Source organism: Zootoca vivipara, chromosome 4 (genome assembly GCF_965207765.1).
Source record: "Zootoca vivipara chromosome 4, rZooViv2.hap1.1, whole genome shotgun sequence".
NCBI classification, from domain to species: Eukaryota; Metazoa; Chordata; class Lepidosauria; order Squamata; family Lacertidae; genus Zootoca; species Zootoca vivipara.
The window spans coordinates 101,069,047-101,177,694 of NC_142587.1; the positions used below are offsets into that span (position 1 = coordinate 101,069,047).

At 50.1% G+C, this 108,648-nt stretch overlaps 4 protein-coding genes across 14 annotated transcripts; 1 reads left to right on the top strand and 3 right to left on the bottom strand.

Annotated features, from left to right (window-relative positions):
- Positions 1-1,064: 1,064 nt before the first annotated feature.
- CHRNA10 (cholinergic receptor nicotinic alpha 10 subunit) lies at positions 1,065-19,606 on the bottom strand. Its single transcript, XM_060274017.2, has 5 exons — positions 19,027-19,606; positions 13,122-13,267; positions 10,305-10,459; positions 7,456-7,988; positions 1,065-4,291 (listed from the first exon to the last, which is right to left on the bottom strand). The coding sequence occupies exons 1-5, from the start codon at positions 19,100-19,102 to the stop codon at positions 3,681-3,683; spliced, it is 1,521 nt and encodes a 506-aa protein (XP_060130000.2). The 5' UTR covers positions 19,103-19,606; the 3' UTR covers positions 1,065-3,680.
- A 4,179-nt stretch (positions 19,607-23,785) lies between these two features.
- Positions 23,786-67,557, bottom strand: NUP98 (nucleoporin 98 and 96 precursor). Of its 7 annotated transcripts, none has more exons than XM_060274067.2 (34): positions 67,240-67,557; positions 63,480-63,541; positions 62,637-62,739; positions 61,152-61,259; positions 59,429-59,608; positions 58,147-58,283; positions 54,083-54,190; positions 53,502-53,685; positions 52,323-52,483; positions 50,865-51,002; positions 49,211-49,295; positions 48,320-48,412; positions 47,558-47,698; positions 46,715-46,848; positions 46,181-46,368; positions 45,219-45,335; positions 43,856-44,166; positions 40,881-40,994; positions 39,913-40,051; positions 39,626-39,803; positions 39,007-39,171; positions 38,159-38,335; positions 37,205-37,364; positions 35,583-36,009; positions 34,474-34,706; positions 33,430-33,693; positions 32,660-32,817; positions 32,336-32,479; positions 31,709-31,848; positions 30,325-30,546; positions 29,131-29,372; positions 27,995-28,149; positions 26,881-26,992; positions 23,786-25,175 (listed from the first exon to the last, which is right to left on the bottom strand). In XM_060274067.2, exons 3-34 carry the CDS (start codon positions 62,710-62,712, stop codon positions 24,958-24,960), a joined length of 5,409 nt encoding a protein of 1,802 aa, XP_060130050.2. In that variant the 5' UTR covers positions 62,713-62,739; positions 63,480-63,541; positions 67,240-67,557; the 3' UTR covers positions 23,786-24,957. The 7 variants fall into 7 exon arrangements, with proteins under 7 accessions (XP_060130050.2, XP_034972277.3, XP_060130051.2 ...); XM_035116386.3 differs by having other exon boundaries at positions 33,430-33,699; XM_060274068.2 differs by having other exon boundaries at positions 61,158-61,259; positions 67,240-67,536.
- An 855-nt stretch (positions 67,558-68,412) lies between these two features.
- PGAP2 (post-GPI attachment to proteins 2) lies at positions 68,413-80,422 on the top strand. 5 transcript variants are annotated; one of them, XM_035116432.3, is made up of 7 exons: positions 68,415-68,954; positions 70,467-70,601; positions 71,639-71,813; positions 72,501-72,753; positions 73,407-73,501; positions 77,616-77,724; positions 78,531-80,422. In XM_035116432.3, the coding sequence occupies exons 3-7, from the start codon at positions 71,649-71,651 to the stop codon at positions 78,659-78,661; spliced, it is 753 nt and encodes a 250-aa protein (XP_034972323.1). In that variant the 5' UTR covers positions 68,415-68,954; positions 70,467-70,601; positions 71,639-71,648; the 3' UTR covers positions 78,662-80,422. The 5 variants fall into 5 exon arrangements, with proteins under 5 accessions (XP_088525091.1, XP_034972323.1, XP_034972321.1 ...); XM_035116430.3 differs by having other exon boundaries at positions 68,416-68,954; positions 73,407-73,513; XM_088668965.1 differs by lacking the exon at positions 70,467-70,601 and having other exon boundaries at positions 68,413-68,954.
- A 3,443-nt stretch (positions 80,423-83,865) lies between these two features.
- RHOG (ras homolog family member G) lies at positions 83,866-107,217 on the bottom strand. Its single transcript, XM_035116433.3, has 2 exons — positions 107,046-107,217; positions 83,866-87,618 (listed from the first exon to the last, which is right to left on the bottom strand). The coding sequence occupies exon 2, from the start codon at positions 87,574-87,576 to the stop codon at positions 87,001-87,003; it is 576 nt and encodes a 191-aa protein (XP_034972324.1). The 5' UTR covers positions 87,577-87,618; positions 107,046-107,217; the 3' UTR covers positions 83,866-87,000.
- Positions 107,218-108,648: the final 1,431 nt, after the last annotated feature.

The following is a 108,648-nucleotide window of genomic DNA, read 5'->3' on the forward strand; positions in this document are numbered from 1 at the left end:
GGGTTCCACAGTCACAAAAACAAAAACAAAAAGCCACAAAAACAAAAAATAAATAGCAAAAAGAGACACACCTCCGCATAACACTCAATACAGTGGCACTCAAATCCGAAGTGTAACACTCAAAACAGAGCACGTTCGGCTTCTGAAAAAAGTTTGCAAACAGGAACACTTACTTCCAGGTTTATAGTGTTTGGGTTCAAAGGTGTTTGAGTACCAAGGTACCACTGTAATTGGGATGGAGGGAGAGAGAGAATGCCGTATTTTTCCATGTATACAACTAGGTTTCCCCCCTAAAAAATAATGTCCAGAATTTGGGGGCAACTTATACTTGGTAACCATATCACCCCCATTTTCTTATATTGGAGTCCCCAAAATTATGGGGCGACTGGGGAATCTTATACATGGGGGCGTCTTATAGACGGAAAAATATGGTACCATAATTCCCCACATTCCAGCTCTACTGATCCAAATTTCTACCACTTCTCTTCCCCCTCCCCACAAACATGCAACATGGCGCCTCCAGGTTTCCCCATTGCAAGGCCCAGATATTGTCCCTACCCACATGGTTAAGCAGGAGGAAAATCCTGTCCTGCAAAGATTCCTTGTTTACATGTCTGGAACACAGTTCCCCTAACGTGAGCACCAAATAATTGCTTGCTTATTGCATTTATATCCCAGATTTTCCTCCCGGAAGCTTGAAGTGACTTGCCGTACATGGTTCTACCGCCGCTGCCCCCCCATCTAATCCCCACAACAGCCCTGTGAGGTAGGTCTGGCTGAGAGCTTCGTGGCTGAGTTGGGGATTCAAACCCTGATCTCTAACCGCTGCACCACGCTGCCTCTCGGTGTGGATTGCTGATCCAGCCACGTGGTTCTGCTCCATTTTGTTTGTAGCCAGCCAGGCTCCAGTGCAGCAGAGCTAAATCACAGAACTGCAGGGTTGGAGGGATACCCAATGGTTATCTAGCCCAACCCCCCGAGACCCCTTTGAAAGCCGCTGTGGCAGAAGATGGGCAAAAAGACAAGACAACCCCACAGAGAGCCATCCAGATGCAGAGAAACTGTTGGCTTTTTGAGGACTTTATTATCATTTCCACATCTGTTTCGAGTTCCCTGTTGAGAATCCGCAGGTGAGGCACGAAGGTGTCTCAGGTGGAAGGAAGCCGAGAACACCCTTGTCCCATTTCAGGATCAGTGGATCAACGAAGCAAAAGGGTCCGTGGCCCCCCTCCCACAGCTGCCCCCCGGCTGACTCACCTGATCTCCTCCTCCCAGGGGCCAGTGGGGTCAGCTGTGAGCTTCCTTGGCCCGCCAGAGGCCTCTTCAAGCTCAGGGATTTCAGCGCCCGACCTCGTCTAGACTGAGATTGCCTTGGAAGTTGGGGGAGGAGGGAGGGGGGCGGTTGAAAATGTAACACAAGAAAAATGTCAAAGAAAAGCACTTGAACATTTGGCTTGAGGATGGGGTGCTCTCAAGCCTGCAAACGAGCAAGTTGATCCCAAAATTAAGATCTCGTCGGCGGGTTGCACAAGGTCGAAGCAAGCGTAACCAAAGTGAGAGTGATAATTGGCATTTAAGGATTTGGGCAAGCAATGAAATGTGACCGAGGAGCACAGAGGAGAAAGTCCCCCTGGGAAACATGCGCACATTAAAAGCATTCTTATGCCACTTTCAATGCCAAGGTTTTTTGTCTCTTGGGACTAAATCATTTAGAACTTCTGAAAGCTTTGGGGCTTTTTTTACACCTGCCAATTTCTCCCTTTTGTGCTTAGGTAAAGATCCACTCTCAACTCAGTATTGCTAAAGGAGGGAATGAATTCCTTGTGGATTCTGCACTAAGGTGGGGGGGGCAGATTCTGAAGCTGAAATCTCTGATTGGCATGAATTAGGTAAATCAGTTGACAACAGGCAGAGGGCCTTCTTGGTGGTTGCGGCCAGCCTGTGGAATGCCCTCTCATCAGATGTCAAGGAAATAAACAACTATCTGACTTTTAGAAGGCATCTGAAGGCAGTCCTGTACAGGAGGTTTTTAATGTTTGATGTTTTATTGTGTTTTTAATATTATGTTGGGGAAGAAGAAGAAGAAGAACAGGAGGAGGAGTTTGGATTTGATATCCCGCTTTTTCACTATCCGAAGGAGCCTCAAAACGGCTAACGTTCTCCTTTTCCTTCCTCTCCCACAACAAACACTCTGTGAGGTGAGTGGGGCAGAGAGACTTCAGAGAAGTATGGCTAGCCCAAGGTCACCCAGCAGCTGCATGTGGAGGAGTGGAGACGCGAACCCGGTTCCCCAGATTACGAGTCTACTGCTCTTAACCACTACACCACACTGGCTCTCTCTGGGGAAACCCAGCCAGATGGGCAGGGTATAAATAATTTGTTGTTGTTGTTGTTGTTGTTGTTGTTACAACCAATATGGTTTTGGGTATAGCTGTGCATGTTTTGTTCTGTTCTGAGCTGGCCAGCGAGGAAGGACCCAAAGGCATGCAGGAGGCAGGACAGCTGACCCTCGACCTCAGGGCATTCCGCTTCTATTCCACAAACACAGAAGCCTTTGTGTCCTGCGTCAGCCCAGCTTCATCAAGCTGGTCTCCAAGAGGGCTAGAAACATGTTAGGTCTTGTTGGGTTGGTTGGTTTTGGAGTGCGAGCGGGGCTGTTAAATGGGATTTGCAGGCCGAACTCAGTGCTGCCCTAGGCACTAAAACTCTGCATTTGCATCATCCTAGAATCATTGGGCTGGAAGGGGCTAAGGGTCATCTAGACCAACCCCCTACAGTGCAAGTGTTTGCGTAATCACAAACTGCACCAATGCCATTGATGGCGCTCTCCTGTTCGGATTTTCAAAGCATAGGGAACCTCGGGATTCCGAGAGGAGGAAGTGTGCAATAGCAGCAGACGGAAGAGAATGCTGCTGGTGTCCAAGGAGGAATTAAAGGAAGCATGAGGGGTTCACAATCCACATTAAGCTGCAGTGTGGACAGAGCCGTAGACCAGGAGGCCTCGCATGTAGAAAGTCCCACATTCAGTCCCCAAAAGCACCTTCCAGACAGGGCTGGAAAAGACTCCCTGCTGGAAACCCTGGCGGGCTGCTGCCTGTCAGTGTAGACAATACTGAGCTGAATGAACCAATGTCCCGACTTGGTAGCTGTTCCTCTCCTCCTAGGCTTGTGGGGCAGCTGTGTGTGTGTGTGTGTGTGTGTGTGCAACAGCCAAAGACTAAATTGCTCGTCCGCTAGAAGGGTGTGGTGGAGGATACAGGAGCAGCAGCCGTGTCCGTAGTATCCGATTTCTGGCTCGACACAGAATTGTAGAGTTGGAAGGGACCCCCAGGGTCATCTAGCCCCACCCCTGGACATGCTGTTGCCCACCCCCCATGGTCCAAGAGCTGCACCCCAGCACCACCTATGGCATCCTGAGAGGTCTTGGGCCTCTTCACCCAGCTCACACTTCCCTGGGTGCCCATCAGAAATGCCCCAGTCCTGCCAGGGGGTTGGACCTTCTGCCAGCCCTGTTAGCCAGCCCTGCGTGATCTACTTTTTGCAGGGCAAATTCTCCTTCCAAAAAATGATGATGATGATGATGATGATGATGATATTGCAGCACTCGGCTGAGGAGCAGGAAGGAGGCTCTGCTGGCATGCTTCCTCTTCCTCCTCTTCCTCCTCCTCCTCCTCGGCATCTCAGATGGCTTTGCCCATGATGAGGAGGCTCATGATGAAAACCATCGCGAAGAAGACCCACATGAAGAAGCGGTCCATGACCTTGGCGATCTTCTTCCACTCCCCGGTCCGCCTGGAAGCCGCCTTCTGGTCCCGGAAGCAGTTGGCAATGTACTCCACATTCCTGAGGATGCTGTGGTGGTGGCAGAGGCAGCGGCTCTTGGCGCAGGGGGGCTGGTCTGCACACTCGCCCTCCCCACCCTCCGGGTCCACGTACTGGCCGCCCTCGCCCCAGTCAGGCTGCTCCGAGGGGCTGCTGGGCCCCTGCGAAGGAGACCGGAGGGGCGGCGCTTCCTGGCCGGGGGATCTCCCCCTGCCCACCCCCCGCCGCGTGGGGCCTCTGCCGTTGGCCACGCGGGCTTTGGGGGCAGGCTCCAGCTCCGGCCGGGGGCTCTTGCAGCTCTCCCCCACTTCGTAGACGAAGAAGATGCGGGCCATGTATTGCAGGATGAGCTTCTTGGCCCACCTGGGGACGGGTTTGGCGCCAGGGCCGCAGTGGTGGATGTTCATGATGAAGATGGTCAAGGCGGTCGAGGCCGTGATCATGGTCATGGTGGCGATGTAGTATTTGCCTGCAGGTGGAGGGGTCAGGAAGTCGGGGGGGGGAAGAAGAGGAGAGTCTCCATTAGCACCTGAGAGCGGCCATCACACCAATCCGAGGGGGCTGGACTACAACTTCCATCAGCCCCTGCCAGGAGCCTGAAACAGAGGGAGCACCAGGTTGAGGAAGGCAACATGAGACCTCCGCAGGTATAAGAAATTTAATTTTTTAATTTTTTGATTTTTTGATTTTTTGATTTTTTGATTTTTGATTTTTTTAAATTTTTAAATTTTTAAATTTTTAAATTTCCAAATTTCCAAATTTTTAATTTTTTAATTTTTTAATTTTTTAATTTTTTAATTTTTTAATTTTTTAATTTTTTAATTTTTTAATTTTTTAATTTTATTATTTATACCCCACCCATCCAGCTGGGTTTCCCCACCCACTCTGTGCAGCTTCCAACAGAATATTAAAAACACAATATAACATCAAATATTAAAAACTTCCCTAAACAAGGTTGCCTTCAGATGTCTTTTCAAAGTCAGATAGTTGCTTATTGCCTTGACATCTGATGGGAGGGCGTTCCACAGGGCGGGTGCCACCACCGAGAAGGCCCTCTGCCTGGTTCCCTGTAACCTCACTTCTTGCAGGGAAGGAACCGCCAGAAGGCCCTCGGAGCTGGACTTCCATGTCCGGGCTAAACGATAGAGGTGGAGATGCTCCTTCAGGGATACTGGGTCTAAGAAGACCCTGAGTGCTGGATCAGGCCCACCTGGTTGAGCATCCTATTCTCACAGTGACCAAATGCCCCTGATGTAATGAGTTGGGGCCCAGGTGTAGATTTCTGGGTTTTATAATGCTTCAACATTAATTGCATTTCCCATGTGGATAGACTGCACCCAGAAAGAATCTCTGTGTTCCTGCCTTGTTTCAAATGTCTGGGGCACCCCAAGATAAGCGCAGAGGAAGTTGGAGCCTTGTATGTTTATGTCCCGTGACCTGTAACCTTTCCTGATGTATGTAGAAAGATATTTTGGTGTTTTATGAGTTTTATAAGCTCTGTTCTGATGCGCCTCATGGCAGACCTCTCCTTAACTAGTTGTTCTAGCCGAGATTGTTAGGTTGGGCTCGGTCCTACTGCGCAGTAGTTTAATAAACGGGGTCTCTAACTGGATCTGCTCAAGCTTGTTTTATTTCCTTGGTTCCGTGTTTTATTTAAAGGCGTCCCTTCCCTGGGCAAGGAGCACCAAGCACAGGTATAGGAATAAATTCTTATCTCACCCCTAAGATAGATTGCACCTGGAGCTGGGGGTTCCATACAGACCTAAGAAGAGCTTGCTGGATCAGGCCAGTGGCCCATCTAGTCCAGCATCCTGTTCTCCCAGTGGCCGACCAGCTGCCCCAGTGGGAAACCTGCCAGCAGGATCCGAGCACAAGAGCAATACTCTCCCCTCCTGTGGTTTCCAGCAACTGGGATTCACAAGCATTGCTGCTTCAAACTGTAGCCATCAATAGTCCTCTCCACGAACGTGTCTCATTCTCTTCTAAAGCCATTCAAGTTGGTGGCCATCACTGCCTCCTGTGGCAGGGAGTTCCACAGCTTAACTATGAGCTGCATGAAGAAGGGCTTCCTTTCCTCTGTCACATGAGGGACAGAGGAGGGAATGCCTCTTTCAAGACGCACCTCTACTCAGAATTTATATATTCAAATGCCTGTTGAATCTTCATGCCTTTTCCTTGATCCCCACTGAGACTTGCTATGGTTCAAAGCCAAGGCGGTGACTTCTGATCAAACCCATCTATTAACCTTGTGGAACTCCCCACCACAAGATGTGGCATTAGCCACTGCCTTCCTTTTAAGAAGGATAAACACCCTATCCACCTGTTGATGGCAATCAGCCATGCTCACCAGAGCTAGAGCCTCCATACTCCAAGGCACTATACCTCAGTTGTCAACCCCAAATACGCAATATCCCATTTTTAGATTCCTTCTTTCTGGGCTGGGGCCCAGAAATGACACAATCCTCACCTTCAGGGGCATCTTACCCATAGAGGATAGTGGTGCGGGGCTCCAGGGGGGCCAGGTTCTGGAGGGCGACAGGGAAGAGGCGGAGGGTGGACGTGGCGCCTCCCGGCATCAGCTCGCCACCCGGGCCCGCCTCTGCCATGTCGCCCGTGCCCAGAGCCTCTGTCTGCCATGGGCACCATGGCATGTAGCGGCTAGCTGAGCCAGGAGGCACCGCGTCCAGCCTCTGCCTCTTCCCCACCGGAGGAGCTGGCCTCCACCGCTGCCTGCCTCCTCCAGCCCCGCCAGCAGCGCCATCCTCCCTAAAAAAAAAGGTCGACAACTCTGATAAACGGGGGGGGGGGGCAGAGGGAGCCTTGCACCACGGTGCCGGATATGAAGAAGAGTCTGGATTTGATATCCCGCTTTATCACTACCCGAAGGAGTCTCAAAGCGGCTAACATTCTCCTTTCCCTTCCTCCTCCACAACAGACACTCTGTGAGGTGAGTGATGCTGTGAGACTTCAGAGAAGTGTGACTAGAATAATAGAATCATAGAGTTGGAAGAGACCACAAGGGCCATCCAGTCCAACCCCCTGCCAAGCAGGAAACACCATCAAAGCATTCTTGACATATGCCTGTCAAGCCTCCGCTTAAAGACCTCCAAAGAAGGAGACTCCACCACACTCCATGGCAGCAAATTCCATATGACATCCTTTCATATATTTGAACATGGCTATCATATCACCCCTTAACCTTCTCTTCTCCAGGCTAAACATACCCAGCTCCCTAAGCCGTTCCTCATAAGGCATCGTTTCCAGGCCTTTGACCATTTTGGTTGCCCTCTTCTGGACACGTTCCCGCTTGTCAGTATCCTTCTTGAACTGTGGTGCCCAGAACTGGACACAGTACTCCAGGTGAGGTCTGACCAGAGCAGAATACAGTGGTACTATTACTTCCCTTGATCTAGATGCTATACTCCTATTGATGCAGCCCAGAATTGCATTGGCTTTTTTAGCTGCTGCATCACACTGACTAGCCCAAGGTCACCCAGCAGCTGCATGTGGAGGAGCGGAGACGCGAACCCGGTTCCCCAGATTACGAGTCTACCGCTCTTAACCACTACACCACACTGGCTCTCGTATGCTTAAAATGGCCCTGCTCACCTTCTACCCCCAGGGACTACTCACCGATGAGGGGCACGTTCTCCGAGGGGGGCATGCTCTCGGCCACCAGCAGCTGGAAGACGGTCAGTGCCAGGAGCACGGTCACCCCCAGGGACACCTTCTCCCCGGAGTCGGCCGGGAGGTAGAAGCCCAGCGGGGCGAGGAAGGAGATCATGATGCAGGGGAGCAGCAGGTTGAAGATGTAGAAGGAAGCCCTCCTCTTGAGATGCAGAGTGTAGGTGACGTCCGGGTAGGGCTCCGAGCAGCACCCGTAGGTGACCACGCTCCGCTTGGCTGGCATCCCCAGCACCTCCCACTCCACGTTCTCCACGAAGTCCGTCAGGTCTCCCGTCTCCTGCTTGTTCAGGATGTCGATCTGGTTGCCGTTGTACGTCCAGGAACCAAAGGTCAGTCGGCACTGCTGGCCGTCAAAGGGGAAGTAGGAGACGTCCACTTTGCAGGAGCTCTTGGTGATGGCTGGAGAGTCCCACATGATCTGGCCGTCCGAGTGGATCACCACGTTGGTCTCCATCGAGCCCGTGAACTGGTCATCGGCGCTGGAGGAGGGGGAAGGAGAGGAATAATAATAATTATTGTTATTGTTGTTATTTATACCCCGCCCATCTGGCTGCGTTTCCCCAGCCACTCTGGGAGGCTCCCATCCGAAGAGTAAAAACACAATACAGCACATAACATTAAAAATTTCCCTAAACAGGGCTGCCTTCAGATGTCTTTTCAAAGTAAAATAGTTGCTTATTTCCTTGACATCTGATGGGAGGGCGTTCCACAGGGCGGGTGCCACTACCGAAAAGGCCCTCTGCCTGGTTCCCTGTAACTTGGCTTCTCACAGGGAGGGAACCGCCAGAAGGCCCTCGGAGCTGGACCTCAGGGTCCGGGCAGAATGATGGGGGTGGAGACGCTCCTTCAGGTATACTGGGCTGTTTAGGGATTTCAAGGTCAGCACCAACACTTTGAATTGTGCTCGGAAAAGTGTTGTTGTTGTTTAGTCGTTTAGTTGTGTCCGACTCTTCGTGACCCCATGGACCATAGCACGCCAGGCACTCCTGTCTTGCACTGCCTCCCGCAGTTTGGTCAAACTCATGTTCGTAGCTTCGAGAACACTGTCCAACCATCTCGTCCTCTGTCATCCCCTTCTCCTAGTGCCCTCCATCTTTCCCAACATCAGGGTCTTTTCCAAGGATTCTTCTCTTCTCATGAGGTGGCCAAAGTATTGGAGCCTCAGCTTCGGAAAAGTACTGGGAGCCAATGAAGGTCTTTCAGGAGTGGCGTTATATGGTCTCGGCGCCACTCCCAATCACCGGTCTAGCTGCTGCATTCTGGAATAATTGCAGTTTCCGAGGAAGTGTCGGTGCCGGGTCAGGAAAGCAGCTCTGCGTTTTCAGGAGAACATCCATTTCATTTCATTTACAGTGGTACCTCGGTTTCCGGACGTAATCCATTCTGGAAGACCGTTGGACTTCCAAAACGTTCGAAAACTGAAGCAATTACTTCCAGAAGCATTTACTTATAGAAAACTGAATATGGAGGCCACGTGGCACGTTTGACTTCCGAAAAGCGTTCGAAAACCGAAGCAGTTACTTCCGGGTTTTCAGTGTTCGAAAACCGAAACGTTTGACTTTTGAGACATTCGGAAACCGAGGTACCACTGTATTATAATCCTACACTGCTTTTCACTCATGTGAGTCACAAAGCAGCTTACATACAATAAATAATACCTACTATTAATAACTATTTTAGAATGATCATGGTGGTGGTGGTGGTCGCGGGGTTTAGATAATCAAAATGTATGTGTTGTAAAACAGCTAATAAAAAGGAGTAGAAAACAAACATCGGGAAAGGAGGGGTGGAAAGTCAGTAAGAAACTTTGTATGTAAAAAATATTGTATAATGATAAATGCTTTAAAATATTGTTGGAGACTTAATACAAATGATATAAAAATAATAAATACTAACATAGGAGAGCAACACAATTGCAACATATATAAAAAATTGAACAAATCAACAATAAAACAACCGCCTTCTAATAAATCATTAGCAAAACAACTTATAAAATGGATTAAACAGCACGACCACAAGAAGCCATTTTATAAATTTGGAGAGCGTTAAAGGACTCATAATCCACAAAACAATATGAACAACATTAGCAGTTGTTTAGTCGTTTAGTTGTGTCCGACTCTTCGTGACCCCATGGACCATAGCACGCCAGGCATTCCTGTCTTGCAGTGCCTCCCGCAGTTTGGTCAAACTCATGTTCGTAGCTTCGAGAACACTGTCCAATCTCGTCCTCTGTCGTCCCCTTCTCCTAGTGCCCTCCATCTTTCCCAAACATTAGCAGACTAACAACCAAAAACAAACTAAAGCACTGCTCAATTCAGACACTTTCTCTCCCTGCTCCCATGACTCATAGTCTTCTACTCAGTGCATCAAAAAAACACCTGCACAGAACATCTTTTAAAGGGAAGGGCTGTGGCGCCAAAGGGGGGAACCTGCCTGGCCTGTAGAAGGTGCCGGGTTCATTATGGGAAACCCACAAGCAGGATTCAAACGCAAGAGCGCTTCCTCCCTTCCCGTGGCTTCTAGCAACTAGGATTCAGAAGCATTGCTGCCTTGACTGTGGAGGCAGAATGAACACAGCCATCCTAGCTGTCAATAGCCCCTAGATTTGCTCAATCCTCTTTAAAAGCCATCTCGGCTGGGGGCCACCCCTGCCTCCTGTGGCAGGGAGTTCCACAGTTTAGCATCTGCCATCTCCAACCTGCTGCTGCCTTGAAAATTGATTCCAACAGGGCCCCATAGGAATACCCAGGTGGTTGTCCCCCCCCTCCTTCGCTCCCCGCTTCTGTGAAACCTACTTGTTATACAGAACGATGTCCGGCCTCCAGACGTAGCTGCTTGGGATCCGTATGGTGTCAATGCCATCGTAAGCCTCCTTCTCCCAGCTCAGGTAGGCGTCCACCCACACCTGCCGGATCCACAGGTAAGCCGTCAAGATTTGATTCCTCTCATCCTGCGAGGCAAGAGGGAAACCATCTTCAGATATAGGGTGCAAGGAGCACACCTTATGCTCTGCTTTTATTTCAGAGCGGGGCATCGGATGGGGAATCTGGGGAAAATTGGCTTTGACACCCCCCCTTTGCAATACCTTCTTTTTTCTTTAGAGGGGAGGAAGGACTAGATGAAGTGCCATTGCCCAGTTGGTTAGAAAGTGGTTTCTATCGCCTCTCGTGAGAACCTGCTGCTTCCCCAGTGAGAGGCAAGGGGAACGCTTGGTAAGGTAAAAGGTAAAGGTAAAGGACCCCTGGACGGTTAAGTCCAGTCAAAGGCGACTATGGGGTTGTGGCGCTCATCTTGCTTCCAGGCTGAGGGAGCTGGTGTTTGTCCACAGACAGCTTTCCAGATCATGTGGCCAGCAGGATTAAACCGCTTCTGGCGAGGCTTCCGGTTTGTCGCCCGATCTGGCCGGCGGGGTTTGTCTCGAGCTCCGAGACAGCCCGGCTTCGCTGAGGGGGGGGGAAGGCTGCGAAAGCGCCGCAGCGCCCCAAAAGAGTTCCAGATCGAGAGTTCTGGAAACAAAGCTCCGGCGGTGCCCCATTTTTTAGCGATTCCCCGATCCTCTGGGAGCTCTAATAAGAGCCCCGGAGAGAAAGGGTTGCAGTCGCGGGGGCCATTTTGGAGAACAGCGTTACCTCAGCGAAGTGAAGCTTCGAGTCCGGTGGTGGTGAGCGGCAGATTCTTCTAAATTTTTGATTTGGAAAAACCCGTGAGTAAAGTTTGAATATATAATATTGGACTGTAATTCGGTAACGGGAGTAAGGGGAAAAGAACGGAAGTCACCTTCTCCCACTGATTGATGCAAGAAGCAGTGCAATTGAAATGATGACCAGTCTCAGCGAAAAGCAGCTTATTATATGAACTCCTTCAGAGACTAAATGTAAAGAATTACCTCCGGTGGCAGGGTGAAGGAGAGAGACTTATTTTAAAGCTGATATTCCCTGCACCTTAGGAAAGGGAGAGCTTCTCCCTGCCCTGAAATCAGCAGCCCGGAGAGGACGGTAAGCTGACTGTGAAGATGGATGTCAATAAGGATTTGATACTTAAAAACTTTTTGATTGAATGTTTGAAACAATTTTAAAGTTGAAGTTAGATACTATGGACAATACACAGTTTCCAGTTTGGATTTGCAATAATATATCTCTTTTGTAAACACCCCCTGGCTCTCAAGCCTCGCGCCATCCTCAGCAAGCTGGAACAATGGCAACAAAAGACTGCACATCTGCGTTCAAGGACAGAGTGATAAAACTCTTATGGGAATTTACAATAGAAACGTACAAGACTCAGCAACAATTGTTGGAAATAAATCAAGATCTACAGGAGCTCAGAGAACGGGACTTACCAGAGGAAAAGGAGCAAGATTTGCAAAAAGTGGACTTGGTTAAAGAAGGAACACAAGAATTACAGGAAAAGGTTTCAACCGAAAAAAAGGCACTAGACGACGAGTGGCGGTATGAACTGAGCGATGGGAAAAAGGAAAATTTAAAGAACAAAGATGGATCACAGGAGTCAATAATGCAAGAGCTACAGGAGAGACAGAACACCCATGAGAAAAATGGCCAACAAAGAAGAAAAGAAGACTGGGGAGGGGGAGACAGAGGGGGTTGGTTTTTGAAACAGGTTAGGAAGGGGGTGGGTTGAAGGAAGACTGAATATCAATTATTGAGGACAGATAAAAAGGACTGACAACTGGACTGACGACTTTGGAACTTACTGGACTGGAAGGGAAAGGCCGTGATCGGGGCGGGGAGGGGGAAAATTATGATTTTTAATCTGTGCAAATAAGAATAATAAAGAGAAGCTTTGGAGGATAAAAAATAGGCAGGTCAAAAATAAAAGTAATGAGCAGATTTGTTTATGAAAAAGATTCAGAAAGATCAAGCTAGTTTGATTAAAGAGGATTTAAAAAGTGGGACAGTTTTTTATAATATAAGGTTAATTTTTTCTTGTAGAAATAGAATGGGAATAAGAATAAGAATACTGTTAAACAAGAATTGAAAATGGAAATCGGGATAGGGGGGAGGTTGGGGAAGTCGTTTTTTCTTTCATTTTTCCTTTTTTTTTCTTCTTTCTTTTGTTTTGCTTTTTTCTGTTTGGAAATTGGCTGGATGGATGCCCTCCTCTTCGTTCCCTCTCTTGGAGTCTCCCGGTGGCAGGGGGGGATTCTGGGGGGGGGAGGGAGGGGTGGGGGAGAAACCCAGCCATAAAAGGAAACACTGCCGGCTGCCTGCCTTTCGGGGGTCCCTCTGGTGGGAGAAGAGGGCCCTGGGAGGGTGGGTGGAAGCCAGTGGTAAACATGTAATGTAGTATCTTTCGTTTTTGTTTTTGTTTTGTATAAAATCAATAAAATATAATTTAAAAAAATAAAAATAAACCGCTTCTGGTGCAACGGAACACCGTGACGCAAACCAGACCGCAAGGAAACGCCATTTACCTTCCCGTCGGAGCGGTACCTATTTATCTACTTGCACTTTGACATGCTTTCGAACTGCTAGGTTGGCAGGAGCTGGGACCGAGCAACGGGAGCTCATCCCATCACAGGGATTCGAACTGCCGACCTTCCGATCGGCAAGCCCAAGAGGCTCAGAGGCTCCAACCTGCGGCTGCAAAGGACTTACCATGTCGATGATCTGGGACAGGGTGACCTGCAGCGTGACGTTGAGAGCTCGGTCGGTGTCTTCCGCCGGCCGCAGCGCATTGGAGTAGTTGGCAAACAGGTCATTGAGCAGCTTGTAGGCAAACTTGCCCTGAGCCCCTGAGCAGCCTGGGGAAAAATGAGGCCAAGTTGGGGGGGGGGGAGAGAGAAGAAAGGAAAGGCCCATGTCAGCTGTTTCCAAAATATAGAAACCTTGGTTCCATCATAAACGCCTCCCCCATGCCCCCTTCCCTACCCTGTGAAAAGCAGAATGACAGTTTGCACAACCCACTAAGGAAGATAGGAACACAATAAACTTCAAAGCAGCAGCAATTTAGTGGCACATTTATTGAAAATCCAATTAAAACTATTTCATAGAATCATAGAGTTAGAAGGGACAACAAGGGTCATCTAGTCCTAATATATAATTTTTATTAAATTGTCTAATTTACATTTCATCTATGTTATGGGTGTTGTTGTTGTTGTTTAGTCGTTTAGTCATGTCCGACTCTTCGTGACCCCATGGACCATAGCACGCCAGGCACTCCTGTCTTCCACTGCTTCCCGCAGTTTGGTCAGACACATGTTCGTAGCTTCGAGAACACTGTCCAACCATCTCGTCCTCTGTCGTCCCCTTCTCCTAGTGCCCTCCATCTTTCCCAACATCAGGGTCTTTTCCAGGGAGTCTTCTCTTCACATGAGGTGGCCAAAGTATTGGAGCCTCAGCTTCACGATCTGTCCTTCCATTGAGCACTCAGGGCTGATTTCCTTCAGAATGGATAGGTTTGATCTTCTTGCAGTCCATGGGACTCTCAAGAGTCTCCTCCAGCACCATAATTCAAAAGCATCAATTCTTCGGCGATCAGCCTTCTTTATGGTCCAGCTCTCACTTCTGTACATCACTACTGGGAAAACCATAGCTTTAACTATACGGACCTTTGTCGGCAAGGTGATGTCTCTGCTTTTTAAGATGCTGTCTAGGTTTGTCATTGCTTTTCTCCCAAGAAGCAGGCGTCTTTTAATTTCGTGACTGCTGTCACCATCTACAGTGATCAAGGAGCCCAAGAAAGTAAAATCTCTCACTGCCTCCATTTCTTCCCCTTCCATTTGCCAGGAGGTGATGGGACCAGTGGCCATGATCTTGGTTTTTTTGATGTTGAGCTTCAGACCATATTTTGCGCTCTCCTCTTTCACCCTCATTAAAAGGTTCTTTAATGTTATGCGTAGAGCATTTTAAGGCGATCTTCTACGTCGATTGTCTTCCACCAGACAGCCAAGATCTCGCCCCCTCTTCGACCCTGGTTGAGTGGCCCCTGTCTCCATTACTGAAGTCAGGAATTTAATTTCTCAGATGAAAATAGGCAAAGCCGCAGGCCCCGATGCCGTCCCATCTGAACTAATCAAAGCCAAGCCAGACTGGTGGGCCCCGATTCTAGCGGAACTATTCACTGTGGTGGATAGTACCGGAATTATGCCTAACTCACGGCAGAAATCCATAATTATCCCAATCTTCAAAAAGGGGGATAAAAAGCTACCGTCTAACTATCGACCAATAAGTCTATTATCAAATATTGGGAAACTGTATGCAAAAACATGTTCCCCTTTTTATTTTCGACTCTCTTGGGTGCAGGAATTTAACTCCAATTATCTACAATTTTTGTTTAACCCGCAAGAAAGAAGGGCTTCATCGCTGGCTAGGTTCAATTCTAATCCTTCTAGCCTCCTCTGGGGTAGGTTCGCGGGTATGGGAGAAGGAGATAGGATCTGCCCATGTGATGCCCACCTGGTGGAAACTCTAGCTCACATGGTCCTCAAATGTAAAATGCATGATGATCTCTGCCAACTATTGCTAGACCAACTATGTATCCCAATATGGAAACCAAAGACAGAGGTTATACGCTTCTTATTACGGGGGAGAAATCAGGAGCTCACCAAGACAATAGCTAAATTCCTCTATTTGATATATTTTGCTGCCGAAGTACGTTACAGGATCCTGCCCTTGCCGGAGACCCACAGGTGAAATAGATTGACTGTACTGATGATATGGCGACGAGATTGCACTGGCCTATTTATTTTGAATGTTTGTATGTGATGTCAATAAAGGTTTTGATACTGATACTGATATGTTTCAAAATATTCATTTAAACAACCTTAAATCTATGACTTCCCATCTTCTCTTTTGGTGGTTCATTTTGCATACCATACGTATTTTACATGAACTAAACCATTCAGGAATCCATTGTTACATCCATAAAAACTTATTTATACTGCTGAATTTATCTTAGTGCTAACAGCGTTATTAAATAAACACAATTTCCACCCGTATATTCAGTAAACATTTTCTCATTCTTTTTTAAACGTGCATTTTTCTTGTTCTCTTATTCTACATGTTAAATTTGCACAAGGATCATTTAATCCAACCCCTCCAACATGCCCAACAAGGGGCTCGAACCCCCAACCCTGAGTTTAAGAGTCTCCTGCTCTACCAACTGAGCTATTTCATTTACTTCACTCAACAAAACTGATGAACTTGAAAGGGACAGTGCCTGCTACATCCCTGCTGGAAGCATATTTCACAGCACACTAAATTCCTGACTTTTGCTCTGTGATTTTGGGGGTGCGAGTGCCAAAAGTTGTTTCTCAGTTGATGGCCATCGCTGCCTCCTGTGGGAGGGAGTTCCATAGATTAACTCTGTGCTGCAGGAAGAAGGACTTGCTTTTTACTGTTTGTGGGGGACAGGAGGCAGGCAGGTGTGGAGGACTCCTGATCCTGAATGGGGTAACTGTGCCCCTGAAGGACTAGATGCGCAGCCTGGGAGTCATTTTGGACTCACAGCTGTCCATGGAGGTGCATGGACAGCTGTGGAGTTCTGTGTCCAGGGCAGCTGTCTATCAGCTCCATCTGGTACGCAGGCTGAGACCCTACCTGCCCATAGACTGTCTCGCCAGAGTGGTGCATGTTCTGGTTATCTCTCCCTTGGACTACTGCAATGCGCTCTATGTGGGGCTACCTTTGAAGGTGACTCGGAAACTACAACTAATCCAGAATGCGGCAGCTAGACTGGTGACTGGGAGCTGCCGCCGAGACCACATGACACCGGTCCTGAAAGACCTACATTGGCTCCCAGTACGTTTCCGAGCACAATTAAAAGTGTTGGTGCTGACCTTGAAAGCCCTAAACAGCCTCGGCTCAGTAGACCTGAAGGAGCGTCTCCACCCCTATCGTTCTGCCCGGACACTGAAGTCCAGCACCGAGGGCCTTCTGGCGGTTCCCTCGTTGCAAGAAGCCAAGTTACAGGGAACCAGGCAGAGGGCCTTCTCGGTAGTGGCACCCACCCTGTGGAACACCCTCCCACCAGATGTCAAAGAGGAAAACAACTACAGTGGTACCTCGGGTTACGAACACGATCCGTTCCGGGACGCAGTTCGTAACCCAAAATGGTCATAACCCGAAGCGCCATTTTGCGCATGCGCAAAGCGCAATTTCCGCACTTTGCGCATGTGCAAACCATGAGCGCGAAAATACTTCCGGGTTTGCGGAGTTCGTAACCCGAGGTACGACTGTACCAGACTTTTAGAAGACATCTGAGGGCAGCCCTGTTTAGGGAAGCTTTTAATGTTTAATGAATTTTAACATTCTGTTGGAAGCTGCCCAGAGTGTCTGGGGAAACCCAGCCAGATGGGCGGGGTATAAATCATTATTATTATTATTATTATTATTATTATTATTATTATTATTATTATCTGTCCTGAATCTTTCCACATTGGTCTTCATTGGACGCCCATGAGTTCTAGTGTTACAAGAGAGGGAGGAAAATGTTCCTCTTCCCCATATACAATTTTCATGTGACAGATGCCCCCCCCAATCCTCTGCTTAACCCCGCCCCCCAAGGAAGGAGAGCCTGCCACCTTCCAAGGGAGTCCTTTCCATTGTGGAACAGCTCTTACTGTCGGAAGGTTTTTCCTGATGTTTAGTAGGAATCTCCTTTCTTTGCCATTTGAGTCCATCAGAAAACAAACTGGCTCCGACTCCAACAGGCTTGCCGCTGGAGGGAGGGCGTTTGGGGTCTTGTCCCTCTCTAGGGCCAACGGGGCCACTCAGGCGCAGTGCGGCAAGCCTCCGCAGGCCACCTGCTCTGCATTTCTTCCGCTCACCAAGCACAGGGGTCACCTTTGCAGCCCTGTCCTGCTGGGGCAGAATCCCGCAGGGGAGCAGCTCCGATTTAAAAGCAGAAAGGGCCGTTTGTCCGAGGGGGCTCTTCGGAGCAGTTGCAAGCGCCCCTCCTCAGTGCCTTGCCCAGTTAATCCACTGCACACGGGTGCAAAGACAGGCTCCCCACATGGAAGCCCTGTGAACATGGCTTTCGTTCCACAACATGTGCAGAGAGGAACCCTTCCTTCCTGTGCTGCAGCCAAGAGTTCCCGAGGGAGAGGTCAGCCGAGGTCAGCCTGAAGTAGCCCCAGTCAGCAGAGTCAGTATCGCCTCGGGCTGCTTCCTGGGCTCAGGGGTCTGGAAACTTCTTAAGGTACCGTATTATTATTATTATTATTATTTGCATTTATATTCCACCTCTTCCTCCCAGGAGCTCAAGGGGGCGAACATGGTTCTCCCTGTCCTCTACTAACCCCAACAGTGACCCTGAGAGGGAGAGGGACTGGCCCAAGGTCACACCCAGAGAGGTTTGTGGCCCAGTGTGGGGATTTGAACCCTGGTCTCCCAGGGCCTAGTCCAACACTCTAACCACTACGCCCCGCTGCCTCTCACCCACAGAAGGCATGCTCCACCTCCTTCCAACACAGTGGAGCTAGCCTGGAGTTGCCCATTGTGCCACTTTTGAAAGGACAGTTTTCATCCAGCATTACTAAAAGACGGTTACGCCTCTATCCGTTTTATAAGCAGGGAAACCGAGGCTGGCAGAGTGATTTAGAATCATTGAAACATAGTGTTGGAGGGGACCCAGGGCTCGGCTCATCTAGTCCAACTCCCTGCAATACAGAAATTGCAGCTAAATTTGCCCAAGGCTCCTTAGCCAGTCCATGTGAAGGTAGGATTTGAACCCAGACCTCCTCTCTCTCTTTGCCAGATGGAGCCACCTACATTACTTGGACCCCACCGGCTCTCCCCTGTCGGCACCTGTCTCTCCCCTCGTCTTTTAAGCTCCTAACAGGCAGGGGATGTTGCAAGATCCATCCTTTCCTCGGTTTGAAAGTTTAATGACGGGTGTCCCATTTCCCTGGCAGGCGCGTCTATTGACATCTTGCAAGGTTCGCTTACAGATCAAGACACACACATTTCCAATCCCTAACCAGCTGCATTTCCAAAGCGCAGCCTGGGCTGCATTTCCTCGCAAGAGGGCGATTGAATTGCAATTTAGCTGATGGCAATTCCAGGACGCAAACTCTCCGGGGCCAAGTTTCTATGGAGCTGTTAGGACAAACCTCCCCGCCGCCGTGCAAACAACTCTTTTTCCCCCCCAAGTATGAAACGAATCACAAAGACAAACGCAGAGGTCCTGAGGAGGAGCAGGTAGAATTCTCTCCCAGGTGGGAGGTCAAATGCGAAACCTTAGAATCTGCAGCTGGGCTGGGGGGGGGGGGGGCGGGCAGCCGCTTGATCGAAGGCTTGCAAAACTCCAGGATGGAGCAGCCCTGGCTTATGAGCAAAACTCCTTCAAGCAAGCGTCAGAGAGAGAGAGAGAGAGAGAGAGAGAGAGAGAGAGAGAGAGAGAGAGAGGGAGGGAGGGAGGGAGGGAGGGAGGGAGGGAGGGAGGGAGGGAAAGCAGAATTATTTCCTTGCACCATATTTGCATGGCCCCTTCCGCTAATAAGAAGCAAAGAAGAAATCAAGGCACCATAAACTATAAAGGAGAGGCTTTTGAAAATCTTACCTGGTGCCAAGAGCAGCCCCAGCGAAGAGGCAGACAGGAAGAAGGTGACCACCCAAGGATTCGGAGACATCTTCATCCTCGCCAAGGTGAACCTGGGGGGTGGGAGGTGGCGAATCTCGGAAGCGGCTAGAAGGAGGGCTTTAAGTCATCTGGAAAGCATGGCTGCATGAGTCAGCGGGGAGAAGGTTGGGGAAGAGGGAGCCCAGAGGAACCCTTTTCCCGTGTGGAAGGTCCAGTGCGTGTAAACTCTGTGCTGTGTAACTCAGCCTGTCTTTTCCTTGACAGCCACCGATGGATTTTCCTTACCTAGAGTGGAAAAAAAAAAAAGCGCACCCGGCAAGCCGGTCGTAGGTGACATCAGGTGGAGGGAGTAGCCTCAGAGGTTGCAAATGAACCTCTGGCAAAAGATCCGCCCTGCACAGCCAACCTAAGGGGTGTGTGTGTGTGTGTGTGTGTTTGTGTTTGTGTGTGTGTGTGTTTTAAGGCAGCAGAGACACGGCAGGTCAAGATGAGTTTGGGTTTTGCTCATCAGCCTGTTTTAGATTGCAGCCGTCTGGAAGAAAGGGGCAGAAAGGCCTTGCTGGTGCCGGCTGGTTAAAGCAAATTGTGCTACCCACGAAACGAAACTTTTGTTTCCGAATGTGCTCAATAATTCTGGAATCTCGGGTGTACAGCACCGGCTTGGTGGTCGTTTTGCATTCCACTAAATTCCAGTCTTTTGGCGCTCACTGCAGAGGCTAGATGTCAATTAGAGCAGGGAGTCTTCAGGACTTCTTAAGGCCCAGCGGACTGGCAGAGCGACTCCTCTGAAAACTGTTTTGGCATGGCACATGGTGCTGCTGAAATTTGAAACCCCCTTCTGTCTGCCTCTGCCACAAGGGCCTCTTCTGGGAAGCCCCCAGGCACCATGTGGAGGGAAAGTAGCTCTCTCCCCATTTTTTCGCCACATTGTGATTTTTGCGCACGCACACACACGATTCGCGATATAATGCCAGGTCAAAAATTATGGCACTGTTATTGATAGATCGCCCAGCCTTAGTGCCTTCCAGCTCTACAATTCTATGTGCGGGCTAACCCAAGAAAAGACTCAGAACGCTGGACTCTCAGTGGGAGAGGGAGCCCAGATTCTGATCAAAGATAACCAGATAAAGATAGTAGATTTGAGCAAGTTTTGGCTTTGGGGGGGAAAAGAAGAAGAAAGTTGGGAAAGGGAATTGGAGAAAGAGACTGGAACAACAGAAGGAGAAGTGGAGAGAGGGAGGGGGTATGGAGTGGGCAAGAGATGGAGTGGGGTGAAAAATAAAATGAATTCTAAATAGGGGATGGATTAAACAGTTTAAAATTGGACTGTCACAAGGAACTGGTTGAAGTTTGCAGGGAATTGCCAATTAGGGGAAGGAGGGGAGTGTTTTAAAAAGATATGGTTATTAATTAATAGCAAATTTATTAAATAAATAATTGGGAATATTTTTTAGGGAAATTATAGGCTAAGGGATTTAATTTAGATACTTGATTGAATATTTTGAGGGAATTCTATAGGGTGTGAATATAATTGATTTTGTAATGATATAGATCATGATATAAGAGCAATTTGTTAATTGAGAAAACTGCTGAAGCTGGGTTTAAAATGGACTCGGGAGGGGAGGGACGGGGAAGACGTAATGATGTTAAGAAATATTAGATAAGACTCAATATTTGTTGGTTTTTATTTCCCCCCCTCTATTTTTTCTTTTTTGTGCCTTTTTTCTCTTTTTTAAAATAACTAGGAAAATCGCTTATGTTATGATGATATGAAAAATGTTTTAGTTGAAAATCATTTGGAAAAAAAATACAATTCTATGTGCGGGATGTAAACCACTGGGAGCAGTCAAGTACAACAGTCCTTGTTTTGCTAGAGTGGACATGCAAGGGGAAGTTTGGTCCAGGCAGTCGAACTTCTTGTTCCTCCTGGCCTGGAGCATCCTTCCTTGCATGTGACTAGTAGATGGGTGTGACCTTACCTGACCTAATGAAAGCTCCAGTCACACGGCCACCTCTCTTCTCTTCCATCTTCCCTTCCCTTCCTGCGAACTTCCTGCCAGCCAAGCAGTTCCCCAGGTAATCTCCCATATGGGGTAAACCTGTTTGTACATGTTCGTAACTTGAAGCCTAAAGCCTGCCTTCAGGGAATCACACTGCGCTCTGCCCGATTGTGAGTAAAACTACTTTTTGTTACTTATGAATACGACTGTGGAGTCTTTATTCTTTTAGGAGGGATTCAAGGGCTCTTACCATGAACATATTAGAACACATTTCAATCTGGACAAGCCAGATTGAATTGCTTATTGACTTAAGAAACTCACACGGGTTTGCAACCAGTTTTCTGCTGTGTAAAAAAGGGGGAATGAAACTCTGCGAAGTATAGAAACTTGCTAGCGCAAGTTAGGAAGGATATTAATAACCAATATATCCTCTCCTGCCACCCTCAACATTCCCACACTATGATTCTCCCAGCAAGTAGTAGAATCATAGAATAGAATCCTAGAGTTGGAAGAGATCACAAGGGCCATCCAGTCCAACCCCCTGCCAAGCAGGAAACACCATCAAAGCATTCCTGACATATGTCTGTCAAGCCTCTGCTTAAAGACCTCCAAAGAAGGAGACTCCACCACACTCCCCAATACATACACGCACATACATACCCCCCTCCCCAATACATACACGCACACGCAGACAAGCACTGCCTCCAGGGGTCCCACACAACCGGCCGCAGGGGCAGCACCCACACCAGGCCTCGCCCTGCCCTGTGAGATTCGGGCAGACTGTCCACACCAGGGCCCTTGGCAGCAAATTTCACTGTCAAAGTAGTGATGCTTCTGATTGAGGAGCTAGAGCACGGGTGTCAAACACAAGGCCCGGGGGCCAAATCTGGCCCGCCAGACCTCGTCATGTGGCCCGCCGAGCGCCCCAGCCAGCGGGACCCAGCAGTGGGACCTTGCTGCTGAAGCGCCGCGCCAACAAAGCGCCGACAAACAGCTGGGGCCGGGGAAATGCTTTTTGCCCCTGGGTCCCTTCGCGCTCTTTTCTGGCGCTGAATCAAGGCGGCGACCCCCCCCCTTCCCTTTCTTCCTTCCTCTCTCTCGTTCTTATTCTTTCTTTCCCTCTCCTTCCTTCCTTCTTTATCTCTGTCTTCTCTCCCTCTTTCTTTTTCTTTCCTTCTTTATTCCTTCTTTCCTACTCTTCTTTCTCTCACCTCTTTCCTTCCTCTCTCCCTCCTGCTCCCTCTTTTCTTCCTTCCTTCCTTCCTTCCTTCCTTCCTTCCCAACTTTCTTCCTCTCCCTCATTCTTATTCTTTCTTTCCCTCTACTTCCTTCCTTCTTTCTCCCTTTCCGTCTTCTCTCCCTCTTTCTTTTTCTTTCCTTCTTTATTCCCTTCCTTATTTCCTACTCTTCTTTCTCTCCCCTCTTTCCTTCCTTCCTCTCTCCCTCCCACTCCCTCTTTTCTTCCCCTCCCTCCCTCCCTCCCTCCTCCCCTCCCCTCCCCTCCCTCTCATCAGAAACATAGGATGCTGCTTTATACTTCTGGCCCTTAAACCCTGGAACCAGGAGAGCAGCTTCAGTGAGTCAACCTCAGCCAGTCCCTTTGGTGAAGGGTGGTGGCTCACTGGCAGAACATCTGTCCTGCATGCAGAAGGACCCCAGCATCTCCAGGTACTAGTAGCTCTGCAAAGGTCCTGCATGAAACCCTAGCGAGCCTCCACCACCTAGTGCAGTTACCAAAAATCATTTTTCAATAAATTGTACAAAAATTGTACATTTGAATATCTACTTGCCATTATTCTGACTGTTTCTGCTTTCGGAGCTAGTTATTACTTACATTATTACAAAAACCAGTAATAATTGAATGCAGTGACAATAATTTATGAGAATAAAGAGTGGACACATAGTCCTACAGATACAACCAGCCCTTTGAGGGTGACCAAACTGCTGATGCGGCCCCCGATGAATTTGAGTTTGACACCCCTGAGGTAGAGCATAACCACAATGAAAACGGAAGGTCCAGTTGCATCCAGCTGAAGGCCATATACTTCAGTCAGTAGAGCACGAGACTCTTAAACCTCAAGGTTGTGGGTTCAAGCCCCACGCTGGGCAAATGATTCCTGCACTGCAGGGGGTTGGACTAGATGCCCCTTGGGCTCCCTTCCAACCCTGACGATTCTATGATCCTGTTCAGTTGGGGAATACAACCAATTTCTCTGAATCCGGAACTGGATTGGGATGATTTGTACCAAATCCAGACTTGAGGCGAGGCAGCTACAGAGTGGGCCCCTACAGAGCCGTTACAAAATGGTCTCTGACACAGACAGCCAGTCTTCAAAGTGTTGCAAATATTTCTTGTATCGTATAAGGAGAATGCCAGGGTGGGGAGGAGAGCTCCAATTTCCAATCCCAGGCCAGAATCTCACCCCACTCTCTCCAGTCACAGTGTTTGGTGAGAGGGAAAAGCCTGCAAGCAAGGCCTGAGGGGAGCAGCCCCTTTGCCACTCATGATGTCCAGGAATGTATACAGAGCGTAGCACCTTGAATGGTGGAGGAATAACACAGCCCCCCTCACACCCAACTCTTGTGCCTGCACCTTTCCTCCTAAAGAGGGAGACACACACCCCGGAACTGAACACGGCCCCTAGTTACAATACAGACCCAAGTCTGAGGTTGAGCCATTTGATTCTTAAAAGAGGGGCAGGGAAGGGAGAGAAAAAAGAGAGAGGCAATCAGGAAAATGCTATAAACATTTTTTATTTTCTTATAAAGGTATTTCCAGAAAAACAGACAAGAAAATAATCTGGATCATTTATTTATAGTTTTTAATAAAAACCTTTACATAATCTTCATGCGTCACCACTTTGCTGGCACCCCCCCCCCCAATACATACACGCACACGCAGACACGCACTGCCTCCAGGGGTCCCACACAACTGGCCGCAGGGGCAGCACCCCCACCAGGCCTCGCCCTGCCCTATGAGATTCAGGCAGACTGTCCACACCGGGGCCCTGGAGGCTGCCAGCCAGCTAGCTCGGCAGCTTCGCATCTGGAATTCCCTTTCGGCAATATGATGAAACCACATGGCAAACACGTTCAACATAACCACCTTGAAATGATTGGTTTGAGCCATTACCCCCCCTCCCCCCCCCTCCAGCAGAGCACAACACCTAAAATCAGGTTGCGTCCCCCCTACCCCACCATTTTCTTGCAAAGGAATTCGGCAAGAAGAACAGGAGCAGCTCGGCTTGAAGACTCAAGCCAGTCTCCCAAAGCCAGGCTATGGGAAAGGAGGGGAACCTGCCAGCCCCCCACCCCCTGCAAGGATCAGAAGCACAAACCCTGGCTGTGCCTCCACCTCCCTCCCTCCCTCCTTTGCAAAGGCCAGGCAGCACAACCCAGATCTGACTCAGCCCCCCCATAAGGCACATGGGCAGCAGGTCTGGCTCCACTTGTCCAAACCCAGCAGCGCAGGACACACTCAAAGCCCCCACCCCTCCAAAAAAACCCAAACAAACCCTGACCAGAGCTCAGCTGTAATGGAGATTTGACTGTATACACACACACACACACACACACACACATACAGAGATATTTTTGTGCCATCTGTAAGGTGCTCCCGCTGCCTTGCTCTCTGCCCACAACAGGTCCAGTGACCCCCACAGCTGGCTTCTGCTGTGGCAAAGGCTTTATTAACACTAGAAAGCAGGGGCGGGGGGGGGGGAGGTGTCCCAACATCAGAGCCCAGTCTCTGCACTTCGCCCACTGTGGTGGCTGAGCAGCACCCCGGGGTGGGAAGGAGTTGCGCACTGTTCAGGAAGGGGGCTGCCTACACCCCTGGGCACTGGGGCCAAAGGGCAGACGAATCGTGCAGAGAAGGAAGCTATGTCCAGGGCGAGGAGGCAAGCTGCCCTCATTGCGCCGCCACCGTCAGTTCCCGCAGGTAGCCCTGGGTGAGGCTACGCAGCTCCTCCAGAACGTAGTCCTCGGGCATGGGGAGGCGGCCGATGTGGGGGGCGAGCAGGCGCAGCGGCACTCTCTGCACGTCTGGGGTGGAGTCCGATGTGGAGTCCGGAGGGTGCTGCAGGCTCAAAACCACGCGCAGGATGTCCACAATGCGCTTGGCCATTTCTGGGTGCGAGAAAGAGTGTAAAAAATGGGCAAAACAGTGAAGGCTTGAGTGAACAAACGTATCAAAAAACTTTGAAAAGTATTTACAGTTAAGCTTGTTTCAGCCATTTCCCAGGGGAATAGACCTCCACAGAGAGAAGCCCTTGCATTTACCAGACACGAGTGGTCTAGTCTAGGGTGTGCTCTTGGCTGACCTCAGGTTACAAGTGTAATAGAATTTTTTATTAAATTTTCTGTTTTCCAATTTAAAATACTCATTTGTACATCCTTAAAATATCAATTTGCCTACAAAGGTCCGTATAGTTAAAGCTATGGTTTTCCCGGTAGTGATGTATGGAAGTGAGAGCTGGACCATAAAGAAGGCTGATCGCCGAAGAATGGATCGCAAATAGAAGGGTAAGAAATGGAGGCAGTGAGAGATTTTACCTTCTTGGGCTCCTTGATCACTGCAGATGGTGACAGCAGTCACGAAATTAAAAGACGCCTGCTTCTTGGGAGAAAAGCAATGACAAACCTAGACAGCATCTTAAAAAGCAGAGACATCACCTTGCCGATAAAGGTCCGTATAGTTAAAGCTATGGTTTTCCCAGTAGTGATGTATGGAAGTGAGAGCTGGACCATAAAGAAGGCTGATCGCCGAAGAATGGATGCTTTTGAATTATGGTGCTGGAGGAGACTCTTGAGAGTCCCATGGACTGCAAGAAGATCAAACCTATCCATTCTTAAGGAAATCAGCCCTGAGTGCTCACTGGAAGGACAGATCGTGAAGCTGAGGCTCCAATACTTTGGCCACCTCATGAGAAGAGAAGAATCTTTGGAAAAGACCTTGATGTTGGGAAAGATGGAGGGCACTAGGAGAAGGGGACGACAGAGGACGAGATGGTTGGACAGTGTTCTCGAAGCTACGAACATGAGTTTGACAAAACTGCGGGAGGCAGTGCAAGACAGGAGTGCCTGGCGTGCTATGGTCCATGGGGTCACGAAGAGTCGAATACGACTAAACGACTAAACAACAAAATATCAATGACTTCTCTTCTTCTCTTTCCATGATTCATTTTACGTATCATAAATCCCTGCATATTTTATAAAAACTATACCATATATACTACTTATTTAACTAATATGCAGAATTCATCATGCAAAAGGCTGGACTAGATGAATCCCAAGCCGGAATTAAGATTGCCGGAAGAAATATCAACAGCCCCAGGCACAGCAGAGCACACACAGTCCAGCCAGCCACTCCTCTTACGCATCAGGCAGGTGCTGGCTTTCTGAAGATGAGGAAAGCCTTCTAAATTGGGTTTGTTGTTGTTGTTGTTGTTGTTGTTTTAAAAAAACCAGTCAAACCTCTGAACTTACTTGAAGTTGGTTTCACAGAGGTACCGGTAATTGTTTTAACTGTTTCTATATCCGCAATCATTTGGTATTTGGAAATGCTTCACGGGAAGGGATTCATAAATGAAATAAAGGAACAGTAACAATGAAGCCCACATTTTGCAACATGCCCCGTGCCCTGCGTTGGTCCACAAGGCAACTGCAAACCGCCGAGATGGACTTGTGGAGTTACCTAAACTCTACACCACAAAAGCCTCCAGGTGCTGCTGCATTTTACATGATAGCGGCCATGAAGATTCAGAGCCACATTGCAGAAGAGTTATTATTATTCTTCTTCAAAGGGAAGGAAACAGCGTGCCCACAGCCTTACCAGACTGAGCCAGCCTATCCTTGGCATTGCGGCACTGGAGCAGCTCTATCCTGTTGCAAAGGGACGTCACTTTAGTGTGCAGTTCCTCCAGTTCGTACCCGGAGCAATCCAGCTGAAAAGCAAATCCAGGAGAAGGGAGAAGCGTCACTCTCTGGGGTGACAACAGCCCCGCTGGGGATCTCCCTCGTTATTAAAATGTCTCATGTCAGGCTTCTTCCAGAGGAATTTCCCCAGGGCAGATTCCCCCCCCCCCAAAAAAAATCTCAAGGCAAGTGTTCGCAATGGTGTATCCAATGACCACCATTACTATTCAAACAGCCCCCGGCCTTGTGAAGCCATCTGAAGGTCTTCTCCCTCCCAGAAATTCCTCAGATGACTGGAATGGGAAGCTGAGCCTCATGCACCTGGGGAGTCCGGGCAGTTCCCCACCCCCACCCCCAAGCTAGAAGACACAGTGAGCAGGCAAGTCTCAGCCTCTGAATCACCTTTTGCAGCATTTAACTGTCCATGCTCATGCACTAGAGCCTAAGAAAAAAGAGGGCTATCTCCTCCTCCTCCTCTCCTTGGGGGAAGAGCACAGCAGGTGGAAAGACCCCCATACTTCAACTGCATGGCAACACCCTCCCTTGGTAAGCCCATCTCCCTGCAAGTAGAAAACTAGCATGTCCAAATGAACATTTTCCCTTGACATGCTAGCTTATTATTTTTCACCTGCAGGGAATGTCTCAACACAGGAGCATTCAAATGCATTACTCCCTATATTTTGAACTAGCTTCAACAGGGGCATGCAGTGTAGTTTCCCCTGAATACGCACGTCAGGCTCAATGAGCGTGTGACTGGGAAGAAGAAAATTCCCAAGAGAGCTCTCTGTAAGGGAGCAGGCAGAATGCAACAGTCTGGTGTGGTGGTTAGAGTATTGGACTAGAAGCTGGGAGGTTGGGGTTCATATTGCCATGCAGCCATGACACTCCCTGGGTGACCTTGGGCCTTCCTCACAGGGCTGTTGTGCTGTGAGGATTAAATGAGGGAGAAGTGTGCAAGCCCCTGGGAGTTCCTTGGGAGAAAAAGGTGGGATACAAATGCCATGACACCATCCTCATCCCGAGTGTGTCACCTGCTGAATCCTGTCGAGCATCTCAATGATCCGGATGTAGTCTAAGAAAACCAGCCCTGCGGTGTCCCAATCCTGGATGAGGGTGCTGCGCTCTGGAGCAGACAGGTCTTCCAAAAACCCTTTCAGATAGGTGTAGTTTTCGTTAATAATGGCATCTGAAAGAGGAAGACGGCGAGTGATGAACAAATAAGAGAACTTCGACACTACTGTGCCTGGCAGAACGTTTGGGAAAACAGCAACTCCCCAGAAGGCAGGCACAGATGTTAAAATTGACACGACTTTCAGATGTTGGCAAGAATGGGACACATGGCATTCTGAAGCTGTGAGCAGGAAGAAGAAACAACCACTAGGAGAGGGCACCTTTGCCTCCTGAGGGTGTCTGTTCACTTTGTAAGGGGGATCTAGAGTGTGTGTTGCTTTAGGGATTCTGTTGCTTTACCGCCTGTCTCACTGCCCAGAGATATCTCTGCCTCAGCTGACAGACTAGTCTGAGAGGTGATGTTGAGGACTCCCAAACTGATTTTCTAGAGTCCTTTAAATTGGAGTTTTGGCACAGAAACTGCTTTGGTCATCCTGTGTGCTGACTTGTTGGGGAAGAGTCAGGGGAAATGTGTCACTGTTAATTATCCTCAACAGCTTTTGATGCCAACAACTATGGTATCCTTCTGGAGCAGCTGCCCGAGTTATGGGTGGGTGGCACCACTTTGCGCTGCTTCTGTTCCTACTTCGATGGTCATTTCCAGAGGGTGATGCTTGGGGAATGCTCTTCAGCCCCGTGGAGACCTCAGTGTGGGTTCCTCAGGGTTCAATTTTATCCCCTACACTGATTATCTTATTATCCTTTCTTATCTATGGCTTTTGTGAGGGTGGGCGGGAATTGAACTGCTTTTGTTTTATTATGCATTTCGTGTTTTCATTTTGTATGTTTATGTTGTGAACTGTTGAAGGGCAGCGTACAAATTTAATAAATAATAACGATAGAAGCCACACACACACACACACCCCTTTTAGGAAGCAAGGCAAAAATCCTACTGTTTGCAGGTTCTTTGTTTTGGTAAAGGCAGTCCAAAACTCAATTAGACACCCTGTTTACCTCCATCCCCCCCGGGAGAAGGAAGGAAGGAAGCCAGCCTTACCTGAAGCCAAGTGCCTGGTGACCAGCCTGTGGCACTGGTTCCAGTGCCCTGCCCTGAACAGGTAGAGAGCCTCCTTATGCTTGTCCCCTTCCATCCTGGCCCTCACGGCTTTGGCCTCGTGGATCCACTCTGGCGGCACACACAACCTCTCCATCAGGAAGGCTTCCTTGCTCCATGACTCGGGCGTCTCCTGCAGCCTGCAGTGGCGGTTCAGCAGCTCACGCACGGCTCTCTCTCGCACGCTGGTGGGAAGAAGAAACGCTCTTTATAGGACCTTTCATAAAGCAGCAATAGCTCTATGCACACAATTCAGCCGGGGAAACGGTTCCAAATGCTGCTCCCTGCCCCCAATTCACTGGGACTTCAGTGGCAAAGCACATGTCAAAGGCTGTCCAGCGGCTGAGCTGTCAAAGGCCTTCCTTTGGCTAAGGCCCAGAAAAACCACTGTCTGCCACTCCCAGTAGACTCTCCCAAGCTAGATGGAGGAACGGCCTGACTCAGCAAAGTACAGCTTAACTGTAGGCTCATCTGATCACGCCACCCACCCCTTCTGCCCCAGGCTCCTCTCAAAGTTCCAGCTTATGAGAACTGTCGCTCCAAGCGCCTGGGGGAAGGACACCAGGTTGGGTGAGGCTGCCCTCAGCATTGTGTAAGCAAGTTATAAAGGATTGTAGTATCAAAGGAACATGTGAATGAGCCATTACTGATCAATCACCCGATGGGATGATTCTCAGACACAGTTCTGTTCAAGTCCCTTCAAGTATTCAGCTGTGTTATTAACTCCTGAGAAATTTTATATGATGTGCATGCATGTTTGAATCAGTTCTTAGAATATGACTCAAAAGGAAGAAAAGTTAATTTCTCTATTCCATTGAAAGATACCGAAATATTTTAATACAATCGTAGCTAAACAGGCTCGTGTTTTAGAGAATAGTTCTTAAAAGCTTTGTAGCACATCAGTGGGTGTTTTGCTAAAAACCCGTGCATGTTCAGAGCCCACAGGACCAATTTTATTAATAGCAATGCTGTTAAATGAGAGCAGATCACACTCTGCCCCAAAGAGGATGCCACCATTTCAAATAGCATGATGTTACATTAACAGGATGCATCTCCCTCCTCCTGTGGGAAGAAATCCGATAAAACCCACACACCCACTAAAGAGCCCTGCAAGACAAAGGAGGGCTCCACGCTTACTTTGCACTGGGGGTGTGAAGAAGCACAAAGATGGCCCATTCCCACAGCCCCTCGCTCTCCAGCTGGGCGGCAAAGCTGGCGTTCAGCACCCCCTGGTATTGCTCTGAGAGGTGGGTGTAATTTAAGGCACGCAGCACTTCCCACAGGTGCCAGCTGAGGCGGTAGTCCAAGGGGTCAGCTGTGATGCTCTTCGGGTCAAGCAGCTGGTGGAGATCGTAACACCTGCAAGGGAACACGAGGGAGGAAGGAAGGGAACAGCATAAGCCGGCTGGCCACGCCGACAGACTTTCCAAGGAAGCAGAAGGGTCTGGAAGTCCAGGCCTAAAGGGCAAACTGGGGCAAATGACCTTTCGTGAGACTGGCAGGACTGCCCACAGCCACATGCAAGACAGAAGTCATTCCCTGGCACCAATGCATCTTCCTCTCTCCCTCTGCCCCGATACTGAATTTTGAATGAGCCATAAAGGTACTCCACTGTTGGGCCCAATGTCCACTGGATACGAATCATAACTAGAACTCCTAAGTTGGGGATGACAAAGAAGCAATGAAGATGAACTAAATGCCCACCACCACAAGACTGTTAAGCTTCTAGGGTCCTGGACTTCAGTATCCACCTCCACACAATATATACAGGAGTGGAGGGGAAGGGGTACTGGCAGGTAGGGGTTCTACATCCCATGGCTCTGTTTTGACAGGCACACAACTTTCTGTATACAATACTTTTTTCTTTCTTTTTAAAACCACCTAAGGTCATGAGGAGATCCTGCTGGACCAGACTGATGGCCAATCTTTTCTCACAGATATATCACAGTGGCCAACCAGATGGCTGTAAATTGATTTGGGACTTTTTAAGCAGGGTGCTTACCATTCCTCTTCTCCCAGACCTTTGGCTAATTAAATAATCTATGGTCTTTGTCCATGGGGTCACGAAGAGTCGGACACGACTAAACAACAACAACATGGGCTTTTAAACCTCTCTCTCTCTGTGTGTGTGTGTGTGGGGGGGGGGGTGTGTGTGTGTGTTATTGTTTTCATCTGTTACTATGGTATGCATTTTTGTGCTTTTATATTGTAAACCACCATGTGATCCTGTATAGAAATTTTTATAAATAATAGTGATATCAGTAATGCTATCTGGGGAGCTCCTCCCTGCAGAGTGGGCAGAAACCAGGATCTTCTTGTCAGGTCACCACATTTTGCTAAATGCAACATTTGCAGCATAACCCAAGTTCACAAGGAGGAAAGAGATTCCAGAGAGACAGCCTTGCGAAGTCTGTTGCAAAGGGTCTTGTGTCACCTTAAAAGACCTAAAGATTTAGGGCAGCTGAATATCTGTGGAGCAGAGTCCGCCTTCAGCAGGTGCAGGAAAACATGGAAAAGTTACCTATCACTGTACAGCTTTAGCAGGTGAAAGCACACGTCTCGGAGGGGGTGTTGTGGATCGCCTTCCTCAATCACACAGCCTGAGCCTTCCAGATATGGAGGCAGCGGAGAACAAGCATACTTCTCTCCCTCCGGGGAGTCCTGCGAACACAATACCAGTGAATGAGGTGAAGCAGGTGCAGGAATAAGGAAAGGCCTCTCTCCTGCGTATGCCTGTTCCAAGGGGGCACTGATGAGATGTAGAGATGGGGACACTGAGCTGGATGCTTGTCTCTCCCGCCTCCCCCCCCCCAGCAAGCTTGACAGATGGGGAACAGTTGCCAATTCTACCTGTCCCACAGGATCAGAGGCAGCAGGAGGAGAGGTGTGCCTGCTCTCATGTCCTGCATATGGGCTTCCCGTGGGGGCCTCTGGGTGTCCCTTGTGGGAAACCAGATGCAGACCTAGACACAGATATTTAGTCTGTTCCAGAACGTCTGTGATGTTCCTGCATATGCCAAAGAGCAAAGGAAGCTTAGCAGCAGCACAGCACATCATCCTGTCCAGCAACAGGCTGGAGTGTCTCAGTTCTAGGGATTGGGCTCAAGGCTGGCCCCTCTGGCCAAACAGGACTGCAACTTCTGCCTACCTGGAATGCAGCTTCATACATGCTGAGGGCCTTGGAAAGAGGCGCTGTAGAAGGAAGCAGGTACCAAAGGTGGATGGCGAGAGAACGCTTCCAATCCAGATGGGCGCAGATGTTGATGCTCCTTCTCTCTGACAAATGCCACACCTGCACAAGTGAGGGAAAGGGCCGAGGCAGAGAGTCCAGTGTGGGCCAGGCACAGAGCCCAACACGGTATCTTTGCTGTGCAAGAGGGACACCCACAGAGGCTCGCTGGCCTGGTGGTGGCATTGTGTGTCCATGTGACCCTCTTATCACAAGTGGCCGAGCACAGGCTCCGCAACTTACCGGCTTGCCAGCTAAAAGGGCAAATATGTGCAGCCTCTCCTCCTGGATGAAGCAGTCTGCCTGGAGCTCATGCCAGTCTGCCAGCTGCATGGCAAGGAGCTCCCGGACATCCTGGCTCCCTGCCAGCTGCGAGAGGAGCAGAGCCAGCCGGTGGTCCCCTGTAACGCAACAGCAGCACATCAGAAGAGACACAAACCCCAATGAGCAGCCTCTCCTGAAATGTGAACTACCTGGGCCCAGGGACGGGCTTGCTTGGCCAAAAGGTGGCAGCAGTGCAGACATTGGTGCTCTAGCACCTTTTTTTTTTGGGGGGGGGAGGACCACTCTGGCTTAGGCAGAAAATAACTGCCCATAGGAAAGCCAAGTCCAGCTACATGATAGATTGCTTCTTGCTTGGGGAGTGCTGCATGTAGCCCACCCTCAGTATCATCAGAAAGGATCTGTTGATTTAAGCCTGTTGTAAGGCAGGGTTTTTGTTTTTTATTTTGGCGCTAGCAATTTCCATGGAACAGACAAGCACCTTTCCGCAAGCCTGGGCCTTCATCCAGGGAAACCCACTACCAAGCCATCTACTTCTCTCCTGAGACTCCTCACTCTGGAGGCAGAAGGGCCTCAAATACCCTGACCACAGGAAGGGACAGCCTGTAATTCAAGATTCTGCCTGCTTCGCCCTCTCCAGGCAACCCGCTAAGCAGTACACCGTTTTTGCCCACAGGAACCAGCAGATTCCTTATTAGATCCTGGGTCCAGGTGAAAAGCCGCCGTCTTACCAGAATGTTGCGCCAACCGGCAAGCTTCGCTGATCTGCTTCCCAGTAAGGTAGCTGAAGACGGCCTGGGCAGGACTGTCGTTCTGGGCAAGCGAGACCTCGTTCTTGATCCGCTCAGCAGCCGTTTGCGACAGCCAGTGGGAGAAGGCTCTCCGGCGCTCCAGAGCAAGGACGTACTCGGTGGGCTCATCCAAGCGGGCCTCCAGCTCCTTCAAGTGGCCCCAGAGCGCCTCACACAGGGTCCATACCAAGCACCAGTCTTTCACTGCAGCTGGCGAGAGGGCAAAGAGAGATCAGCACGTGACCCTGCAGGCCTGCCCTGTGTTATCCCATGAGGCAGCCGCAAACAGGGTCCCAGCCACACACATGCAGCAGAGCACCTAAGGCCATTCAACCATTACCCCACACTGGAGCTTAAAGTCTGGACTGTGCACTGCTACCTCTGCTCTGTCCATCACCTGCCACTCTCTGCTTGTGGCCAGCTGTGATCTGGACAATGAAGGTGAGGGCAGAAATACCCCGGGCCACCAAGTCGCCTTGGGCCTTCCAAATCCAATTCTAGGAAGGCACCAAGGGCCTGCAAAAGCTTCTGCCTGATCCTGCCATGATGCTGCAGTCCTCTCATTTTGGCCCCTTTAAGTTGCACCCACAGCAAGAAAGACCAAGGAGTCTCTCCTGTTCCTAGCATCCACCATCTCTCCATGCATCACAGCTTGGGAGGCCAACAGCAGCTGCTGGAGATAGCAGGCCGTGTGTCTTCCACAGTGATTTTGCTCTAAAACAAGTGCTGGGGCGTGAGCCCATGGTGGGACGTGAGACTGGGCCATAGAAAGATGCTAAGCGGTTATTCAATGCCTGCATGCACCATCTACCGCTGGCCAAGGCAGAATTGCCTCTTCACAGCCACAGGGCAGAGCAGGCTCTCCTCAAAAAGCTGGTTCATAAAACCCTCCCTCAACATGACGGGAGCTCAGCCTGACATTTCCAATTCCTCCAACCCCCCCCCCCCCAATCATTTTTCTTTGGCATCCATTTTTGTGCCCACCTTCTTCCCTTTCTTCTGGGTCTGCAGACGTCTCCGTCGCCCACTTGGCATACTCGTGGATAGCAGCTACACCAGGGTTGGGGGTCAGGAAAGGGCACGGCTCATCCATGTGGACAGTGCTCTGCTTCAGCTTGATCTCCAGTGGAACGAGGTATGAGTCTAGGTCCTCGTCAGCTGCCTTTCCTTCCAAGCTCAGCTTCTCCACGTGAACCTTAAAGGGAGACTCCGAGAGCCTGCAGAGGCATCGGGAACACAGATCAAGGGAGATGAGTGGTTGCCTGACCTATGGGCTCAGTCAAGGCAATATTCAATTATTTAAAAATAAACACAGGCTGCCTTTCTAAATAATACGCCCTCAAGGAAGCTTACAAATTAAGCACAGCTTCAAAAGTTTAAGCATGGGGTAAGTAGGTGGTGGGAAGCATTTTTTCAAAGACATTGCTTCTTCGTTTGTGGGTTTATTCACAAACATCCATTTGATAAAACAGCACAGAATTTCAGCCAAGCCATTAGCTTAAAAGGAGCACCATAATAAGAAAATATTCATCATGCACAGGCCCTATGCATGGAAAGAGGACAAGAAGGCAAACCCAGCAGTTTCCAATGGTTATAACCAGAAAGCTCTGCTGTTTCTGGAGGAGCCAAGTGATGCCAAGGTGCTGTGCTGAGAGAGTTGCCTCTCTATATTATTGGAAGATGGCAATTTCTGCCAGGAGAGACCAATATGCGCAGTCCTGGAAAAGGCTTCTGTTATGCTGCAAGTGAGCTCAAAACAAAGTAGGGAGAGGGAACCTGCTCTGCTGAAGGAAGTCCAGAACTCGACTGCTTTGGGGTTTTCTTACACACACACCCAAGCAATACACAAGTTTTAGGAAATAAACAAAAACCCAGGGCAGGAACGACTGCTCTTGCAGTGCAGCAGAACACCAGATACCAAGTGCAGCAGGCTGAGAAAATTGCATGAGGTTCCCCACCCACCCTCTAGAGTGAACAGGTAAGAAGAGATTAGTCCTGCCTCTGTGGCACAAACTAGACTAGCCAGCCAGATAACTCGGCTCACTGCATAACACATTAGAAGACTGATATTTAAGAAAAGAATGACGCCTCACTGTTTAGGAGCAACAGGTGTTGGCAAGAATCCATACTCCATGGACTGGTTGCGGAGATCTTCTGGCTCGCCCAATGTGCTCAGCTGCTCCCCGCTGTGGACGAGGATCCGGTTGGGCCCCCAGCCGACACGGAAGGAGCGTCCCATGAAGAGGGCCATATCCTTCAGCAGCCTTCCTTTCCCGTAGGTGACAGACTTCTCCAGAGGCACCAGCTCAGGATGCCTGCGGACGCCCACTGTTTTCAGTGGCATGTCAGGATCCAGGCTGGGCATTGTGAACGCGCCGGTCAGTGGAGAACCGACAGACCAAGTTGGGGCAGGAAGAGCGCTGCCCAGCAAGGAAGTCCTTGGGCTGCATCTGTCTTGGAGGGAGGGAGTTGGGACGCGTAAAGATCCGCCTGAGAGTCTTGACTGCAGCAGCCCACCAACTAAGGAGGAGGAGAAGGAAGGCCTTGATTAGGAAGACAAGATTTCTAACAGATCACAATTCTAACCCCCCACCCACCCACCCGCTCAAAAGCATGCTTCTGGGCGCAAGTGCGTTGGCTTCCGGTGACCTGAGGGAGGGCTGCAACATGCCTACTGCTCCCCAATTCATGTCCCCGTCAGGACTTGGGCAGCAGCATTTCAAACCAGCTGAAGTTTCCAGACCTTCACTTAAGGCCAAAAGGTACAGTCACAATCTTTGACGAATGATTGGTTCAGACCTGTGTCCGCATCACCTTATTACGCAGCTGAATGGGTGAATGGACTCCAGGGAAAAGACTGACGTTACCTATGATTGTTAGTTGTCACTCTGGGATCTTAAACCTCGAGTTTCCACAGCAACATGTGAGGAACCCTTATGAGGGCTCTGTAGGTTTCATCCTGAACTTTGCTCATGTTCTGGGATCATGCCACTTTGCTGGGGATGTGTGCGTTAAAGTCTGTCTATGTGCAGAAATGGGATATGCAGCACTGCTCTGGGATCCCAAACACTCCTGTCTGGTTTTCTTCAGGGTTGGTGAGCCTTGGATCCGCCCCCCCCCCCTCCTGTTCTAAACTGATTGCAATGTGTGGGCTTTTTCCTAAATGGATCTCAAATGCTCCCCCTGGTTCAACATTAGAGCAGCCAGAATAATACGTCAAAGAACACAGTATTTGTAAACTGACTAATACAGACTGGCCACTGGTGTCTGCAGTGACACTCGTGAAAAGCCCAAAGGCCTCACTGCTCTGTTTAATGACAGCTCACACACACACACACACCCTGAAGTGCCTGGGGTGCCTTAGGGGGGCTTACTCTCCCCCACCCTCCTCAAAATGCTCCCTCACTTCTTTTACTTAATTTATTGGACACCATTCCAGAAAGTCTTAAAAGTGGCTCATACGCAGTAGGAAAATTCACAGAGCACAATTCAACAAACATCAAAGTCTTGGAAATGTAGCATTAACCAATTTATTTTTAATTCAATCCTTTGTTGAACAGAGTCCCAAAGGCCAAGCAATGAGAGGAACTGCCTGGCAGCGATGTGCTAAGCATAATGTCAGACTAGCCTCAGAAAGTCTGTCCCAAGCAGAGCTTCGCATTTAAGAACCTTTCCCCCCTTGGCGCTAGCACAAAGACCCGGGTTCTTACTGTACCTGAGGGGCGGCTCTTGCGCCCTCGCATCAAGGAGGAGATGGGAAGTCTGGGGGAACAGAGGTCTTGGGATGTGTCCACTGGTGCAGCCTGCTTGCCAAAACGGTGGTCAAGGATCAGGTCCAAGTCCTCCTCATCCACAAGCAAGGAGGCTTTCATGATCTGGAAGCAAGTACAGAGCAAGGTTATCATACATTTCAGAGGACTTTTAAAAAGTTGAAGGTTGTTTCCCCCCCTAGTGTGCTTATTCAATATCCACTGACATAACAATCCTAAAAGCAAGAGATAAAACCAAGGAGTTAAAAAGGAACCTTTGTCCAGTTACTGTAAATGGACCTTTCAGGTTGCTGACGTTCTGAGACCCCCAGTTTTGAGGGCTGCATCTTCTGATTGGTTCAAAGGCAGGGCATGTGACTTGTAAATATGTTCAGCAGGGGTGGGGGAGCTCTGGCATGGAGGCCAATTCTGGCATGCCGGGAGTCCCATTTGGCCTGCGAGGCCATCTACCCCCAAAGCACACCCACCCACTTCTTTCAGATGCTCAAAGAGAAGCACAGGGATGCTGCGCTTGGAGCCCCGATGGTCAGAAATCCAAAGCTCAGGGCCTGGTGTCAAAGCGATGTCAGAGGGGCAGCCCTGCCCACCTGTCAAATCTGTCCCACCTGGGATTTCCTGCTGCCCAGAAAAGGATACTCTACTATATTGGGCAGCCTTGAACCTAATGCCTTCTAGATGTACTGAACTATAACTCCCATCAGCCCCAGCCAACACAGCAAAGGAGAATCTATGAAACAAACAAACAAACAAACAAACAAACAAACAGATATAGGCCACAGAAGGCTCAGAGCAGAGTGAAGAGCAGGTGTAACCGCTTATGGGAACAAGTGGTGAGGTCCGAGTCCAAGAGCAAAGGAGAAGCAACACAAGGCAAGCAACACAAACGAGGAGGGGCTCACCTGCAATGTGTGAGGGTTGATGTCCAGAGAGGATGCAATGTGTGCAGAAGCTGTCACTGGTTCCTGCTCCTCTGCAAAACTCTCTTCCGCGACCAAGTCCTGGGCCGGCTCCTGGGTGATGTCTGCCATGTCGCTGTCAAATTCCACAACCTTCCCAAGCTGCTCAACATCTGGGCTCTGCGGACACCAGGAGTGAAGAGGCAATGCAATAAAGATCCAAAGCAACGGAGCGTCTAAGTCACTTCTGCTACGAAATATCAACGGAGCCACCCCAGTTCTGGATCTGGCAGAGTGCCTCACAACAGAGCAGCTGCTGAGCTGGCAAAGCAAGTATCATGTAGGAGTGGAGACAGAGACCACTGTGGCACGGCCATGTCACAATAGGCAGTGTTAGGCTGGCATCATCATGACTCCTCCAGGAAATGGCTTCAGGCAGGCAGAGGGAACGAGGCCAACTGTGGAAACTTAAGCTGCTGAAATTCTGACCTATTCCTTTGTTTTATATCTTGCCCTTCCTCCTGAAGCACAGGAGAGCCAAAATAAACCCCTTTCCTGTACATGCTCCTTCTAGACAAGCAACAAGGCTCACCTGTCCTCTTACATCCTGGATCACCAGGACCAGAAGAGACCTTCTGATCAGCAAGCCCTAGGCTCAGTGGTTTAACCACAGCGCCACCTGGGTCCCTAAGCACTTAACACCTGCACTTAACTTGGTCAAAGCCATTTGGAGACACGCCCTCTATTGCCTCCTCTCCTGCCACGGAATAACTTATTACAATCTTCCCTTTTACAATCTTCCCTTTTACAATCTTCCCTTCTACAGTCCACATGATATTTCTTTCCCTTACCTTGGAAGGAGGTGCTGGTTTCCCACCTAGAGCCATTTGCTGAGACGCCAACTGGCCTGGCGGGGGCACTTGAGCCGTTTTCTGTTTCTTTGCCTCCACTTTCGATGGGTGCTCCTCCTCTTCCTCATCAGAATCTTGCAGACCGTATTTTGAGAAGTGAGCCACCTGGACAGAAACCCAAGCCCGCATGGGTGAGGGCCTGAACTAATAGCTTGTGGACGTCAGTAAGTGAAGACAATACCCTGTCTGTCAAGTTATACCGGTGGCCGGGACACCAGAGAGTGGGAGCCTGCAGTTGATACTGGGCTCCAGCTCCCATCTGCTGCAGCCAAGAATGGCACCAATGGTTAAAGACGATAGGAGCTGGTCTGACAACATCCTGGGGCTAGGGGTGCAGAGAAGAAGCACATCCTGTGGGGGATGAAGTATTTCTGAGGAATCGCCAAAATGGGGCGGTTGGAATTTTGTGCAATAGTGTATTTTTGCAATTTACAATAGTGTAAATTTGCAATTATCCCTGTCTTTGGAGGGTGCCTTAAAATCTTACAGGCCAAGGAAAGAAAAAAACCCACTTTGGTACAGAAGCTGTTTCCATTTACTTATACACAGCTGTTATTACCTTGAATACCCACGAACCAGTTTCAGGGCGGTACTCCTTGAACTGGGCACCCTGCTTCCGGGAGACAGCCTCCAGCCTGCCTTCGTAGTTCATTTCGGTTAGCCGTTCCGGGCTCTTTATCAGGCAACGCGAGGTTTTGTCAGTGGGCCAAACGCCATCCAAAGTGACCTCAGCTCTCCTGTGAAGAAACGAAGAGGGTTGGGAGGCCGGAGAGGCAAACACTCCTAACAGATGAGCTAGCGTGTTCACGGTGAACGTGAGCCGTCACCAGGTTGGTCTGTATTTACCTGTTCAGTCCTTTCCCAATGGGTGGCTTCTGTTCATCGTCTGGGTAGACAATCACTTCTTTCCGACGGATGTGCACAATCTCATCCAGGTTCAGGTTAGTCAGGTTCACTTCGCCTTCAAAGTAGATTGAGCCATAGCCTTTTGGGGGGGGGGGAAGAGATGAACAGATTAGATGACCCTTGGGAGCCCCTTCCAACTCTACAATTCTATGATCTCAGCATCAGCTTAACCAACAGTGGTGCTGCAACAGAACGAGGGAAGCTCATTGGTCAAGTGTGAGCAATAACCAGAACCGGGAGTGTCTTAGAAATCTATGCAAGAAGCACACAAGCTGCAGCAGGAGTCTGGCGGAAACTCCCAGAAAGGTCTAGGGGGGGGGGACACACACCTAGACCAGCCCCCGGCCAGTTAATGCCACAAATCAGGTTTTGGAATCATGTTACCTGGGAGCGTCATTTATGCATCCAAGCAACTTTTAATTTGTGCACATTGTGTGCAGCTTTGTCATCTGTACTGTAGGTCCCTGTTACTGTGATCACATTCAAGAGTTGATGGGTTTAAGCACATGTACACTGCATATTGCAATAAACTGTTGTTGTTGTTGTTACTTGAGGAAAGAGACCGTGGGGACTCAACCACTATGACTAATATCCAACAACCAGATTACTTGAAATGCTTAGAGGGGAATTCTTCTGACCCTTCCTGACAAAACGGGGGCAGGGGCTTGAGGGACCTTTTCCCCTCGTCAACACACAGGAACCTTTAGAGCAGACTCCGGTGAACTGTTGTGTGAATGGCCTGAGTGACCCTAGAGACATGCCTGGTACTTTAACAATGTTTCAATGGCCTGAATTTTGCTCCTCTTAAACTAGGCAGTTACTTGACCTTCATTCCAGGTGGGACTTACCTGAGCTTTTGGAAAGGCAGTTTCAGCAGAAAAGGTCTTTGTGCAGAGAAGCATCCTTACCTTTTCGGCCAATGGTGAAGTCTGTCACATTGCATTCTCCTTTGTCGTTTGTCATTTTGGCCAATTCTTCCATGGATGGAATGGTGTAGTAGCCAACTCGGGTTAAAACAATTCCTAAAAGAACCAAAACTGGTTGAAGGTCACTCCTTTCAGCAACTTCTGCAACAGGCACACTGATTCATTTGCAGGCCAGAAGAGCAAAGAAATGAGCCACAGAGAATGCAGATGTACCTACTTCAAGATTATAATACGTATGCTAAAGAATATGAAAGGGAGCAATGAAGGCACTTTAGATTTACAACTGACTAAGGAGAAAAACACTCAGACAACCTTAACCATCTGCAGTAGATTACAAAGTGATTCAGTACCTAGTAAAATTAGTTATGAAAAATGACAGCCACAAATCTTGCAGCATTCCTAGAAACATCTCAACGCTAGAAATGTTTTGGTAAGGCTGCAGGTGCAATCTGATGGTACAGATCCAGTTGCATGGCCTTGTATTGCCCTGCCCTGCTAAGGAAGGCAATACGTGGGCGGGGCAGGGGAGAGGGGAGGAAGATGAAAGAAGCAGTAACTAGGATCTGGGTTCAAACTCGCTGCCAGCGTTGGCAGCACTAAGCTATACAGACATCTGGTCTGACACAATGTAAACCTGCTCCTTATACCCTGAAGCACATTCTTGGATAATTCACAAGACCATTTTCTCAAAGGTCTGCCAATCCAAGCTGACTTTTGCTGCTAGAGCAGTTTGGTCCATGAAACCTGCACCGACAGGTCATCAAAACCTTCAGAAGGCCAACTCAGTGTTTGAAAATAATAGAAACACCGGGCACTGGAAGTAATTCAAGAGTTTGGAAGGGTAGCAGGTTTCAAATTTAATAAATCAAAAACTAAAGTATTAGATAAAAATTTGAGTAAGGAGGAGAGAGAAAAATTGCAAGATGCAACTGGTCTATCTTTTGTCAAGAAAGTGAAATACCTTGGTGTTAATATGACTTCTAAAAATTTAAATCTGTTTAAAGACAATTATGTGAAATTATGGAATGAAGTTAAGAAAGATTTAGAAATGTGGACCAAATTGAAATTGTCTCTGTTGGGCCGTATAGCAACGGTTAAGATGAATGCATTGCCAAAGATGCTGTTTATGTTTCAATCATTGCCAATAATTGAAAAGCTGAATTGTTTTAAGGAATGGCAAAAGGTGCTATCGAAATTCATATGGCAAGGGAAGAAGCCAAGAATCAAATATAAGATATTGACAGATGATAAGCAAAGAGGAGGCTTCTCCCTGCCTGATTTTAAAATTTACTATGAAGCAGCTGCCTTTTGTTGGTTGAAAGAATGGTTTACATTGGAAAACGCAGATATTTTGGATTTAGAAGGTTATGACAATGTTTACGGTTGGCATGCATATGTGTGGTATGACAAGGTAAAAGCCCACGGAGGCTTTAAAAGGCATATAATTAGAAATTCATTGTATAAGGTTTGGTTCAGATATAAAGATTTATTAGAAAGGAAAACACCTAAATGGATTTCACCTTTGGAGGCCAAGGCTCGCAAAAGGTTAAATACGGAGACCGGTTGGCTGAAATATAGAGATTTATTGATTGAAGATGGAGACCAATTTAAGTTAAAAACATATGAGGAGTTGAAAGGTAAACTAGATGATTGGCTCCAATACCATCAGATAAATGAAGTGTTTAAAATGGATAGAGTAATTGGTTTTCAAACAGAGAAGTCAAAGGTGGAAACAGAATTATTAGAACCTAAGACGAAAATACTTTCTAGAATGTACAAATTGTTGCTAGAATGGCATACAAAAGATGAACAAACTAAAAATGCTATGATTTTGTGGGCAAAGGATGTGGGACATAACATTATGATTGAGGATTGGGAAAAGTTGTGGAAGGAGAATATTAAGTTTACTGCGTGTAGTTTATTAAAGGAGAATATAATGAAGATGATGTATAGATGGTATCTTACACTAGAAAAGTTAGCAAAGATATACCACAATCATGACAACAAATGTTGGAAATGTAAGAAAGAAATAGGTTCATTTTACCACATGTGGTGGACATGTCCACTAGTGAATGACTTCTGGAATAAGATTTATAATGAACTTAAGAAAGTGCTGAAAGGCACATTTGTTAAGAAACCAGAGGCATTCCTAGTGGGCATTGTAGGAAAGGAGATTCCTAAGAAGAAGGTATCCTTTTTTATGTATGCCACTACAGCAGCGAGACTTTTGATTGCTAAATACTGGAAGCAGCAAGCATTACCAACGATTGATGAATGGCAGATGAAGATGATGGAATTCATGGAATTGGCGGAGATGACCGGACGAATCCGCAACCAGGGAGAACAAGCGATTGAAGAGGAGTGGAAAGATTTTAAATTGTATTTTAAAAAGTATGCTAAAGTAATATTTTAGATTAGAAATTAAGTGGTGAATAAAACTGTGGAATAGTTGAAGAGGTTATTTAGAACAGGAATATAAGAGATGTATTATAAAAGGTGATTATTCGAAGGTAGAATTTGCTACTTAGAAAGGTGTATAAGAACCACAGGGACGGGAACCCAAGGAGGTCCCAATTTACACTGTGATGAAGATAAGATGTAATGTTTTATACTTTTTATTTTTCGTTTTCCTGTATTTTTGTATTCTTTTTTGTATTTTGTATTTTTGTTTTGCCTTTCTTTTTTGATATTGTTTTAAAATTCTGTTAATTCTTTTTTTCTTTGTGGAAAATTAATAAATATTTATATATATATAAAAAGAAACACCAAGATTTGCTTTTTAAAAGAAGAAAATGCCACTTGAATGAGATCCAAGGGTAGAAAAGTAGGTCATACATAGTTTGAAATGACAATGCGCATTATAAGCAGCCCGCCCCACCATTCCTCCGCACAATTCCTACTTTTCCTAGTCTGTGCTTGGGGGCGTTTCTGGGGGGGAGAACCACCACCTGCCTCACCTGCCGGATGAGCCTGGTGCATGCCCTCTGCCTCCTCTTCCTGGTCCTCCTGCAGGGACTCCTCGTGGTAGGAGGCATCCTCGCTGCTGCCTTCCAGCCCGTTCCGCAGGGCAGGACGCACATTCAGGGCGAGGAGGGTGTCGTCCACATTGTTGTGGTGCTTGTGCATGGCACTCTCGGGGGTCTGTGGGATGGGCTTGGCAATGGGGTTGGAATAGTACCGCGTGACTTCACGAGGACAGTCTTCCTCCTCCTGCTGCTCTCCATCCTGCCTGTGGATCTCATCAGCTGACCGGGAAAGGAAGTGGAATCTAAGGAAGCCACAACATTTAAGGTCAACCATGTGAGCCCCAAAGAAAAAGCTTCATAACCGAAATACAAACACACCGCTATGAAAAACCACAGAACCTAGGGCTTGCCGATCAGAAGGTTGGCAATTCGAATCCCCACGACGGGGTGAGCTCCCATTGCTCAGTCCCAGCTCCTGCCAACCTAGCAGTTCGAAAGCACGTCAAAGTGCAAGTAGATATGGCTGGACAGTGTTCTTGAAGATACAAACATGAGTTTGACCAAACTACGGGAAGCAGTGGAAGACAGGAGTGCCTGGCGTGCTATGGTCCATGGGGTCACGAAGAGTCGGACACGACTAAACAACAACAACAGCTGGAAGGTAAACGGTGTTTCCATGTGCTGCTCTGGTTCACCAGAAGCGGCTTAGTCATGCTGGCCACATGACCTGGAAGCTATACGCTGGCTCCCTCGGCCAGTAACGCAAGATGAGCGCCGCAACCCCAGAGTCGGTCATGACTGGACCTAATGGTCAGGGGTCCCTTTATCTTTTTATTTCACAGTCCAAGGGCACACACCCACAGTACCATGACATCCTCTGCTTTCACTATTAATTAAGTTTCTAATATTCCAGGCTACTCAAGATAGACTTGAAAGGGTGTGAGCAAGATATCTGAAGTCACACAGAGAGAGCAATGAGCAGGATTTCCAGGAACGGTGGCTCCCCCGCCCCTCTTCTTAAGTACAGGCAACTCTCAGCTTACATTCTGCAGGTAAGTGCATAGAGCCAAAACTGTATATAGTCAAAATATAATATGGTGTTCAGTGGCAGGTGAGATCACCAAAGTCTTTCCCCCCCCTGGACACGCAATCCCTTTTACACAGTGTGAGCATTACTCAGGCAGCACAAGGGGCGCAACGTTCCCAGTGCCAAGGCTAGAACAGGCTAGACTTGCCCATGGTTTAAATGCAACAACCGCAGATGGAGCTGCGCCTTTAAGGCTGAGTTCGCTTACTTCAAAAAGGAAAACCTGACCAAGGTCCTGGTTTTTTAAAGGTGTCCATGCAGACATACCGTTCTCCGTTCTCTGGGTACTCCGAGGGAGAGGCAAGGTCATCAGCTTCACAGTTGGTCGGAGAGAAAAGGCTGCTGGCCTTGATACTCTTCAAAACTAGCTTCTTAATGCTTTTCCTAAGAAAGACCAAAAAGACAGAGGAGAAATTCATCACTGCTGCCTCACTCCCTTACCCCCCTTCTTAGTTCAACTTATTTTTAATTGCATTCCCCCATCACACCGCAGATCTGGACTGTGGAAGCCCTTCTCTCGCCCACTGCAAGACACTGGAGGCTTTAGCTGGGCCAGCTGTAGGTGTGGTTTTCTTATTTATTTAATGACATTGAAGAGCTCCTTTTGAACTATGTTTTGCTGTGAAAAAGATGACTAATAAGAGATGCCAGTGGCCTTTACCCGGTGGGCTGTGACCTATAATTGGGTTGCACCTTAACCCAGAGAGGGCTGCATCACCACCGTATACCCTGTTTCTCATATTTTAAGACATACCCATAAAATAAGCCATAGCAGGATTTTTAAGCATTCGAGGAATATAAGCCATACCCCGAAAATAAGACATAGTGATAGGTGCAGCAGCAATGCCAGCCGTGGCAGGAGGAGGAGGAAAAAAATAAGACATCCCTTGAAAATAAGCCATAGTGTGTTTTTTTGAGGAAAAAATAAATATAAGACATGTCTTATAATATGAGAAACACGGTATATCGTGTTAAAGAGTTCAGGAAGAGCCACTGTGCCAACTGAAGCGTGCATTCTGGCTTTAATCCAGCTCTTGTTGGCTGTAATTGGCACTTGTTACTCCGTTCAAGATCATTAAGTACCAATTACCTCCAGCAAGAGCTGGGTCAGAGCCAGAATGCAACACAGTTCAAGGCCACCGAGATATGCTGCCGGACACCTCACACTTCAGATTTGCAGGCGCCCCAAGCCACCTCGGCGTATGAAGAAGTCTAGATCCAACACTTACTTGGGCATGAAGGCCCCGTTCGACAGGGCTGGCTCATCATCATCCAGGCCGTCAAACAGGTGGGATTTAGAGGAGCCCGTGGTCTGCAAAGCTTTCGGACGCACCCTGGTCGCAGGGCGAGGCGTCAGCTTGTAGTGAGTAGGGGTGGTCAATGCCTTCTGGGCCGCTGGATTGGTTGGCTTCAGTCTCTGTACACACACACACACACACAATTGCAAACTTGAGGCGGCTATCCTATCAGATTCTCTCGCCTGCTCTTACTGCAACCTCCTTTTCCTTCTCCCTCCCCAACAGGCTGCTAGCAGCGGGAGAGACAGACCGCTTCTGCAAGAGGCCAGAGTTGATTGCTCACCCCCTTCATTCCACCCAAGTCTGTAAGTTAATTATGCACTGTGTGAAGAAGTACTTTCTGGCACCTGTCCTGAATCAGTTTTAGCTCTGGATTCCAAAGTAGAAAAGGCCTTCTCGGACCCTTTCTCGACCTGGCATAATCTAGTCACCCTCTCAGCCATGTTCCCTTCTCCCACGACAAACCTCCTCTTTCTTCTTTGGGTCAGACATCGGGTTTCTGAAGAGGGGGGAATCCCCAAAGGGCGAGTATGTCAAGCTGTTGAGGTGCTGCTGAAGAATCGCTTGCTGAGCAGCTGAAGCATTTGGGTCCGTCAAAGCTGAATGAATGAGAGGGGAAGATGTCAGCCCAATATCCCCCAAAGGGGTTGTAACAACTCGCTGACAGAAGAGCAGGTGCCTGCAATGGAGCAGGTAAGCTAAGTGGGGAAAGTCCTATCCTCCCCTAGAACAGGCATAGGCAACCTTAAGCCCCCCAGATGTTTTGGCCTACAACTCCCATGATCCTTAGCTAACAGGACCAATGGTCAGGGATGACGGGAATTGAAGTCCAAAACATCTGGAGGGCCGAAGGTTGCCTATGCCTGCCCTACAAGCTGCATCCACTGCACTGACAAAAGTCATCCAATAAAAACAAAATGTTACCGGGGCTTAATAGGTACAGCTACAAACCATTCTTTTAACCCCTCCGGTTTTGACGAAATGAGGTAGAAACTGGGTCCCTTATTCAGTTGGAAACCACTTTTGGGAATTATTAACTTAGTCCTGGAAACCTCTTGCTGCATTTCCAACACGTGCCACGCTTTGATGATTGCATCCCCCACCATTTGGAATTTGCCACCAAGCCACACGTGTGCCAAATGAGGGCTGGCTCCAGCATTTCAAAGAACAGCAGCTGGCTTTCCATACAAAAATGGACGGATGGGAGCTGGAGTCCAGCGCTCAAAGTGACAATGACCTGGCGCGACCTCATGCAGGCCCACTCTTCCACTTAAGTCCAGGCTATTCATTTGTTAATGAGACACTTACCCGCCGCAGGTTGGGGAGCTCCAAAGCCCAGAGTAGCTGTTGACGTATTAAATCCAGGGGCGCCAAAGGCTCCTGTTCCCAGCGTACTCCCTAGTTTAGGCTGGGTGTTCCCAAACAGCGAAGTCTGTCCTGCACTCAGGGCTACAGAAAGGAAGAGAAACAGAGCAGGAGGTGGAACATCAACATGCGCAGCCAGCAACAAAACAGACATAAGCAGCCCTCCTCCCCTACAGACAGTTCACAGGAGGACATCCTTTTTAGTGCTCCAGGGAACTGCTCTCCTTCCTCACCACCAGCTTGGCTCAATGGCCAGAATTCATTTCAGGAGCAAGAATATAAAGGATGTGTGCTATGAATGCGGACCATTCTTCTCTATAATGCAGAAGTGGTTTTGCTAACTGAAGGTCTCATAGGTGTGTCACTCTTTACAATAAGGGCAGGAGCTGTGTGTGAGAGAGAGTTGGAACATACTGACGCTGACAACCAGCATGAAGTTAGCTGGAGCATCCAACGTATTCAGTGACTAGAACGGCACAAGCAGCAGTAAGATAGAGGCAGCAAGATTTTGGTGAGAGGGGGGAAATAGCAGTCTAGAGAAGGAAGGAAAGTGGAAGGGTGCCGATGGATTTGCAACTGCTGGAAGCTTGCTGTTATGCTTAGTGAATCCCAGTCATGGCACCAGAAACCTGGCTAAGTGCCTAACAGTGAGAAAGAGGGAAGGGGGGAAGCAGCTTCTGAGGGTGGCATCTTCCTATTCTTTACCTGTTCCAAATCCTGTTCCAAGTCCCGTGCCCAGAGCCCCAGCTGCAGGCTTGTTTCCAAACAGGCTATTTCCCGTGGTGTTTGCACCAAAACCTGCAAGTAAAGAACAGCAAGTGGCTGTGTTTGCCACCCAGGCCTCTCTCTCCTCCATGCATGTGTTTGTTATGTGTTTTAATGTTTTGTTGGACGCTGCCCCAAGGGGCCACCCAGTTGAATGGGTGGCATATACATAAAATTACTATCACTATTATTATTATTATTATTACTATTACATAAGGCACAGCACCTGGTCTGCCTGACATCACTAGCACACACACAACCCACTTGCATTTCCAGAGGATGAAAGAAAATGGGGTTGCCTTTCACCCAAAAGTAGCATTTGGTTGAGAGGTTCCCGTCGTCGTCATCAGCTGTACTGTACCCAGGAATCTTTTTAGCTGCAGCATAAGCTGCTGTTCAAGAAGGTAAAAATGCTTCCCAGACTCCCCAGGGAAGTCTGTCACCAAGACACTGGAGGAGGAGAACCCCTGAAAGGAATGAGAAGGGCTCTGAACTCTCTCCAGACCTCTCCAATCACCAACAGAGAGGCAGGGGAAATGTACTGCTGCTTGACTGGGAAAAAAGCCTTTTTTTGTTTTCCATGGATCTGAGGAAGGCCACGAGACACTCAAAAGGAAACTCTTGCCAAAAGCAAAGCCAGAAGCACTTGGGCTCTCGCAGCTGCCTGCCATGTAGCATGGCTTACTGACACAGAATTTAAGACCCACAAACATCATAATCTCACATAAATTAGTCTGCCACATACCGTGTGCTATACTCAATGCAACAATGATAGATTTAAGGCTCTTTACGTGACTATGCCAAAGGGAAAGCAATTGTTTAATCCGTTACCAAACATCCCGGTCGTAGTTGTTCCAAACGAGGGCGCGCTGGTTGTCGTGGTTCCAAATCCAGCAGGCTTGTTGCTGAAGAGGGACTGAAGGAGAAATATGCATTCTAAATGTCACAGGGTCTCTTTCTCTTTTCCCTGTCCACAGCCCCCGCCCTGGTCACAAAGGGATATTAGCTTTTTCTCAGTTAGCAGCCAATCGTAGAATTGTTACGTAGAATCATAGCGTGTTCTAAACATTTGGAAAGGATGTGCGGCCATCCACAGAACGCACATCATCAGCTATCTCTCCCTACTGACTATGTCTGTGCTGGTCCACAGCAGCAGTTTGGTGTCAGCGTAGGACAGCTGCATAGTGCACAGTGCCGAGCAAGAGGAGGAGTAAAGAGGGCTGCAAGTGGGGAAGAGCATGCAAGAGTCCCCTCTTCCCTCTCATCTCCCAGCACTGCCTCGGCCTCGAGGACAAGCCATTGCAGCGGTGGGGGTTAGGGTTGCCCTGTCCTAGCTAGGAAAGTCTTTCCTTGCCTGAGGGAGGTGACTGCTGAGACAAACCTCCGTCCAGCACTTAAGGTAGGAGGGAGGAAAACTACTTGGTGATGAATCCCACTATGCCCTCATTGATGTACAGAGCAGCAGCACCTCTAGCACTCCCTTTCCAGTGCTCCCTAGAGAGTCTGATACAATGGTGTCCCTACTGGTTCTCTCTGTCCCACCAGGTGCATACAAGGTGTAATAAAGAACCAGGCTGAAGGAGGGAAGAAGGAACGGAGCACAAGGCAGTAGGATTAGAGCAGAGAGAGAGAGAGAGAGAAGATTTGACTGTGTGGATAGAGGCAGGGACAAAAATAAATGAGAGAAAGCCAGAGACAGCATGGTATATTCGGTCTAAGAATCACATGTTCTCTGCCTGGTAAATCAGGAGGAAATACCCAACATGTGGAAACTTCATAGTCCAGCATGGGAATGTGCAAGGTTCCTGCTAGAATTGCTCTGATGGGCGAGCAGCCAAATGGCGAAAGCTGAGGTTTTACAGATAACACCCACAAGAGTGACAATTTGGCAAGCAGTGAGTGAGCGTCAGAGTGGCATGCCCCCACCCCTCACATTGTTGCTTGAACTACAGATCCCTGTTACATCCAAAAATGAGTGGTTGTGGTTTAACGTCAGTTTACTACACAGGTCCAAACTGTGTTCAACCTGTGGTTTAAGATCCAAGATCTGCAGAGATTTAAAACCCTAGTTAGGAAACAGGTATTAAACCACAGTTCCCCACTGGGGATGCAAAGGAGAAGTGTAGTTTGAGTTAACCAGGAAAAGTGTGTCATGGGAGCCGGGTGCACACAATTGCGAAACTCAGGTCAGGTCTGCTAAATTATGGTTCAGAGTGCCAAGAAATGATGCCTAGACTGGGCAGTCGCTCTCAGTTTACAAGTTTCTTAGGCTTTTGGCAAAATCTTCCAAGAGTTGTTCAAAGCCAAAATTATTGGGCCTTTCTAACCATTGACCAACATTGCAGTTACCACCACTGGAAAAGCACTTGCAAAAGCACTTCACTTCTGGCATGGGAGAACACCGATGAGCACAAGTGTGCCACGAGCGAAAAGAAACAAGCTACTTCCACACCCCTGAGGACCTCATTACTCCCAGCTGACATACCGAGCCACCAACACCAAATCCTGTATTGGGTTGTCCAAAGAGACCTGTCCCAGTTCCAAATGCAGTAGCAGTGTTCGTATTGGTAGCTGTTCCAAAAAGGCTTCCCGTTTGTGAGGGCTGTGTTGCTCCAAATAAACCCTGCAAACATTAGGGGATGTTTGAGAAAGATACGCTACAACTTATCCTTAAAAAACAAAACAAAACAAAAACTAAGCAGCAGTTCTGGACATTTGGGACAACTGTTTTTGCACCATGATGATTTTTACACAAGGGAATATGGGCTCTGCTTGTGGCTACTGAAGAGACCACAGGTGCTTGCATTCGGTTCAGCTAAGTATAGCATTAAAGCATGCAGGAAAACCTACCTTCATTTTAGCCACTGAGTCGTGGAAAATACTGAGGCTTGAACTTGTGCCATGCCAGATTGTTTCTGAATGGAGGTTCAGATCTGGGCAGAAAGGGACCTGAAGGCTGCCATCATGCATATGGAAAGAAACAGTGTGGCCCCTCACAGGAAGATTAAAAAAAAACCCTGAACAAATTGAACACCCACCCACCCATGAGTTGTCTTTGGTGGAAAAAGTAATTTCCCAAAGCCTATGAAGATGGATTATCTCTTCCGCTCAGCAGCTCATTCCCCACACAGCTTTGCCAACTTCCCTTTCCAAGCCACTAGCGCCTGGCATCTTTTGCCCGTAACAGGGAAACTCCTTCAATACAGGGTTCCTGTTGTGACTGGATGCATCTATTAAAGGTTTGAGTCCTTCACAGAAAAGGCCACTTGAATTAGTCCAGTTCCGTCCAGTTCCATTTCATTTGTAACCAGAGGTCCCCTCTCTCGCTTATGCATTATGCAAAGGAAAATAGTGGACCACTTGATAAACTAGCCTGCCCTAGAGACATTCAAGTCGGTGAAAAGGCTTCCCTCTTCCTGGGAGAGGTAAGATAATCTGAGTGTGTGCTTGCTTGTGTGCCTACCAGGAAACTGGTATATTGCTGAAAACAAACTACCAGTATTTCATAACTTGGGAGGCCTGCTATGGCTCCATTTCATAGTGAAAAAGTATGTGCTTTGCATATGAAGTGTTGAAATCTCCAACTAAAGGATCTTGTGTTGGAGAGAACTTCTGCTTGGAGACTCTGGAGCCAGTTGTCAGTTAGATGGACCATGGCTCTGACTTGTGACAAGGCAGGACGTTACCTCTTAGCCCTCAATATAAAGCATGCTGGTGAAATATTCAACAGATACAAAAATGACAAAATAAGGCAACCTGCTGTGCTAAGGAGCAAGCTGGAGAATAAAATAGCACTGTATAAGAAAAAGTAAAGGGCCGAGCAAAGAGAATTTCCTTGGAGAGTTCTTAGTAAAAGGCTGCAGAAATCCAGACAACCAGGTAAGCAGGAGTTAGGCAGAAATTAAAGACTCCAAGGCTGTTACAACAGTCCTTGCTACCTTACCATTGTGTTTGTGTTGGGTTGTCCAAGGGTGCTGGTGTTCCCAAAGGAAAAGCCTGCGTTTGGTGCAGTCGTGGCCTGGCCAAAAGGCTTGTTGAAGAGGCTGGTGGTTTGTTGAGTCGGGCCAAAGAGGCCTCCTGTTCCTGTTCCAAAACCCGTTGTACCTGAAACAAAGTGCCAAAGCAAATTATATATATATACACACCTTGAGGCATCCATGTCCCTGGCACTTCACAGAGTATACCCCTCAAGGAGCTCGCAATCCAAATTTCAACAGTGGGAGAGGCAGGATAGGTCCCAAAGGGTGATGGTGAGTAGATGCAGCTACATTTTATTTTTTAAAAAATTATAACCTGCTTTTCACATCTGGCTCTCAAAGCAACTTACAATTTAAAACATGAATTAAATCATCAGAGAATAAAACTGTTTTAACTTGGTGTCTGACACTCAGGTGCAGAGATGGCAGCTGCCTGACTTCTAGCAGGAAGGCATTCCATAGATTTGGAGCTACCCCACCGGTGGCACAGCTCCTCACAGCTCCAAACACATATATGAGGTGTTTGGTTCTAAGTTGCTTTGGATCGTCTTGGACAAGATAAAGCAACACACACCTATAACAAGCAAAAAAACAACAACATTGGTGTTGCTGGGAGGTGCTTCCAAGAAATAAAAGCTGACTTGAGTGGAGCCATTTTAGAGCAAGAAAACAGATGTGACTGATCAAGGTGCCTCTCCAGTCAATGATGCCAGCCTATGATATCAGGCAAGATACTGTCTTAAATCAGAATCAAGAACTGAATAGTTCGCTTCTTGTGCACTATTAAGTGTGGCATTCTAATTCCTGGGACTCGCATCACATGCTTGGGCACTTTCCCATTTTTCCTTATTTGCACCTTCTTCCTTACTTGTCCCAAGGACCTCAAGGCACAATCTGCTCAATTCTGTCTGCATGTTTCCCCCCCAAGCATACAGAGAACAGGTGGAGTTTTGACAGCATCTTATAAATCAGCAGCCAGTATTTCAAGCTGTGGATATTATTTGCATGTGTTTAAAAATGTTGGACACCTAACATGGCAGAGTCTCAAGGCAACTTAAAACAGTATTAAAACACAGACACACAAGTACTCTGAAAGGCTATTACTCAAAGAGTCACCCTGCGCAAGTCAAAGCAGCAGTACTTACTGGTTCCAAACCCTGTTTTATTCTGTCCATATGAAAAGCCCGTGTTAGTGGTGGTGGAGCCGAAGAGTCCTGTGGCTGCGCTGGAGGTAGCAGTGGAGGAGCCAAACAAACCTGCCGTGGCTCCAGCTCCTACAGGGTTGGTGGGACCTTTCCTGTTCGCTTGATAGTCTTCCAAACGAAGCTCCTAAACAAGGGATATTTCTTGAGTACAGACGTCTCACATGGGACACCACCTGTTCCCCACACCTGCTACCACCACACCTTCTCAGGCAAAAGCGATACGATAGTCCTTGGGCACAGGGCAGGGTTCTCAAAGAGGACAAAATGCAACTTTGCCACAGCAGGCACCAGGCACCAAAAACAGGTTTCTCCTGACAACTGTGATGTGGCAGTTCAGCATGTGGCGAACCATGTGCATTAAAAAAATGCCTTGCCTCCATTCTTTCTCCTTGAAATGCAAAGAGCTCACCCCCACCCACCGCTATAGAGGGAGGAGAGCAGCACTCCAATGTCTGAGCCACAAGACGGGATGGAAACAAACAGGGACAGCATGCAGACATACAGATATACGGCGGACTGACCTCTAGCGATTTGCTTTCATATTCTTTCATAGCAGTAATGCACTGATGTTTGGTGCTGATGTTTGTGCTGACTCCAGACTTCACCATAGTGTCAGTACCCGTTGGGGGCTGTAAGAGAAATGTGAACACTTGTCAAGGTTACTTTAGATTTAATTCCCCTGGAAGGCCTGTAAGCAGTCATGGCACAGAGGGAGCAGCAGGATTCCGGTGAGCCTCCAGGCAGCCGCTCATGTGAGCTAACAAGAACACTGAGACAAGCCAGCGTGCGGCAGAAGTAACACCCATCCTGGCACAACTGAGCTGGCTGCCAATTTGTTTCTGTGCCCAATTCAAAGTGCTGGGGTTGACCTACAAAGCCTTGCATGGCTCAGGACCTCAATACCTTATGGACCGCCTCTCCTCACATAAACCAAACCAGACCCAGCCCTTGTCTTCTGAGGCCCTTCTCTATGTTCCCCCTTCCCAGAGAGGTTTGGAGGGTGGCAACAAGAGAACAAGCCTTTTCTGTGGTGGCTCAGATTGTGGAATGCTCTCCCCAGAGAGCCTCATTTGGTGCCATCAGTACATGACTTAAGGCGCCAGGTAAAAACATTCTTCTTTACTCAGATCTATGGCTATTAAATAATTTATGTCCTGTAGAAGTGTGCAGAAGAGGACTCTTATTGTGATGACTATTTTATTATAAGGCTGTTTGTCAGTATGCTTTTATTATTATTATGTTTTTATCACTGATGTTCTGTAATGTGCTTTTAACGTTGTACATCACCCTGGGATCTTTTGATAAAGGGCAATATATAAATTGAAATATTATTAATATTAATAATACAGCAGTTCACATTCTCGGCCAGCTGTGAGACACCCTGGGTAGCCAGTTTCTCACCAGGTCAGAATAGGTCTCAGGCTTCTAGGGAGAAGGATAAGACGTAGATGATAAACAGAAGGGGCTTTGCTTGCCTTGGTATGCAAGGGATGCCCACGCTTTCCTGCCATCCTGGTACAAAGCCACACACTGCCCTGGCCTATGGTCTGCCTCTGCTCCTGCTCTAGGCTGACCTGGCTGTGAGGGCTCTTTGCTACCTGGAAGGCAGCACTCATTGTCTTGGCCTGTGGCTGCTGCTGCTGCTACTCCTTCTGCTGTAGCACAAGCAGGAGAGAGCCCCATCCCCATTGGTGCATGTAGCTGAAGAAGGGCTCAAGAGGGCGCTCACTGCTACGAAATCCGGGCATCTTCTGCTCCAACAGCTGCTACAGAACCCTCATGATCAACTATTCCACCTTCCGCTTAAAGGAGCCTCTGCACACAAGTTTTCCAACTCAGCGCAATGCCTCGTACTTCTGTTCTGCACTTGGAACACCTGGGTGGAAATGCCAGAGATTGGAAGCGGGGACCTTCTGCAGGCACGGCATGTGCTTTGGCCACTGAGCCATGGCCTTTCCACAAGTGAGCACACAGAAGTTGAACCGCCACAGGCTGGTTATAGCTGTGTTATTTAAATGTGATCCAAATAAAGATATAAATGATCAATACTGAAACAGCAAAAGACAAGAGTACCTGTGCTCTTATTCTGTGCTTCATTTGCCAGGTGAGGCTTCTCCAGAAGATGAGCTGGCCCATGGGCAGTAATTGAATTTCTCTTTGGAGAACTGTTTTATCACTTTTTATTTCCTGAGGCTTTTTCTTTGCTGCTAGAAAATGGTTTCCCAACTCAGGCCTCCGAGAACAAAGGGAGGCTTCTGAGAGAATATTCTCTCCCTTCAAGGGTGGGAGGCGGGGATCACAAGTACCGGCACCTGTGATATCTTGCTGTGCTGTTGCTACTGGAGGTCAATGTGGGCCTTGCTAATTAGAAACTGGCCACACCTGTGAGAACATGGGCTGCCCATAACACGGTAGAGTCCTCTCATTGGCTATTCAGAGTCACTGGTTACTAGGCAAAGTTGGGGTAAAACTTTGTGCTAGTCCTCACCATGTTGCCTGACACCTGGCAACACCTGTCTGCTACTTGCTGGAGGTCAATTTGCTGATTTGGTTTATAAAGTAAGTTTGTTTGGTATCTTGTCTTACCATTCCCAACTGCAGTTCTTTAACACTGCTTTTACTTATAATCTCACCGAGATACAGCTCCATTATTTATGCTGCTATTTTCTTTAAAAAGCTTCTTGTGTGTTTATTTGGATGGGACTTGTTGATACTGAATGTAGTTATCTTAGTCTCTTAATCAAACTGCTACTGCATAAACTTTAGTGGGCTTGAAGCTTGCAGGGACAGCGTCTGGTTCCCAAAACCTCGAGTGGCATTTGGGAAGCTCTGGGATTATCTTGATTCAGGCTGATAGATTTACAGGAGTAGTGGCAGTGTACTGCAGTGGTCCTCAACCTTGGGCCTCCAGATGTTTTTGACCTACAACTCCCATGATCCCTAGCTAGCAGGACCAGTGGTCAGGGATGATGGGAATTGTAGTCTCAAAACATCTGGAGGCCCAAGGTTGAGGACCACTGGTGTACTGCCTTGTAGGGTTGATATTCAACTCTGGTCATTTGGCTACTGCTCTCCAACAAGAGGACTTGCCACCACGGTTCCCACTGGCAGCTATTGGAAATGTTATTTTGTAATATTCAGCAGTTTATAACTATTCCAAATAAATAGTTAAATAAAATACATCTTTCATTGGAATAGGGTGTAGGGATGGTGGCCAGGCTTGAAGCACACTTCACTTCAAGGGAGGTGATGGGATGGCCTCCCCGCGGTGGAGCACACTCCCAACTGCAAATGATCCACAGCTGTCAGAGAGTCATACCCTATATCCGACCTTAGCTCTGTCTGAACGCCATGAACTTTCTCCAAACCTCCTGCTTTCTCAGAGGTCTGCCATGCCCTGCCAGTGACCTCAGTCTACTTTCAATTAACCTTTGTTTAAGGCAGGCATCCCCAAACTGCGGCCCTCCAGATGTTTTGGCCTACAACACCCATGATCCCTAGTTAACAGGACCAGTGGTCGAGAAAGATGGGAACTGTAGTCCAAAACATCTGGAGGGCCAAAGTTTGGGGGTGCCTGGTTTAAGGGGAAGATGATGCCATGGAAACAGGTACTGAAATCACCTTGCGTCACCTCACGACCCTGTGGTTAGAGGATGTGTAAAGGTCACAGTCCAAAAACGTATCTGCCTGGTTCTGTATTTTCTGCCAATGAAAAGAGCCTCTGCTGAGCTTGCCATTCAGCTTGCTCTTCGCACAGCTCACTTGCATCAACCCCCTGACTCGTGTCGTCACTTCAATAGGGAGTCCAAAGCGTAGTGAACAGAAAGGCTGAACGTAAAGCAGCCTTTTCTGGACTGCAACTCCCATCAGCCCTGGCAAACAGGGCAGAATGTCAGGGATGCTGGTAGTTGTAGTCCAAAACAAACATCCTGCAGACTGTGGGATGCAAAGGGTTAAGTGCAGTCAAGTCACAACAATCCCTAGATAGTCCACTTGGAGGACCACATGACTAAGCCTAGTTTCCTGTTCCTCCATATGCTAATTAGATGGGAAAGGTGGTAGATAAATTCTGAAGGAAGCAGCCATTTCCCTCCCTTACACTCTCACTCTTGGACCCTTGGATTGCAGTTACTCTCTCTCTCAAGGCCTCCAGCCTAGAGAGAGATGAGATGGAGTCTCACTTCTTATAAGTGAACTTCACAATGTATATATTACTTTTTACCTAAGCAAGTCTACCTCTTGAATATGCTGTATCTCAGGAAGATTGTAAGTAAACATCTTTTATACTTTTAAGAGCATTGTGTCGTGTCTTTTCTTTTAAGAGGGATAAAGGGGAGAATACCAGGAAAATACACTTTTAGTGGCTTAAATCAAGCCTGCGCAAACGCTTTTCTGCTGTGCATTTTGCAAAAGGGGAATGTTTTTACTCTGCTAAAGTTTGGTGCTTGCTAGCGCAAGCGGGGATAGGATATATCTAACAATATCTCCTCATCCACATTCCTGAACATTCCCACACAGACATCATACTGGAAAAAGCTAGGTAATGGATGGAACTAATTTTAGACAGGAAGCAACTGGGACTTACATTGAATTTAATGGTGGTGCCAGTTGGAACGGTAAAGCTGGTTGATCCGAAGAGGGAACCGGACGTCCCCCCAAATGGATTGGCAGTTGTGTTAGTGGTTCCAAATAAACCCCCGCTGCTAGTACTTGTCCCAAAGTCTACAGAAAAGGAAAAGCGAAGTCAATGCCCAAATACGAGAGGAGACAGTGCCCAAAACAAATGATAGCCTTACTTTTCACACTATAGCCAGCTGATTAGAAACAGCTTGGACATTGTGGCAGTTCAATTTAATATGAAATACAAGAGGATCTTGCAGAAAGAAGCATAAATATTATGTTGCCCCGTACAAGTTTTTCTGTATATCGATTTTGCTAAATACCTCCACCCACCCACCCAGCGGCGGAGCATATACCCGTGCTGCCCAGGGCAGGCGTGCTCCCGAGGGGGCGTGGTGCGGAGAGTGCCCTCCCAGGCACAGGATAGCCGCTTGGGTCCCCAGAGCAGCGTGACCCTGCAGCCGGGGATGGTACAAGCCGCTCACAGGCTGGGAGTGAACTGCCCATGGTGGACATTCAGCACACTGCCCACCCGTGACTCCCAAGCCTTCCCGAAGCTGTCAAAACGAAGAGGGAAGGGGGGGAATGCCACCGGCAAAGCGGCACAGCTCCCTGCCTTACCCCAACGGCTCGGGGTAGGCTTGGGAGTCGCGGGGAGGTGGCGTGCTGAATGTCACTCCCCTCAGTGAGGGCACCCCCCTTCCTATGCCCCTGCACCCACCCCAACAAGGTCTAAAGCAATGTTTCTGGCTTTCTTCTAAACATGACTTGTCCCCTGCGCCTGGTGAACAAGAAATTGAACTGTCCCAAGGCAAGCATTTGGGAGCAACTACCCAAGCTGTTGTTATTACAGTCGTACCTTGTATCCCGAACACCTTGGTACTCAGATGTTTTGGCTCCCAAACACCGCAAACCTGGAAGTGAGTGTTCCGGTTTGCAAATGTTCTTTGGAACCCAAACATCAGCCAGGGCTTTCTGCAGCCCATCAGAAGCCGTGCTTTGGTTTCCGAACGTTTTGGAAGTCAAACGGACTTCTGGATTGGATTCTGTTCAACTTCTGAGGTACGACTGTATTAATTATTATTATTTTTATTATTACCACCTGCCCTTCACCCTGAGGAACCAGGGAGGGTTACAACAATTAAAAATACAGCAATAAAAGTGATTCAAAGAACTTAGAATCACGTGGTTGTGCTCCTTAAAGAATTCTTCAAAATGGTCTAGAAATAGCAATAGATTATACTCACTGCCAAACCCCACAGGTTTACTCTGTGCAAAGGCATTGTTCTGGGATGAAAAGAGGCCTCCGCCAGTGCTTGCTGTCCCAAACAACCCACTGGAAGTGCCAGTCGATGTTCCAAATCCAAAGCCAGTGCTGGTAGAAGAAGTGGCTGGCTGGCTGAAGGTGCTGGAACCAAACAACCCTCCTGGAACCAGAAATATCCAATCAAATCAGACACAAGGAGGGGGTGGGATTATTTGATGACAAAACCCACACAAACATACGCACAAATCCATATATATGTTATACATGTAGATATGAATACATGTATGTTTTCGGTTATACAATCATATCACTTTATGTCCTTGTACAATAATTATTGTGTAATTCCCACCCAGCATTCCATGACAGTTCTTGTACATCTTAATTAGCCACATATACAATAATACCTTCACCTTGTTCTCAACCTTCCCATTCCCTTTATATTATCAACTGCTGGTCAGAAGGTATCCACTACCTGGAATTTGTATTTAAGATCAAAATCTGTAAATATACCCCTAGATGCTCCCACTCCTTCCTCATCTGTTTATCATCTACATTTCTTATTTCAGATGTCATACTTGCAAGCTCAGCAGATTCAATTAGTTTATTTAGCCATTGTTCTTTCCCTGGGGTCTCTCTTTCTTTCCAATATCTCACCTATACTATCTTTGCTGTTGTTGTTGCATACATTATATATAAGAAAAAGTAATGGGCTTTTTTGGTAACTCATTTCCAATTAGTACACCATTTCCCAAAATTCCTTTGCCCAATTACATTTCTACTGTAAGTGAGTAAATGTACCCTCAATTTCTAGACATTTCCAACAGAGTTTTGAATCATATATATATATATATATATATATATATATATATATTCTGGCCAGTTTGACTGGTGATATATGCATAAAACCTAATGGGATGAAGGTCCATGATACAACAAGAAAAAAGCAAATAAAACCAGTTTATCAAATTACAAAGATAAAGTTCCTAGGGAAACAGATTTTGTTTGTTTGTAAACAGAAAACTGGAACATAGGTGCCAGGTGGCCCTCTTCAGTGAGGGCACTCCACAAATGGAGCACTAGCACTTAAAATGAGTCCTCCGTTGTGGAACAGTGTCCCTCTGATAAAGGAGGAAACTGGCCAAGAACTTCAGCAGATATATATATATATATTTAATGGGCAAACTGATAGGGGAAGGGGATCAGAGGAAGTGTGTGACTAATCTGGCCCCATCTATCAGTCAGAGGAGGAGAAGCAGCTTCGGGGATTTTGCTGTCCCCTCTGCTCCAGCTGCCACTTGCCCTGGGACTGCAAAAACAAGGAGAAAGGGGTGCTCAGAAGCAAAGGTCACCAATTATCTTCCAAGCAAGAATCTCACCAAGGGAGGCTCATTCTTGCCCAAACTGGATATAAATGCTTAGTTCCTTGAGGCCAGAACAACCTCCTTCCTCTGCCTTTTCCCTCTGTTTCCCCTTCATTAGTCTTTTTAAAGTTTGTACACTTGATGACAGTCTTGTGTCTCTCTTTTTATTGATGCAAACTACTTTGAGAGACATCATTTGTCAGAAAAGTAAGATAGAATTGCTCCTATGGGTACCTGGGCCCTAAGAAGCTTGGGTCTTAGGTAACAGCCAGCAGCTTAAATTGAGCAAAGAGGCAAACAGTGAAGGGGTTCAAGTAAAGGAATGAGAAGCAGTGATAATACCTGTACCTGGCTTGGTCTGCGCAGTCCCAAACAGTCCTCCTGCATTATTATTTGTTCCAAAAGCAGATGTCCCAAAAGCTCCTCCACTTGTAGTGCCAAAGCCAGCATCTGCAAAGCGGTTAGAGTTGGGAGATGAGACTACATATGGTCTGAGTACAGAAGGGGCTGAAACCATGTAGGAATGCGCTGGTTGTACAGCTGCAGTTGGCCTACAAGACGTGAAGCCATTTCAGATACAAGCCTAGCACTTCCTGAATGGAACATGGTTCTGTAAGCCATCTCTATTAGGAATGCAAGAGTCTTCTGTATGAGAGCATGTGGCAACTCAGCCAAAGATCTGATAGGCAAACTATTGGCTTTTAAAGCCAACTTCAAGCGAGATTGCACTTAAAGCTGAATTAGCCTTTTAATGAAAACATTAAAAACCCAAACTGGCAGCCTAGAACAGGGGTGGCTACCCTGTGGCCCTCCAGATGTTGCTATACTACAACTCCCATCGGGAACATCAGAAGAACTTTTCAACACTGGAACGGTCTTCCCCTGGAAGGTGGTGGACTCTCCTTCCTTAGATGATTTTAAGTAGGGGTTGGATGGCCATCTCTCTTGAGCTGCAATCCCTGCATTGCAGGGGGTTGGACTAGATGACCCTCAGAGTGCTTTCCAACTCTACAATTCTATGAATGTATGGTCAGCTACCTTTGAAGGTGACCCGGAAACTACAACTAATCCAGAATGCGGCAGCTAGACTAGTGAATGGGAGCAGCCGCCGAGACCACATAACACCGGTCTTGAAAGATCTACATTGGCTCCCAGTATGTTTCCAAGTACAATTCAAAGTGTTGGTGCTGACCTTTAAAGCCCTAAATGGCCTCGGTCCAGTATACCTGAAGGAGCGTCTCCACCCCCATCGTTCTGCCCAGGTACTGAGGTCCAGCACCGAAGGCCTTCTGGTGGTTCCCTCATTGCGAGAAGCCAAGTTGCAGGGAACCAGGCAGAGGGCCTTCTCGGTAGTGGCACCCACCCTGTGGAACACCCTCCCATCAGATGTTAAAGAGAAAAACAGCTACCAGATTTTTAGAATACATCTGAAGGCAGCCCTGTTTAGGGAGGCTTTTAATGTTTAATAGATTATTTTATTTCATTTTTCTGTTGGAAGCCCCCCAGAGTGGCTGGGGAAACCCAGCCAGATGGGTGGGGTATAAACAATAAATTATCATCATCATCATCATCATCTATTGCTCATTCTGGCTGGGACTGATGGGAGTTCAACAATGGCTGAACAGGTTCCCTCACCAGAAGTAAACGAAACGCTTTGCATCCAGGTGGTCTGAAGTCTATTCCTGCTGTGTCCAGTTAAATGAGATCACAGAGCAGGTAACGTGCAATAACTGTGCCAGGATGGGCAAATAGACCGATCTGGTAACATGGCAGCACCCTGTGGCCCTATTCATAGGCTTGTCCGCCATTATCGCCCATGTCACTTACTCTGCCCAAAAGTTGAAGTCGTCCCAAAGCCACCTGTGTTGCCTCCAAAAGGCGTTCCAAATGATTTGTTAAACATTTTGAAGTTGTTTCAGGTTCTCAAGACCTAAATGAAGAAAATGAAAACGAAGATTAAATCAACATTTGGTCTTATTGAGAAATGCCAGATAAATACAGATATTAGAAATAGGATGGTGGGGGGGGGAATATATGGCTATCCATCTCATTACCACTAATTACTGCACATTACCATTTTCAACATGAAAATTTCTATCCTGCTTTGGCCAGCCTGATGCTCCTGGAAAGGTCTTAAAAAGGACATGGTAGCAAAGGCCACCTCCAGGATCTCCTGCAAAGGTGTATCCCATCCAAAGGCACTGACTGTACTGATGTGATGAAATTCATGTCTGGGCTGTACTACCTGAGACATCAGGGTTGCATGTATGGCTCTCACCGAGCATTTCTACACAAACATTTCTACACCAACAACCAAAAGTCCACTGTCTATAGAAAAACAGATCTCCATTATCATCCTAGCATGCTTTAGAGAGCTAACATCCATTAGGAATAAGGTCTTTTCTGTAGCTGTTAACTTCTGGGGAGTCTGTATGTGTTCTGCCCAGATCATCTGCTGTAGGGCGGTGTAAGCACTTTAGATTCCATGAGCAATTAGCAGAGATTCTCCACATTTTATTTAACTATATTAGTTGGCTATGTTTTTCCTCTAATAGAAAGCCAGCCTAAAAATATTGTAAAATAAAAAAGTGGCTAAACATTTTCATTCTTGCATCTTGTATGAAGTCCTAAGCATTTCCCAATCATTCCACTACTTATTCAAACGCTCACCTTTATCTTATTCCAGGCTACTTCACGTGGACAATGTTCATTCACTCAGGATTCCCATTACCCTATGATGAAGATAGACCCGTTAGTACTTGATTAAAAACGAAAACAAAACTAAGGGCTTGAGTTTAACATGAGTGTTGGAGTTATGGGAGGGTTACTGGTTTGTTTTGTTCTTGTTTTTATTATGTATTTTCTTTTTTTATCATATATTTTTATGTTGTGAACCACCCTGAGATCTATGAAGAAGGGAGGCATACAAACTGAATAAATCAAATAAAATCATACCTCCACATGCTTTGGACAAGGGTTTTTGCCAAAGCAGACAAACATGGCTCCCTCAAAAATCACTGTAAGCAAAGCTCAGCTAAAAATCACCAGTTTTAAACTTGGGTAGGCATGGATACCAGTGTTCAAAACTCCCATTGTTCTAGGCATGTTTTGCGACAGGGAATTTCATTTGTACAAGCAGTTTCTGAGCTCAGGGTACAGTACTGTGCCTAAGATTTCAGAGCAAAACTGCAGAGTGGAAGGAAAGGAGGACTTTTTTCTGCCTCCCCACTTCCAGCTACTCTCCGAAGGCTGGAGAAGAGACCCTCTTAAGTATATTAGGGGGGTGGGCAGGGGAAGGACTAGACCATGTGAAAAATGAACATAATATTTTAGCTGCAGTTCATTCATTTTCGGCTTTGTATTCTTGCTATAAAAAAGTGCGCCTAGACATTTCATTGTTGCGTCCATAACCTAGGTTTAAGGTGCCATTTAGCTCCTAGCTTCCATATCTCAATTTCTAACACTGATTGCTACCATTGTGTCTAAGGTTTCTTTACAGGTAGAGCATATGGCTACTGGCCACAAAAAAAGAAAGTTTTTAAAAACTCAAACCACAGCCTGTATGTCACTGAAAGTTTTTCTAAAGCCAAAACAACTTATTCACATGGCAGCATCAATTCTTCACATTCTCCAGTGTTTGCCCTGGGCTGAGATCGTCACAGAGGGAGGATTTAAACTACATAGCTTTATGCTATCCTGGTGGTTTCAAGGAACTTCCAAGGACCAGGCATTAGCACTTGCACTCATTACAACTTCCTTGTCAGTCCTTCCCAAAGCTACTGATATGCACCACTAAAAGCGAGCATGTGGTTGTGTGATCTAACCTCAATCTAAATGTGCAACCCCACCCCATAGTACCATCATTCAAATACAATTTGTTAGACTTACTGTCTTAAATATGTGCCTTCAGTCTAATCCAGGCATAGGCAAATTCTGGCCCTCCAGATGTTTGGGACTACAATTCCCATCTCCCTAGCTAACAGGACCAGTGGTCAGGGATGATGGGAATTGTAGTCCCAAACATCTGGAGGGCTGGAGTTTGCCTATGCCTGGTCTAATCCAAATGATTTTTCTGCATAGCAAGCCCACTGTTACTCTCAAAGAGCCCTATCCTTCCTGCTTGATGTACAGTATTAACAAAATTATAGTTTTTATTTTCAGCTTTCATTTATTTTCTAGCTGCCCAACTGGCAAAGACAAAAATATTACTCCAGTACCATATATTTCAACAGCTTACATCTATCCTAACACTGGACAACTTTGTCACTGCTGTTCTTTATACTTCCAATTTCATAACTTATCAAAGCAATATGTTATGCACTGAAGTAGGCACATATTTTTAATTAATTTGGTTCTATCCCACATTTCCAAAAAGAAGCTAAGGGCAGTGTGCATTTCTTTTCCACATCATGTTTGCCTCGCAACAATCCTGTAAGTTAAGTTGGCAGTGTGGGGATTCAAACCTGAGCTTCAGTGTCTAAAAATAGCTGTGTGAATTTTAGCTCTGCTACCAATGTTTCCATTTAAAAAGTTTCACTGATTCAATAAAATGCAAAGATATGCAACAATAGTTGCCATTTAAAAATATGCATATGTATCCAAGATAGTGTTTAATTTATGAAAACACTCAGGCGAAACATTCAAAGCAGCATGACAAACACTTTTGATTATCAGCTTTTTCATCCACCAATAACACTGTAGGGCCATTAAATAATATAACTTTAAAAATGACCTTCCTTTGGGGTAAAAACGCTATTGTATGGTTCCCCAATTGCCTCTTAACACTTTCACTTAAGGAAAAACAGTTCTCTAATCCTGGTGCTTATGTTTTTATACTTCAAATAGGTACACACATGGCAGAACCTTGTTTCCAATGCAAGAAGAAAATAAGAAAAGGGTAGTTCTTGCCCTGTGGAACAGGGCAAAGGCCCACCTAATCTACTGGCCAAATGGGAACTCCAAAGCAGAAACAGAGAGCGACAGTAGGGATTGCCAGCAACTGCTTCTGAGAGCAGAGATGGAGCGCTGCCATGACACAGATATGAACTCAGGTCCTGTTTGGGGTTCCCATTCATATGTTTAAGTGCCACCCTCCACTCTCACTTGCACATTCTGGCTGTTCTTCAAAACCTCTTAGGATTTCCCAGCTCAGCTACCTAAAGAGAGCTACCTAAAGAGATTTTGGAGAATCAACCTGGGACCCTCTGCTACTGAGTTATAGGCCCACCCCAAATAGGCAGAAAACACAAATATAAACAAACAGAGACATTGTACTCACTCATCCCGAAGTTTACACCTATGCTTCCTCATACACTGCATAGTTAAACTATGACACTTGCTCCCACAGCCGCCAACTTGGATGGTTTTAAAAGAGGATTAGGCAAGTTCATGGAAAATGACACACAACCAATGGTTACTAACCATAATGGCTAACCTCTGCCTCTACTGTTGGAAGCAACAATTGTTACGTAATGCTATTACCAGCAATGCTTCTGAATACCAGTTACTGGAAAACGCAGCAAAGAGCAGCACTCTTGTGCTTGTGGGCTTCTTTCCCTTTGGGCCATGTGTTTGGCCACTGCAATAACAAGATGTTGGACTAGATGGGCCCCTTTGGCCTAGTCCAGCAGACTTGTTTTACAGTCTTCACCTACTCTATGCCACATCGAAGGCTCTCAGTGGCTCTCCCCAGATTTTGAAACTCCTTCCCTAGAGAAACCAGATGGGCTCCTCCTTGTTGCCCTTCTGTTGGCAGGTGACAACTTTCTTGTGCCAACAAGTGCTAGGGAACTGACTGCTTTTAAGGAAAGGGCTGGTGCTGGGGCAATCTGTTTATTTTTATAGTTTGTTGTTGCTGGCGTCAGTCAGTCTCAAAAAATAATGGAGTGCACCTCCAGAGGTGTGAAGTCAACCCATTAGCAGCACCAAAGTGACCTTCCTGGCCTGGGCATTGTGTCTGGAGGTTCTGGACTGCCCAGAAGACAAGGCCCCCAACAAAGGAAAGCAGAGCAACATATTTGGCACCAGCTTGTCTGCAGGAGCTGCCAGAAGGTGTACCGTACAAGGAGGCATTCTGGATTTGTGTAGGATTGATTCCTTAGCTTTTTCTTACAAAGATATTTCCCTTCTCCTAGATGGCCCACTAATATTGAGGCTGAATCCTTTTTCAGTTATTGGGGTTTCTTTCTACCCTCGGTTTTTAACTGTTTCTGTTCTAGCTGTAAGCCACTCCTTGAGCCACTGACAGGGAAAAAGGCGGGATATACTGTAAATACAATGCTAAGAATAACAACACACTAGCGGATCCCTGCAAGCCCCGCTCCGACCCGTAACCACCGAAGGGGCTTGTTTACGTCACTCTCGTGCGCTCGGCGCTGCACAAAGACCCCGCTCTCCCCCGGGCCCCTCCCACCTCCTGAGCGCCACTCACCCTTTCCCAGAATCCTCCGGGGCCCCGGTGGGGCTTCACCCGAGCCTGGCCTGGGCCTGGAGACGAGGGCGAGCGGCGCGCTCCTCCGCCCGGCCTCAGCGCGGGAAGGCGGCTTGGGCCTCGCCGCTCGCTCGGATGGGCGCCTCGGCCGTACACGTCAGGAACGGAGGAGGCCGCGGCGGCAGCTCCGCAAACACCCGCCTTGGCTGCTGTCGCCTCACGCGAGAGGTCGAGAAGCGCCGAGGGAAGTTGAGGGGGGGAAATAAGTGCGTCACATACGCACGTCCGTCGCACGTACGCACGCACGCTGACGCCTGGGGCGCGCCGTCAAGGCGATCGGCGCCTCTTATTGGCTCGCTGATCCTTCCTCGGAAGGCGCCGTTGCGTCGCACGCCCGTGCGCCGAGGCCGTCAACTCTGCGCTGGGCTCCTATTGGTCGAGCGGTGGCTCCGAAAGCGTAGCTGCGCCACGAGCCGGCGCAGTCCGGTTTTCTCTCCCCACCAACACCCTGCTCACCCTTCGCGCCGCTCGCGTTCTCTGACGTCAGCCGCAAGAGGCCGAAAAGCAGCCGAGTTGCGATTGGCTGGGAGGCCGGCTGGGGCTTGTTGCTGGGTGGCGGCAACGAACATCCGGGCCACGAGGAAGTGCGTTAGCGGTTTTGAAACGGGGAGGAGCTAATCAGGCTCGCCCTCGAGTTTCCATAGCAACTCCTCGAGAGGGAGACAAACCGAAAGCGCCGGGTTAAGAAATATAAATCAGGCATAGGCAAACTCTGCTTCCCCCCCCCCGATGTTTTGGGACTACAACTCCCATGATCCCTACAACTAACAGGACCAGGGATGGTGGGAATTGTAGTCCCAAAACATCTGGAGGGCCGAGTTTGCCTTTGCCTGAAATAAACAATGGGCGAGGGCCGCCGGCAAAACCCTTACTCGGGAGTCAGCCCCATTGAAACCAATGGGGGTTACTGCCGAGTAAGCGAGCGCAGTGGGCTCCTGCCATGGTCCCAGAAACAAAGGCGAACCCGGGCCTGGGTCGCTGAAGGGCGCCGCCAATAAAAAGCCGCGGTGAAACCGGTCGCCTTCTTTCACCCCCGACTACAAGTCCCATCGGCCCCTGCCAGCGCGGCCCTCGCGACGGGCTGACGGGAGTCGTAGTTCGCGGGGGGGAGGGAGAGAGAGAAAAATAAGGGGCGCTTCACCAGGCCCGTTGAGGAAGATACAAAAAGCCCACACGCTGAGGAGAAAACCTCGCCGTCACGAAAGCCCAGCCGTGAGGGGGGGGGAGAGTCCCCAGTTCGAAGGAGACACGTTAACCTCCTCAGGAAGAGGAGACGACTCCCCTGTCCTTGTCTAAGCGCCCGAGCATGTGCAGAGTGCATCTGAAGAGGAGCGAGGCGGTCGCGGGGGAGCCTTGGCCGCCGCCCTCCGCTTGGAGGGAGAGAAGCGCCTGGAACGCGGCCGACACCGGGGCGGGTCTGTCGGAGGCCGCGCGGCCTCCCACTGGGGCCTGCCTGGGCGGGCGGGAGGCAGGCAGAGGGCGGGAGGCAGGCGGGCGCCGCGGCTTGGCCTTGGCCCTCTCCTCCCTTCTCCCCTCAGAAGCGAGTCCGGGGCGGAGGAGGGAAGGTCTCCTCGGTGGGCCTCCCGGTTCCTTCCGAGGCTGAGGGAGCAGAAGGCGCCGCTCCGGAGCGCTCCATCCCGAAGCTCCCCTCGGAGGTAACGGCGACACGAGGCCCCACCCGGGAAGGCGGCCGGGCGGGAGAAGCGGGGCAGGGTCGGAGGGGGTCCGCCGGGGCAGCGGCCCGCTCTCTAACCCCGAAGGCGGCGGGGCTTTTTTGCTTGGTCCGGCTTCCCGAAAGTGTCCTCCTTCCTTCCTGCAGCGGGGGATTATCCGGGGCCGACCCTCCTGTCAGCTGCCTGGGGCGGCATGTGCCGGGAGGCGGCAAACCTCCACCTGGGAGGAGGGCACGAGGAGAGCCCGGCTGCTGGATCAGACCCAAGGGCCCTACTAGGGCCGGGGCGATAGAGACATAGGTCGGCCTCAGACCAGTTCGAGGTCCCTATCGTCATAACCGTTTCATCATTTCTGACCTGGCAGTATATTACAAATCAGTCAGCCAGTGTCTCTATGTAGCTCCCTCCTTATTTCAGGCACCGTGATCTATTGCGATGTGTAGCTGGTGGTATATCATGATGTTGAAAGCCATATATATCGCCCAGGCACCTGGCCCAGTATCCTGTCCCCATGCACTGGGAGTCATGAAACCCCACTGTCTCCAGACCTCCCCAGGAGCAAGCCTGGGCCACGTGCCTGGGCATCCTGGGCTGCCCAGACGACAAGACCCCCCCACAAAGGAAAACAGCCAAGGTGTTGGGCACCAGCTGGGCTACAGGAGTTGCCCGAAGGAGGCGTACAAGGCTCCATCCCAACCGCCTTAGGGACTTCACTCCATGATCTGTGGAGGGCTTGCTCCTCTAGCCTTGCCCCTTCTGGGAAACGTGGGATTCAAGCACAAGAACCCTCATCTCCTGTTGGAGAAGAGAGCTGTGCATCATGTGCCCTCTGCTTTTATAACTGCCCCACAGACCTCCCTCACAGGTGTTGCAGCGGCCCTGCTGCTAGCATCAACGTGGCGTTTGCTCCTACATGTAGGGTGGGTGTCTGCTGATTTGCCCTCTGCTTCAGGCAGCCTTGGGGGTAGATGTGGTGGGGGCACATGGCTGGATTTTGTGACATTGGGCAGTATCCCAAGTCTCTGGTTTCCAGGGTTCCAGCTCTTGAAACTCTCCAGCACACCTTTTAATTGCAGTGTGCAATGGGCGTGTTGCTTATAGCAGCTGGCGCAACCCTGCCTGCTCCCAGTGGGCCCCACCCGCATGGAAGTTGTGCTGTGAATTTAGGCACTGGTGGCTGCTGCCATCACCTCTCACCTGCAGCTATGGGGTAACACACTCACTCTCCTGCGAGTACCAAAGTTTTTTATATCGAGCTCCTGTTGCAGTCACTGCAATGACTTCACTAACTGCCTTAAGCAGATGCTCCTTATGAGTCAGAAGGGGTGACATTGCTCTCAGGTGAGCTCTGCTGCGGGTGTGGCTGGGTCCTGTGTGACAGGCTGAGTGGAATTCTTCCGAGGTCAACATTCGCCAACTCAGCTGCCGGATCTGACCTGCCTAGCAAGAAAGCATCGGCTCACTTCCTCCTCTTGCCTTTCCTTGTGTGAACAGTAAATCAGACGGGGCCTACTTGGAGGAGGGACTGTGCAGGCTCAGTTCTCGTCTTGAGATGGAAGGCTAAGCCTTGGTAGTTCAAGCAGAAGTCCTGAAGAACAGGAGTTGCTGCTGTGCCCATTTCCCCAGCAGGTGAGGCTGGCTTTCTCCCGCATGGGGGATGCAAAGGTGTTGGTCACAATTGTCAGTATCCGCTTTGCAGAGCAGGTGACAGTGCAGGGGCTGGGAGAGTCAGGAGGCCTGTAATGTCGTTGAACAACTCTGGACTCTTCTCCATGGGAAACAACCCTGGAGCCACCTCCACATGCCCACCCCTACCTTTCAGAAGCTAGGTTGGACAGTTCTTGTGCTCCATGCAAGGCGGAGAGCTTTAAAGCTATTTAGTTTGTTTATTTTATTAAATTTCTATGTTGTTCTTCATTCGGGGATCACAGAGGGTTCTCCTGGTGGAAGAAGACAGAATCCACCACATTCTCAATCTGCTTTGCCCTGGGAGTCGTGCCAGGCAGCCCTCTGGCCTCGCACTACCTAGCCTTGCTCCGCACAGCGGTAAGTCCTGGAGGTCAGTTCCAGGAGGCAGGACTGTCTGAGATCTCGGAAGAGCCTCCCAGAGCCCAATAAGCAAGCCAGACAGCTTAAAGGCTCCTTCTGCACTAGGGAAAAAATAGCTTTTAAGCTCTCCACCTTGCATTTATTTAATTTGTGCAGACACAGCTGGCTTGACACCAGTTGCTTAAAGCTGATATAATGCAAGTTAAATGCATGCGAGCTGCAAGTCAACTGTCCTTTTGCAGTTCTTCCAGCAGCATTGTGACCTGGTGGCAGAATTCTAGTTTTGCACCAGCCACAGCTTTCAAGCCAACCTGGAGGTACAGAAGCTGAACTTAGGGACAAGGTAACATATTTTTGTTTAGAAGATGAGTGATTTTGTACTGGAATTCATTAGAGAAATCTCAGGTGGCTGCCATCCAGACCTAGCGCTTTGTCGATTTTGGGATGGAAAGAAGCCCTGGTGCCTGTGAGCCCCTCTTTGTACAGTATTTCTGAGTAACCAGATATGCATCCTGGCTTTTCAGATCTTTATCCACAGCCGTGGAGGCTGATAGGGAATACGCTCCGCTGCTTCTGAAAGAAGCACAGCACAAATGCTTGTCTTTCCATGCGCATAGGTTTGGCAGCATGTTCCAGCTGCCACTCCCTTTGGATCGGGACGGGACCCTCTTCCGGCTCCGTTTTACCACCCTGGCAGTCGGGACCGTGTGCTGCCCACTCTTTGGCTTCCTCTTCTGTGTCATCTGGTCCCTGTTCTTTCACTTTGATGAAACCACTGCCACCCACTGCGATGTAAGTCCTCCTTAAGTGTTTGTGTGTGCATTTAAAGGTTGCCCTATGTTGGAATTTTATCACATCTTTTACGGGGATTCGGTTTCAAGGGTTCTGGGTCATTTGCTTAAAAAGAGCAGTTAGAGTTGGTGCCAAAGTGCTGTTGCAATAAAACAGTCTTCACCTCCCAGTGGAAGGACAGCAAGAAGGAGCCAGTCTAGCTTCTCTGGGAAGGGAGAGCCAAAGTTGCCTGGGGGCAGCCGTCAAAAAGACCCTCCCACACATCAACACCATGTGTGCCTGTGAGGGTGGCAAGACGGAGATAAGGGCCCACCCAGGCAGGTTTGCATGGGAGAGTACAATAAGAGTGCCTAAGACAAAGGGACTTCTGTGGAGGCTTTCTCATCAGAGCTAAAACCTATCTTCAGCCTTTGTGGGTGAAGGATTTGGGGTGCTCCTGTCCCCCTTGCCAGCTAAAGCAAGAGGAGCATTGTTGTGAGGGTCAGAGGCTGAAGTGCCTGTAGGTAGGAGAGTGACACCGCAAGACCGACAGCAAATAGGCCCCAAACTCCAGCATTGTGAGAAGTGGAGGCTTGTGAGCAGGGGGTGCTTGCCTGCAAGGGGAGATGATGCTTCTCCACGGTGGCAGGTCACAGGGAGGAGAACTGTCAGATTTACAGTACCACTGACTCTTGTTTTCCCCTACAGGTCCCCAACTATCTCCCCTCCATCAGCTCTGCCATTGGTGGGGAGACCCCCGAGCGCTACATGTGGCGTTTCTGCATCGGGCTGCACTCTGGGCCCCGCTTCCTCGTGGCCTTTGTCTACTGGAGCCACTACCGCGGCTGCCACTGCACACATCCGGGGTACCTCCGCCTGTGCAATGCGGCCTTCGGCCTCAACCTTCTAGAGAACGCGGCCCTCCTGCTGCTGACCTACGTCTCCTCCTCTGAGAACTACCGTAAGTATCAGCGCCTGGTGCAGCGCCAGCCTGGCTTACTGGCAGGAGGCTGCCTTCTGGTTTGTGGGCCTGAGAGTTTGGGGTTTGTCACTGGGGCACAACAGCACTGCTTTTACGAGCTGGTTGGGAGGGGCCTGGTTGGCTGGAGCCACCGTGCCTCCTCTGGTCCCCTCTCGCCTAGCCTGCTCTGCCTCCTGCCCCAGATCTCTGTTCCGAACTCTCTCAAAGGATCATTGAAAGGATCATCTAGTCAACCCCCCTGCAATGCAGAAATCTCAGTCATTGAATCGCTGACAGATGGCCATCCAGCCTTTGCTTAAAAATACCCAGTGAAGGGAGTCTGTTCCACTGTTGTACAGCTCTTACCGTCAGAAAGTTCTTCCTAAGGATTAGTCGGACTCTCCTTTCTTGGCATTTGAATCCATCGGTTCAGGTCCTTCCCACTGGAGCAGCAGAAAACGGATGCAGCTCCCTCTGGCTTAGGCAGAAGAACGCTTTCTCTCTAGACGCAAGCTTCAGGTGCACAATTAGCTGTTACTTTTAATGTTGTGCCTAGGAGTTTGCGTGTCCCCCGTGGCTAGTTGAACTTTTGTGGTGGCGGCCACTTCTGCTTCTTGCTCACTGGTGGCATTGCATGCCTTTCTTTGCTGCAGTGATCCACGAGAACGCCTTCATCCTCTTCATAGCTTCGGCCCTCAGCCACATGTTCCTGACTTGCGTTTTGTGGCGAATGACTAAGAAGCACGCAGTAAGTCCCGAGGTACAGTCCCCTCTCTTTCTTTCACTGGTAGATGTGAGGCGGGTTTGGAGCTGAGGGCTGAACTTAGCAGCCTTGCCTGGGTCTTCATAGCGCTGCTTCGCACACCATGTTTCCATAGTTGTACTTCCAAATATATTGATTTAGAGTAGCCCATCCACCACGTGATGCCTGGGCAGGTTATATACAGCTTGGTACAATTAAAACAAGTACTGTAAGTCATAAACACTCTGATCTCATCAGAATGGTTGTTGGGTGGCTCTAACCTTTCCGTCTCTTGAGATGTACATTGTTATGCACCACCCCGACCTCCGAATGGGGAGAGACTCCAGGGGTTCCAGACGCTTACCCAGGGTTCAGTTTCCTTGGAATTAAGGTTGGTGGATACTGTGGTGTCTTGAGGATATAGTTGTACCTTGGTTGTCGAACGCCTTGGTATGTTTTGGCTCCCAAACGCTGCCAACCCGGAAGTGAGTGTTGCGGTTTGCAAACGTTTTTTAGAAGTCGAACATCCAACGCGGCTTCCGCTTGAACGCAGGAAGCTCCTGCAGCCAATCGGAAACCGTGCCTTGGTTTTCGAACCGTTTCGGGAGTCGAACAGACTTCCGGAACGGATTAAGTTTGACAACCAAGGTACCCCTGTTTTTGGTTTTGTTTACACGTATATACAACCTGAGCGTAACACGGCAGGGCTCACAGCATCAACACCCCAACAGGTCTTGCTTCTCCATTGGTCACAGCTTTGGATCCAGCACGGAGCAAGCAGGTTTACCAGCTCAGCTCACACACAGTTCTCTCTGGCTATCAGCTATGTGTGGGTAGGAGAAAAGGCCGCCAATTAGTCAGGACTCTTGCAAGCTAGCTCATGCTTTCGGGATGCTGGTGAGGACACTGAAATGACCAACTAAGGTCGTTGTCTTCCGAAGAAACTCACCTGACTACTTCTATTTGATTCTATTCCTCCCTGGTTACCAGACCCCAAGAACTGAAAGGGACTCAGGGTGTCATCCAGACGTCCCCCCCCCCCGGCAACACACAATCTGAATTATGGGCAATGGGGAGAGCAGCAACTTCTGGAGTTTGGTATAAAGTTCTGCCACCAGAGGGCTGTCTGGGTTTGCTCAGTATTTTACTGATCATTATTTGGAGCTTTGTCTTCTCAATAATTCCTTGGCGTTTTATGTTGCACTTACGTGACAAAGGGAGAGGTGAGGGGGCTCAGTCTTCCCTAGAAGCCACACCTGCTTCCCCAGAAGCCCTGACCTCTGACCTCAGATCTCAAGGGACGGCAGTGGTATGGAGAGGACTGTTTGCACTTGCTTGTGTGTACCAGCCCTGGCAAGCGCTACAGCTTCTGTGAGGGAGGTAAAAGGTCAGTTTGGATAGGAGAAAGTATACACTGGCGGGTCTGCGCTGGAAGCGGCTCGCCAGGAACGAGACCTTGGGGCGGGTAGGTCAGTGAAGATGTTGAACCAGCATGTGGCAGGTGCGAAAAGGCAAATTCCGTGCTAGGCATCATTAGAAAAGGAATTGAAAATAAAGCTGCCAGTATTGTAATGCTCTTGTGCAATTCTACGGTGCAACTGAGTTTGGAATACTGTGTACAATTCTGGTCATCTAACCTCAAAAAGGGTATTGTAGAGGCAGGGGAGGTTCAGAAAAGGGCATCCAAAATGATCAATGAAACGGAGCAGTTCCCCTACCAAAGATGCAACATTACAGAAGTGTGTCAAGTTGTGCACTTTACTTCCTCCGAGTACTAGAACCCAGGTTTGATCAAATGAAGCTGATTGGTGGGAAATGAAGAGCAGACAAAAGAAAGCACTTCTTCATAAAATAAAAACTATGGAGTTGGCTCCTGTGGAAAGTACTGATGGCCAGCAACATGGTTGGCTTTAGAAAGGCGTGAGATACATTCATGGAGGAAGAGAAGGCTGCCAGGAGCTGCTAATCCTGAGGGCGGCTGCTCTCTCTCTCTGCACTGTTAGAGGCCATATGCCTCTGAATACCAGTGGCTGGGAAGGGCAAGGGAGGAGAGTTGCTGTCGCACCCAGGCCCTCTTTCGAGGCTCCCCGCTGGGTGGGATGTTTTGTTGGACTAGATGGGCCCGCTTGGCCCTACATGATAGAAGCTCTTACACAGGACTGCAGGAGAAGAATTGCAAGCTGTTGGGGAGGGAGGGTTGGAGAGCTGTAGACGCAGGGAACTGAAGCAAGGAATGGCAAGGAGCAGGGTGATAGGCATGTGTCTCTGTGTGTGGAGGGGACAATAGGCACAGGGCCAAGAGAGAGGAGGGGCTGCATGCTGAGGACAAGCAAGGGGGCGGACGTGTGTGTGTACTTGGGAGCCACTGACTAAGGGAGGCCAAAGAGGAGTTTTGACACCGCCTGCGCAAACACAGTGAATTGCCACCTGCCATTTCCTGTGTGAATTTTTACATAAGAGATTTCTGCTTGTGGTTCCTGCTCCTGGCTTCCCTCCCTCCCGCCTTGGCACTTCTGCTCTAGCGCAGAAGGGCTGGGCTTCTCACGCCTGCCACGGAGCAGATCTTGGGCCCCAACAGCATGCTAGTAGGGGACACGTTACGCGGTTCAGCCCCTGCGCTGCTCTGCTACTTATTTTATTTATTGCTTGCATTTCTGTCCCACCTGGCCCTGTCTCCAGGGAGCTCAAGTGGCGTACATGGTTCTCCCCGCTCGTTTCATCCCCACAACAACCCTGTGAGGTAGGTGAGACTGAGAGGGAGAGTGACTGGCAACCAAGGACACCCAGTGAGATTCATGGCCCAGTGGGAATTTGGACCCTGGTCTCTCAGGTCCTAGGCTTGACCCTCTAACCTCTACACCACACTGGCTCTATGCTAAAGGAGCAAAAGGGGCAAAGAGAGAAACGAGGAGCATATGGGGCGAGAGAGGAGGCACGACAGGAGAGCCACTCAGATGCAGAAATGTGGGAGCTGTAACAATGAGGACTAGAAGACTGAAATGGGTTTCCGTATATCAATAGAAAGCACCGGAGAGGTTACTGCCATTGCCCAAATTTGTTTTCTAGAATTGCCACCGTGCTCTCTGCCTTGACCAGATGCTTTGCCGTAGCTCCTCCCATCCCATTGCTCTTTCTTCTCCCCTCCCACTTGCCCCCATCTCAAAACTTGTTTCCCCCCCCTGTTCTTTCTAAACCTCCCACTTTCCCCCAGGAAATCTTCGTGCTTCTCTTTGATGAAAGCAAATGGAAACTAGCTGCAATCTAAATATTTGTGGTTTGGAGTTTCTACGCCCCGGGGTGAGACGGTGATGGGGGTTCCCCTTGCCTGGCAATAACCAGAAGAGGGGGGGACCTTCTTCCCACACCCCATTCATCTAGTATGGCCCAGCCCCTCTGTCAGACTTTTCTCGTGGCAGAAGCAAGGCCCGGCCCTCTTACTCCCTGGTGTGTGGGTGTGGGCCCACGCATCATGCTGCAACCAGCTCTTAAGTTCTCCCACCCTCCTCAATGCTTCTGCTGCTGTTGCATCCCATTTCCCTCAAATAAGCTGAGTCAGGAAGCCAAGCAGAGCGAGGATTTGTACTTCCCCTATATTAGCAGTAGCAACTCAGGGCTGCTCTGTGTTGGGGTGTTGTGTTGAGCCTGTTAGCCGCGGAGACACTGTTGGCAAAGAGCATCCCTGGCCTGTTTGCAGAGATCCCCTTCCCTGCCCTTTTGCTCTTTATCCCTTAAGGCAGGGTTTCCCAAACTTGGGTCCCCAGCTGTTTTTGGACTACAACTCCCACCCTCCCTAGCTAGCAGGACCAGTCATCAAGAATGATGGGAGGAAGCTGTGATAGGCAAGCTGTGGCCCTTCTGTAGGAACCCTGGGCTTCAGAGTGTGGATCTGTTGTGAGTTGCACAACCAAATGGTCAATGGGAAGCTTGCAAGCAAGGAGTTATAAGCGCGAGAGCCGTCTCCCCTCCTGTGGTTTCCAACAACTGGTATTCAAAAGCATCTTGCCTCTGATAGCAGAGGAATCACAAAGCCATCATGCCTAGCAGCCATTTTTTATATAGGTGGGGTTGCCAGCCTTCATCCTGGCGGGAGTAACCTTGTCCCCCTCTCCCTCTCTTGCAGGAGCGCAAGTCCTACAAGTGGAAGTGGTGGCTGTTCCTCTTCAACCTGGTCACGTTCTCAGTAGCCGTCTACTTCTACTTCCGCCACAACTGGTACTGCGAGCCCGGAGGTAAGTCCGCTTTGGGGATTCAGCCTCTTGCGCATGGCTAGTAACGGAGGCTGCTCAGTGGTGGCGCTTGGTCTGCGGTGCCAGAGCACCCCACACACCTGCTTTGTGACTTTCCTTTGTAGGAGAGGATTCCTGTGGCTCTGGGGTTGGTGCTTGCCCCATGCCTCCTGTTTGTAGCAGAACAAAATGGGCACAGGACGTTTAGTGGCTCCTGCGCCCCATTAACCGCTATGCCAAGGATAGCTAACTTGGGCACACTCCACACACTGGTGAACTCCAACTCCCAGCAGCCAGCAGGGCCTCTAGCTAAGGATGAGAGTCTGGACCCAGCAGCACGTGGTGGGCATGTGTACCAGGTGTGTGGGTGTGTTTCTGTGTCTCCTTTGCCTGGTTTGATGTGGGGAGGCTGAGGCTCCGTCAAGCCATGATCAACATCACTCTTTTTTGCTATAGACATGGCTAGGAGCCTCCCTCTTGCTGCCTGCATTTCCCTGTGCTGAGACGGCCTTTTAAAACTCTAACTGGATCACTTACCACATTATCTGAGCCACATGGGAAATGCTCACCAGTGAGTGATTGGCAGGCGCCTTTGAGGACACTGAAAGGCAGCTGGGTACAAGAGGCAGGTGTGTTGGCAGAACATGTGAAGTGTTCCTCGGGTGGAACTGAGCCTCCCAGGAATCCTGGGGTAAAATCCATGTTTCTAGCCCTTGTGGACTCAAAATATATAAGCTGTGCTTGGTGCTGTTTCAGACACCTGAGATTCCTGACCTTGTTTCCCCCTCTTTCTTTTTTTCCTTTCCTAGTTTACACCATCTTTGCCTTCTTGGAGTACCTGGTGGTTTTTTCTAACATGGCCTTCCACATGACTGCGTGGTGGGACTTTGGCAACAAGGAGCTTGTGGTCAGTTCCCAGCCAGAAGACAAACGCTTCTAGCAAAAGCCTGCCTTTGAGCTGAGGGAAAGCCTCTGAATTTCTTGCGGCGAGGAGCAGCAACATGCTTGCCAGTATCGGATCCTTCCGGCAGGCCCCAGGACATTTCAGAAGGGGCGCCTGCGACTGGGCTGAAAAGAACCAGCGGGCCCCGTAGGAATTGGGACCCTGCTGTCATATGTCTGGCAGCAGAGCAGAAGGTATGGCTGGTTGACAGGCCTTTTGACCAATGGGACATCTTTTTAAAAGTAAAAACAAACTCAGAACGTGCTCTGCTGCCAACCCAGGACAAGGACAGAACTGGCCCTGGACTAGCCCACTGGGGCTGTGTGTTGTGATGGTGGCAAGTCCAGCGGCTCTCGAAGGCAGAGACTCCTTGCCCGGATCTGGGACTTGCCTGCAGGAGGTTGTTGTGACTCCTTTTCCCACCTGGCCCTTAGCAGGAACGCTGAGTGGTTGTAGCCAGTCTTTTTTCCCAGTGGGGTAGAGGGGAGTGTCTATCTTTGCCTCTGTAAACGGCAGCCTGGCCTCCTTCCGTCTCATTCCTTCTCCCAATGAGGTCCAGCTCTATGATAGATGCCTGTCACTGAGCTGGGCCAAAGTGCCAAACCCTGGGAGTGCCTGGACTTTAGAAATAAAATGGGGCTGGTGGGGAGGGGGGTCTCTCTTCCCCCCCTTCCCCAGCTTCTGCACTGAAGTTCCCTAAAGCGAGTTGTGCATATTCTGCCCATTGGAACGAGTTCTGCACGGCATCAGCACCCCCTTGCAGCCTCTGGGAGCTAATCATCTCTGCTTATCTGCTGCTGGAGCTCCTCTGTCCTTGAGAATTCACAGACCATCCCCCAAATTCCTCGAAACCTCAGGCAGGCAGGAGTTGAGGGGGACAGCACAGGTGGGATCCAGTTGCTCTTGACTGTGATGTTTTAAAGGTACCAGAAAGGAGCTGCTTTGGACATTGTTGAAAGAACCACCTGGAGAGTTGGGCTCAGCTGGGAAAGATTGGGCTGGGAGACGTAAAGCAGAAATATGTCCATTGAGCTGGGAGGGTGCAGGAGCCCTTAGAGGACCAAGTAGAGGTCCTCAACTTAACCCTTGCACACCTTGGGTCTTGATCCAGGCAAAGGGACACAAATGCTTCTCCAAGCATAGAGATGCAGAGAGGCCCACTTCTCTGCCCTGCTCAGAGCCCACCAGGCCTTACTAGCAAGAGATCAGAAAGAAGTGGCAGGATCAGGCCACTTCCATGAGGTCCCAGAAGCCTCAAGGGAAGAATCCTATGGAAAGGGTAGTTTGAGGCTGATCCAGAGGTCCAGCCTGGGTCAAGCAGGGGGATAGGCTGGAGCAGAGGGATGCCACCAGCCAGGGGCATGGCATCGATCGGGAAGAAGGGGAATGGCTGAGGAAAAAGCTCCCAGGAAATGAGGGCTCAGGGCAACCAGACTGAGTGCCGGTAACTTGGTTCCCCAGGTAAGAAGCCTGGGGTCAGATGGTGGGGTCAGGCTGGCCAAGGAGCTCTCCAGAAAGGAGGCTTCAAGAGAGCAGCTTGTGATGCAGCTACTAGCCCAGGGTTGCTGTTCCAAGGCAGGGATGTTCTGGCACCAGGCCAGGTTTTCTCTGGGGCTGCTTGTCCTCCCACATCCCTGGTGTGCGGGCCTCTTCACTGTCTCTGTGGCAAGGTGGGTGGGATTGTACTGCCAGGTGTCTATTTTCATTGGCTCCCCCCTCCCTCCCATGATGAAATAAAGCACTGAGTATTTTTCTCCAGTTCTAGCAGCAGTTTCAGTGGACTTCCATTGAGCCAGTTGCTCCATCTGCCTGATATCTACCCTAGCTGACAGGAGGAAGGGGGGAATCTTTACCTGCCTTGCTTCCCAAGGTCTTCAAAAGGGGAGGTGCCTAGGATGAAACTGGGACCTTCCGCATGCCAAGCAGCTGCTCTGCCGCTGGCTTATGGCCACTCCTATCAAAGAGCCAGTGTGGTGTAGTGGTTAAGAGTGGTGGACTCGTAATCTGGTGAACGGGTTCGTGTCTCCGCTCCTCCACATGCAGCTGCTGGGTGACCTTGGGCTAGTCACACTTCTCTGAAGTCTCTCAGCCCCACTCACCTCACTGCGGCCCTCCAGATGTTTTGGACTAAAATTCCCATCATCCCTGACCACTGGTCCTCTTGGCTAGGAATCATGGGAGTTATAGGCCAAAACATCTGGAGGGCCGAAGTTTGGGGGTGCCTGGGTTAAAGTGTCGAACTAGGACCTGGGAGAGATCAGGTGTCAAGTCCCTTCTTGGCCATGAAGCTCTTGGGGGCCAGTCCCTGCCTCTTGGCCTAACCTACCTCAGAAGGTTGTTGTGGGGATTGCATTGAGGGGGAGAACAAGGTATGCCACCTTGAGCTCCTTGGAGCAGAAGGTGGGATGTAGATGCAATTAATGATTCCTGCATTGCAGGGGGTTGGACTAGATGACCATATGGATCCCCTTCCTACTCTGCAGTTCTATGAAATAAAGATTTGAGCTGCTGCCACTTCCCCTGTGGATTCCAGAAGACATCATTGCCCTGCCCTGTCGCTGCAGCCATGAAAGCACTTGTTTACTGGCTCCGTCCATCTCTGGAGAAGCCTCTCCCGAAGGCCACAGATCAGCTTGGGTTCAATAGCAAGCCAGTGATGTCATTCCTTCCCAGGAATGTCCTGGAGCCTCAGAGGAGGAGGAGGCCTCTTTGTGCGATGTGCCCAACAGCAGAGCCTCAAGCTCTCGCCCTCTCGGCTTTGGCCAGCCGCATTCCAGCACCGAAGGTCAACGGCTGAGCAACAGTGGGCGGAAAGAAGGGATCCGCCAGGGATGTTCCTCAAGCAGCATTTGGCATGAGGGTACAGTGCACCACAGAGGACAGGGCAATGCAGCACCTAGTTAAAACTATGGAACTCCCTCCTCCACAATGGCCACCAGCCTAGATGGCTTTAAAAGAGGATAGGGAAAATTCACAGAAGAGGAGAGGGCTATCGAAGGCTGCTAGCCGGGACGCTCTGCTTCTGAATACCAGAAACGGCAGGGGAGAGGGCTCTGGTGCTCAGATCCTGCTCGCTGGTTTCCCATTAAGGGCACCCGGTTGGCCACTGTGAGCAGGATGCTGGACCAGATGGGCCTGTGGCTCTCTGCCTCTGTCCTTAGGAGCGCAGGTGCAGCTGGCTCCCGATCCCGGGATTAGCCCTCTGCCCCGCCACACCCCCTCTCCTTGGGGGCCTTGCCATTCCCGACAGCAATTTGTTAGTGAAATCCACGCCAGGAAGAGGAACAATGGCCTTTCTGTGGCAGGGGGAGAAAAGACTGGCGGCTGCTGCTGGCAGGACCCAGACCAAGCCAGACAAAAGCTTCATTAGCTTCCCCGTGGAGGTCGGAAGCCAAACAGCCCAAGATGATGGCCAACAAAGGCCACCAGCCCACCAATAGGTTTACCTAGGGGGCACTAAGGGGAAGGGGGGGCTGGCTATCAGACTAGATCCTGCATTGGACTGGGTGACCCTTCCAACTCTACTGTTCTGTTCTTTAATTCAACCAAATAGTTCTAATTTGATTTTGAATGAATGTGCATCCAGTGTTACTGTTCTGAATGTCGTTGTGCAATTATATTCATTGGTGGGTCGTTCAGACTGCGATTCTGCCCAATGCATTTCAGAGTATAGGGAGTGCTGGGGATGGGGATGACTCTAAATGGGAGCCGCTGATCCAGTTGGAGACCATGGAAAAGACAAGAGCTGGAGGGCCACGGGCTCACTGATTTGCAGAGTTGGCAGGGACCCCAAGGGTCATCTAGCCCAACCCCCTGCAAGGCAGGCATCACAGCTGAAGAACCTGCTGGGTGTGGCCACCCCATGGTTTATATCTGAGTTCCATCAAACTCAGACAACACAGACACATGATTAGACTAGAGTTGATGGTCCGAAACATCAGGGGGACACCTGGTTAGGAGAAGCAGGCCTAAAGCTCTGTTGAAACAAACGGCAGGGTGGGAAGTGGCTGGGCAGGAGGCCATCGCTGCAGGACCAGACTGCCTCTTTGGCCTGCGCAACTGGTGAGTTGGTGAGAGTTGTGGTCATGGGCAGCACCCAGTTGGGTGAGGCTGCCTTTGGAGCAGAGTGCCTGCTTTGGGTGCGGAAGGTCTCCGGGAGATGGGACCTGAGCCTCTGGAGGAGCAAAGGGTGGCGGGCAGGGCGAGGGGGACCCCCCCACACACACTTGGCTCCATCGAAGGCAGATGCTTCCAAGGAGCTTCGTCGTCCTTATTGCAACCCAGAGAACTTGCAGGCGTCCAGCGAAGCTGAACCTTGAGAAAACCAGGACAGATAGAAAGAAGTCCTTCACCACACAGTGCATTGTTAACTGTGGAACTCCCTCCCACAGGAGGCAGGGATGACCACTAATTTGGACGGCTTTTTAAAGAGGATTGTACAAATTCACGGAATGAGCTATCAATGGCTAGTAGCCGCAATAGCTTGGCTTCCACTGTGAGATGCTGGACTAGGTGGGCCATTGGCCTGAACCAGCAGTTGTGGCCTGATCCAGCTGTGCTCCGAGAGCGGCAGGGGCTTCCTGTGGCCTCTGGGTTATTGCTGAGGCCTCTGGCCCAGCCTGATCCATTTGGCGCCAGCCAGGCCCTCCCTCTCCGTTGCATTTTTAGCTGAGGGGAACTGAAAATGCAGCCTCAGCTCCTGCTTCACCTCCCTCAGCAGTTCCTGCTCTGCGCGGACACGGCAGAGGCCACAGCCCTTAAGAAGCCTCTCCTCCTGCACACCCAACGATGCAGAGCCCAGGTCCACCTGCAGCCGGGCTACTTTCGACTTGGAAGACCAAGTCTCGGGGCCACATGGTGCCTGTGGGCTCACCAGAGGCTGAGAGTGTCCCCCCTACTCAATTCTCACCTTAGGAGGTGGCCTTTGGCAAACTGGAACACCACCACCACCCCAGTTCCTGCATGGCCTGGCGAAAATAGACGGATAAACTTTTTCTCCCGCGTAACACTAGAACTCTTGGGCATCCCACAAAGCTGAAGGATTTGGGATTTTAAAAGTTGTTTTAATAGTTAAACTGTGTCCCTCCCTCCTTCCTGCAGGAAGCAGTGATGGGCATCCATCTGGATGGTTTTAAAAGAGGATTAGATGAATTCATGGAGGAGGGCAGGGCTAAAGGGGGTCCAAGAATAGAGAGGATGGGGGGGGTGCAGCTGTATCTTTATTTATCTGGGGCTGACATGAGAATACACTCCGGATACTTTTGCACAATGTGATGTTAAAAGGAGGAAAGAAGGTCCGAAATGGGAAGGCCTCCTTCCTCCCCTTGCTGAAGGGAGACAAGGCAAGGAGGACCTCCTGGGTCATGTCATGGCCATCATCCTTCCTGTGTTGCCGGTGGGTTGGAGCTTGCGAGTCCAATCAGAGGAGGCAGGAAGCTTCACTGGCGTGTTGCACAAGGAGGCGTGACAACGCCAAAGGTTCTTCTTTCCACCGGAGGCAATTAAGAAAGCAAAATGGAGGCACGGGGGCTGGGCCTGGACTCTCCGCGGCACCAGAACTCGCCGTCTGCTGGAGCAATTCGGATCCTGAGACTCTCCAGTTCAAAACCGCTCCAGCAAGTTTCTAGTCCAGTGGGTCCCCCCGCCACACACAGATACACCAGGGCTCACTTAATTACCCCCCCTTCCTGTTGTAGTGACTGGCCATGCACTGCTTGATTTTTAATCGCAGTTTTGCGGACCTGCCATGGACCACCTGAACAAAACTCAATTGCTGCTGCTGGTGGTGGTTCATGGGGCGCAGTTCAAGGTCCTCTGGCTGTGCAGCTAAGCTGAGCAATGGGTGGGCAATGCTCAAGCCAGCGGGGGCTTCTCAGTAGGAGTCTCAGTAGATGGAACAAGCAGGTGGGGAACTTTGGAGGTTTGGTTTATCACAGCGTTCTTCCTAGCCTGTCTTTTTACTGTTAAGTGTACACACACACACACGGCTACTGACTGCAGAAAGATGAAAGGGGAGAGAATCCAACTCTAGCAGGCTGGAAAGGCAGGAGTTCCTTTTTTTCAGGAGGAAGTGCAGGGGGACGACGACACCACAGTCAGTCAGTTTGACCGGAGCCTCCCGGGCTGTAAACAGTGCATCTCAGGGAGAGGAACTGCCTGGATGAATGGGAAGTCTCTGCAAGCCTTTTGCAAGCCTGGTGCCCCTCCAGCTGCCCGGGACTCATTTATATTGATTTTATTATTTCATAAAATTCATGCATTGCTGGATTGTTAAAAAAGAAGAAGGAAAAAACCAAGACCCTCAAAACAATTTATAAAAAAAAATAAAATCCAAATAATAAAAGTATGCATCACGAAAATTAACTGCAACGAGGGCTGGGCGATATATCGATATAACTTCCAAAAGGCGTTTGAAATCTGTATCGTGATCATCGGTTCCATGGTTTTTTATCTGGCAATATATTGTGTATATGTATATATATATGTATGTATATTGTGTGTGTGCTTGCTATGCAAAAATCACAATGCAGGAAAAACCATGAAGCCAGCCAGCGCCTCTCCATAGCCCTATCCTTATTTCAGACATTGTGATATATCAGTATATCGCCACATATCACCCAGCCCTAACTGCAACGATCTGGAAGCTTTTGGAAAGTTAAAAGAGCGATAAGGCTAAAAACAGATTTTTAAAGCTCAAGTGGACTTTCTAAACATCCGGGCAGGATTGTCTGAACAGAAGAAATGTCTCTAGCAGGGACTGAGAAGAGCACAGCAAAGCTGCCTGGTGTCAATAGACAGGGATTTCCAAAGCGTAGAAGCTGCCACACTGAGAGATTTGAGTTCTCGCCAATGCGGAACAGGTATGACGCCAATTCTGCTGATCAAAGAGGTTGTGGTCATGCGATCTTGCAGGTAAACAGGCGCCAAGTTATTAAGGGCTTTATATTGTAATAGTAACACCTTGAACTCAGCCCAGAAGCAGATTGGCAGCCGGTGCAGATCTCTGAGCACAGGGGTTCTCACTCCCGTCAGCAATTGTGCTGCATGCAGCATTCTGCACTGACTGCGGCTCCCGGATCAGCAGCAAGGGAAGCCCCACGCAGAGGGCATGGCAGTAATTCATGGACTGGCTGGGGCTGACGGGAGTTGTAGTCCAAAGCCGCAGGAAGGCGCCAGGTTTGCAAAGGCTGGGCTCCAGGAAGCCCCTTAGGAAGTTGAAACAGGCACACGCACAAAACCCCAAGCGTCGGGCTCTGTAAACAGGTGTGTGTCCTGCATTTCACCGCAGGTTCCTTAAGGCAAGTAGGTACTTCAGGTGCAATTGGTGCAGCTGCCAGCTAGGGCTCGATTTGGAGAAAGGCAAGTGGGGAGATGGAGACAGGGAGATCAGCACACCCCCCCAGAAGCCCTGAGAACCATCGAGGTGCCCCCACCGGAGGAGAGGGAGGGAGGACTGCAAAGGAAGCTTCTCTGTTGACAGCTGCCAAGTCCCAAATTGTCATGGAGTAGTCGCAGGGGGTGGGGTGGGGGTCATCTCAGTGCTTAGAACTTCCCTGCCGAATCTCAGCTCTCTGTGTGGCTGTGGGCTCCCAAGAGTAAAGTTTTTGGGGGGTTGGATGAACCCCCCCCCCGGGTCGCTGCGTCTGTCTGCCTTGCCATCGTCTCCTGGGGGCTGTCCTTTCTGGCAATAAGTTTCTGAGGTCCATCAGGTTCTCAAGAGCTTGAGCGGAGTGGTGGCTTGGAAGCCCCCCAAAAGGCTTTGCCCCAAAAGAAGAGGGGGAAATGAGGTCCCAGCAGCCAGAGACGGAAGTGGTGTTGGGGGGCCTGAGCCACCAAGGAAGCACTGTTGTCGTCCCAGGGAAACTGTGCAGGCCATTAGTGCAAACGCTGCAGTGTCACCTGTGGCCTCAGGTCCCTGCCTAATTCAAACGAGCTGAGCCACAGAATAATAGCATTGGAAGGGACCCCCCCCCCCCCGAGGGCTGCTAGACCACCCCGCAGCTCAAGAATCCCTGGCAACCTCTGCTGAAAAGCCCCCGAGGAAGGCGAGCCCACCTCCTTCGCTGCCGAACGGCTCATGCCTTCCAGAGGTTGCGATCTCCCTTTCTAGTCATTTGAATCAGGGGATCTGGGCAGAAACAGTGGCGTTGGCTGGCAAAGACGGAAAGGAAAAGTCACATCTGGGGAAGAAAGAGGAGGAGGGGTGTGGATCCTTCGTTCAGGAGGGGCAACAGGATAAGGAGACCCTCTTCCCCCAGCCCCGAACGGCCAGCCACCCCGAGGCTCACCCGTTTGCGGCCCTGGCGGGCAGCGTCCGCGCTGGGCAGCGTCCGCCTTCACAAGAGCGCACAGGGTCTCTTGGCCTTGACGGGGGCCGGGTTGAGGACGGCGCGGACAGCCTCCGTGAAGACTTCCTTGATGCCCTCCTGGTTGAGGGCCGAGCACTCCATGTACTTGACGGCGTGGATCTGCCTGGAGAGGCTGACGCCCTGCTGGGTGGTGACGGGCACCTGGTTCTGCTCCTTCAGCTTCTTCACCGCCTCTGGGCTGGAGCGGAGGTCCTTCTTGGTGCCCACCAGCAGGATGGGAACGTCGGGGCAGTGGTGGCACACCTCCGGGTACCACTTGTGCTTGACGTTCTCGTAGGAGGGAGGGCTGGCGATGGAGAAGCAGATGATGAAGACGTTGGTCTGCGGGTAGGAGAGCGTCCTCAGGCGGTCGTACTCCTCCTGGCCGGCCGTGTCCCACAGGTTGAGGCTGATTGTCCGGCCATCCACCACGCTCTGGGCGCTGTAGTTGTCGAAGACGGTGGGGATGTACTCCTTGGGGAAGGCGTTGGTCGTGTAGCAGATGAGCAGGCAGGTCTTGCCCACCGCCCCATCCCCCACCACCACACACTTGATGCTCTGCATCGCAGCTGCCCTGACACCTCCTCTCCTCTAGCCTTCAGAAATCTGCAGGGGGAGAGACAGACGGAAGACACAGTCAGGGCAAGGAGGAGAAGCCCAAGAGGAAGAAGCTGCTTAGACTGAGGTCCCCCTCGCTCAGTATTGTCTACACGCCTCGCTCAGTATTGTCTACACACTTCGCTCAGTATTGTCTACACGCCTCGCTCAGTATTGTCTACACGCCTCGCTCAGTATTGTCTAAGATAAGATAAGATAAGATATCTTTATTGTCATTGTCCCCTTGCGGGAACAACGAAATTACTCGGTTGCTACATCCACTCAGATAAAGCATTCCGCATAATCCAAAATTACAAAAAGCTAATTAAAAACAGTAATTATACTACAAAATGACAAGTAAAATAAGATGACTTCAAAGTCCGGGCTTTCCATTTAAGGCCAAAATTTCTCTAGAGAAGAAACTGTTCCTGAGACGGCTCGTTCTTGCCTGCATTGTTCTATATCTCCGTCCTGATGGCAGGAGCTGAAAGAAATGGTGACCAGGGTGCGTTGGATCTCTTGATATATCTAGTGCTTTTCTATGGCACCTGGTGGTGTAAATTTGTTCTAAGGTGGTGAGTGAGCAGCCAATAATGCTCTCTGCTGTTTTAATAATTCTACACAGCCCTGCTCTGTCCTGGGAAGTACAGCTTCCGTACCACACACATAAACCGTACGTGAGCACGCTCTGTATGGCACAGTGATAGAAGGCAAGCAGCTTCTACACACTTCGCTCAGTATTGTCTACACGCCTCGCTCAGTATTGTCTACACGCCTCGCTCAGTATTGTCTACACGCCTCACTCAGTATTGTCTACACACCTCGCTCAGTATTGTCTACACACTTCGCTCAGTATTGTCGGGAACAAGCCAGCAGTAAATCACACTGTGCAAGTTGGTGTCAACTCTTTATTAGCAAGAACGCAAACTGCACAGACTGGGCAAAGCGTCAGGCTTAATGAGCGCAGCAGCTTATCCCCGGTAGGTCTTGCTCTTGCCCCACGAGTCAGTTACCGAGACTGAAAGTCCCCACCTCCCCACAACCATCTAAGTCCCTTCCTCTCCAGAACTTTTCCCAAGCAATCGGAGACTGTGCTTGCATGAAGCTCACTTCCCCTCTGCCCTTTTTCTGCCTCTTCTGATTCTGGGAGGCCAGTGGGGAGGGGAGCTTGTCCCAGCAGGAGAGGGAGACTCTTGCGGGTTGGCCACTGTGAGAACGAGATGCTGGACTAGGTGAGCCATTGGCCTGATCCAGCAGCAGGCTCTCCTTAGGCTCTTGCAACCCCCCCCAAGCTGTCTCAGGGGTGAACACAACAGCCCCCCCCCCAACCAGTAGCTGTTCCACACAGAACTGCAAGCAAGCATTTCATGCCCTCCGTCTGTCGAGATCTGCATCTCTCTGAGACTGGGTTACTTGCTTTGATACAAGGAAAGGCATCAAAGGATTCATTTCAGCAATGCTTCTGAATCCCACTTGCTAGGCGGAGTTGCCCTGGTGCTCAAATCGTGCTTGCAAGTTTCCCACTGGGGCATACAGCCGTCCGCTGGGAGAACAGGATGGTGGAGTAGACAGGCACTGGCCTGATCCTGCGGGGCTGCTGTGTTGCTCTCACTGCCCCTGTGTGTGGAGGCTCCACTTTGGGGTCTGGCCAATGGGCATCTTTTCTCCTCGCCCATCCCAGACAGCCTTCTGCAGGCAGCAAAGCTAAGCTCCACCCCAGCCGCCTCCCGGAGTCAGTTTGCAAGGATGCCGGCGGGCGATGGAGGGCAAGAGGCAGAGGCGGGAAATGATTCAGAAGCAAATGCAGGGTCACGAGTCTCTAGTGAGGTCACAGGCAGTGACTAAGGTCTGGGCAGAAAACTCGAATTGTCGTTTGTTCAGATTCAGCAGTAAAGAGCGGGGTTTCGAGGGGAAAGTGCCGGGACAAAAAGAAAAAAAGAAAGATGCTCAGACACTGTGCTTTAAAGCATGGGCCTGTTTCTAGAACGTGTGGAGGACCCCTAAGCCTGTGCATTGTGCAAGGAGCGCAGGGAAGAAGGCCTTGGGGTGCTGCACTCGCGTGAAGTTAAATAAATGCGTGCTCTATTATTTGCATGTATGCCCCACCTTTGAGCAGCAGACAGGGCTCAACCACCTGGGAAGGGGGCCCATCTAGGAGAAGGAAAATTCTGGCCCTAAACGTCCACTGCCTTGTGGGATATCTCTGGGAGAAGAAAAGGCTCAGGGGTGAACCCCACACCAATCCAGAGCAGAGTCCCTAAGGCAGTTGAATGGCGCCTTGTACGCCTCCTTCTGGCAGCTCCTGGTGCCGAACGTCTGGCTCTGCTTTCCTTCGTGGGGGTCTTGTCTTCTGGGCAGCCCAGGACCTCCAGACCCACTGTCCAGGCTTGCACCCCAGATACGTCGCTTCAGTGCTGCCAGCACAGCAAAAACAACACCGGGGGGGGGGGGAGTTATGAGTTCCCAGTGTCTGCAGCCGCAGCAGGCGCTGTGATTCTCCTGCGGTTTGCCTTCACCCTCGGAGGCGCACTCCATTGTCTCTCGAGGTGGAAGGACGCCAACGAAGCCCAATGGGTGGTGTGCAAGGTTTTCTCTCTCTTCCCTCTCCCTCTTCCCCCAGTAAATAATCAAGTGAATGAATGAGATAATAAGTTCACCTCCTCTGCTAATATTCTGTGCTACAATTGGGCTGTTTTTGTGCAGTTGATTTCAGCTTCCGGGCTTCACACGAACAGCAGAATTGTCTCATCTCTCCCTGCTCTTAGATCCACACTGGCTTATTTTGGTTCCTTGTCCGCAATAAATATTTATGATGGTTCCTATTTCGATTTCTTGCCCTCCCTTCATCGTCAGGTCCCAGGGCGGGTTACAGCTGCCGAATATTCAGTACTAAAAAGAGCCTAGAGCAAATGGCACTCACGGGAAGAGGGCGGGCCTTATTCCTTCCTATATAGCAGGCATCCCCAAACTTTGGCCCTCCAGATGTTTTAGACTACAATTCCCATCTTCCCAGGCCATTGGTCCTGTTAGCTAGAGATGATGGAAGTTGTAGGCCAAAACATCTCGAGGGCCGTAGTTTGGGGATGCCTGTTATATAACTACTTGCAGGGAAGGCAAGGGAAAACCCAGGAGGAAATCCCCTCTCAAGGTAGAGTCAGGAGTTCCTCGATAATTCCCCGTTCTTTCCTGCCCTTACCTTGGACAGTGGGGGGGGGTCAAGGCAAATACAGAACAATCCCCCCCAAACTCCACACACGCTCCCTTCACCCAGAGGGCACTCTGCATGTGCTCAGAGACCTCTGGCCTTTCCTCCCCACACTTTGACCTCCCAAGCAGCCTCCCCAATTAGAATTTTTTTTAAGAACACAAGGCAAACTCTGCTGGATGAAGCCAAGGGCCCACTTTCTGGTCCAGCATCCTGTTCTCACAGGGGCCAACCAGGGGCCCATTATGGGAAACCCGCAATCAGGATTGGACCCTTTCAACTCTACAATTCTATGTTTCCATGATTCGGGACAGATAGAAGAAAGCACTTCTTCAAAATGCAAAACCACACACTAAAAACCAAACGAACAAATTAAAAACAGACACCAATTAAGCATTGTGGCTGTGCTCTTAATTGCCTGCACAGGCCTGGCAGAATAGAAATGTTTTCAGCAAGTGTTTGGAAGTTGGCACACAATGCGACCACTGAATCTCCAGTGGCAGAGAGTTCCACAGGACTTGGACGGTGACACTAAAGGCTCGGTTTCTCATTGTTGTCAAACGAGCCTCACCATCTCGGGGAACGGCGAGAGATGCTTGTGCGGATTATCTCGGTGATCGAGCTGGGATGTCAGGGTTCAGGAGATCCCTGAGGTACCGTACCTATGGAGGCAAGTTACCCAGGGCTTTGTAAATTAACACAAGGACCTTGAGCCTGGATTGGCAGTAAGTGGGCAACCAGTGTGGCTGTTTCAACAATGGAGCCACATGTTTGCAACTAAAAGCTCCCGTCAGCCATCTGGCTGCAGCATTCTGCACCAGGGGGAGCTTCCAAACCGCCCCCAAGGGCAGCCCCACAAAGAGCATCTTACAGTAGTCCAGCCTCGAGGTTCCCAACACATGATGGACTGTTGCAATAAGTGCAGGCCCTACAGGAGCCTTCCTGGGGGGGGGGGGGCTCCTTGGATTTCAGTAAATATCTTGGGGGGCAATGGGAGTAAGTGCACTAATTCTCTCCCTAACACCCCAACTGCTGTCCCTATACAGCCGTGATGGCCAAACTTGGCCCTCCGGCTGTTTGGGGACTACAATTCCCATCATCCCTGACCACTGGTCCTGTTAGCTAAGGATGATGGGAGTTGAAGTCCCAAAACAGCTGGAGGGCCGTGTTTGGCCATCATTGCTATACAAGAGGCCCCAGAGGGCTCTCTCTCCCCCCCCCCACCTGACGACAGCCAGGAAAGCCGCTCTCTTGTCTAGCAGAGGCTGCAGCCGGAGGTTGTGGGGTTGGGTGGGGAGGAAGAGGCCTGATCCATAAATACACCCGGCAGCTCTCGGTATATTTAGCCCAGCTCTGGCCTCGGCTGTGTCCGGCTCCGACTGCCATTAATCTTAATTCCGCAAAGCGGGGAAAGCTGAGAGCTGAGCCGCAGGGTTGCCTAAAAGGTTTATTGACAGAGCCGAGAGGCAGGTCCTTGCTTCTGTGCTGGGGGGTGGCGGCTGAGGGGACAACCCACAGGAGCTGCCCCCTCAGGCTTCACTCTTCAGATAAGGGAAAGCTGGCAGGACTCCAGAGAAGCAGACACGGAGCAATGGATTCAAGCTGCAAGAAAGAAGATTCCACCTCAACATTAGGAAGAACTTCCTGACAGTAAGAGCTGTTCGGCAGTGGAATTTGCTGCCAAGAAGTGTGGTGGAGTCTCCTTCTTTGGAGGTCTTTAAGCAGAGGCTTGACAGGCATATGTCAAGAATGCTTTGATGGTGTTTCCTGCTCGGCAGGGGGTTGGACTGGATGGCCCTTGTGGTCTCTTCCAACTCTAGGATTCTATGATTCTATGGTTTTGACACAAGAGTTTTGACGCCCCCTGTCTCTCAAGAGCTGGAGACCACTCAGCGAAGCACATGACAACGTGAAGACGAGGCTGCTGGATCAGGCCAATGGCCCATCCAGTCCAGCACCCTGCCCTATGGGAAACCTGCAATCAGGATTCGAATCCAAGAGCCCTCTCCCCACCCTGAGGTTTCCAGCAGCTGGCATTCAGAAGCATCACTTCCTCCGGCTGTGGATGGCAGAGCAGAGCCATTGTGGCTAGGAGCCCTCGAGAGCCTTCGCTGTCCACCTCCTCCATGCCAAGCTTAATTGTATCATCTCCCCCCCCCCTCAAATAATTGTTATTAAAAAATTAACAATAAGGACATCAAACATCCTATTTCCAGAACAGGAGCTGTGAAACACCAAAACTGGAATTTCTGCAGCAGCACCGTTCACAGTAACTAATTTGCTGTTAAGCCAACCTTGCCTTCAAAATCATACAGGAATGTGACAAACTAATCAAGGTACAAATAATATATACTAAATCACGACAGGCTTTAAAAAATGAAATTAAAAACCTTTTCCTGGTTCAGAGTTGGAGGACCCCCCCCCCAAAAAAAGTCTTTCTCCCTCTCTCCTAACACTAGAACTCGTGGGTGTCCCAGGAATTTGACCGTTGAGAGATTCAAGGTAGTCAAGGCAGGTATCTGTTCATGCGGCGCATTGTTAAACTGCGGAACTCCCTGCCACAGGAGGCAGTGATGGCCACCAACCTGGATGCCTTTAAAAGGGGATTAGAGAAATGTCAATCGCTGGAAACCTCCAGAGGGGAGAGGCCTTTGATGCTCAAATCCTGCTTGCAGGTCCCGGTTCCCCCCTCCCCAAGGCACCTGGTTAGCCACTGAGAAGAAAAGGATGCTGGAGATGGGCCCCTTTTGGGCCTGATCCAGCAGCTGGGCTCTATTTTATTCTTGCCAGTCTCTGTTCCAAAGCTGTGGGTCCCTCCCCCAGTGCCCCCTTTCAGGATCCCCGTCCAGGAAAAGCTCCCACGGTGGGGGTGGGGCTGCCTTTGATGCCAAGGGAAAGGAAATGTGGCTTGCAGAAATCTAAACAGGAAGTCAGCTAGGCAGAGACACGGCCCAAGACATTTTGATGCCAGAGGCAGGAAATCAAAGCGGGGGACCCCCCCTCCCCTATTGATTCACAGCGAGCTCCGCCCACCTGCTTAGGAAATCGTTGAGAGAAAGCCTGATCAAAGCGGACGGGGTCAATGCGAGGGCCAGGAGGCTCCATGGGCCTTGCACATGAGACTTTCTCCTTCATTCATTGGCCTAATCCTCTTTTAAAGCTATCTAGGTGGCCATTAAGGGACAAGGGTGGTGCTGTGGATTAAACCACACAGCCTAGGGCTTGCCGATCGGAAAGTCGGCGGTTCGAATCCCTGCGGCGGGGTGAGCTCCCGTTGCTCGGTTCCAGCTCCTGCCAACCTAGCAGTTCGAAAGCATGTCAAAGTGCAAGTAGATAAATAGGTACCGCTCCAGCGGGAAGGTAAACAGTGTTTCTGTGCACTGCTCTGGTTCGCCAGAAGCGGCTTAGTCATGCTGGCCCCATGACCTGGAAGCTGTACACCAGCTCCCTCGGCCTATAGAGCGAGATGAGCGCTGCAACCCCAGAGTCGTCCGCGACTGGACCTAGCGGTCAGGGGTCCATTTATTTAGGTGGCCATGGCTGCCTCCTGTGGCAGGGAGTTCCATAGGCTAGCTATGTGCTGAATGAAGGACTTCCTTTTTCAACTTCCATATTGACGTTCACTGGAGTTCTGATGCTATGAGAGAGGGGCACGGGCTTTTTTCCTGCCCACTTTCTCCTTGCCATGCCGAACTCTACAAACTTCTATCATGTATCCTCTTTTCTCTAAACATCCCCAAACGCAGCCATCTTTCTTCATAGGGGAGTTACCCTCTTGACCGTTCTGCTTGCCCCTTTCTGAACTTTTCCCAGCTCCCTTCTGGGGCGGGACACAGTATCCCAGACGCACCGCAAGATTTGAATAAAGTCTTCATGATATGGCCTGTTTTATTTTAAATCCCTTTCCTAATGATCTCTAGCATGGAATTTCCTCCAAAGCCCCAAACATAATGAATGCCAAGGGTGCCTTAGTGTTCCCCAAGAACGAAACCAGATCTGCACAGAGCCCATGCAACGCAAAAAATTATTTGGAGCAAGACCTGTGCACCAGAGGCTTTTCTATTACGAATTTTAGGTGCTGAAATTCCAAGGGAGCAGAAAAGAACTTTTTATAGCTGAGCGGATGCTATAGGTTCAGAGATGGAAAGAAGATAAAGTTCCTAGCAGAGAAGAATGGCAAATGAAGCTTTTGGACTAGGTCAGGGGTCGGCAAGGAAAGATTGAGGGCACTAGGAGAAGGGGACGACAGAGGACGAGATGGTTGGACAGTGTTCTCGAAGCTACGAACATGAGTCTGACCAAACTGTGGGAGGCAGTGGAAGACAGGAGTGCCTGGCGTGCTCTGGTCCATGGGGTCACGAAGAGTCGGACACGACTAAACGACTAAGCAACAACAACCTTGCCTGGGCTGGTTCATTCCAGCAGAGATCCCTCCATGGGCTGGATCACACCCGCAATTTCCGGCATCTGCGCAGACGCGATTTCCAGTGCCGCACAAGCGAGTTCCCATGCCGCACTGTGCCGGTTTAGCACAGAGCGCGGGGACTTGCCGAGCGGGTGGCTCAGTTCGGCTTGGGGGCCGGTTAAACGACCCCCGTGGGACGCTTGTGGCCCACAGGCCTTAGGTTGCCGACTATTTAAAAAGGGAGATTTGTAGGAATGGAAGGCCCTAGCCCAGGCCCTGGCAATGCAGAAATCACATTGCACGGAGGGTCTGCGCTGAAGCAGAAAAGTGGAAACCGGGGGGGGGGGGGGCTTCCTGAGACATTGCAGGGCATTTTGGCCTGGCACCAGCAGGCAGAGAGAGAAGTTTTCCCTTAGTTCTGGCTTCTGGGAATTGCTTTAGACTCAAGGCTGGACTGAATGACCTTTGGGGTTCCCTTCCAACTGTCTGGCAACTTGCTTTGCTCCCTCCCTCCCCTCTCACTTTGAGGAGGGAAGGGAGGTACAGCTCAGCAGGGGAGTGCAGGCCCTGCAGGGGGTCTCAGAGAACCACAGAATTGCAAGGGACCCCAACAGTCATCTTGGGCAACCCCTCCACTCAACAGGCTCCGCAGGCAGGCGCAGCTGCTGCTGCCAGCCAGAGTACACCAGCCCAGCCGGGAAGGGCTGATGACAGCTTGGGGGGCACCCCCCTCCCCACAGCAAGTGTCCTTGCATGCCGGTTAGATGTGTCCGCCCTCCTGCCAAGAGGGAAGCGGCCCTGCCAACTGCCATAGCCGCATCTGCTTTCCGGCCCTGCCAACTTCCTGTCCAACACCCCCCCCCCAAAAAAATCCTCCCATCCTGGGAGGGCACTGGAGGTGTAAATACTAGAAGACTATCCCTGGTTCAAATGTGTTTCCCATTTGTAAGAGCTCAATCTTTCAGTGTGGTGGACCCTCCCCTCTGGAACTCCCTGCCTCTTGACATCAGGCTGGCTCTGTCCCTTTTCAGCGCCTGCTAAAAACTATTTCCCTTAGACAAGCCCACCCAGAATGTTTAGAATGCTAAGGTGTTTTTAGTTTATTGCTGGTTTTTAACTTTTTTTCTCACGGTCTTCATAGTTTTAACAGCTGATCATCTCAGCGTTTCGTTCTTTTGATAAACCACATCGAGGTTTTGTACAACCAAGCGATCTACAGTGGTACCTCTACTTACGAATTTAATGCGTTCCGAATGCACATTCGTAAGTCAAAAAAAATTGTAAGTCGAATCCCATAGGAATGCATTGTGAGAAAAAATTCGTAAGTAGAAGCAACCCTATCTAAAAATTCGTAAGTAGAAAAAATCTAAACCGCATCCAAGATGGCGGACGAAGCTCCATTCGTAAGTAGAAATATTCGTTAGTAGAGTTATTCGTAAGTAGAGGTACCACTGTATATAAATTTTATATATCAAACTAAACAGCTTAAATTGTATTTTGAATAAGTGTGCAATGAATTGCTACTGTTTTGAACATTATTACGCTCTTATCTTCCTTAGTGGGTCATGCAAACCGCTATTCGGGGGGGGTGCACTGGGGATGAGTTTATGAAACTCAGGGGGGTGGCCCCTAAAAGTTAGGGAACTGCTGATCTAGAGGGTTCAGGTGATGTTTTGCTCACCGGAAGCTAAGTTCCGAAAAGGGAAGCAGGACCCCAGTTCCTCTGCCGTTTCTGGGAAGTGGCCTCTGCGGCAGCAGAACCAAACTCGCTTTTTTTGGGAGGGGGGTGTTGTATTTTGTTTACCCCTCTCGTGTCTGTTCTCAGGGTCCTTCCCATTTCCCCAGCCTCAGCTGCCCCTCCTGTGGAGGGAGATTGCATAAGGCAAGCACCCTGGGGCTTGGCAGGCTGGGGGGGAGCAGTTCCTGGGAGCCCCCTCCAGAGAGTATGGCCTCACTGCCACCCACTGCATGTTTTGCAACGGTCTCCACACACCTCGGCCGGCTGCAACCGCAGGACTGTTTGTTCATTTGAATGTTCACGTGCAGGGAAAAGGAGCGAGAGAGAAAAAGAAGCACAACCGATTTAAAAACCATTGGAATACTGCTGAAGAGAGATGGGTTAGTGACATCCCAGGCACTGCCCAATCAGTGTTGGAAACTGAGATATGAAGGCCAGGAGCACCTTCAACCTAGGTTATGGGCGCAACAACGGAATCTCTAGGCGTGCTTTTTTATAACAAGAATACAAAGCTGAAAATGAATGAACTGCAACTAAAACAGAATCATAGAATCATAGAGTTGGAAGAGACCACAAGGGTCATCCAGTCCAACCCCCTGCCAAGCAGGAAACACCATCAAAGCATTCTTGACATATGGCTGTCAAGCCTCTGCTTAAAGACCTCCAAAGAAGGAGACTCCACCACACTCCTTGGCAGCAAGTTCCACTGTCAAACAGCTCTTACTGTCAGGAAGTTCTTCCTAATGAACCCATGAATCACAGAACTGTAGAGTTGGAAGGGACCCCCAAGGATCACCTGGCCCAACCCCCTGCAATGCAGGAATCCTTTGTCCAACGTGGGGCTCAAACCCCTGACCCTGAGATGAAGAGCCAGGTGATGCTCTGTCAATCACACCCGCAGCCTGTTTGCGGTCAACTCCGAAAGGGGGGGGGTTCAATTATTCCTTTCTTCCTGACTCTGTTTCTCCGCTGATGTTACAATTAGACAAATCCATCCATTTGCATGTAGCAGCTGCTTTTGCATGCCAGACGAACCGCCCTGAGATGGGAGACGAACCGCCCTGAGAGACGGGGATGGAGGAATTAAAGGCGGAATTAACAAGGGAGGCAAAGTGGAGGTTGCAGTGGGGAGAGTCTCTCTCCTCCGTAGAAAAGGCTTTTGGCCCAGGGACTCAAAAGGTGTCCCTTTGGCTTTCTCTCCTGGTTGCCGGGGAACTCTGTGGGGCTCAGAAGCTTGCGGTTTCTCCGGAAGAGGAAGACGGTTCCCTGGTTCCCTCGCACGGACTGCTTTGCACATCTTTGCATCCCACCCCTGTCATGAACAAAGGGTGATTGATCTGGATGTTGGGCAAAAGGCCAAGGAAGGCAGCCAGGAAAGAGAACGCGCAATGCAAATACTTGGCAAGGATCTTAGCAGGGGGGGGGGTGGAATTTGGCTAAGTCAGGGTTTTAACATGAAGCCAACCAGTTTGCACTTCCCAAAAGGTATGAATATGACAACTGAAACACAGCCGTCCTTTGAAATTCCCTCTCCTCCAAGTTTTGCAATGCAGTCCTCCAATCAAGAAGACGTGTACAAAATTCAAGTAACAATAAAAACAATGTACAGAAACGGATTAATATTCGTAGAAAATGCTTGCGAGAAGGGACCACAGGGTCTTCCTCAGCTCAGCAGACCAACCAGCGGCTTTTTTGGCCTCTCCTCCCTTTGAAATCTTTTCATTCCAGTTTTCCCTAACAAGAACTCTGCAACTGAGAATTGGTGCCCAAGTTTGTGTTTTCCTCCTCCCTCCCAACCCCTTTTCCTTTTGTGTCATGTCTTTCAAACTGCTCCATCTGGCACAGGAAAAGAGATTCTGCACAGAACTAGATGGAGGAGCCTTTTAAAGAAAAGAAAGAAACCTTTTTTTATCTTTCCTTTCCAGGGAGGAAAAGTCTTTTCTTAAGGCCACCGATGGATTTCACTGCTTTCCCGCACAGCAATTCTCATTTTGCACGGGCCTCGCTGTTGTCTTAATGTCACAAGGGGCATGCGAGAAAGTTCAACATCAAAAGTGGGGGACAGGAAACAGGAAGCCGACACCCAAAGGAGCCAGCTTGCGTCAGGGCGAAAAGAGTAGGGCCACAGGCAGAGAGCATCCATTTGTCTAAAAGAGGATTAGATGAACTCAAGGCGGGGGAAAAGGGTGATTGCCACAATGGCTCTGCTCAGCCTCCATGGTTGGAGGCAGCTACGCTTCTGAATACCCGTTGCTAGAAACCACAGGATCCTGCCAGCGATTTTCCCACATTGGCACCTGCGAGAACAGGATGCTGGCCTACATGAGCCACAGCTTCTCATGCGCCGATGGAACCTCCAGGTCTGGAGGCAGTCTATCTCGACTCTGAGGTTCCCAGGGGTATTCGGCCACTGTGAGAACAGGATGCTGCGCCGGGGGGGGGGGGAGGCCTTCGGACGGATCCAGCAGAGCTCTAGCGAGGTTCTTGCCTACCTCATTCAGCCCAGGCTCATGCCTGGCAGCTCTGCCTCTGTTCTGAGCCGCTGACCCGAGGCTTTTTTTTGGGGGGGGAAGCAAGCTGTGGGGGCTGTGGGTGACAGCGAAGGAGATTGTGGGCTGGGCAGGGGCCTCGTCTCCTGGGCACCCAGCCTCCCGTCCAGGAAGGAAAAGGGCCTCCTCATCTCTGACTCATCGGAAAGGGAAGGAGCCGAGGCCTCACCGGCTTCCCACCCTCCGACCAGCCGGCAAACCTCCCTCTCCTCTGCGGCTATCGCTGCTGGGCTGGGGTTTCCCAGCAAAGGGGGATTCTGCCCATTGCCCAACACACTGGGGGAGAGCTGGCGTCAGCAAGCACATCTTCAGAAGGTTGAAGGCATGGGATGAAGCTGAAGGATGGGAGGTTCAGGGTGGAGAAAAGAAAGGACTTCTGCGCATAGTTAAGCTGTGGAACTCCTTGCCACAGGATGCTGGATGTGATGGATGATTGGCCTGATCCAGCAGGCTTTCCCTAGGTTCTTATGATTTCTCCGCCTTTAATGGGAGAAAGCGAATGGACTTGCATTTATTTCTAGATTGCAGGGGGTTGGACTAGATGACCTTCGGGGTCCCTTCCAAATCTACAATTCTATGATTCTATGACTTGGAATTGGGCTCTGCCAGAGATGCGCCAGTAAGTTCACAAAGGGGCAGCAGCTCAGGAGGCAGAGCCCAGGAAATATGCGCTCTAATATTAAGCCGAGTGGCCAAGCGACTGCCTGGGCTTCCCTTCCAGCTTCCAGGCAACCAGACGCACCCTTCGGATCAGCTGAGATCCTCCTACAACCCACAGCTTCTACTGCCCAGCCAGCTCACTAGCGGAACGAAGCAAGTGATTCCCACCAAGGAGGAGCCCAGCCACACACACACACTGCAATTTTAGAAACCAAGAACAGAGAACCAGGTCAAGTGTGAAGCAGAAGCGCTTAATCCCTGTGCGAGGGCTCAAACACACGCAGAGCGCATGATGCGCAAAGAAGGCCAAGGGACAGGCGATAGTGGCTCAAGGCGCTACTAGGCATGGGGAGAGCATCTACCCATTTTACAGACGGCAGCTAGGAAGACCAAGAGGGCGCTCAAATGTACTGCGAGACACGCACGACCGAGGGCAGAGACCCCTAGGAAGAGGTGGGAGCTGCCTCGGAGGTGAAGGCAAGAGCGCTAGGGGCACAGGGATCGGGTTTAATTTAATTCAACAACCCTTTGAACTCCCAAGCAATCATTCGTTCAAGTCAGGTCTCCCGTTCAATGGGCATTTTGGCATTTCTTTATTTTTATTTTTTATGACAGCACACTTTTCCTCCAAGGAGCTCAAGGTGGCACGCACAGTTCTCACAACAACCCTGTGAGGCAGGTCAGGCTGAGTGACAGCGACCGGCCCCCAAAGGTCGCCCCGTGAACTTCATGGGCCGAGTGGGGATTCGAACCCTGGGCTCCCAGCACTCTAACCACTATGCCACGCTGGCTCCTACCCCACACGTGGTTTCCAGAACAATGTTGACCTAAACACTAGAGCAAGGGTTGGCCAACTTTAGGGGGGGAGGCGGGGTCTGGGGACGTAATACTTGCAAAGCAGGAGATGCACCCGCAACTCTGTGCACAGGTCAGCCATGCGCAGCCATGCGCGCTTGCTCCCGTCAGCAAATAGGTTTGGAAAGAGGGTTTTCTCCCCCTTTCTTTCTGGAAGATGCAAGTGAAACCTCCCTCTGGCCAACCGTTAAACTACCTTTCTTCAAGAGCCAAAGAAGCCCTTGTGGGCACCCATGGGTGCTGTGCTGGCAACAAGGACACTAAAAGAAAGCTAGCTGCCGATTACGACTGCAATCCCACTGTCAGTTCATGGGAGTGGGTGCCATGGTTCTCTATGGGGCTTGCTTCCGAGGAGACCTAGCTAGGGCTGTAAGGCAGAGCATTTGCGCTGTGGAGGAGGGCTCCCTCTCTGCTTTGCACCAAGCTCCAGCCACGGCCCCAATCCCACGCCAGGAGCATTCGCAAACAATTAGCTATCGCCAGCCTAGTCAGAGATGGTGGGTGTCCCCAGCAACTTCCTTTCTGGGTTCTACCATGAAGACTCGAGGAGGCCATTGGTCAAAAGAACATCGGAATAGGACCCCTGTGGGATCAGGCCAATGGCCCACCTAGCCCATCACCTGGGTCTCCCAGTAGCAAACCAGATGCCCCAGCGGGAAGCCCAAACGCAGCATCTGTGCGCAAGAATAACACCTTTGCCTCTTGCTGTTTCCATCATCAACTGGGATTCAGAAGCTGCCTCTAACTTGGAGGCAGAGCACAGCCATTCTGGCTAGACATCCCTCTCCTGCTCCATTCATTTATCTAATCCCCTTTGAAAGCCTCCCAAGTTGGCAGCCATCACTGCCTCCTGTGGCAGGGAGTTCCGTAGTTTAACCCTGTTCCAGATGAAGGAGGGATTTCCTTTCTCTGTCCTCACCCACCCAGAGCGGCTGGGCTTCATGTTTGATGTTCAAGATTCTAGGGATCGGGCCCTGTCAGGGTTTGAGCCCTGCTCCCATGAGAGATCTTTCCCAAGAAGCCTCCAAACAAGGACCCCAACAGAGGCCTCCGCAGCAGTCGGAAGCCGCCCTGCGGCGAGCCAAGGGCCTGCCCCTCCCCCACCTCGCAGGTTCCTGTTTCCCCTCCCCGGGGCTCTTTCGTCAGCCTCAAGCCACAGCCCTTCGCTTCCCCGTCTCCGGGAAGCTCCTCCTCACGAAGCCACTCCTGCCGCGAGCGCCTGGGCGAGGCTGAAATCCCAGCCAAACTGCCTGCCTCCCCTGCCCTCACGCAAACTGGACTGCCAACGTTCCGTTGTCCCCGAGTCTGGTGGGCAGCTCCTGAAGGTGGCACCTGGCAATGCCACTAACTGCTGGCGCCAGGGGCTTCAAGCACCACACAATATGGATAGTACCTCCGCCCTGAAAAGCTTGGCTATTCAACTCTAGGGTCTAATGGAGAGGGGATGAGTTTTGAGGACCTGAGAGAAGCTTGTGCCTGTCCTGTTTCGCCTTCCTAGGGAGATTCTTCACAGTCTCTGGGGCAGAGGGCTCTGATGCACGGATCCTGCTTCCCACGGGCCTCTGGTTGGCCCCTGTGAGAACAGGATGCTGGACCAGATGGGACCCTGGCCTGATCCAGCAGGCCTCTCCTTGTATTCTTACATTCTTGTGCTCAGGCCCTGCAAGCAGGTTTCTTAAGGGGCATTTCTCCCTCTCTCCCAACCCTGGAACTTGTCTGCTGAATGTCGGAAGATTGAGGCGCAATAAGAGAAAGGGCCCAGTGGCCCAGAGTTCTAGGACGACGAGAGGGAGGTTTTGCTCCCTCCCCACACAGACTGCAAAGATGTTCCCAAATGAAGCCCCTTTCCCCCCAGCCTAAGGGGTCATCCGGACTTCTGCTCGTCCAGCCACTTCCCCCCGGGGAAAGCCGCTCTGAGTTGGGAGCCAACTTCCATAGGGTTGAACACTTGCTCCGATTTAGTGCTCAAAGGCAGCAGGTCCCCCAGGGATAAGTGAAAAATCACTTGGACCTGTGTTTTCTAGGTGCAGGACGATCGGAAGTGCGGGTGAGCCCCAAGCCTCTCACGGCCAAGAAGCACAGGGACCGCCCCACCTGCCTGGGCTTTGCTTATTTCACCGTATCATCGAATTGTAGAGTTGGGAGGGGGACCCCACCCGGTCATCTAGTCCAGCCCCCTGCAATGCAGCGTGACCTGACCGAGGCCCAGCAAAGCCCAGAACCTGGTGTGTCTATAGGAGGTTGGACTACTTGACCCCTGGTGTCCCTTCCAACTGCACAATTCTGTGATTCTCCCTCTCCTACCTGGCAAGCAGGGCTTCGCTCAGCAGCTCAGAACCAAATAAACCCCTAACAGAAATCTGATTCTTCTTGCTACCCAGATATTTTTGCAAAGGAGGGTTTCCTGGCCGCTCACATTCCGCACCTCCCTTCAATATGCAACGCTTAATATGAAACGTTTTGTGGCTTGACACCTCTATTCTGATTTTCCCGTATCCCTTTTTGGACAAAACGAGCTGGCTGCAGAATCCTAACTGTGCCGATCCAAAACCAATAAGGCAGGACGCTTCCTACCGGGTGAGCAGGGTCAGGATTGCAGCCGTAGAAAATTAGGTCCTTTCGGGGGCAGCAGCGAGAGAACTTGCCATTTGGAGGTGGCCGGCAAATGAAGCTGCGGAGAGCTGGCCCAGGTGGAATTCCATGAGCCACATGGTCAGGGAGGGACGGGGGACGGGGGAGTCCCTCCTGCCCTCGGCGGCATCAGCTGCGCCCAAGAGCGGCCGACTTCCTTAACAACCAAACAAAAACACAGCTCCTCCAGGCAGGAGAGTCGTCTGATCGCAGCACATCTGGTTCCCATAAAAGCAGCCGGGACAACCCAAAAGGACCCTTGCATCACGGTGGAAAGAGGGGGTTGTTTTGGGGGCACACTTTTGTACTGGGGTGCCTCTGTCTGAGCTCCCAGGGAAGAGAAACCAGGGCAAAGAAAGCACTTATTCACACAGCACACGGTTGACCTCTGGAACTCCCTGCCACAGGGGGCAGCGGTGGTGGCCACCAACTTGGATGGCTTTAGAAGAGGATTAGGCAAATTCATGCAGGAGAAGCGGACTATTGATGGCTTCTGGCCAGGTTGGCTCTGCTCTAACTCCACGCCCTGCAAGAGCGATGCAAAAACCCGGTCGACACGCAGAGAAAGCCTCCACGTGCCGAGTTATCTTGGCTCGCGTCTCCTAAGGCAACCGGTGCCTGAGCTGAGCTGCGTCGTCGCCGGCGAGCTGCCCCGCAATAGCGAGATGTGCAAAACCGAAGCAGGCTCACTGCGTGCGGAATCGGGGATGTAGCGGAAGCCAGCACTGGGAAGTGTGAAACGTTCTGCCGGCCTCCAAAAAAGCGTGGCTGTAAAATCAGTTGGCCTGAAGGAGTCCGCAGTCCAGCAGTCCATTTATAGCTGGGGCTGAAAGGTGACGTTTTCCAGAGTGCCAGCGAAGTAGCCATGGGCAACCCAGCGAGGAGGTCTTAGGATCTTGGGAGGGATATGAGAAAGGGTCTCTTCTCAGGGCATTGTCAGATTCTGCAAGGCAGCAAGGGGTGGGTGGCCACCTGCCAGGGATGCTCTAGCTGCGATGCCTGCATTGCAGGGGGTGGGGCTAGATGACCCTCGGGGGTCCCCTTCCCACACTTATAGTTCTACGATTTTCTCGGAATGGATAAAACAGCTCAGAACTGTCTCCCCGGGGCAGAAGGAGGGGCTGGGGCTGAGGCACACTTTCCACAGCGGTGTCTCAACCAGGGGGGGGGGGGGAAGTACAGAAAAGGAACTTTGGATCATCGTCGATTGCACCCAGTTCCTCATTCAAAGTGGGGGGGAAGGGGGACGTCAGAGGCACACGGCTGAATCAGCATCCCACAGGCTTGGGCAGCCTCTGCCAACCTGGCGCCCTCCGTCCCCCCCACCAGCCCCAACACCGTTCTGGCAGGGGCAGATGTCAATCACAGCAGTCCAACCCAGGCCACCTGGAGGGTCCTAGGATAGCAAAGGCTGGTGCAGAGTACAAACGAAGTGAGTTAGTTCGCTTTTTTTAAAAAAAAGCAGACGGGAGCAGATTTCATGGAGGAGGAAAGATCTATCACTGCACATGATAGCTAAATGGAGCCTCCATGCTCAGTGGCTCTCTACCTCTCCGGAACAGGACAAAGAACCGGGAACCAGAAGCAAGGAGGTAAAGTGGGCCCGCAGCAACCGAGGGCAGACATGAGGGTTCTGGGGTTTCATTTTCCCAGCAAAGCTGCGTTGCATTTTGCAGCACCGACAGGGTTGGGCTGGATGACCTCTTGGGAACCCTTTCCACACCATGAGTCAAGGCTTCCTGCTGCTGCTGCCACCAGCAGCAGATCGAACTCTGTGACTCAAGAAAGTGCTTCCCAGCCGGGGTTTCCAAGCAGCTCACATCACTCAGCTGGAAAGTCCCTCCCAGGCCAGGGGGCCCAAGCGCCCATTGAGAACATCTCCGTCTGAAGCTGGAGGGTGGCTGGAGAAACTGAGGAAAGGATGCCTTTGGGAGGCTCCGGGAGGTTTTGGGCATGAGAGGATCAGCTCGGATCGAGGCCACCCCAAGGGATCCAGGCGAATCCAGCCAGTCTCAAGGCGTCAGTTCCTCTGCCCCTTCGGGACTCCCGTTCAGCCTCACACCCAGCCCAAATCTCCAGGCAAAGGACCATGGCTGCATGCTGGAACATCTGCCCTGCATGCAGAAGACCCCTTGGGTCTCCAGCTGATTTGGGACTACAATTCCCATCATCCCTGACCACTGGCCCTGCCAGCTAGGGATGATGGGAGTTGTAGTCCAAAAAACAAAAACGGGGGGGGGGGGGAAACCCTGGTTTAGAGCATCAGACCAGGGTAGTTGCAGGGATTCAATGAGGACCAGGACCTGGGAGAGACCAGGGTTCGAATCCCCACCAGGCCATGAAGCTCACTGGATGTTCCGTTGGGGGTCAGCCACTGACTCTCATAGAATCATAGAGTTGGAAGGGACCCCGAGGGTCATCTAGCCCAACCCCCTGTAATGCAGGAGTCTCAACAGCATCTTGCCCTAACCTACCTCGCAGGGTTGTTGCAGGGATTAAATGCAAAGGGGGAGGGGAGCCCTGTAAAGCCACCTTGAGCTTCCTGGAGAAAAGATGGGCTATAAATGCATAAATAAATGCAATAAATAAAAAGTCAATCGACTGCCCCGCACAGCAGCATCTCCTGGTGGGGCTGGCAGAGCCCCCCTGCCTGAACCCCTGGCCAGCTGCTGCCAGTCAGTGCAGACAGTACACAGGGAGCTCGAGGGAGCTATTTCCCCCCCCAGCCCCGCCAATGTCCCCCAGAGACGTAGCTGAAGCTTCTCCTCCATTTGGCTCCGCCAAAACCCATTCAAAAAATGCCGGGGAGGACACGTGACACAAACAGACCCCCGCCTCAGGACTGTACCATCTCAACGTGCAAAAAAGGGGGAAATCGCGGGTTTAAGAAACTCCCCCTGCCTTAGAAGCCGCGACTTAATGTCCCTGAATTTACCTGCCCAGCTGCTCCGAAAATACACGTGTGTGCGCCCGTGCCCACGCGCGGGGAAACTGTCCTAGCGCCGAAGGTCGTGTGAACGGGCAGAAAGACGGAGTTGGGAGCCGAGTTGGGAAACTTGGGCACGAGCTCAGCCGCCCCGTTATCAACCCCCAGATTTACTCGCGAGTCAGCCCCGGGGTTCCGGAGCCAGAGGGCGGCTGGCTGGCGGAGCAGGCGGGGCCCCTCCCGGAGCCCCAGGATCGGGAAGGAGGGGGTGAACTCAGCCCATCCCGGCGCGCCCAGAAGCAGAGCGCACTCTGCCCATGCCCCGGGGCGTCCTGCCCTGGCCATCGCAGCGCCTAAGGGAGGGAGAAGGCGCCTGGGCCCCGCGGGGTGCGCCTCTTCCTGGGCGCGCCTTGCGCAAAGGGAGCGTTGCGCGCGGGGTTCGCCCCGTCGGGGAGCCGGACACCCACCTGGGCTCATGGCGCTCGGCCGGCCGGGCGGCGCCGTCGCTGCTGCTGTTGCTGCTGCTGCTGCTGCTCGTCGCCTCGGAGGAAGTGAGCGCGGCCGGAGGAAGTGTGCGAGGAAGGGGAAGGAGCAGAGGCTCGCTCGCTCGCCGCCGGGGAAGGGGCTCGGCAAGCCGGGCGGCGGCGGCGGCGCGCCACACCCCTCGACGGCGCCCGGGCGGACCTGCCTCTCCCGGGGCGGGCGGGGCACAGCAGCAGCCAAGGCAGCAGCAGCAGCTGGACAGGGACCGGGACCGCCTCGGCCTCCCCGTCCTCAACTGCGCCGGAGAGGCCCGGGGGCAGCCGCGACGGATCCTGAACCCGGACCGCCCCCGCGGGTGGCCGGCAAGCAAGCAAGCAAGCAAGCAGGCCCCTGCCCCGAGGAGCTTGCCCAGGCTTGCCTTCCGCCACAGGGTCGTGGCGTTGGCCCCGGGGTCATTTAGTCCAACCCCCTACAAGGCAAGGATCGCAGCTGAAGAACCATGGGATTTTAGAGCTGGGCGGCATCTCCAAGGGTCATCTAGTCCAACCCCCTGCAATGCAGAAATCTCAACTAGGTCATACATGGCCAGTGGCCATCCCACCTCTGCTGAAAAACCTCCCACGTCCGTTCCACGGCTCTCACTATCAGAAAGCGCTTCCAATAGCTTGGTTGCTGCGATCTCCTTTCCAAAACAATCCCATCTGTTGAAACAAAACCCCACCTCACGCCCCCTTCCAGCAGGGGGGGCAGAAGGATGAGGGCAATGACCTTGCCCGTGTTTGGAATTTGGGGCAGGACTGCCTCTGGATGTGGAGGTTCCATTAAGCTGGCTGGGCTAATTCCAACTGGCCAGCCTTTTGCCCTTCGGTCCGTTTCCTAGCTTCCAGCAATGCCAACTTGGACAGCCTTAAAAGACGACTGTACAAATCCATTAGCAAGAAAGTCACGGGTGGCTACCAGCCACGATGGCTCTGCCCTGCCTGCATAGTCAGAAATGGTTCCAAATGCCAGTTTCTGGAAACCATGGGAGGGGAGAGTTGATCCTCATCACTGGCTTCCCGCAGGTCAGCTACTGGGAGAACAGGATGCTGTGTGAGATGAGTCACTGGCTGATCCAGCAAGCTCTTCCCATTCTCTCATGTTCCCCTCTTCCAGCCATCAAACTGCCCAGGGCCTTGGCTACATCTTTTGTAGCAGCGATTTCCATACATACAGTATGAAAGGATGCTGGAGCCAAGAAGCTGTGCCAAGATCTGATGCATCTGTGATCTCAGACTTTGCAGGAGTCTGCTCTCTGCCAAGGATGTTCTAGCTCGGAGATCCTGTGAGTTTAAAAGAGGATTGGACAAATTCATGCAGGAGAGGGCTATCGATTGCTACTTGCCAGCATGACTGTGCTCTGCCCTGGCTGCTGCTATGCTCCTGAATACCAGTTGGTGGAAACCACCGGGGGGGGGGGGGGGGCTCTGGTGCTCGGATCCTGCTTGTTGGCTTCCCATAATAAGGGGCATCTGGCTGGCCACTGTGAGAAAATTGTAGCTACTTGATGTTGCCCACCTTGCCTGTAATCGGGTGCCACACCCCAAA

Excerpts from the sequence above, each read along its gene's own strand:
- CHRNA10 (XM_060274017.2), bottom strand. The coding sequence starts at position 19,102 with ATGAAGATGTCTCCGAATCCTTGGGTGGTCACCTTCTTCCTGTCTGCC. Across the intron at positions 10,460-13,121 it reads TGTCCCAGATCATCGACATG|GATGAGAGGAATCAAATCTT; the intron begins GTAAGTCCTTTG and ends CTTGCCTCGCAG. Across the intron at positions 7,989-10,304 it reads GACATCGTTCTGTATAACAA|CGCCGATGACCAGTTCACGG; the intron begins GTAGGTTTCACA and ends CCCCTCCTCCAG.
- NUP98 (XM_035116386.3), bottom strand. The coding sequence starts at position 62,712 with ATGTTTAACAAATCATTTGGAACGCCTTTTGGAGGCAACACAGGTGGC. Across the intron at positions 45,336-46,180 it reads AACGGGGCCTTCATGCCCAA|GAAAAGCATTAAGAAGCTAG; the intron begins GTAAGTGTTGGA and ends GGTCTTTCTTAG. Across the intron at positions 29,373-30,324 it reads CTTCACACCCCCAGTGCAAA|CGTGCGAGAGAGAGCCGTGC; the intron begins GTAAGCGTGGAG and ends TCTTCCCACCAG.
- PGAP2 (XM_035116430.3), top strand. The coding sequence starts at position 71,649 with ATGTTCCAGCTGCCACTCCCTTTGGATCGGGACGGGACCCTCTTCCGG. Across the intron at positions 71,814-72,500 it reads CCACTGCCACCCACTGCGAT|GTCCCCAACTATCTCCCCTC; the intron begins GTAAGTCCTCCT and ends TTTCCCCTACAG. Across the intron at positions 72,754-73,406 it reads CTCCTCCTCTGAGAACTACC|TGATCCACGAGAACGCCTTC; the intron begins GTAAGTATCAGC and ends TCTTTGCTGCAG.
- RHOG (XM_035116433.3), bottom strand. The coding sequence starts at position 87,576 with ATGCAGAGCATCAAGTGTGTGGTGGTGGGGGATGGGGCGGTGGGCAAG.